This window comes from Sapajus apella, unplaced genomic scaffold, assembly GCF_009761245.1.
Source record: "Sapajus apella isolate SASKATOON/1434 unplaced genomic scaffold, GSC_monkey_1.0 scaffold70, whole genome shotgun sequence".
Classification (NCBI taxonomy): Eukaryota; Metazoa; Chordata; class Mammalia; order Primates; family Cebidae; genus Sapajus; species Sapajus apella.
The window spans coordinates 6,399,635-6,543,813 of NW_022437010.1; the positions used below are offsets into that span (position 1 = coordinate 6,399,635).

The window sequence follows — 144,179 nt, forward strand, 5'->3', positions numbered from 1 at the left end:
CCAGGAGTTTGAGACCAGCCCGGGCAACATGGTGAAACCTCATCTCTACAAAAGATACAAAAATTAACTGGGTATAGTGGCATGTGCCTTAGTCCCATATACTTGAGAGGCTGAGGTGGATCACCTGAGCCTGGGAATCAAGGTTGCAGTGAGCTGTGATCATGTCACTGCATTCCAATCTGGGCAACAGAGTGAGTGAGACCCTGTTTAAAAAAAAAACAAAGAAATACTAATTGGAGGACACAACGGGGACAAAGAACATGATGCACTGAGCCTTAAGTCTCATTCACCTAATATTCATAGGGATGCACTTACTAAACAGTGACGTGTCTTCCAACGATTCCAATAAGTTCCCAAGACTCATCATCCACACCAGGTATTAGACTGAGAAGGTGCCCCTCTACTTGTTACTGGGATTAAAATGGGACTGGTTTGATGAATTCAGGAAGACACAGGCTACAGTATTAGGAAGGAAGCAAAGCTTAACAGACACATTAAATAAAAACAGCTCTAGTGAAAGCAGTGCAATGGCGAAGGTTAGCTGACTCAAGGCCACTTCCTTTTTCTTTTCCAATAAAAAACATTTTCAGGAAGAGACGTCCGGGCTAGATGAAGGATGCTTTGATGGCTGCTGGGGAACATGACGAATTCAAGATGAATAGAGGAGATAAATTCCACATTTTAATTGTAAACAAATGTGTCCCTGGAAAAAACCTCAGATCCAAAAGTCTGCATATATGTTAATCATCATAGTAGTTTGAAATGCAAGAAAATGTTACAATATGTGTCATTTATTATGTATTTCTTTTTCTCAACCCCTCCCGTTTTTCAAACATGTAAAGTATGTAATTATTTTTTATGGAGGGAAAAAGCCCCAAAACAGAATACCTCCTGTTAACATCAATGTGAACATTAATACTGGAAAATTAGATTCTTTTTCATTTTCTATTTTGTCTATATTGTTATCTTTTAAAAAGCCAAAGATGTATAATTTTATATCTGAGCTATCACATTGATTTTTTTTGTTTTTAATTGTGGTAAACTACACATAAAATTTACCATCTTAACAATTTTTTTTAAGACAGGGTCTCAGTGTCACCTAGGCTGGAGTGCACAGACACTATCACAACTCATTTGACTTCCCTCACTTGGGAGGCTGAGGTGGGAGGATCGCTGGAGCCTTGACTTCCCAGCCTCCAGCGATCCTCCCACTTAAGCCTCCCAAGTAGCTGTGATCACAGGTGTGCACCACCACGCCCAGCTAATTTTTGTATTTTTTTGTAGAGACGGGGTTTTGCCATGTTGCCCAGGCTGGTCTTGAACTCCTGAGCTCAAGCAATTTACCACACTCAGCCTTGCAAAGTGCTAGGATTACAGGTGTGAGCCTCCACACCTGGCTTCCATTGTAACCATTTTAAAGTGTACAGTTCTTCAGCGTCAAGGGTATTCACATTGTTGCACAACTTATCTCCAGAGCTTTTTCATCTTGAAAAGCTGAAACTCTCCATCCATTCAGAAACCGCATTTTTGGTTTCAAAAAAAAAACTGAATGTAAAAACCTTCATTTCTTCACTTATTAATCAATAATTGCAATGTTCCCAGTCTCTGCAGAATACACTTCCAGCAACGAGGAATTGTGACGAGATGGAAAAGAGATGACAAATGTGCCTATGAGATGGAAAGTCCCTGGAAGATAGGAATGGGGTGACATTGTATCTCTGGTTCTCCCTCAAGTCACACACCTAGTGCTGTGGATTTCCATGTGCACATCCATGCCCGCTGTGTCCTGACTCCCTGCCTGAGCCTGAGCGGCCCCTAGCCGCATCCCCCACCTGTGGGGGAATCACCAGGACCCTTGGGCTCACAACTCCAGCTGCTGGAGTTTGGGGATTTATGGCCTGATGTTCCTCCCACATTCCCTTCACCCTTCCCCTCAGCGCCTGCACTGGCCAGTACCAGCCTTTCCTTGCCCACAGCTCTGCTCATTCCGCTCCAAGCAGCTCCCCTCCCTCCCTCCTTCCTCCTGCTGTGTCTCTTTCTTTCAATATGTTTCTTTCCTTCCCTCAGTAAAATAACTCTTCTTCCACTCCCTGTCTCATTCATTGGAAACCAAATATCCACCCCATGGCATGACATTCCCAGTTTTGAAAAAGTCACCTGGTTGACAGAGTGAGACTCTGTCTCAAAAAAAAGAAAGAAAAGAAAGAAAAAGGAAAAAAGTCACATTCAGGAACAAAAACCAGTGTCAACCACCCCCAGAGATACTGGAAGTAATTGAAAGTCCTTTAGGATCTCAAAAAACCCTTTCTTTCTAATTTCCTTTTAATTAAACTATTTTCCCTCAAGCACTAGTATTCAAAATAAAAAACTTTTTAAAATTATGATGGTTATAAAAGGAATAACGTACTGACACAATGCTGTAACTTGAATGAACCTTGAAGATATTGTGCTATGTGAAAGAAGCCAGTCACAAAAGTCCACATAGCATATGATTCCTTTTACATGAAATGTCCAGAAAAGACCAGTTTACAGAAAGCAGATTAGTGGTTGCTTAGGATTGGAGGAACAGGAGGTGGCAGCTAAAGCATACCGGTTTCTTTTAGAGTTGATGAAAATGTTCTAGGCCAGGCGTCATGATTCACACCTGTAATCCCAGGACTTTAGGAGGCCGTGGCGGGCAGGTCCCCTGAGCTCAGGAGCTCGATACCAGCGTGGACAATACGGCAAAACCCTATCTCTACAAAAAAAAAAAAAAAAAAAAAAAAATTAGCTGGGCTGAGTAGCGTGCACCTTTAGCTCCAGCTACTCAGGAGGCTGAGGCAGGATTGCTTGAGCCCAGGAGTTCAAGGCTGCAGTGAGCCAAGACTGCGCCACTGCACTGCAGCCTGGGTGACAGAGTCAGACTCTGTCTCAAAAAAAAAAAAAAAAGTTATAAAACTGACTGGTGCTGGTTGCACATATCTGTGAATATATTAAATACCATTTAACTGTACAGTTTAAATAAGCAAAGTATAAGGTCTGTTAACTATATATCTCAAGACAGCTGTTTAAATTTTAATTATGAACTATATCATAAAGACAAAATTGTATATATGTATACATATATGATATAAAGAAAAATAAAATAAATACTCTTGCAACTATCACTTGCCTAATAAATACAATCTCACCACAATCCACAAAGCCTTCTGCATGGCCTTCCCAAACATAACCCTTTGCTTCCCCATCAAGGAAAACCATTCATCTAAAGTTTGAAAAATTATTCCTGACCAGGCTGGGGGTGCACACCTGTAGTCTCAGCTACTAGGGGTGGAGGCACTGAGGTGGGAAGATCGCTTGAGACAGAAGGTGGAGGTTAGAGTGAGCCGAAATTGTGCCACTGCACTCCAGCCTGGGTGACAGAATGAGATACTGTCTCAAAAAAAAAATTATTCCTTTGACTATCATCACAGTTTTACTATAGATGTACGTGTGTCTAAGTAATATAGTTTAACTTTGTAAGTTTTTTAACTTTTCTATAAATGTATCTGCTATACTGGCAAAATGCATTTTTCAGTCAGCACTGCATTTTTAATAGCCAACTGTGTTTTATTCAATTTTGTGTATTGTTTTTGAAAAACAATACTCTAAATTGAAGATACTGAAACCTACCTCACAGAAGATCCATGTGAGATAATGAATAGAACATGCTTATAGCAGTGCCTGATTCATTAGAGGTATTGCATATGCAAAATATTACATAATTGTTAAAATTGCATATATTATAGCAATTGTTCCTTTCTCTGTGAAGGTGTATTAATATTATTTCATCAACCACATTAGCCTTTAACAGTTTTCAAAATGTAGTAAAATCCAAGTTAAACAGGCCTTTGGGAAATGCCTCAATCTAGATACTGAAAGTTTCTGTATAGTTAAGATTTGAGTTTTTCATGTACCAATTCATTTATGTACCAATGTATGTTTTTAAATTTAAACAAACTAAAAGAATGACTTGTAAAAAAAAAAAGTCGGCCATTTCTAAATTCTCTTCCAAATTTGTTTATGAACATGTGTGACAAAGCTTTAATCAGATCACAAACTGTTTTGTGTTCTGCTTTTATTTATTTATTTATTTTTTTAAGACAAGGTCTTATGCAGCCAACCAGGCTGGAGTGCAGTGGCGTGGTCATAGCTGACTGCAGCCTCGAAGTTCCAGGCTCAAGTGATCCTGCCACCTCAGTGCCCTGAGTAGCTGGGAGTACATGCATGCACCATCAGGTCCAGAGAATGTATTTTTATAGAGACAAGGTCCCACCATGTTGCCCAGGCTGGTCTCAAACTCCTGGGCTCAAGCAATCCTCCCATCTCAGCCTCCAAAGTATCAGGATTACAAGCATGAGCCACCGTGCCCAGCCATGTTCTGCTTCTAAAGAATGACTTCATTTGTACACCTCCACATAGTGATATGGCCTATGCAGCTGCCATGATTAATATTTGTGTCCTTCACAGATCTCCACAGCAGTCACAGAGAGAGCAGCCCAGGAGACAAATGAAGCTGTCTGGTTCTTAGGTGGGTCATACATTCTTCTGGGGGGCTATCTTAGTCCATTTGTGCTGCTATGAGATACCATAAACCGGGTAACTTATAAACAACAGACATTCCTTTCTCACAGTTGTGGAGGCTGGGAAGTCCAAGATCAAGGCACTGGCAGATTCGGTGTTTGGGGAGGGGTGGCTTTCTTTCTCATTAGGTGGCATCTTCTCCCTCTGTCCTCATATAGCAGGAGAGGCAAGGAAGCTCTCTGGGACTCCCTTTGTAAGTGCATGAATTCCATTCCTAACCTCCCAAATACCCTACCTCCTAATACCATCACACTGGTGACTGGGTTTCAACACATGAGGTTGGGGGGACACAAACATTCAGACCATAGCAGGGGCCATCATTATTATTACTCCAGGCCAGGCCGGAGTGCAGTTGCGCCATCTTGGCTCACCGCCATCGCCGCCTCCCGGGTTCAAGGGATTATCCCACTTCAGCCTCCTAAGTAGCTGGGATTACAGGTGTGTGCCACCATGCCTGGTTAACTTTTGTATCTTTTGTAGAGACGGGTTTCACCATGTTGGCCAGAATGGTCTCGAACTCCTGCCCTCAAGTGATCCACCTGCCTCAGCTCCCCAAACTGCTGGGATTACAGGTTTGAGCCACCCTGCCCAGCCCATAGGCCATTACTTTTCTCCATTGGAGCTGTTGGCACCAGTTTCCACTCTGCTGTTTGAGGACAGTTTCCATCTGTAAACCAACAGCAACTGATCTGTAGCAGCTGCCTGGAATCCTGTGCGGATAAGAGCTGTGAGGTCAAGTTCGGGTTCAGCAGGAGGGCACCCTGATTTAGCACAGGTGTCTGCAATAGTTAAATTCCCTGCAGTGCTCCTCTTAACTGTGAAGAGATGATGTTAAGTGACTCCAGGGCAGTGCTAGGATCCCAATGAACATAACCCGATCACTACCCGTGTTTCTGAGACAGCTCTCTCCTTTCACCAATACTGTATGTATATGGTTATGGTATATTGACAAGCACATATGTTTATGGGCATGGTCATTGCGTTTTGGATTTGCACCCTAACCCAGGCATTCATTTATTTAATAGTTTAACAATGCCAAAGAGTTGAGCACCTTTATTGCATTATGGTCCAGAAATGGAATGTGTAAAATTTTTGTCCTTTTATATTTACTAAGTCTACATTTTTTTTGTTTTCAGAATATGATTGAAGATATTTCTAACTCTTTGCAAGTCTATTAGCTCAGTTTTTAAAAAATTATGTTACTATTTTGGGTATACATATAGCTCAGTTATGTTTTCAGTTTCATGTGTTTTTTTGTTTTTTTTTTTAACCATTTCTGGCCTTCTCTTCTTACACTTTTCCTTCCATACCCTGTGTTCTAGATTCTATGATCTAATATCTGTTCGCCAGTTAAGACTGCTTTCAGCCCTAGAGACCAGAAAATCTACCAGACAAGAGTATGAACAAGCAAGGGAAGGAGATGAGGCTGAAGAGGCAGGCATGGGCCAGTGTGTAAGCTTTTATTCCACCGCAGCGAGAAGCCAGTGGTAGGGTGTAAACGGGGATGCAGATGTACATCATGTTTTCCATGTTTTTAGAGATCACTCTGGATGCCGAGTGGAGTATGGACTGTGGGAGGGCAAGAGAGGCAGGAGGGAGAAGGCCTGGAGGCAGACTTGGGCAGCAGGCCAGCGAGTGATGAAGGTGACTGAAACTGACTATAGAAATGCAGACAGCAAGAACAGGCTGCAATCAGGGTGCCCACTGCAGGCTGAACCACAGGACTTGCTGTGGGATTGCATGGCGGGTGAGAAGGGAAGAAGAGAGTCAGGGGTGAGTCCTTGTGCTGGAGTCATCTGGGTGCTCCACTCAGGAAAGAAGCTCCACATCTAGGGGTTATCAGCAGGCAGACAGGAGGACTTAGAGCTGAGAGACTCTGTGGGGTCGCTCTGAGAAGAGTGCATCTTGCATCGCTAATACATTTTTCAGCTGATATTTATATAGATAAAATTTATTTTGCATCTTCAAAATATGCAAATTTTAAACTACAACCAGTGCTCGACTTACGACCACGATTGGTTCCGACGGACCCGTCGTAACATGATTTGGTCGTAAGTTGAATAGGCTATATGCACACGGAGATGGTAGTGCTGCCAGAAGCTGGTCCGCACTGTCGTACGCCCAGCTGGGCAACGTTTGCACTGCCAGACACGGAGTAGTCATGGCTAGCGATTGTGGTCGTAAAGTCGAATGGTCGTAAGTTGCATGGGTCGTAAGTCAATCAATACCTGTAAATGGTTTGCTGGAAAAGCTTCATGGTGCTCCCAAATACAAGGCAGACCATCAGGATCATGCCAGTCACTTTGCGGAGTTCTGGAATGTGGACAAAGGAGAGGTACATGTGTGATGTTTCAGTCTTGGGGCACTGCTACCGCACACAAAGCAACTGTCTGGTGACAGCCACATTAAATGTGAGGTGACCAAGAAGCAATGCTTTAAGCCTTTCACATCTTAACATGTTATTCGTAGCTGTTATTCATAAAATATCTAACTGCCATATTGTAATCTTGGAAATTGGTAAGGTGTTTCCGATTAACTTGCCATGCCTTATAATTCTGTTTAAAATAATGGGAAACGGGTTCTTTTTAGGTTTTCTTCTTGGAAAAAAAATGTGACATTTCAGTCATAGATTACTTTTTTGTTTGTTTGTTTGAGACAGAGTCTCACTCTGTCTCCCAGCCTGGAAGTACAGTGGCACATCTCGGCTCACTGCAACCTCTGCCTTCCCGGTTCAAGTGATTCTTCTGCCTCAGCCTCCTGAGTAGCTGAGATTACAGGTGTGCACCAACATGTCTGGCTAATTTTTGTATTTTTAGTGGAGATGGGGTTTCTCCAGGTTGGTCAGGCTGGTCTTGAACTCCTGACCTCAGGTGATCCCCATGCCTTGGCTTCCCAAAGTGCTGAGACTACAGGCATGAGCCATGGGCACTTGGCCAGTGTTTTTTGTTTTTATTTTTTTGTGTTTGAGATGGAGTCTCACTCTTGTTGCCAGGTGGAGTGCAGTGGCGCTATCTTGGCTCACTCCAACCTCCACCTCCTGGGTTCAAGTGATTCTCTGCCTCAGCCTCCTGAGCTGGGACTATAGGCGTACACCACCATGCCCAGCTAATCTTTTTATTTTTAGTAGAGACAGGGTTTCACCATGTTGGCCAGGATGGTCTCAATCTCTTGACTTTGTGATCCGCCTGTCTCAGCCTCCCAAAGTGCTGGGATCACAGACATGATCCACTGCACCTGGCCAGATTACTGATGTTTTTAATGGCAGATGACTTTCCAGCCTTGTCTTAGTTTTTTATTTTTATTTTTATTTTTTGAGATGGGGTTTCATTATATTGCCCAGGCTGGTCTTGAACTCCTGACCTCAAGTGATTCTCCCACTCAGTCTCCCAAAGTTCTGGTATTACAGGCATGAGCCACTGTGACTGGCTTAGTTTTAAATTCTTATTTACCTTGTAAACAACTTAATTCCATTTCTTCCACCTCACACAAAAAAACTGATGCTCCAGGAAGATGTATCACCAATATTCTGCTGTTTTGTATCCTGCCCGTGCAGAAATGGGGCTGTGCCTTCTCTAGTTTGAGAAGCATGTAGTAACATACTTGATTTTGCCTGAGTCAGTAACGTATGGCATACTAGGGGCCGCAGTCTCTTAATGACTCCAAGCCCGTGGCAGTAAAACTAAATGGAAAAATGACTTAGGAGAATTATCGCCATAACCCCCAGAAGCAACACACTATTAAAAGTGGGTCTGAAGGGCTATTAAAAAGGGAAATCAATACTAGTTTCAAAAGAGGCAAAATTGTGCTTCACCTTCCCGTACAAACTTCCTTAATGTTTTGGAAAGGATCAATGCAAACTTTTAGTCCTGCTGGCCTGTGTTAAGGATTGTCAAGAAGTCCCCAATGGGTATCAGGGTCCTGTGAACCAAACAGTGTGAGGTGTCAGAAAAGCAGCGGGGTGTGACCCCCTCAAAGCAGCTTAGGCGGTCACTTAACTGTGCAGCTACATTTCTTGACCATATAATAAAGGAACTGGGCCTTTCCATGTGATGTTTTCCTTTTATAACGGTGGCAGGAAGCGGTCCCTCTGAGGGGCCTGACCGAGGTAAGCGCCAGCGCCAGGCCAGGGTCCCAGGGGCGCTCCAAGGCGGGGCCCATAGAAAGGGTTTAGCAGCTCGGAGGGATGGCGGGAACGGAGGAAAGGTGGCGTTGAAAAGGCAAGAGTCAGGTTCCCAGCGATGGATTTCCACTTGAGGCAGTGAATTTGCAGTTTCAGACATCCACCAGGGAGCCCCTGCGTGGGTTCCTAAGAAGTGTAAGAACTGTTTAGAAATCCGGCACCGACAGCCCCACTCCACGGCCACCAGGGGCGCACAGTAGCAGGTGGGCGGCCCGAGGGAAAGGGCGGGGCTGGACGGGGCGGGGCAGGGGCGGGGCGTGCCCCCACCCGCGGAGGCTGGGAGGACCAGGAACTCGGGAGAGCATGGCCACGCTGCGCCGGCTCCGGGAGGTGCCGCGGCACTTACTGGTTTGCGAGAAATCCAACTTCGGCAACCACAAGTCGCGCCACCGGCATATCATTCAGACGCACTATTATAACTACAGGGTGAGTCCGATTGTCCTCGGCTTTTCGGGCTGTGCTTGGTCCCCGCGTGCGAGAGAGGTTTTGGGAGAGTGTTAGCGCGCGGCGGAGAGTGCGCGGAGGGGGGCGGGACCCCGCCAGGCATGCTGGGAGTTGTAGTTTCTTAACCTCTCCAGGCCCGTGGCTTGAAGGGCTGCAGGACTACAACTCCGAGGATGGGCAGGGCGTGGGGTTGGCACCCAGTCCTAGAGGGAGCTGTTGGCAGGAGTGTCGGGGCCGCTCACTTGTGTCTTCCCTCGAAACGGGGAGTGAGTCCAGGGAGGGATTGGAGGTTCAGGGCCGAGACTAGGTTGTTAGGGCGCTGTGACGACTGCGATGTGCGGCTGCGGGCAGGCACGTGCACCTCGCTTTTTCCCAGTATAAGGGCGGGACTCGCGCCTACTCCCCACCACCGCCTCCCTCCCCGGCTTCAATCCCTCTTCCACCGGTTTACCTGTGGATCTCTCCAGAGCATCCTGCCTAGGCCTGGCCCAGGAAGTGACCTGCTTTTCTAAATTGGTTGCGGAAACTAATTTGATGTCCGAAAAACTTCAAGAAACCAACCTTACAATGGGGGATTAAACCTTTTTTCACTTTAAATTGTTCGGCTTAATAACTCAGACTTGACTGAGCAGTGTCTCAGAGATATTAAGAGATGACCTAATCAGTCAGAACAGGCTGGTGTTTGAGTCTTGGGACAGTGATGACTTTTACAATGTGGCAACATTTGAAGCCTGTCCTGTTTTTAACACCTGTTTTGAATGAAAATCTCATCACAGCTGTCAGGGATGTATACCTTAACTCACCTGTTGCATTTTTCTGTCTCGAGAATGGAAACATACAGGTGCACCATTGCTTGCATATAGACTCTTAATAATTGGATGTTCATAAATTCCTTATCCCCCGACAGATAGTTCCTTTCATTCCAGGGTAGCACCAGGGTAAACAAATCAAGGGATATTTAATTATACTGTATTTCCTTGAAAGTAAAATAGTGCAAAGAACAGGACATAAAATATACAGCATTGCTAATTTGCAAAAGAAAATGCAAGAAAGAGTTTTCCATTAAAAGTTTTCTGTTCAATCCCTTTCTAGTACTGTACGTTTGAATGCAAAAATTAAAAACTTGGGTAGTCAGATTTCTCTTTGCCTGAGATAGATAAGTTAGCGTAAGAGTTTTGTTGCCTGTATTTATATGTTCCAGTGAAACTGGTGGAGAAATAACAACTTTCATGATCTTATTTCATTCCTAAAAACCTGGGTGTTCATCTTCATAGAAGTAAGACCTTGTTTGTATTACACATTCCGATAGGTTTCGTTTCTCATTCCTGAATGTGGGATACTATCGGAAGAACTGAAAAACCTGGTCATGCAAACTGGACCCTATTACTTTGTGAAGAATTTACCTCTTCATGAATTAATTACACACGAATTCATCAGTACCTTTATAAAGAAAGGTAAGAAAAACCTGAAATGTCTGTGAACACAGCAAGATGAGGAAGTACAGGGAGACCGCATCACAATGCTAGGGCTGTTCAAGTTTTGAACAGGGCCTGTGGGAGAGGCTTTGGGGTCAGCTGCACACACGCTCCCCTCCACCATGCTTATCCTGTTCTTTCTTATGCCCTCTTTAGGTGGTGGTTTCTGATTGCAATTGCCCACGAGTGTTGGATGGGAATGTTGTAACACGAGGGTATCCATCCCCTTAGAATGAGGATTAATGGAGAGGAGAGACTTGCAATCTGTGTTTGATGCACTGCTGTTGATGTGGCAGCGAAGACACTATGCTGTCAGCAGTCCCACAGCAGCTGTCTCAGGGGGTGGGTCTCCAGATGCAGCCACAGCTGCTGTTCACAGAGCCAAGTAGTGGTTGGGGTCCAGTGTCTTCTGCATAGATTTTGTAGCCATAATCCCCCTCTGCTCACCCCATTTCTGCCCATAATCTGCTGGGTTGGACTGGTTTGTTTCAGTTGTTTCCTGGGAGCCGTTTGTTTGTAACTACTTTAGAGGATCTTTAGGGATTCCACCCACACTACATAAGGTGACAACCTGTACAGTGGCCACATGCTGACCTTGTGGTGGCCCCCAAGTGTGTTCTCTCCAGGGAAGATATGAAGAAGTCTAGTTACCAGTAGCTCCTCTCATTCTGACATTGCTGGGCTGTTTATGAGCTGCGCATCTTGTCTGGTCTCATCAGCGTTACTCCTTTCATCTATTTTGATACCACTCTGTGAATAACATGGAAACTGGCGGTAGCGGGCACTGTTAAATATCTTACTGAACTTAACCCTTGCAACAACTTTATGCCTATGATCCTCACTTAACAGGTGAGGAAACTGAGTCTTGGAGAGGTTGAGTAGCTTTTGAATCTTCACCTGGAACTCTGCCTCTAACATGTGTATGTTTATCTAGAATTCTACTTTGTACCCCTCACTCCGCATCCCCAAGGGTCACACTCCATTCTGAGTCAATAGTAAACTTACACAAATAGGCCCTTGGTCGGGGAGTGAACTAGCAGGAGCTTTGTCTTCTGTGTGCTTCAGCTTACCTTTAGCAGGTGTTGGGTTTATTGAGTGAGCTGGAGTGGCAGTAGAAACTGATCTTTAATTACCTGGAAGGCTCGTTACTCGTGAAAACAATCCACTAACATCTTGCAGGTGTAATTTCTTCTTTTAAATTTTTGCTCTGGATTTTCTCTTACAGGTTCTTGCTGTGCACTCACATACAATACAAATATTGATGAAGATAATGCTGTTGCCCTGCTACCAAATGGTAACACTTATTTTTTCATCTCTAATTATTAATAAAATGCATACTGTGAAAAAAAAATAGTTGGCCAGTCATGATGGTTCATTCCTGTAATACCTGCAGTTTGGGAGGCCGAGGCAGGCTGATTACCTGAGGTCAGGAGTTTGAGACCAGCCTGGCCAATATGATGAAACCCCATCTCTACTAAAAATACAAAAAGTTAGGTGGGCATGGTAATCCCATAATCCCAGCTACTTGGGAGGCTGAGGCAGGAGAATCACTTGAACCTGGAAAGCAGAGGTTGCAGTGAGCCAAAATTGCGCCATTGCACTCCAGCCTGGGCAAAATTCCATCACACACACACACACACACACACACACACACACAAATAGTCAAATCAGACAGATCTATAGAGAATAAAGCAGAGGTCTGCACTTTTATTTTCTTCCCTCCAAACTCACTCCCCTTCTTAGAATGACCCTTTGTTAACAGTTTGGTGTTTATTCTTCCAGACACTTTATGTGAGTTTATAAACACACATACAAGTTCTTTTTTTTTCCTTTTGAGATGGAGTCTTGCCCTGTCGCCAGGCTGGAGTGCAGTGGTGCGATCTCAGCTCACTGCAGCCTCCACCCCCTGGGTTCAAGCGATTATCCTGCCTCAGCCTCCTGAGTAGCTGGGATCACAGACATGTACCACCATGCCCAGCTAATTTTTAGTATAGAAGGGGGTTCACCATGTCAGCCAGGATGGTCTCGATCTCTTGACCTCGTGATCTACCCACCTTGGCCTCCCAAAGTGCTGAGATTACAGGCGTGAGCCACCGCATCCAGCCAAGGTCTTTTTTTTTTTTTTCTTTTTTTTTAACCTAAATTGTATCATGCTGCATTGTGTCTCAATGTGCTTTTTTCTGTCCCCAAGCTTCATATGATAGACATCATTCCCTATTAGTCCATATAGTTCCAACTTCCTGTTTTTAATGGCTTAAGATATTCAAGCCGGGCACGGTGGCTCACACCTGTAATCCCAGCACTTTGGGAGGCTGAAGTGGGTGGATCATTTGAGGTCAGAAGTTCGAGACCAGCCTGGCCAACATGGTGAAACCCTGCCTCTACTAAAAATACAAAAATTAGCCAGATGTGGTGACAGGTGCCTGTAGTCTCAGCTCCTCAGAGACTTGAATGTGTGTTTATAAAGAACTTGTATGTGTGTTTATAAACTCACATAAAGTGGCAGGAGAAAAGCTTGAACCCGGGAGGTGGAGGTTGCAGTTAGCTGAGATCACGCTACTATACTCCAACTTGGGTGACAGAGTGAGACTCTGTCTAAAAAAAAAAAAAAAAAATTTCAAAGAATGAGTATACCATGACTTGTTTATTTCATCTTAGTAGAAATTCAGATTATTTCTGATTTCACTATTATAAATAATATCCTTGGATATGTGTAAATAATATCTGTTACAAGACATGTATATATATAAACAATATTCTTGTGATATAAATAAGATCCTTGCATGCAGTTTGTTACATTGATATCTAACTGCTCAATTTGCCTTGGTTTCTTTTAGTCAGACAACATAAATCATATCTTTGTTATATCTTATGGGAGTTAATATTTCATTTATAGGGACATTAATTTTGTCATTGGATAAAGACACTTACGAAGAAACTGGACTTCAGGGTCGTCCATCTCAGTTTTCTGGCAGAAAAATTATGAAATTTAGTAAGTATCATGTGTGCTTCATCCGTTTCTAAAAAGTCTGTAATCTTCCTGTGGCAATTTTAATTTAAACGTTTGAATTGCTTCTAATCTCTTTGTCCAGAAAAATGTGACTTTTTAAAAATATCTGTCAAACTTCTGACTTGAGGTTCACACAGGATAGGATGATGATGCTTCTAAGTCCGTTTCTTATCAGCTGTAGACTTGTTTGGTAAAGATTGTAGAGTTGGCTTGGTCAATTAAATAGATATGTTTTGGGTTAAAAATTCAAAGTAGCGAATCCAAGATAGGAATCTACAAGTTCTACAACTTGTTCTTAATAAGGAATGTCCTTTGGTTTCCCCAGGTCTTTATGATTACTAGTAGAAAGTCACCCATGAGTGAAGAGATATTTTACTGCCAGTGTCTTGTCATAAACATCAGTAGTTAAGGCTGCCATATCCATAAGTAGATTAAACTTGACCTCTCAAGGTTCTCTGCCCTTGGTCTTTGACCTAGGAAATATATGAATTTAAAATGTCTGTTTTTATTAGCTCTCAAGGTTAGAAGTGCCCACTAAAGGGATCTTTCTTATTTGGCAAACCAAAGGGAGTACAAGAAACAGAAAATCATTTTTACTATCCATAAAACTTCCCAAGATTCTAATTTTTAAAAATGTACACTTTTTTCATGGTATAAGCTGTATGCATATGAATGAAATATATATTCCTTTTTTCATTTTTCAAGTTGTTTCCATTGATTTGATGGAATTATCTTTAAATTTGGATTCTAAGAAGTATGAAAGAATATCTTGGTCCTTCAAAGAAAAGAAGCCATTGAAATTTGATTTTCTTTTGGCTTGGCATAATACAGGTATGAAAAATAAGTTATGTAATGATACAGTGATTTTGAAATAATTGTTAACTAAAGAGGAGTAATGGAGGGTTGAATGGTGACTCTTATAGTCAAGGAATATTGCATATGTATATATAAAATATTACTAAGGAAACCACTTTAGCCCTTCTGACATCTCTGCAAGCCTTAGTTCAGGATAATCTAGGCATGCAAGCCTTCTGCTTCAGTCTCTTTGAATTATATGCAGATCCAGAGATCTTAAGAGTGGCTTCAGAGCAGCTAAATTTTATGTGTCTTCCCTTTCTTCTCTCCAGCTTACCTCAAACAGCCTTGGCTATATTTTTTTTAAAGTGTCACCAATTATAGTTATATATACAATCTGCTTATTCATTATCACAGGGTACTAACTCAGACCTATCATTAAATGTCAGACTGATTTGTTGTAACTTTTAATTGATTAGGACACTAAATTTAATTCGAAGTTTGCTATTCACCAAGCAGGGTAATCTGCCTAAAATTTGCATGTATGTTGTTCCTTTTAGAAGTATATCTTTGGCCCAGATAATAATGGATCAAGTAATCAGGAATTATGATGGGGTAGTACTCTCTTTTGGAGGATAGGAGGCATAGTGGTTTGTTTTAGAAATAAACCCATCTGTCTGCTCCTTGTGGAAAGTGTCTGGTCACTGGGTGCTCCCAGTTGCTTCCATGAGTCCTCGGTCTGGCCTTTGGTGCCTTCTATATATGGTAGATAGAAAAGAGGGCAGAAAGGCTTATTGAAGTTTTAATGCATGAAGTCTTTTATGTGCATCATCTAGGCATTGGGTTCTGGATAGCTCCCTGTTCCTAAAGCTCCTAACTACTTTAAGGATTTGTCAAAAACTGTAAAAGGTCTGAGATTTCCTCATACTTGCAGGCTAACAAGGTAGCCTGCCACACTCTCAGGGATGCTGGCAGAAGACACACAAGCCCTGGTTTAGAGGCACAGGACTTAATTCCTCAGAGGAATGGCAGTAGCCAGAATATATTAGTCAGGGTTCTCCAGAAAGGACAGGAAGGAAGGGAGAGGGAGAGGGGCAGGGTGACGGGAGGGAGGAGAGGGAGAGGGAGACGGAAGGGAGAGGGAGTTGGTTTATTAGGGGAATTGATCTTGCAATTATGGAGGCTGAGAAGTCTCATGACGGGCTGTCTGCAAGTAGAAATAATGCTTTACCAGCTATCTAGATGATCCTTTGTCCAGTCAGGTTGACACCTAAAATTAACCATCACACCGAATATCACCATTTGTACCAGCTCACCAAGTTCCATTTGCCGTAGAGTGACACCAAGTAATGCTGGCACATGCAGTAGGTTGCATTACAGGAGAGGAACCTGGAGTTCACAGAACTCAAATCCTTATAAGGGGCAGTAAGCCAGCTGATCTCTGCCAGGAGAGAGGGAGACAGTATTTCTGTTACACGGGAAAGTGAGCAAACCTGCCCTTTGCTGTGGAGGGAGTACTATCTGTCTTCCAAGGCCATTGACTACACAACCATCCCTGAAAAGATAGGCTGGATTTTACTGGGTTTTCAAAGTCAGGCTTGAATGAGGTTCCCTCATCATTGAGTTCCTCTTCTTTTCCTTTAATAGAGATTGTGCAGATAGGCTCCTTCTCTCTAGAGTTCACTAATATTCATACATCAGGAATGCTTTTGGTTTTAAGTGTGAAGTTGAAATTTTTTCATTAGCACCAACAGTGAAACTAGTTTGGATTTGATTAGAAACTATTGTGCTTTTCCAGGAAAAGTGTGAAAAAAGATGAACACTTAAAGAACTTGGGCAAAAGGAGCTGAAAGCAGCTTTAAATGATTTTGATTGGAATGCAGCTCCCAACAGCTTCCATCTTACTTCATCTTGCCGCTCTCAAATGGGAATGGGAGGGTTCAGGGAGTCACTAAACTTGCTTATGATATTCAAATGGATTCAAATGGCCTTGTGTGGTGTGTTTTTAAGGGTCAGAAGAGTCAACAATGATGTCATACTTTTCCAAGTACCAAATTCAGGAGCATCAGCCAAAAGTGGCACTGAGCACATTGAGAGATCTCCAGTGCCCAGTGCTGCAGAGCAGCGAGCTCGAGGGAACCCCGGACGTGTCCTGCCGGGCGCTGGAGCTCTTCGACTGGCTCGGTGCCGTCTTCAGTAATGTCGATCTGTGGGTATCTGAACTCCTGGCATCTTCTAGGGCTCTGGCCTGCAGCTTGTTTTTAATAGGAGTTGAATACTTTGGAAGTGATCATGTGATGGATATAAATGTGTTCTCTCTCTCTTTTTTGGTGACAGAAATAATGAGCCTAATAGTTTCATATCAACCTATTGCTGCCCTCAACCAAGCACAGTGGTGGCAAAAGCTTATTTGTGTACAATCACTGGCTTCATACTTCCAGAGAAGATCTGTCTCCTACTGGAACATCTCTGGTGAGAACTCTGCGTTTTATATTGCTCATCAGTGCTCTATAGAACAGTATGTAGAATAGTACTGATTTTTTTCATTTTGGGAAGTAACATACAAATAAAATGTACATTGAAAGGAAACTCAAATCCCCTATTGCAAAGACTGTACATTGAGTATAATCCTATTTAGTAAGCATGTCTCCTCAATCTCCCCTTTTAAAATGCCAGATTTAAGTCTTGAAGGTTTTCCTTTTTAAGCCCAACATCCTTTTCCACATTTATTGGTTTAGTACTTTGATTTTCTGCGATAAGAAGGCTGAATTTTAAATATCTGGTGGATTATCCTGAAATGTTTCCGTTAACTGAGACTCTGAGAACAGTACTCTTAATAGGAGGGAAACTGTCCTTAAACCCTGGTGGGCTTTTTTGTTTTGGGTTCTTTTCGTCTTAAAGACCTCCCAGAATGAGGGTGGGAAAAGCTGAGGTTTGTTTTGGGTGTTCTCTCTCAGTTGATCGTCATGGAATTCACAGTGTGGGATCAGGAATTTATCACACACCTCTTGACATTTATAAGTTAAAGCTGAGATCTAAGCTTTATTAGAATATCTGAAAGACTACTTATCATGAATAAATGTTTTAAAAATGCAGACATTCCTAACTCTTCCTAACAATTACGTTTTTTTCCAGTCACTACTATGATGAACCAAAATTGGCTCCGTGGGTTACATTGTCCGTTCAAGGCTTTGCAGACAGCCCTGTTTCTTGGGGAAAAAACGAACATGGTTTTCGAAAAGGAGGAGAACATTTATACAACTTCGTGATTTTTAATAATCAGGACTATTGGCTTCAGATGGCTGTTGGGGCAAATGATCACTGTCCACCCTAAAAAATACAAAATTAAAAACCATGTGTACTTTTGTTTATGCATGTTTTCAGATTTCTTAGTGGTAAAAGGTCTGTGTGTTCACTCAGGCTTGTGTGATGGTGGCATTTCTCAGGTCAGCATTTGCTAGCAGTCTGCACTGGGCTTGGGACCCATCTGTGATGGCAGCAGGGCCTGCTGTCCAGTGAATAGCTCATAATTGATTTCTCTCTGTCAACATAATCACAGGGTTGTGGGTTACTACTGGTAGACTGGGCCAGGGTGTCCAGGGTCCAGGGGGTATTAGACCATTGGGTGAGATGTATTTTGTTCATTACAACTTTTTCAGATAAGAGAAAGAAATCTCATCCTTACTAGGGCCAATTCCTGCTGTAAGTGCTGTTTATATATTATCACATTAGATTCTTACACCAACGCTTTGAGGAAACTGAGACAGTGTGTAAATATGCTACGGAGGTTACAGTGAGACTTGATCTCAGGCAAGCCTAGTTCCTAAGTGTGTTCTCATTTTAATGCCTCTGGATCAGAGGGATCAATGGATACTGTGAATTGTTACAGAACAGGTTGAAAGAATTTTATTTCCAGCAGTAAGGCTGATAAGGACCAGTTGAAAACAGCTAAAACTTTGGAATACATGTGAAGAACCATTTTTTTAATGTAAAAAATAAGAACTGCAAAATAAGAGTTCTTAAAGGAAAAAAAAAAAATTTTTTTTTTTTTTTTTTTTTTTTTGAGACGGAGTTTCGCTCTTGTTACCTAGGCTGGAGTGCAATGGCATGACCTTGGCTCACCACAACCTCCGCCTCCTGGGTTTGGGCAATTCTCCTGCCTCAGCCTCCTGAGTAGCTGGGATTACAGGCACACGCCACCATGCCCAGCTAATTTTTTGTATTTTTAGTAGAGATGGGGTTTCACCATGTTGACCAGGATGGTCTCAATCTCTTGACCTCGTGATCCACTTAAATGGAAGCAGAGACCCAAAGAAGTAATTGGAGTACTGATGCCACTTTTCACCCTTAGTGCATCTGCCAAATGTCAAACTGAATTTTTCTTCTCATAGCCTGAGGTGGGAAGGGGCAATAGAACAGCACACAAAGCTCAGGGCCTGCCCAAGACAGGAAAACTAAGAAGAGACCTCATAAAGTGAGACCCCAAAAGGATAGATGTAGTGTAAGGGTGAACTAGGAATAAATCCACCTGCTTCACCCATCCCCCCAACTCCTGTGAACAGCAGGGAAGATTTCTGTCTTGGGGGAAAACATCTTACTTGAGAGTCTGTATATAACCGCCGGCAGTTTTTAGGGTGGTTTGTTTGCACAACCTGGGTGGTCTTAAAAAATCTCAAGCTGGAAATTTCAAGTGAAAACAGGATTTTAGTGCCTTACGGGTAATTGGCAGAAGCAAAACAGATTGCCTTTGGAGGAAGTTGGAGAGTTTCAAGGAATATAATAGAAAAAAATTCACAAATGTAAAATAGACAGGAACCAGCAGAAACAAGGGGCAGAAGCAGACCCTGAAGTCATAGAAAGATTTAAGATGTTAAAAGGTAGCAAGCACGTTCATAAAGTATGCGTTATACTTACAGAAATAAGGGGGGTTAAATGGCACGATTATAAAAATGATGAAGCAGATTGTGAAAAGTACCAAACAAAGGTAGGAATGAAAAATATAATTGAAATTGCAAGTTCAACTGGTTGGCTTCACAGCAGACTAGATGCCACTGAAAATCGGATAATAGATATGAAGAAATTAAGATGTTTTCAAATTTGCAAAAGCTGAAAGACTGTCACCCACAGGTCTGCACTGCAAGAAAAGTTAAAGGATGTCCTTTGGGCAGAAGGAAAATGCCTGCCTTCTGAAGGAAATGAAGGGCACTGGAAATAGTAGCAACATGGGTAAATGTGGGATTTATTATTTAAACCTCATTAAAAGACAGTTGTTTAAATAAAAGTAATAGTGTGGGATTTATAATATATGTAAAAGTAAAATGGATGACCACAATAGCTTAAAGACTAGGAGAGGACAGTTGTGCTGTTGTAAAGTTCTTATACACAAAGGGATACGCCACCACTTTAAGATAGACTGGTAAGTTATAGGTGTGTGCTATAAACCCTAAAGCAGCGGCTACAATGACATACCAAAAAATCAGAGCTATTATCAAAAGATAAAATGGAATTATTTTTAAAACTTGATTAATCAAAAAGACAGAAAAAGAGGTAAAAGAGAATGAAGAATAGATAGGATGAATAGAAGACAAACAGCAAGATGAGAGACTCAACCATGTCAGTAATCACATTAAAGGTGAAGTGTAAACACCCCAATTAAAAGGCATAGATTTTCAGACTGGATTGAAAAAATATGACCCAAGTATATTCTGCCTATAAGAAAAGTACTTTAAATAGAAATATACAAATAGTTAAAGGATGGAAAAAAGATAGTGCTAACACTAGTTAAATGAAAATTGGAGTGGCAATATTAATCAAAATAGAGCAAAATATATTTCCCAGCGTATTAGTCCATTCTTACACTACTATAAAGAAATACCTGAGACTGGGTAGCTTATAAAGAAAAGTTTAATTGGCTCACGTTTCTGCAGGTCATGCAGGAAGCATGATACTTGGTGCTTGTAAGATGGCATCTGCTCGGCTTCCGGGGAGGCCTCAGGAAAACTCAATCATGGTGGAAGGTGAAAGAGAAGCATGGCCAGAACAGGGGGAAGGGATAGTCATAACGTCAAATTCTGACAAGTGTGCTGAAAACTTTATCTCCCATGTATTCCTGGTGGTAATATATAATTTCACAGCTATAAAAGGTTTTCCAGTTTACTTATAAAAGTAAACATGAAATCACCATATGATCCAGTAATTTCACTCTTTGGCATTTATCCCAGGGAAATGAATTTGTGTTCACACAAGCACCCATACTCAAATATTCATAGAAGCTTTATTTGTAATGTTCAAAACCCGGGGAAAAAAATATCCTTCAGTGTGTGAATGGTTAAGCAAGTTGTGATCCATGAAATACAGCTTAGCGATAAAAAGGAGCAAGTTATTAACACACCCTGTAAGTTGGAAAGATCTCAAGGGAATTATTTGGAGTGAAAAAAAGCCCAGACCAAAAAGTTGCTATTGTATGATTCCATTTATGTAACATTCTTGAGATGAAAAAGAATTATAGAAATGGAGATCAGATTAATGGTTGCCTGAGATTAGGGATGTTGGGGGTGAGGAGGGGTCGGTGCGGCTCTAACAGAGCAATAAGAAAGATCATCGTGGTGATGGAACTCTTCTATATCTTGACAGTGGTTGTCAGTACATGGACCTACATATGAAATAAAACTGCCCAGAACACCCACCCCTCCACCACCACTACCACCACCACACACACACACACACACACACACACACACACACACACACACACACATACACAGAAGTAAAACTATGGAAATCTGAATCAGGTCTGTGGATTCTACCAAGTCAATTTCCTAGTTTTGACAATGTGCTACAGTTATATGAAATGTTACCAATGGAGTATAAAAATGTTACACGGGATCTTTCTGTGTTATATCCACCACTTTCTCTGAATCTATAATTGTTTCAAAATAAAAATAAAGCAAAAAATTAAAATTTAAAATACGTGCTTTTTAGAAATGCCTGTAGATAAGACAAAACTATGCAAAAAAGAAACAAGGAAAAGGTAAACACAAATTTGGGAAAGAGAAAGGGGATGAGAGGAGTTCTCTATCCCAAACTGTTGTCCTGTCTCAAACTTCCTTGTAGAATGAATGATTCCTAGGGATTTATTACAGTATTCAAATAAATAAGTGGCTATGCACGGGACCAATGATGAAACTGGGTCAAAATCAATGCTTGTGGTTATGCCAACCCTGTGCACTGAGCCTGGAGGAAGTCTACAGGGGGCGGAAGGGAATGGGAGTGGAGTGGATGTCTTCAGTAGAAGGAATTAGTCCTGGATTTCCTGAGGATGAAAAGCAACTGGGAGCACAGCAACAAACAAAACAGAAAGAAGGCAGGCAGCACTCAGAACGTGCCAAAGAGGCCGCCGCATGGACTGCCTTTTGCACCTTGGCTCAGGCTGGTCTCACCCTGAAAAAGACAGGCAGCCAGGGGCTGGCCCAGAGGACAGCGGGGCAGGGTGCAGGGCTGGGCTCTGTGGTGGCCAGCTCTACTGCCCTCCCTCTGCTGGGAAGGAGTTGTGGGCCAGCCCGTGGGAAGGAATGCCTAGACTGGTTGAAGAGGGCTGTGGTGGTGCAGGATGTGGAGGGCACACGTGGTGGGCTTCCAAAAACCTAGGATCGGTCCTCAGGACTCTACCTCTATGTCTCCTTTATGTCCCAACCCCAGCCATTGGCCATCCTCCTGCGCTAGCTGGGGCAACCTCCTTCAGTAATGTTGATGGCAAAATTTTGTATTATATTCTTATTTTTAGCAAAGCTACTTGGTATATGACTTGTTTAGCATCACAATACCTGCCAAATGGGTATCTCCCCTGGGCCAAGGTGCCCTCTTTGCCCATCTGTTATGGACTGAATGTCTCTGTCCCCCGAAAATTCATATGCTGAAGCCCTAATCCCAATTTGAAGGTCTTAGCAGGTGGGGACTTTGGGAGGTGGTTGGGCTTAGATGAGGTCGTGAGGGTGGAGCCCCCACGGTGGGATTAGCATCCTCACAAGAAGAGGATGAGACCACAGCTCTCTTGGGCATGTGAGGATACAGCAAGGACATAGCCACAGAGAAGCCAGGAAGGGGCCCTCACTAGGACCCCAGTCATGCTGGTGCCCAGTTTTAGGGACTTCCCAGCCTCCAGAACTGTGAGAAATCGGTTTCTGTTGTTTAAGCCATGCAGTCTACGTTATTTGGTTGCGGCAGGCTGAGCTAAGCCCCATCTCTAGCAGTCACATTCAGAGGGAACACGATATCCCTCCGGGGTGTCTACAGCCTTCCCCCTCCACTAAGCACTCAGCCACGCCCATTCTTACTGCCAAGAGGTTTTTCCCCCTTTCTTCATTAAGACTTTTTAAGAAGCCAGGCATGGTGGCCCACCCCTGTAATCCTAGCACTTTGGGAGACTGAGGCAGGTGGATTGCTTGAGCTCAGGAGTTCAAGACCAGCCTGGACAAAATGGCAAAACCCTGTTTCTACAAAAAATACACAAATTTAGCTGGATGTGGTGGAGCACGCCTGTAGTTCTGGCTACTTGGGAGGCTGAGGTGGGTGGATTGCCCGAGCCTGGGAGATCGAGGCTGCAGTGAGCTGAGGTCACGCCACTGCACACCAGCCGGGGTGACAGAGCAAGACCCTATCTCAGAAAAAAAAAAAAGACTTTTTTTAAATAACAGCTTTAGATTTATGAGAAAAAAGCAGTACAGAGAGTTCTTATGTACTTCCCCCCAAACACACACACACACACACACACACACACACACACACACACACACACACTTTCTCCTATTAACATCTTACATTAGGATGGTACATTTGTTACAATTAATGAACCAATATTGATACGTTATTACCTAGGGTCCAGACTATATTCAGACACCCTTAGTTTTCCACTGAGTCCTTTTCCTTCGCAGATCCCTCCGGGACCCCACACTCCATTGAGTCCTCATGGCTCATGGCTGTGTCTGTCTCAGGCTCTCCTGGTTTTGGGTGGTCTTGACAGGTCAGGGTGCTACTCAGGGGAATTGTGGAATGCCCCTTTGTTGAAATCTGTCTGATATGGTTTCCTAAGATTAGACTGGAGCTTTGGATTTAGGGGAGGAAGACCACAGAGGTAAAATGCCATTGTCATCACATTATTTCAAGAGCACATAGTCTCAATGTGATTTAGGGCTGTCGATGTTGACCTTGATTAGCTGGCTGAGGTGGTGGTGGTCAGATGTCTCCACTGTGAAGTTACTCTCTTCCAGCCCCCTTTCCATTCTGTCCTCTTTGGAGGGAAGTCACTATGTGCAGCCCACCCTTAAGGAGTAAAGAGTTCTGCTCCCCTCCTTTAGGGTGGAATAGATAAATAATTATTTCAAATTCTGCAGGGGAAATCTCTTTTCCCCCAGTTATTAATGTATTCAATCATTTCTTTATATCAGTGTGGACGCATGGATATTTCTACTTTGTTATAATCCAATTCTAATACTGCTTGCCTTTTCAAACTGTTCCAGCTCTGGCCATTGGGAGCTCTTGCAGCTGGCTCCCATGCCCCTTCAACATTAACCCATCAATGGGGTGTGTGTGGTTTTGCTGTTATGCTGAGCGCTTCCTTACTTCCTGGCACCACAAGATGCTCCAGGCTCATCTCACATTTCCTGCCTCAGTCCTAGAATCAACCATTCCTCTCAGGAAGCTTGGTTCCTTTTTTTGGAGAATGGCATTAGACACCAAGATCTGGGGCTGGGTGTGCTCACTGATCCTGAGGTCAGCCAGGTGTTTCTAATACACTGTTGTCAGGTTATGTTCTGACATACACTCTCAACTCCAAGCAACCTACTCCTGCATTTTGTGATTCTCAACTTGGCATTCCCATATCTATGTCTTCCTCGCCTCCAACCCCAGCCCATCATGTCCCCAGTGGGTTGTTACCTCCTGCAGGTTTCCCCAGCAGAAAGTGCCTTGCTCTTCTCTGGAGCACTCTGCACACTGAGGACAGCCTGCTGGTTTTGTCTTGGAGCTTCTCTGCCCTGTCTTAAGGCTCCTCCTTGGCTCTAAGTATTGAGGACAGGTCAATATCTCTAGCCGTTGACTCTCCTGAAGTTTCTAGCTCAGTGACTCATACATCCAGGGCTGCCTGGACCTTGACAATATATCACCATCCTGAGGAGTCCTATCACAAAGGACTGAGAAAACTTCCATCTGCTCGGTTCTTTCTCCCTCAACATGATGGAACCAGCCCAGCAGGAAGTCAGGAAGGGTATGTTGTTTTAGTGTGTTACTCTTATAATCTGTAAGAATGCAGCTGGGTGTGGTGGCGTGAGCCTATAATCCCAGCACTTTGGGAGGCTGAAGCGGGCGGATCGCCTGAGGTCAGGAGTTCGAGACCAGCCTGGCCAACAATGTGAAACTGAATCTCTATGAAAAATACAAAAATTCACCGGGTGTGGTGGCACACACTTGTAATCCCAGCTACTTGGGAGGCTGAGGCAAGAGAATCGCCTGAACCCCGGAGGTGGAGGTTGCAGCAGTAAGCCCAGATCACGCCATTGCACTCCAGCCTGGGCAACAAGAGCAAGACTCTGTCTGGAAAAAAAAAAAAAAAAAAAAAAGCACACCAATGGAGAGGAAGTGATATAACAAGAAACTTCGGAGGTGTCAGTTGAAGTTGGAAATAAGATTAATTGCTGTTAATTCTCTTTAATAATCCCATGTTGACTCATGTTTTCAAACTATCTATACCTACCAATTAATACCATGTTAGACTATCTTCCATTTTAAAGCAAAGTCGATATAAAAGCGGGGTTTTAAAAGACTGAGTTGAGGAATTTATATAAATAGGAAGAAAAACTTGTAAATCTTCAAGGAAGCCGTGTCAAGAGGCTTCTGTGGGGAAAAAGACTTTACCAGTTTCCAAGGCAGTTCTCTTAGGTTTGGAGCAAGGGAGCAGTAACACAGCAACTGACCAAAAAAGCTACACCAGAAACCCCCCTTCTAAGGAGTTAAGATTGTGCTGAATTCTCAGTGTAACCTGCTGAATCATGGGGAGTGATCCAGCCATGCAAGCATATTCCTCAGAATACAGGTTACGGAAAATAGTTCCTCCTCTGGGGGCAAAGTTATTCAATACTCACTTTCGTGAAAAGGTCAAATTAAACTGGTTAGTTGGCAGCCAGCGAGACCCACCCAATTCTGAGGAAATGACTGGAGGCCAAGAAGGATGCTTTTCATCTCTCATAATTGGAGAAATAATGGTTTCATTTTCCTGTGGTCAACATCGGGGTTGGCCCCAATGGCATGTAGTCCCTAAGCCCAGGTGGCATTTTCATCACAGGGCTCCTTCATGAGTTACTTGGGTCTATTGTAATGTGCACTGAGCAACCGGCTTACACTCCATCCAGTTCCTGTGGGGGCTGTGAGGACAGAGGGAAGGGATAAGCCCACTCCTCCCTTTGAGGAGAAGACTTTTAAGGAGACTACCATCCTTACCTTGACCTCATCAGTGCTTGGCTCAAGCTGATGTGATAGACGATTATCCCCAAGGAGCTGCGTGAACCTGCAGGAAGAGATGGAGCCTTGGATCAGCTGGGACCCTTCCCCCGGGCAGGAAAGCCACCCAGGAACTTCCTGGTTTTGGAGGTTTCCTGCACCACCTTTCTTCCATGCCTGGGCCCCAGTGTAACTGTTTAGTAAGACATTGCTCAACAGCACACTGGCTAGAGCTTCACAAACACCATTTTCCCCCAGTGGCGAATGGAAACTCTTCTCAGAAGAATAATTGGCTTTATAGAAGTAACAGTTTTCTTAGATAAAATCCGTGCCCAGTGATGGATTAGCAGCTTACACATTGTGTCTATGGTGACTTCCCTTGTTTTAGGACAGGGAGAGTCATGGAAAGGTCGCTGGACTTGGCGGTACGGCTCTTTTTTCTTTCTCTTTTAATATCCATGGAAAGGGGTTGGAGGAGGGGCGTCAGGGCAAGCTGGGCGGGAAGGAATTGCAGGAGCCCACCGTAGTCACGTGAGCACCATAGGCAGGGAAAGCTCCATGAGAAAGGTGGGAGTGTCAGGTGGTTGAGGGACTTGAAACCCACGCCATTCCTCGATTAGCATCTGTGAGCTCTGTCCGAGGAGAAAATAGGCACAGGAAAATCATGTGTATGCTTGCAGACTTTGTCTTTCTCAACTAATGAGGTAAGTTGGAGGTCTTTCTTTCATTTAGGAGGTGCTCACATATGGCTCACTGTGCATCTTAGTGCCTCTTGGCTCTTAGGCCACACTCCCTGGAAGTCACCTGGGCAAGAGACCCAGGGAAGATTGGGAGGCATGAGAATCAGGGCGCAGTCTCTTAGGTCTATAAGCAGCCAGATTTTGTCATGTTTCTCTTAGACCTCTAAAAGGCTTCCATCTCTTTGTTTCTGAGGGAAAGTTGTGGTCATATAATGCCTTCTGAACTTCTAAAATGTGTCACTTTTCCTCAACTGGCAAATTTTGCCCCTATTTCATTTTAAAGTTCTCAGAATAAAAGTCTAGCCGGTATATTTGACTCCGTAATAATAGCTGACATTTCTGAGCACTTCCTGTGTGTTCAGGCAGACTGAGCATCTGATAAACCCTCCATCAGGTCATGCCCCCATGGCCCCTTGAGGCAGGTGTTGATCACGCAGGAGAACAGTACCTGCTGTTTCAGAAGGCGAAGGATTGCAGATTGTGCTGAGGGTGATGAAGCAGCTGATGCAGGAGAGCTCCATGCCTGCCCTCTGTCTGCCTGAAGGCAGGAGATAGATTGACAAAGAGAAAAGGTATCCTGCCCCATCCCTGACTCTACCAGGGAGATCAAAGGTTGCCACTGAAGACAGCTGTGGGCCCCAGCAGCCTGGAGATGGAACCATAGGTGTTTATGACAACAAGCTTAACTGATTAACCTGCATCTGCCATGGCTTGCCTTTCCTTGAGTTGCTGCCCATAGAGACCCACAGTTCTGCTTTGTCTTGACGCTTCCCCAAATTGTATCCTTCTTTGTTGAAGATGCTAGATAAACCAGAGCTCTAAGCCCCGGCTCCGAGTGAGCTCTCACCGAGGTTTCTCCTCGTGGTGTGCACTGCATGTGTTCATCAACTGGCTTTTTTTTTTTCTCTTATTAATCTTTTTTTTTCCCCACAGGGTCTGTCCTAACTATGAACTTATGAGAGTTAAGGACAAATTCTATTTCCTCCCTGACACTTACATTTTACAGATACGTTTAGAGAAATTAGGTAATCTTCTCAGTTTACATGGCTAAGTAAGCAGTCAAACCAAAATTTCTAATTAGGTTTGCTTCCGTAGTTGGAATTTTTCTTTTTTCTTTTTCTTTTGAGATAGGATCTCACTCTGTTTCTCAGGCTGGAGTGCAGTGGCACAGTCACAGTTCACTGGAGCCTCAACTTCCCGAGCTCCAGCTCAAGGCTGGAGTGCAATTGTGTGATCATAATTCACTGTAACCTCAAACTCCTGGCCTCATACAAGCCTCCTGCCCCAGCTTTCTGAGAAGCCGGGACTCCAGGCACCCACCACCACGCCCACCTAATTTTTATAGTTATTTTTGTAGTGACGAGGTCTTGCTATGTTGCCCAGGGCAGAATACATGTATTTCTTAACAAAAAAAAAAAAAAAGAAAATTCTGAATTTGCAAAAATCATAATGGAGGAAATTATGACAGTGTAAGATATCAGACCTAACTGACTCCATCTTGCTTCTAACCTCCAAACTGTTCTTGTTCCTTCCATGGCGTAGGCCAAACTGCTTTGGGAAGGAATTTAGTGTGTATATAACAGCCTTTCCCAGAAGGCTAAACTGTTCTTGTAACAGTTTAGGAAAGGCCACTAGCCACCAAGTTTCAAGATGAGAGGGGCTAGAATCCTAAATATTACCAGCCATTATTCCAGAGGTCATAAAATTTGCAACTTCCCCAATTACTCTTGAAGGTAACATCACTATTGTGAACCTAAGATCAGCCTTTTGAGATGTCTTTTCAGATTTTTGCCTTTCTAACAACCAGATGGCCCTACCTGGACCTGCCAGCAAGTTCTGGGGTCCCCACTCAGGAACTGACCCAACAGAAGAGAACAGCTTCAACTCCCTGTGATTTAACCCCTGAGCCAGCCAATCAGCACTCTCAATTCACTGGCCCCCTTACCCACCAAATTATTCTTAAAAACATCCCTGAGATTTTCAAAAGACTGATTTGAGTGATAATAAAACTCTGGTCTTCTGCACAGCCAGCTCTGCATGAATTACTCTTTCTCTACTGCAATTTCCCTGTCTTCATAAATTGTCTCTGTCAAGACAGTGGGCAAGGTGAACCCCTTGGGAAGTTATAATTCTGACATGTTGCAACAGGATGAACCAAAGATATATGCTAAGTGAGGTAAGCCAGTCACGGAAAGAATAGTATTGTATGATTTCACTTATAGAATGAGCAAATTCATAGATACAGAAAGTAGAACAGGCCAGGTGTGGTGGCTCATGCCTGTAATCCCAGCACTTTGGGACACCAAGGGCGGGTGGATTACTTGAGGTCAGGAGTTAGAAACCAGCCTGGCAATGTGGTGAAACCCTGTCTCCACTAAAAATACAAAAATTAACTGGGTGTCATGGCAGGCACCTGTAATCCTAGCTACTCAGGAGGCTGAGGCAGCAGAATCACTTGAACCTGGGAGGCAGAGGTTGCAATGAGCTGAGATCACACCACTGCACTCCGGTCTTGGTGACAGAGCAAGACTCCATCTCAAAAATAATAATGATAATAATAAAAATAAAGCCAGGTGTGGTGGTGTGCTCTAGTAGTCCCAGCTACTTGAAAGGGTGAAGTGGGAGTGTAACCACCAGAGGGGTTATAATATCATGTCATCTACGGAGACAACTTAACTTCTTCCTTTCCAATGTGGATGGCCTTTATTTCTTTTTCTTCACTAACTGCTCTGGCAAGGACTTCCAGTACATGTTGAATAGAAATAGTGAAAATGGGCATTCTTGTCTTGTTCCTGATCTTAGAGGAAAAGCTTTCAACTTTTCCCTGTTGAATATGATGAAATTCCTTTACTGATTAAAAAAAAAAAGTCATTGCCTTTTTGCCCCAAGTCTGGCTCCATTGATAAAATCATAAATTCTGAAGCTGATGTCACTACTATGCTCCCAGGTGTAGGATGCTTGACATTTTATTTAGGAGACAGTTTCATTTGGCCTTATCATATATGGCCTTCATTGTGTTGAGGTAGATTCCTTTTATACCTAATTTGTTAAAAGTTTTTATGATGAAAGGACATTAAACTTTGTCAGATATGTTTTCTGCATATATTGAAATGATCATATGTTTTTTGTCTCTCATTCTGTTAATGTGATATGTCACATTGATTAATTTGCATATGTTGAGCCATCCTTGCATTCCAAGGATAAATCCCCCTTGATCATGATGAATGGTTCTTTTACTGTGCTGTTGAATTCTAGCTGCTACTATTTTTTTAGGTATATAAACTATTAATTAACAGGCAAGGCCTACCTACTTATTTCTCCTTGGACATACCCATGGTATGGCCTTGGTGGCCAGTGGTCTTGGTGTGCTGACCTTGGTCACAAAAGTCCCAGAATTGGTGCAGCCCTTATTGACCCAAATTTTCTTCAGTTTCTCTAGATCTTGTGGTCCAGACCATTGGCCAGGACCTGGCTATATTTTCCATCATCTACATCCTCCTGTCTGTTCAAGAACCATTTGGGATCTTGTAATGGCATGGATTCTGCATAATGGTGATGACATGTTTTACCACATCCTCAGTGAGTTTTCCTGACCCTTTGGTAAGATCAATGTCTGCTTTCCTCAACACCACATGAGCATATCTTCAACCCACATTTTTAATTGTAGTGATGTCAAAGGCTATTTTCTATCACCCACTGAATACTCACAAAATGTGCTGGAACTTCTCCAGGATCACTAGAGACATGGGGGCAGCATGAGCAGCAGTCTGTAGGACCCTGGTGTAAGAGTAGCTTGCTAGTATTTCATTGAGGACTTTTGCAGCTATGTTCATTAGGGATATTGACCTTTATTTTTTTTTTCTTGTAGTGTCCTTGCCTGCTTTGCTATAAGAGTAATGATGGTCTCATAAAACAAAATATTTTATCTTTTTTTCCCCCAAAATTCCTTTACTGATTAAAAAAAAAAAAGTCATTGCCTTTTTGCCCCAAGTCTGGCTCCATTGATAAAATCATAAATTCTGAAGCTGATGTCACTACTACGCTCCCAGGTGTAGGATGTTTGACATTTTAGGAAACAGTTTCATTTCATGATCAAGTGGGATTTATCCTTAGAATATGTTATTACAAATAAGTTATTTTCTATGCAGCATACTCGCTGTCAATCAAAAGACTCAGATGTGATTTCAAAGCTTTGACACTGACCTAGTGGGCTATGGATTTCCGGGAGGGGCTGACACTGGACACTATAGTTTCCTGGGCCTCCCCAGATGTGAGAGACAGAGAGAGAGAAAGAGACCGAGCAATGACTGTCAGCCCTGATTCTAGATGCTGGGTAGCAGCCCCCAGATCCTAAAGGGAGAATCTGCTGACGCCAGAATTCACCTGAGCTGGAGAAGCTTGGCTTTTGGATGTTGTGTGGTCTTCTTGCACTTTTCTTCTTTACACTTGTGTAGATCCACATGTGATCTCTAAGGACTGAATTCCAAGGGATGCCTGCAGTTCAAGGAGATTAAAGTATCCACAGTTTACCATGTGCCAGAGAGCGCTAAGCAACTGTGTGAGTTTCCTCATTTAGTTCTCCCGAGGACCCCATGAGGTAGGGATACCACTGCTCTCTCTTTTTAGCAAGTCTCTGCACTGAGATTCTTTTTAGCTTTCAATTTCCACAACCATAGTTTTAAGTCAAGGCTTCCTCACTGGAATAGAAGGCATAGAAGCGCTTGTGTCCCCTGACTCCCAGACATTGCTCTAAGGAGTCTGGCCCAGCATCTAATGTGTGCTTGGCTGTGCCAAGAGAGAAACCTTTAATTGTGGACATAACAGAGACTGGTCTCTAGCCTGGACACTATGCAGGTGATACTCAAATGACAGAGTAAATAAAGGGGATTCTGGGGATATGTATTCCTGGCAATAAATGACACAGAATGAGTCACAGTAAGAAAACATGACTCCTGCCAGACTGCACAAAGGGTAGAAAGAAGGAAGGAGAAAGACATGTGCTTGATTCTTTCTGAGAATAGGAGCAACACAAAGTTACTCACTTTCACCACTTCTACTCAACATAGTACTGGAAGTCCTACCCAGAGCAATCAGACAAGACAAAGAAATAAAGGTCATCCAAATTGGAAAAGAGGAAGTCAAACTGTCACTGTTCCCTGATGATATGATCATATACCTAGAACACCCTAAAGATTCTTCCAAAAAGCTCCTAGATATGATAAATGAATTCAGTAGAGTTTCAGGATTCAAAATTAATGTACACCAATCAGTAGCTCTGCTATACACCACCAACAACCAAGCTGAGAATCAATCAAGAACTCAATCCTTTTTACAACAGCTGCAAAAAATGAAAATAATAATAATAAAATACCTAGGAAGCTACTTAACCAAGGAGGTGAAAGATCTCTACTAGGAAAACTACAAGGCATTGCTGAAAGAAATCATAGATGACAAAATCAAATGGAAACACATCCCATGCTCATGGATGGGTAAAATCGATACTGTGAACATGACTATCCTGCTCAAAGCAATCTATAGATTCAATTCAATTCCCATCAAAATGTCATCATCATTCTTCACAGAACTAGAAAAAACAATCCTGAAATTCACATGGAACCAAAAAAAGCCCACATAGCCAAAGCAATACTTAGCAAAAAGTAGAAAGCCAGAGGCATCACATTACCTGACTTCAAATTATACTACAAGACTATAGTCACCAAAACATCATGGTACTGGAATAAAAATAAGTATATAGACCAATGGAACAGAATAGAGAACCCAGAAATAAAGCCAAATACTTACAGCCAACTGATCTTTGCCAAAGCATACAAAAACATAAAATGGAGAAAAAATACCCTATTCAATAAATGGTGCTGAGAAAACTGTCAAGCCACATGTAGAAGAATGAGACAGAATTCTCATCCCTCAGCTTATACAAAAATCAACTCAAGATGGATCAAACACTTAAATCTAAGACTTGAAGACAAAAATTCTAGAAGATTACATTGGAAAAACTAGACATTGGCTTAGGCAAAGAATTCATGACTATAAACCCCAAAACAAATGCAATAAAAACAAAAAGAAATAAATGGGACCTAATTAAAAGCCTTCTGCACAGCAAAAGAAATAATCAGCAGAGTAAACAGACAACTCACAGAATGGGGAGAAAATATTCACCAATTATGCATTTGTCAAAGGACTAACATCCAGAAACTATAAGGAACTCAAACAAATCAGCAAAAGAAAAATAAATAATTTCATCAAAAAGTGGGCAGAGGACATGAATAGACAATTCTCAAAAGAAGACATACAAATAGCCAACAGACATATGAAAAAATGCTCAACATCACTGATTATCAGGGAAATACAAATTAAAACGACAATGACATATCACCTTACTGCTGCAAGAATGGCCATAATTTAAAAATTTTTAAAAAAGAGGAGATCCGGCCGGGCGCGGTGGCTCAAGCCTGTAATCCCAGCACTCTGGGAGGCCGAGGCGGGTGGATCACGAGGTCAAGAGATCAAGACCATCCTGGTCAACAAGGTGAAACCCCGTCTCTACTAAAAGTACCAAAAATTAGCTGGGCATGGTGGCGCGTGCCTGTAATCCCAGCTACTCAGGAGGCTGAGGCAGGAGAATTGCCTGAACCCAGGAGGCGGAGGTTGCGGTGAGCCGAGATCGCGCCATTGCACTCCAGCCTGGGTAACAAGAGCGAAACTCCGTCTCAAAAAAAAAAAAAAAAGAGGAGATCCAAGATGGCCATATAGGAACAGCTCTGGAGTGCAGTTCCCAGAGAGAACAACACAGAGGTTGAGTGATCACTGCATTTCCAAAGGAGTTTTTACTGCCCACAGATCAGGAGATTGCCAGGCTGAAAAGTTCTACGAGATTCCAGCATGGCTGTTTCAGCCAGTGCCGTGGGTCTCCGCACAAAAATCCACACATCTGGGTGGCTGTTTCAACTGGCACCTGGAACACCTGGGATACAAAGGTGCCCATTCAGCTAAATAAAAGGGGGCTGAAATAGGGAACCAGGTGATCTGGCTCAGTAGGTCCCACTTTCACAAAGACCAGCAATCTGAAATGCTCTGAATTGAAAGTTTCACAGAAAGCACAGCTGGACCCAGGATGGTCCAGCTCGGTGGGGGAAAGGGCATTAGCCGTTACCGAGGCAGTCCACCACTACCAAGGATGTCCACCATTACCCAGGCAATCTGCCTTTACTGAGGCAGTCTGCCATTACTGAGGCAGACTGCCATTACCGAGGCAGTTCTAACATACCTCTGTAAACAAAACCGCAAGGAAGTTCACACAGCAGCTGGGCAGAGCCCACAGCAGCTCAGCAACGCCTCTGCTGGCAGACTGTGACTAGACTATCTCCTTGCTGGGCAGAGCATCTCTGAAAAAAGGCAGCAGTACATCAGGAACTTATAAATAAAGCCCCACCTTCCCAGGACAGAGCACCTGGGAAAAAAGGCAGTTATGAGTTCTGCTGCAGCAGACTTAAATATACCTGCCCAGCAGCTCTGAATGGAACAATGGAGCTCACCACTCAGCACTTGAGTTCCTATAAGGGACATACTGTTGCCTTAAGCACCTCCCTGACCCCTGTATATCCAAAGAGACACCTCACAAAGGAGAGCTCAGGCTGACATCTGGTGGGTACCCTTCTGGGATGAAGATAACAGAAGAAGAAACTGGCAGCAACTCTTACTGTTCTGCAGCCACTGCAGATGATCCCCAGGCAAGCAGGATCTGGAGTAGACCTTCAGCAGTCCTACAGCAGAGGGGCCTGACTGTTAGAAGGAAAACTAAAAAACAGAAAGAAATAACTTCAACATCAACAAAAAGGACTTCCACTCAGAGACCTCATCCAAAAGTCACCAATGACAAAGACGATAGGAAGATAAATCCACAAAGATGGGAAGAAACCAGCACAAAAAGCATGAAAACACCAAAAACAAGAATGCCTCTCCTCCTCCAAGGGATCACAACTCCTCTCCAGCAAGGAAACAAAGCAGATGGAGAATGAGTCTGATGAACTGACAGAAACAGGCTTCAGAAGGTGGGTCATGACAAACTTTTCTGCACTAAAAGAATATGTTCTAACCCAAAGCAAAGAAACTAAGAACCTTGAAAAAAGGTTAGATGAAATGCTAATGAGAATAAACAGCTTAAGGAAGAAATAAATGATTTGATGGAGCCGAAAAACACAACAGGAGAACTTCATGAAGCATATACAAGTTTCAATAGTTGAATCGACCAAGCAGAAGAAAGGATATCAGAGATTGAAGATCAATTCAATGAAATAATATGAGAAGGTAAGATTAGAGAAAAAAGAGCAAAAAGAAATAAACAAAGCCTCCAAGAAATATGGGATTATGTGAAAAGACCTAATCCACATTTGATAGGTGTACCTGAATGTGACAGAGAGAATGAATCCAAGCTGGAAAATACTCTTCAGGATATTATCCAGGAGAACTTCCCCAACCTAACAAGGTAGGCCACCATTCAAGTCCAGGAAATACAGAGAACACGACAAAGATATTCCTCAAGAAGAGCAACCCCAAGGCACATAAACATCAGATTCACCAGGGCTGAAATGAAGGAAAAAATGCTAAGGGCAGCAAGAGTGAAAGATAGGGTTACCCACAAAGGGAAGCCCATCAGACTCACAGTAGATCTCTCTGCAGAAACCCTACAAGCCAGAAGAGAGTTGGGGCCAATATTCAACATCCTTAAAGGAATGAACGTTCAACCTAGAATTTCATATCCAGCCAAACTAAGCTTCATAAGTGAAGGAGAAATAAAATCCTTTACGAACAAGCAATTGCTCAGAGATTTCATCACCACAAGGCCTGCCTTACAAAAGCTCCTGAAAGAAGCACTAAACATGGAAAGGAACAACCAGTACCAGCCACTCCAAAAACATACCAGATGCTAAAGAGCATCAACACAATGAAGAAACTGCATCAACTAATGGGCAAAACAACCAGCTAGGATCAAAATGGCAGGATCAAATTCACACATAACAATATTAACCTTAAATGTAAATGGGCTAAATGCCCCAATCAAAAGACACAGACTGGCAAATTGGATGAAAAGTCAAAACCCATCAGTGTGCTGTATCCAGGAAACCCATCTCACATGCAAGGACTCACATAAGCTCAAAATGGAGGAAGATTTACCAAGCAAATGGAGAGCAAAAAAAATCAGGAGTTGCAATCCTAGTCTCTGATAAAATAGACTTTAAACCAATAAGATTAAAAGAGACAAAGAAGGGCATTACATAATGATAAAAGAATCAATGCAACAAGAAGAGCTAACTCTCCTAAATATATACGTACCCAATACAGGAGCACCCAGATACATAAAGCAAGTTCTTAATGACCTAGGAGAGACTTAGGCTCCCACAAAATAATAGTGGGAGACTTTAATACTCCACTGTCTATATTAGACAGATCAACAAGACAGAAAATTAACAAGCATATCCAGGACTTGAACTCAGACCCAGACCAAGCAAACCTAATAGACATCTACATAACTCTCCACACCAAATCCACAGAATATACATTCTTCTCAGCACCACATTGCACCTACTCTAAAATCAACTACATAATCAGAAGTAATCACTCCTCAGCAAATGCAAAAGTATGGAAATCATAACAAATAGTCTCAGACCACAGTGCAATCAAATTAGAACTCAGGATGAAGAAACTCACTCAGAACTGCACAACTTCATGGAAACTGAGCAACTGGCTCTTCAATGTTGACTGGATAAACAATGAAATGAAGGCAGAAATAAAGATGTTCTTCAAAACCAATGAAAATGAAGACACAATGTACCAGAATCTCTGGGACACATTTAAAGCAGTGTCTAGAGGGAAATTTATAGCAATAAATGCCAACATGAGAAGTGAGGAAAGATCTAAAATCGGAACCCTATCATCACAATTGAAAGAGCTAGAGAAGCAAGATCAAAAACCTCAAAAGCAGCAGAATACAAGAAATAACTAAGATCAGAGCAGAACTGAAGGAGACAGAGACAAGAAAAACTCTTCAAAAAATCAATAAATCCAGGAGCTGGTTTTTTGAAAAGATCAACAAAATAGGCAGACCACTAGCCAGATTAATAAAAAAGAAAGGAGAGAAGAATCAAATAGATGCAATAAAAAATGATAAAGGGGATATCACCACTGATTCCACAGAAATACAAACTACCATCAGAGATTACTACAAACAACTCTATGCTCATAAACCAGTAAATCTGGAAGAAATGGATAAATTTCTGGATACCTGCACCCTCCCAAGCCTAAACCAGAAAGAAGTTGAAACCCTGAATAGACCAATAACAAGGGCTGAAGCTGAGGCAGCAATTAATAGCCTACCAACCAAATAAAGCCCAGGTCTAGATGGGTTCACAGCCAAATTCTACCAGATGTACAAAGAGAAGCTAGTGCCACTCCTTCTGAAACTATTCCAAACAATACAATAAGACAGAGTCCTTCCCAAATCATTTTATGAGACCAACATCATCCTGATACCAAAACCTGGCAGAGACTCAACAAAAAAAGAAAACTTCAGGCCAATATCAAAGATGAACATAGATGCAAACATCTTCAATAAAATACTGGCAAACCGATTGCAACAGCACATCAAAAAGCTTATCCATCACAATCAAGCAGGCTTCATCCTGAGGATGCAAGGCTGTTCAACATATGCAAGTCTGTAAACGTAATTCACCACATAAACAGAACCAAAGACAAAAACCTCATGATTATCTCAATAGATACATAGAAGACCTTTGACAAAATTCAAAAGCCCTTTATGCTAAAAAACTCTCAATATTAACTAGGTATTGATGGAATGTATCTCAAAATAATAAAAGCTATTTATGACAAACCCACAGCCAATATCATACCAAATGAGCAAAAACTGGAAGCATTCCCTTTGAAATCTGGCACTAGACAAGGATGCCCTCTCTCACCACTCCTATTAAATATAGTATTGGAAGTTCTAGCCAGAGCAATCAGGCAAGAAAAAGAAATAAAGCATATTCAATTAGGAAAGGAGAAAGTCATATTGTCCCTATTTGCAGATGACATGATTGTATATTTAGAAGACCCCATCATCTCAGCCCAAAGTCTCCTTAAACTGATAAGCAACTTCAGCAAAGTCTCAGGATACAAAATCAATGTGCAGAAATCACAAGCATTCCTATATACCAATAACAGACTAAAGAGAATCAAAGCAAGAGCAAACTCACATTCACAATTGCTAAAAGAGAATAAAATACCTAGGAATACAACTAATAAAGGATGTAAAGGACCTCTTCAAGGAGAACTACAAACCACTGCTCAAGGAAATAAGAGAGGACACAAATAGATGGAAAACATTCCATGCATGCTCATGGTTAGGAAGAATCAATATTGTGAAAATGGCCATACTGCCCAAAGTAAGTTATAGATTCAGTGCGATCCCCATCAAGCCACCTGTGACCCTCTTCACAGAACTGGAAAAAACCACCTTAAACTTCATATGGAACCAAAAGAGAGTCTGCATAGCCAAGAGAATTCTAAGCAAAAAGAACAAAGCCAGAAGCATCATGCTACCTGACTTCAAACTATACTACAAGGCTACAGTAATTGAAACAGCATGGTACTGATACCAAAACAGATATATAGACAAATGGAACAGAACAGAGGCCTCGGAGGCAATGCCACACATCTACAACCATCTGATCTTTGACAAACCTGACAAAAACAAGCAATGGGGAAAGGACTCCCTGTTTAATAAATGGTGTTGGGAAAACTGGCTAGCCATGTGCAGAAAACAGAAACTGGACCCCTTCCTGACACCTTACACTAAAATTAACTCCAGATGGATTAAAAACTTAAACATAGACCTAACTCCATAAAAACCCTAGAAGAAAACCTAGGCAAAACCATTCAGGACATAAGCATAGGCAAGGACTTCATGACTGAAACACCAAAAGCACTGGCAATAAAAGCCAAAATAGACAAATGGGATCCAATTAAACTCCAGAGCTTCTGTACAGCAGAAGAAACAATCATTAGAGTGAACTGGCAACCAACAGAATGGGAAAAAATTTTTGCAAGCTACTCATCTGACAAAGGGCTAATATCCAGAATCTACAAAGAACTAAAACAGATTTACAAGAAAAAAACAAACCCATTCAAAAGTGGGCAAAAGACATGAACAGACACTTTCCAAAAGAAGACGTATATGAGGCCAACAAACATATGAAAAAATTCTCATCATCACTGGTCATTAGAGAAATGCAAATCAAAACCATATTGAGATACTATCTCATGCCAGTTAGAATGGTGATCATTAAAAAATCTGGAGACAACAGATGCTGGAAAGGATGTTGAGAAATAGGAACTTTTACACTGTTGGGAGTGTAAATTAGTTCAACCATTGTGGAAGACAGCGTGGCAATTCCTCAAGGACCTAGAAATAGAAATTCCATTTGACCCAGCAATCCTATTACAGTACTAGGAATATATTCAAAGGATTATAAATTGTTCTATTATAAAGATACATGCACACATATGTTTATTGTGGCACTGTTTATTATAGCAAAGACCTGGAACCAACCCAAATGCCCATCCATGATAGACTGGACAAGGAAAATGTGGCACATTTACACCATGGAACACTATTCAGCCATAAAAAATGGTGAGTTTGTGTCCTTTGTAGGGAGATGGATGAATCTGGAAACAATCATTCTCAGCAAAGTGACACGAGAACAGAAAATCAAGCACTGCATGTTCTCACTCATAGGAAAGTGTTGAACAATGAGAACACATGGACACCAGGAGGGGAGCATCACACACTGGGGTCTGTTGAGGGGGACTAGGCAAGGACAGCAAGGTGTAGGGAGGTTGGGGAGGGATAACATGGGGAGGAATGCCAGATATAGGTGACAGGGGGATGGAGGCAGCAAATCACATTGCCATGTATGTACCTATGCAACAATCCTGCATGATCTGCACATGTACCCCAGAATGTAAAGTACAATAAAAAAATAAATAAATTTTTTAAAAAATAGATGTTGGTATGGATGTGGTGAAAAGCGAGCACTTTTACACTGCTGGTGACAAATGTAAACTAGTACAGCCACCATGGAAAACAGTGTGGAGATTCCTTAAAGAAGTAAAAGTAGAACTACCATTCGATCCAGCAATCCCACTCTTGGGTATCTACTCAAAGGAAAAGAAGTAATTATACAAAAGACACTCGCACACTCATGTTTATAGCAGCACAATTCACAACTGCAAAAATACAGAACCAACCTAAATGCCCATCAACCAATGAGTGAATAAAGAAAATGTAGTATATTTACAACATGAAATACTACTCAGCCTTAAAACTAAATGAAATAATGGCTTTTTAGGCAACTCGGATGGAACTGGAGGCTATTATTCTAAGTGAACTAACCATGGAATGGAAAACCAAATTTCTTATGTTCTCACTTATAAGTGGGAGCTAAACTATGTGGACGAAAAGGTGTTAAGAATGATGTAATGGACTCCGGGGGTAGTCCAGTGAGGAAGGGTGGAAGGGGGTGAGGGATGAAAGACTACACTTTGTGTTCAGTGTACACCGCATGAATGATGGGTACACCAAAATCTCAGAAATCACAACTGAAGAACTTATCCATGTAAGCAAAAACCACTGGTTCCCCAAAAATCTATTGAAATAAAAGAAAACTTTTTTTTTTTTTTTTTTTTTTTTTTTAGAAAAAGAAAGGTGTGCGCTGGGAGGAAGGCGCAGGATGAAAGGCATGTGAAGAGGCTGGCAGGCTTGGTGGGGGGATGGGGCCTCCAGCCCCCAACAGGGCAACAGCGGAACCACCTGGATGGGGGTACAGAGAGGAGCTCACAGCTTGTCCTGGACCCCATCCCCAAAGGAAAATGTCCCGCTTGCTCCTTCCAAGATGCAGAGGGGCTTTGTGCACAGGGCTTTGTGGGGCTCTGTGGGATTAAAGGAACCAAGTTAGCTCCTCCCTGGACATGTTGTCATAACTGCTACTGTATGCCTGGTGTCAGCTGTCACCAGCCAGGATAGAGGCCCATGCCCCAGGTCAGGTCCCAAACAAGTTTGTGGAGAAAGGAATTTCACATTTCTTTAGACTCTCAGTCTCTTCCTCCCTCCCTCCCTCTCTCTCTCTCTCTCTCTCTCTCTCTTACGTAAAGGGAAGAAGGGAGGCCCTTTGAAATATCTAGAAATATCTGAGCTAAATGTATGGGCAAAGATTCCTTTCACAAAATGCTATTTTTCAAAAGGAAGCAGGGTGTCTATTTTCACCAAATGGATATTTCACAGCACTTTGGGATGTTCATAAACACTTTCATTTAGCCTAGGAAGCTGAAAAAGAGACAAAACTGAATGAATATGCCTTGCTTATGCTTCCCTGAAAGATGGCAGACAGCAAGTTGCTGCTTGGCATAAACCCAAGACCTGTGTGATTAAATGATATATAACCATGGGGAGCCAGCAGGCACATGAATTGGTTTTCTAACACGCGCACTTTCGGCCAAGAGGGTTAGCTGAGGTGCCTGCTCCCTCCCTGGAGCCAGACCAGCAGCCTCAGGGCTTTCAAATACAGCCACTGTCTGCCCCAGGCATATTCAAGATGGGAGGGGCGGGTGGGGGGGGGGAATGCACATTTAAAGGAGTCCAAATCTTATGTAAAAACAAGTCCACAGGTCCAGCTGGAATGGTCCTTCCAAAGAGGGAAAACATCAATTTAAATATTTGATTTGTATCCAAATCCATTCCATCAAAGACCTGGCACCCAGAACAGTCTGCCGACCCATCTGAGAAAGAACACAGACATTTCTGGTGTGCCTGAAAAGTAGCCTCAGCTCCCCAGGCCACGGGAGCCAAGAGCCAGAACTGGCTCTGAGTTTGGGGCATCAGATTTCCCAGTCCCAGGATAACACACAGGCAAGTCCAGCTGAAACTGAAGCTGCTCAACCCCTGCTTTATGCTGGCTTTGGGGCTTGAGCTTCCTCAGTCACAGCCAAACAGGGCCTGAGGCTAGGAGCTGGTGTGCTGGGAGCTGAGCTGGTGTGCTGGGAGCTGGGTTGGTGGGCTGGGAGCTGGGGTCTCCGGGAGAGCTGTGTCCAGCCCCTTGGTTCCAGCTTCCTGGTGCTTTCTGCCTCTCTCTCTGGATTCTTCGGTAGCAGATTTTCAAGCGCTCCAGCCAAAACCCAAGACAGCTGCTGAATAATCCGCTGCAGTCTGCAAAGCCATTCCATTTTGCAACTGCTGTTTTCATTCAGAATTTTCTGGAATTCCAATCTTCCCCTCACCCCCACCCTCCATGGTAGGTTGTTTTTTTCTTTACCATCTTCACACTTGCAAAGCACTTGGCCTCTGAGGCGAGGACAAGGGAAGAACTCGGATCTGCCTCCCTACTTTGGAAGGACACCCAAGACACAAAGGGACCGAAGGGAGGGCAAGACAGAGCGTCCCAGTTGCTTTTGGGAAAAGGCCAGGCCATAGACATGAGCGAGCAGGGAGAACCCCAAATCACAGCCCTGCCCGACACTCGGCTGTCCACCTCAAAAGCAAGATGCCAGTCATGAAAAAGCAGAGCATGAGAAAAAGTCAAGTAAGCATACAAACAAATCTCCCTCCCTACCATCCCCGGTGCACAGTGGGTGCCCAATAAATGTCAGATCAATCGAATTGTTTGTTTGTTGACAAGATCACTTCACTGAGAACACCAACTTCTTAATGCTCTTTTCATCCATTGGAAAGGCCAAGTTACTTGTACTTCATGGACTGTTCTGAGCAACTCTTCTGACCCTTTTTAAAACAACTTTGCTGATCAAGACCATTAGGGATATTTTGTCTCAACTATTCAAAAAGGAATGTCCAGGGGGAACACTAGCTTTATAGAAATCTTTCTTTAAAACAATTTATTCCTGGGCATGGTGGCTCATGCCTGTAATCCCAACCCTTTGGGAGGCTGAGGCGGGCAGATCACAAGGTCAAGAGATCGAGACCATCCTAGCCAACATGGTGAAACCCCGTCTCTACTAAAAATACAAAAATTAGCTGGGCGTGGTGTTGCGCACCTGTAGTCCCAGCTACTCCGGAGGCTGAGGCAGGAGAATTGCTTGAGCCCAGGAGGTGGAAATTGCAGTGAGCCGAGATCGTGCCACTGCACTCCAGCCTGGCACCTGGTGACGGAGCGAGACTGTCTCAAAAAATAAATAAATAAATAAATAAGAACAATTTATTTACCTACTTTTTTTTACTTTTAGACACAGAGTCTTGCTCTGTCGCCCATGCTAGAATGCAGTGGTGTGATCTTGGCTCACTGCAACCTCCACCTCCTGGGTTCAAGCGATTCTCCTTGTCTTAGCCTCCTGAGTAGCTGGGATTACAAGTGCCTGCCACCATGCCCAGCTAATTTTTTTTTTTTTTTGTATTTTTAGTAGAGATGGGGTTTCACCATGTTGGCGAGACTGGTCTTGAACTCCTGACCTCGTTCGTGATCCACCTGCCTTAGCCTCCCAAAGTGCTGGGATTACAGGCATGAGCCACTATGCCTGGCCCACAAAGAATTGCTTTTATTTTTTAAATTTAGAAAGTATCTTTTGCCTAAGGAGAGAATTATCAACTGAATCCACAGATTTGACATTTCTGTTCTGTGAAGCCACAGTGACACAACCTCTGGTATTCCAGGGCGACCAGTTCTTTCCTTGGTCACCATTCCTGAGGAAGTGAGAGCCAGGATGCATCAGGGTTTGACAGTCTCTGGGCGGGCTCCATGCTCTCCAGGCGATTTAACTCAGTGTGCTTGATGTGGGCCAACCTGGACCCCCAGAAACAGCATGCTCGGCCAGTGACTCTATGACGCTACCTTTCATCCCTCCCCTTCCTCAGTCCATGCTGCCCTCAGCCTATGCCCTTCTCAAGTCCCTCCTGAGCCTGGAGACTCCTTCTCCATCCAGCTCCTGCCCACACTCGGCCCTGGGCTGTCCCATGTCCCCTGACTCCCTCCAGGCCTGCAGCCAGCTCCTTTTCTCTCCCAATGACACATTGAGCACATCAGTGACTTCCCAATGCCAAGTCCAGCAGGCCTGTTATGGGCTGACTTGTGTACCCCCAAAACTCATTGTTGAAGCCCTAACCTCTAGCCCTCAGAATGTGACTGCATTTGGAGACAGGCTCTGGGTAGTGGCGATCAAGTTAGGGTGAGGCCCTCAGGGTGGCCCCTAATCTAGTAGAATTGGTGTCCTCATCAGAAGAGGAAATTTGGGCACGGACAACACACAGAGCAAGGAGTCACTGTGTAGGAACACGGCAGGAAGGCGGCCACCTGTGAGCCAACAGAGAGGCATCGGGGGAAGCAGCGCTGCCCACGCTTTCACCTTGCACTCCTGTAACCGGGTTTTTTCAGTGCCGGTGAGGCACAGCTCCTGTGGGACCTTGGTCTTCAACCTCTTAAAGAATAAGTGGCGGGGTCACCGTAGGTACACCGTATGCTAGTAAAAGTAAATATTGGACCTAAGAAGTTTTGCAGAAAGGTGATTTTATTTAGGTAGAAAAAAGAGAAGGAAAGGAGAAGAAGAGAAAGCCTTCCACGAAGAGTGTGGAAGGGGATTCCAGAGGGGAGATGTGGCCAGATGTGTGGACACGAACTTTTATCCTGGGAGGAACCCCCACCTTCTCCAAGACCCTGAGCCAATGAAAGGAGTTCCTTAGAACTTGCTGGAGTGATTGACCTTTAGTTTCTTCCTGCGCCCTCGAAATTCAAACATAAACCGTTGAATCTCCCGGATGGAGAGAGATGGGAGGGGGGCATGGCGCTGGGAAATTCTTGCCCTTAAAACCATGCCCCTTCATGGACCCGGAAAGGGAACACAGTCCCTCATTCCCCGCCTCCAGAACTGTGAGAGAGGAAGTGTCTGTTGTTGAAGCCTCTGGTCTGTGATACTTTGTGATGGCAGCACACAAGCAAACCAGCACCAGGCTCCTTGTGGTCCCTGTCCTCCCCTCTCCCTCTGCTTGCCCCCTGGGTGCTGGCGCTCTGAGGCAGCCCTCCTCGCTGTGCCTGGCATTCCTCTGTCACTATCCTGGCATCACTTACCCTCCCCGAGCCTCAGCTGGGTGTGCTAACCGCTTGCCAGACATTTGCTTAAGACTCCCCCCACAAACACCTCTAAGTCGGCCAGGTCAAAATAGGACGTGTGGCCCTCTTCTGCCACACCCAGTTTCTTCTTGTTTCCAGTGGCATCATTACCTTTCTGCAAACTGTGAACCCAGATGAAATCCCTGACTTCTCTTCCCTTCAACCCCGACCAATCAAACACTAAGTCCTGATGATTTTACTTCAAAGGCATTTAAGAAAATCCCTTCAGTGATTCTCTGTCACAGGATGAGATTCTAGCTCATCAATCTGGTATACAAGGCCTGCCTCCAGCTCCCCGCCACTCCGTGCCCCACACCCCAGCTCCTGGAGGGCTACGCTGTCTCACAGCTCTGGGACATTCTTGGATTGTGCCTGCCCTGCAACACATTCTACCTTTTTTGTTTTTTTTTTTTTTTTGCCATATTCTCTCTCAAACTATTCATCCTCTAAGACCTAGCTTGGGCATCACCTCCTTCAAGAAGGCACCCTTGAATTCCCAGGCTGGGCTGAGTGCCCCTTGTTGATGCTTCCAACATATCTTGGGTGCCCTCCTCATCATCATCACCAGGCTCTTGCCATCATCATTACAGTCATGTAGCAAAATCATGTACTGAGCAATGGTTGTGTTGGACACATGTATAATCTCACTTTACTTTTACAACAACCCTGTGGAGGAGGTACCCTCTTATCCTCAGTTCACAGATGAGGAGACTGAGGCACAGAGAGATTAAGCCACTTGTCCACGGTCATAGTCTGTTATAGCATTACTCATAGCCTTTGTATCATAACCTCATCTTCTAATCTCCTCCTCCTTTGTATAGCCTGCTGCGGTCTGAATGTCTGTGGTCCCCCCAAAACTCGTGTGTTGAAAACTAATCATCACTGTGATAGTATTAGGAGGTTGGGCCTTTGAGAGGTCGTTAGGTCATGAGGGTGGAGCTCTCATGAATGGGATTAGTGCCCTTATAAAAGAGGCTCCAGGGAGCTCCTTTGCCCCTTCACCACCGTGAGGACACAGTGTGAAGGCGCCATCTATGAAAGAGAAAATGGGCCCTCACCAGACACCACATCCACCAGCACCTTGATCTTGCACTTTCGGCCACCAGAGCTGTGAAGAACACATTTCTGTTGTTGATAAGCCACTCGATTTATGGTATTCTGTTACAACAACCCAAAAAGACTAGGACACTGTCCTTGAGAGCAGGAGCCACATCTAATTTATTTTTGGATCCCCAAGGCTCTGCATAAGTAACATGATAAGGAGCTGCTGCCATGAAGAACTGAACAAAATAGAATGGAACCTCTCACCAGGCCACACGGTCTGCCAAAGGCAAGACACAGCTTCCCGGCTTCAGCTCCTGCCCTATGCCCAGGACTGGTCTTAGGTAAGAGTAGGTCCACGTGGAATCAGTTCTGTAAGAAAGGAACCTGCTTACACGTGAAAAACATCTTTCCTATTTGCTCTACCAACCTGCACATCTCTTTAAGGGAAAGAATACCCTCATTCCATAAGCCAAAGTAAAGATTCAAAAGAAAATACGGCTGGTCCCCACCTTTCCCCGCTTGGCATTTTGCAGTTTTATCCATTGGCCAATTTGTTGGTTTGAAGACTTACCCTTCCCTTTACCAATCAGTTCCAGAATCAGTAGTGCTCATTCTGTTATCATCACAAAGAATGCATGCATTGTTGAGATGTACATGTCATTATTACATGGAAATCGGTCTGCTGAGAGCTCTCCTGCTTTTGATTATTTTATATGGGGCAAAAAGAGCAAGTGAGGATGACAATGAGAAGAGGTTATTGTTTTTGTTTTTTTCTTGAGATGGAGTTTCACTCTGTCACCCAGGTTGGAGTGCAGTGGCACCATCTCAGCTTACTGTAACCTCTACTTCCCAGGTTCAAGTGATCCCCCTGCCTTAGCCTCCCAAGTAGCTGGGATTACAAGTGTTCTCCACCACACCTGGCTAATTTTTGTATTTTTAGTAGAGACAGGATTTTGCCATGATGGCCAGGCTGGTCTCAATCTCCTGACCTCAAGTGTTCCACCAGCCTTAGCCTCATATAGTGCTGGGATTACAGACAGGAACCACCAAGCCCAACCAGGAGAGTTTGTTTTAAATACAATATAATGCTTCAGGCAGGGTGTAGTGTCTCATGCCTGTAATCCCAGCACTTTGGGAGGTTAAAGCGGGTAAATCATTTGAATTCAGAAGTTTGAGACCAGCCTAGGCAACACGGTGAAACTCCATCTCTATAAACATTGCAAAAATTAGCCAGGCATGGTGGTGCACACCTGTAGTCCCAGCTAGTCAGGAGGCTGAGGCACAAGAATCACTTGAACTTGGGTGGCAGAGGTTGCAGTGAGCCGAGACTGCATCACTGCACCGTAGCCTGAGCAACAGACAGAGACCCTGCCAATCGATCAATCAATCAATCAATCAATCTTTAATCAGTAGGAGCTTAAGGCCAAGCGGGATGGTTTGAGTCTGTAATCCCAGTCCTTTGGAGGCCGAGGTGGGCAGATCACGAGGTCAGGAGATCGAGACCATCCTGGCGAACATGGTGAAATCCCGTCTCTACTAAAAGCACAAAAATTAACTGGGTGTGGTGGCTTGTGCCTATAATCCCAGCTACTCAGGAGGCTGAGGCATGAGAATCGCTTGAACCAAGGAGGCAGAGGCTGCAGTGCGCCAAGATCACTCTGCCGCACTCCAGCCTGGCAACAGAGCAAAACTCCACCTCAAAAAATAAACGTTAAAAACATTTTTTGAAGCGTAATATATATACAGAAAAGCTACTGATTCTGAGTACAGCTTGATGAATTGTTACAAAGTAGACACACCTGGGACACCAGACGCAAATCAAGAAAGAGAACATTACCAGAGCCTCCCTCCCCACAAGCACCACTCCCCGAAGCACTGAGCAGCTTACTGACTCTTAACGCCATGGTTAGTGTGGCTGCTTTTTAACCTCATCTAAGGTAATCATGCAGTATGAACTCCTCTGTATCTGACTTCTTTTGTTCAGCATGTTGATGAGATTCATCTGCTTGGTTTAGCAGCTGCTAAACCACTTTCATCACTATGAGAATTCATTTATAAGTATATTAAAATATATTTAGCCATTCTCCTGGGTTTTTTTTTCTTTTAATTAACTTATTATTGTGATTTTTTTTAGAGACAGGGGCTTGCACTGTCACCCAGGCTGGAGTGCAGTGGAGAATCACAATTCACGGCAGCCCAACTCCTGAACTTGAGTGATTCTCTTCCCTCAGCTTTCCAAGTAGCTGGGACCACAGGTGTGCACCACCATGCCCAGCTAATTTTTCATTTTTTTTGTAGAGATGGGGTCTTACTATGTTTCCCAGGCTGGTCTTGAACTTCTGGGCTCAAATGATTGGCCTCCCAAAGTGCTGGGATAGCAGGCATGAGCCACAGCTCCCAGCCAGCCATTCTCCTGTTGATGGACATTTACGCATCACTGGTGAACATGTGTTTACATTTCTTCTGGGTCTATGCCTAGATTTCTGGGCAATGTTAATATGCTAGTGTTAGCAGATACTGCCAAAGAGTTTTCCCAAGTGGTGCTATTATACATTCTCACCAGCAGTGTAGGAGCATTTCAGTTACCTCATGATTCTCCCAGCACTTGGTATTAACAGTCCTTATAGTTTTAGCCATTCTGGTAGGTGAGTACTGTTTTCTCACTGTGGTTTTAATTTGCCTTATGCCTTATGAGGTTGAGCATTTTAAATTTTCTTCTTAGCCAATTGCATCATCTTTTTCTTTCTTCCTTCCCTTCCCTTTCCTTCATTTTTTTTTTTTCCTTTGGGAGGGAGTCTTACTCTGTCACCCAGGCTGGAGGGCAGTGGTGCAATCTCCGCTCACTCCAACCTCCACCTCCCAGGTTCAAGCGATTCTCCTGCCTCAGCCTCCAGAGTAGCTGGGACTACAGACATGCACCACCATGTTTGGCTATTTTTTGTATTTTTAGTAGAGACGGGGTTTCACCATGTTGGCCAGGCTGGTCTTGAACTCCTGACCTCGTGATTCACCTGCCTTGGCCTCCGAAATTGCTGGGATTACAGGCGTGAGCCACTGCTCCTGACCCCTTCCTTCTTTTATTTTTTCTTTTGTGAAGCAGCTGTTAATTTCTTTTTAAAATTAATTATTTTATTATTTTTAACTCTGGTTTTATATACATACATACATAAAACTTACCATTTTTACTTTTTTTTGAGGTGGGGGTCTCGCTATGCTGCCCAGGCTGTCCTTGAACTCCTGGGCTCAAGTGACCCTCCTGCCTCAGCCAACCAAGTAGCTTTGATTACAGGCATGAGCCACTGTGCCCAGCTCCTATTTTTACTATTTTTGTGTGTGCAGTTTGGTGGCATTGGGTACATTCATGTTGATGTGCCACCATTACTGCCATCCATTTCTAGCTGTTTGTCTATTTTTTTTCCTATTGAATCATCAAACTTTTCTTACTAGTTTGTAGGAATTCTTCATATATTCCGGATATGGGTCTTTTGCCTACTGTATACTCCTTTTAACTCTCTTACTGATGAAAAGAAATTTTTAATTTTACTATCGTCTAATGTACCAATCTTTTTCTTTTGGGTTAGCAATTTTTGTGTCCTGTTGAAGAAATATTTTCGTGCTTCTTACAAAGCTTTTAAAATCTACATTTACCTACTAAGCTCCACTCTTCTGATTTTTGTTTTTTTGATAACCTCAATAAATTTCTTGTATAAGCCCTTCACTGTTCTGATGCCTACTTTGTGCTAGGATATGGACCAGGCACCATCACAGACGTTCTCTCCTATTTTGTGGGAAAATTATCTTCATCATGATTTGTCCAAGCCAGAACACCATATATACATTGGACAATTTCCATGGCTCCCCAGCATCTGGAACCCTTCCTGCATTGGAGGGGGATCAGACTGATGCTGGAGTGGGATCAGGGGCGTGCCCATTCCCAGCCCCAGCTGCCTCCCACAGGTGCGGGGCTGGGAGAATGGAGAAGGTATGATGTCCTTGGGCAGAGCCAGGCCAGAGCTGTGGTTCTGCAAACAGACTGTTAAATATAGTGAGTTCCAAGTTTCTCTTCAAAGAATCAGTCTTTGTTCTGCATTTTAAATTTTAACTTCCTCGTTCTCTTCATCTCATTGCTCCTGGTTTCAGTAAACAACCTTCCTGCCAGCTCTGTCAGTAGTTCACATCTGTTCCCCTGGTTACCTGCACCTATTCCTCTCACAAAACCACAGTCCCTCTTGCACATCCCCTCTTAACCCACATATTTAGAGTCCCGACTCATCCTAATCACCTGCTCTGTTCTGAGTCACCCCTGGTCACCTGCTCTGACCTGAGTCACCTTTAGTCACCTGTTCCATAACTGTCTTTCCTGCTGAAACTGTTCACCCTGCCAATCTGGCTCATACCCTTGCTCTCTTTAAAATAGCCAATTGGAAGTAGCTTACACCGTGCAGTCCAACCCTAGCCAATAAGGGAAGCACACAGCAATAGGAGCTACCTGCGTCAGAGATAAGACCCCCTCACCCTCCCTTGTTCAGGTGTGCTCTCACCATTGGTCCATCTGTGAGACACACCCTTCTATAGAAGTGAATTGCCTTGCTGAGAAAATTTATGTTCAAGTGCTATTTCTTTCGTGGCACCGAAAATTTATTTCTGACAAGACTGAGGAATAGATGAGTCTGTTTGCATTGCCATGGGCTGCAGGGGTGGCAGAAGGTGGGAGAGAAGCAAGTAAAGGAGAGATCCAGGATGAAAAGGAGTACAGCACCAGGAGCAAAACCTTAGGAAAGGAGAGGGAAGTGCCTGGTTTAGCAGCTCAGTACTGCAGGGATGAGAGGGAGGTTGCAGGGATTGGCTCCAATGCCTCATCTCTGGTATTTGTTCTTTTGGTGTCAGGACTGGCTGAGAGTCCCAGATTGTATAGAGCCTGCCCAGGAAATGTAATGAGGGCCCTGCAAAGCTTGGAGAGGGGAAGTCAGGGCTGTCCTTTAGTCAGAGGCTCCAGGGCACATGGGCCAAGCTGGGGTTGTGGTTAGTGCCAGGCCTCCTAGAAGGGGCCCAGACCAGCATTTGCTCTCCTCCTCTCTCCCTGTCTCTCTCTGAATTGAGAATTTTAAAGAATCAATGAAAGGCCCACCCTCCAAAAAGAAAGTAGTTGCCTGCTGGGCTCAGAAATGGTATTATAAGCAGTTTGCAAATCTTTGTATATAGCAGAGAGCAGACCAGCAGTTGCCTGGGGTGGGGCAGAGTGGGAGGGGCAGGTGGAAGATATCAATCACAAGGAAGCATAGGAAAATCTTTGGGGGATGGACGTGTTCACTGTACGATGATGGTTTCATGGATGTATATGTAGGTCAAAACTTGTCAGATTCTACACATTGAGCATGCACAATGTTCTCGTATGTCAATTACCCCTCATTGAAGCTGTTAACATCCCCTGCACACATGCATGTGCTCACACACATATGCTCTGGGCACACACACCCACTCATGTGAGGTCTGACACAGTCTGCAGGGCAGTGGGTCAGGTCACACTTTAATCGCGAAGGGCCTACCTCTCTCTCCACAAACCTCCTCGCTCGCAGGAGTCATGGATCTGTTGTGTCCTTGTCACAAGACAAACCAACAAGACAAACCAACACTCAGACAGCCTGACTCGGTGGCTACACTGTGACTGTGATAACGCTTAAGGTTCAGTGTTCCAAGATCTGGGAAGGCCCGAGCTGCCAGGTGCACAGAGCAGGGCAGGCTCTTGAATCTGCATCTATCTCATTTCTACGACCCTTACAACCCTGACAATCACTGATCTTGTAGCTTGAACTTCACAATCTGCGGGGCTCACTCCAGGAGCCCGGTCCTCACAGACAATGGGAATGTCTTCTTTCCTTCTTCAGGGGAAAATTTTAAATGGAGAATGAGGGGCTAGGGAGTTAACACACCAAGGGAATTAACCGCATCTGGGGCCCTCTGGACAGAGCTGAGGACTGTGGTTCTAATGATCACCACACACCTCTAGAGAACAAGAATCATAGGGAATTTTTCCTCTCCAAACAATGTGTTTCTGTAATAGTTTCTCACTGCAGGAAGTTTTAAAGCTCCAGAGAATATCTCTAGTAATACAGAAAAATAAATAACAGTGGTGACTGTCACACTAACAGATTGCTACCAGCAAAAATTTACAGCAAGCATAAAAATCTACAGATTAAAGAAATTTACAGATTACCTTTTCTTTCACCAAAATGATGGGAGCCCACTGTTGACCTGCGCAGCTTTTCCAGGAGGCTCACTGGTCCTGGTCCATTTAATCTGCTTCTTATGGTCTCTGCTGATTGACTGCTGTTACTGGTAGCCAGCCAGGGTCTTTCGTGGGAATCGGGGCTGTGGGGGTGCAATGGGTCCCCACACTGGGACCACACCTCATCAGCACAGGGCTCTCATCACCTCTGAGCACCAGCTCCAGAGGGAAAGGAGAGAAGAACAGTAAAGCTGCGTCCCAAAGCAAAACGCTGGAAAGGCTCCTGCTCCCCACTCTCAGAAACAGCCAGCAATAGACCCTGAGTGATGAGGGCCTGGAGGAGAAATTGTTTGCTTCATAGTAAAATCTAAAAAGCAATCTTGGGACACATGAGTAGACACCTCTAAAAGAGAGAATGCCCAGCCAACAAGCCTGAGGCCTCCCTCAGGTGAACTCCGATCTTTTTTTTTTTTTTTGGGACATGGTCTCGCTCTGTCTCCCAGCTGAAGTGCAATGGTGTGATCACAGCTCACTGTAGCCTTGACTTCCCAGACTCAAGCAATCTTCCCACCTTAGTCTCCTGAGTAGCTGGAACTATAGACATGTGCCACCATATCTGGCTTTTTTTTTTTTTTTTTGGTAGAGATGTAGGGGTAGGGAGCTTACTATGTTGCTCCAGAGCAGTCTTGAACTCTTGGCCTCAAGCGATTCTCCTGCCTTGGCTTCCAAAAGTGCTGGGATTACAGGCGTGAGTGAATCACCATGACCGGCCCAGATCTTTAACTAGGAAGAAGAGAAACAGAGCTGATGTTCATATCTCTGAGGGCATCAGTTTCCAAATATTCAGGCAAGGCCCCCTTGGGGAAGCTTGAGACAGGGACAAGAAGCATCTAGCTACAGGTGTATTTTGTAAGAATTAGTCATGTAAATATGCTTGTAACAATTAAAACATTCCCCCCAATTTATTTGGAAAGTAAAAGTTTCTCATAATCACACCCACTAGAGGTAGTTAGTGATGATCAAACAAAAAGTTGGGTGTCTTTTCTGTGCTATAAAACAGTCCCTTACCATGGAAATCACTAAGAAGTTCCTACTGGGGATAAATAGCATCAGGCATGAGGCTTCAATCAGGAGTGATGGCACATATTCCAAATGAATTGCATTCCTGAGTTTAAGACAGTGAGTAGCAAACGTTTGTATACCAAAGCTTTGTCTGAACACTCACTATTTTATTTCACCTAGGAGCTTGACAGTGACAGCTTGGCTAGGAAGAATACCTATAATAACATACATATAAAAAGTCTACAAATTGCTTCTAAAATTCAAGGAGCAAGAAATGTCACATTTACTTTTTGTCATAGAAAGAGAAAGCCCAAGAGCTCATGACACACCATTACCCTGGGGTCTATAGTGCCCAAAGGATGAAAAAGGAGAGAATGCTGTTCTGGGGTATGGTTTGGTTGCTATGAAATTTCTGTTCCAGCTCTTACTAGGGGTGACCTGAGGAAAATTACATAACCTCTTTTGGTCTGAGTTCTCATCTGAAAAATAGAGCTGATTGTACTTCTCATCTAAGACAGTAATAAATATTCATCATCATGATTGCTACATGTTCTTTTACAGAGCTGCACAGTATGGGCATAAGATTATTTGTACATCCAATCCCACATAAAGGGGTATTTAAATGCAGAGAAGAGACTATTTTAGCAAGCTGTTACAGAATGTTAAGATGAAAATTTTGGGCCAGGCTCAGTGGCTCACGCCTGTAATCCCAGCACTTTGGGAGGCTGAGGCAGGTGGATCATGAGGTCAGGAGACGGAGACCATCCTGGCCAACATGGTGACACCCCGCCTCTACTAAAAATACAAAAAATTAGCCAGGCATGGTGACAGGTGCCTGTAATCCCAGCTACTCAGGAGGCTGAAGCAGGAGAATCGCTTGAACCTAAGAGGTGGAGGTTGCTGTGAGCCGAGATCATGTCACTGCACTCCAACCTGGGCAACAGAGCGAGAATCTGTCTCAAAACAAAACAAAAACATGAAAATTTTGTCTGAGACCCCATCTATATTAATATCTATTTTGTATTTATATCTCTATCTATTTCTCTCTGTCTATATATCTATCTGTGTATTTATCAAAAGTGAGCTGTGAGAATGACCACCCTGGGTGTATTAGTTGTCTACTGTTGAATAGCAAATTACCCCCAAACTCACACTTTCTGGAACAAAAATCCAGATGTAGCTTAGCTGGATCCTCTATCTGGAGGTCTCTCCAGGGCTGCAGTTCAAGGGGGAACCAGGCTGGACTGAGAAAGGATTCTCTCCCAAGCCCGCTCCTGTAGGCACTGGCAGGACTGAGAGCCTTGTGGGTTTTTATGCCGAGGGCCTCAGCTCCTCACTGGATGTTAGTGGGGGGTTGCCTTCGGTCCCTTTGTTCGTGGACCTCTCCTTGGGGCACCTCCCAGCATGGCAGCTGGCCTCCCTCATCATAAGCAAGCCAGAGGAGGCAGAAAGAGAACCTTTGTGCATCAGCCAGAAGTCACAGTCTTTCACAGCCAGATTTCAGAAGTGACATCTCACTGCTTTTGCCACATTGTTTGTTAGAAGCAAGACACCAGGTTTAGCCCCACATCGTACAAGAATGTGAAGAGCAGGAGGTGGGGATCACTGGAAGCCAGTTTAGAAGCTGTTGACCACACTCTTTCTTCTTCTCCCTCTCCCTCCCTTTCCCTTCCTCCTCCTCCTCCTCCTTCTTCTTTTCCCCTTCCTCCTTCTTCTTTCCTCCTCCTCCTCTTTTTTCCTCCTCCTCCTCCTTCTTCTCCTCCTCCTCCTCCTTCTCCTCCTCCTCCTCCTTCTCCTTCTCCTCCTCCTCCTCCTTCTCCTCCTCCTTCTTCTTCTCCTCCTTTCTCCTCCTCCTCCTTCTCTTCCTCCTTCTCCTCCTCCTCCTTCTTTTCCTCCTCCTCCTTCTTCTTCTGTCTTCTTTTCTTCTTCTCTCTTCTTCTTTCTTCCTTCCCTCTTTCTTCTCTTCCTCCTCCTTCTTCTTTCCTCATCTCCTCCTCCTCCTCCTCCTTCTTCCTCTTCTTTTCTTCTTCTTTCTTCCTTTCCTCTTCTTTCTTCTCTTCCTCCTCCTTCTTTTTTGATGAGGTGCACACAAATTTGGAACTATATATCTTTCAAGAGAACTTAGTCTGCTGTCATTATGCAATAACTTTTTCCTACCATGGTTTTTGCTTTAATAGATATTTCAATATTTGCATAGCTACACCGTTTTTATTTGGTTATTGTTTGCAGAATATACATTTTCTACCTTTTTACTTTCAACTTTTCAGTTTCCAGTGTGTTTTCTTTTTCTGGTCAATAGCATATATGTATATTTAGGTCAATATATTTTGAATATAGCCTGAAAATATTTGGCTTTCACACAAGAATTTAGTCTGTTTTTAATGTATTTGTTAATATTTTGAATACAGTATGCCATACTTGCTATGTGTTATTATTTGTCCTGCCAGCCTATGTTCCTTTTTCACAGCTTTCTTGCATACTTTGGATCAGTTAAGTATTTTCTCATAGTCTCCTTATGTTAGTTTAGAGGATTATATATATAATATGCACACACACATTTTCAAAAAAAATTGAGATAAAATTGAAATGACATAAAATTAAACATTTGAAAGCATACAATTCAATTTTAAAGGCTATTTACAAGGTTGTGTGAACATTACCATTATTTAATTCCAGAACATTTTCATACCCTCCCCCCAAATAAAAACCTGTACCTGTCACTCCCCACTCCAATTGCTCCATGTCACCACTAGACCCTGGCAACCACAAATCTATTTTCTGTTTCTATGGATTTTCCAATCCTTGGCACTTTATATAAATGGAATCATACAACATGTGGCCTTTTGGGTCTGGCTTCTTTCACTCAGCGTCATATTTTCATGGTTGAATCACACTGTCGCATGTATCAGTATTTCATTCATTAACCTTTATTGCCAAATAACATTCCATTGGATATACCAATTCATTGTTTATCTTTTCTCCAGTTGGTGAATATTTGGTGGCTATAATAAATCTTTTCATGTGGTTATTGGCCATTTATATATCTTTGGAGAAATGTTTATTCAGATCCTTTGCCCATTAAAAAAATTGGGTTGTCTTTTTATGACCAAGCATGCTTTTTGCTTTAATAGATATTTCGATATTAGTATAGCTACACCAGTATTTGTTTGGTTATCATTTGAATAGTATATATTTTCTACCTTTTTTCTTTCAACTTTTCAGTTTCAGATGTGTGGTTTTTTTATTTGCTAACAGCATATATGCATATCTAGGTCAATATATTTGGAGTACAGCCTGAAAATATTTGTCTTTCACACAAGAATTTAGTCCATTTTTATTGAATGTACCTATTAATATTTTGAGCTAAAATATACCATATCTAATAAATTGTTGCCTACTCCAAGATCATAAAGATGTACACCTATGTTTTCTTCTAAGAATTTTATGTTTACATTTAGGTTTTTGATCCACTTTATTTTTGCATACAGTATGAAATAAGTATCTAACTTCACTCTTTTGCATGTGGACATCCAGTTGTTCCAGCATCATTTGTGGAAAAGACTATTTTGGGTTTATTTCTGGACTCTCAATTCTGTTTCATTGATTTGAATATTCTCTTATTTCCTTAGTCTAACTAGAATGTCAATTTTGTTCATCTTTTCAAAGAAATGACTTTAGATTTCATAGTTTTTTCTACTGTTTTTCTATACTTCATTTCACTTATTTCTGCTCTAATCTTCATTTCTTTCCTTCTACTTGCTATAGGTTTAGTTAGCTGTTCTTTATTTCTAGTTCGTTTTTTTTTTTTTTGGGATGGAGTCTCCCTATATCAGCAGGCTGGAGTGCGCTGGTGTGATCTTTGCTCACTGCAATCTCTGCTTCCTGGGTTCAAGTGATTCCCCTGCCTCAGCATCCTGAGTTGCTGAGACTTCAGACAGCCACCACCATGCCCAGTTAATTTTTTGTATTATAGTAGAGACAGGGTTTCACCATTTTGGCCAGGATAGTCTTGAGCTCCTGACCTCGTGATCTGCCTGCCTTGGGTTCCCAAAGTGTTGGGAAAATGGGCATGAGCCACTGCACCCAGCCCTCTAGTTTCTTAAGGTAGAAGATTAGGTTATTGAATTGGCATCTTTCTGCTTTTTAACATAGATGTTTTATTATATAATTCATTACGTAAATTTTGTTATGTCTTCATCTTCACTCATCTCAAAGTATTTTCTAGTCTCTCTTGTGGTTTCTTCTTCAACCCATTTGTTATTTAGAAATGTTGTTTAATTCCCATCTATCTTTGAATTCTCCACGTTATTGATATCTCACTGCATTCCATTATGGTTGGAGGACATACTTTGTATGATTTTAATCATTTTAAATTTATAAGACTTGTTTTATTGCCTAACATATGATCTATCCTGGAGTATGTCCCATGTGCACTTGAGAAGAATATGTATTCTGTTGTTGTTGGATGAAGGTTGTATAGGTGTGTTAGGTCTAGATGGTTTAAAATGTTGTTCAAGTCTTCTGTTTCCTTGTTGATCCTGTCTAGTTGTCCTATGCAGCGTGTTTCATATAGGTGATATACATACGTATGTATATAATTTGCCCAGTTTAAGCATATAAAATTTAAGAAAATAAAAATTAATGTTAAACACATTAGATCTTAGCTTTTATTCCAATGCCTGTAATTAAACTATTAGTCATTTAGGTGCTTATGGCTCTTAAGATCATAAAACAGATTTTAAATTTTGAAATGCTAGTACTTTATCCTGCTAAAAAAAAAGTAAGCTTTAAACCAGTGTTGAAATCATTCAGTGTCATTTTCACCAAAGCAGACATTCATTTCCTTCTTCAGAGATGCTGTCAGAATGGTCCCTAGGGAAGAGGGAGAGGTTTCCTGTGATATAGTCAGCCTTTCCCCTGTTGCCAAATAGTGAAGATATTTGTTTTTGAATGCTAGTTAGTATTGAGAGCTTGGTGAGCTGGCCCAGTTCTTCCAGATGCAGAAAGCTTGGAGACCATCAGAATTCCCCGGTAAGATTAGCCTTGACCCTAAATAAGTTATCTCAAAAAACTGAATGAGCAGATGGACATCAAGTGTTTTGACGTGAGCCTGGTCTACACTGCAGTACAAGTGCCATCGTCACTGTTGCCCTCATGGTAGAGGAAGCAAGGCCACCTGAGTGTTGTGCCTGTCTCTGGCTCTCTAATTTGGCGTTGAGGGGCTGTGCAGTCTTAAGCAGTCTTCCCAGCAACTGGGAAGCTCTAGGGAGAGAACTTGATACATACGATGTTTTTCACGCACATCCCTTAAAACTTTTTGAAGCATACAGTTTTTTAAACCTAAGATTTCATCAACATTCTTTTTCAAAGATGTGCACTGTGATGGTGTTGCCTAATTATTTAACCAAAACCCTACCGATGAACCTGAACGCAATTTCCAACGTTTCACTACCAGGAACAATCCTGAGATGAACTTAATTGCATACGTATCTTTGCTGGCATATTTCCTATAACCACTCGGTCCTCAAGATGAATCCTTATAGATGCAGTTGCTGGGTCCAGGATTTTCATATTTGACAGGTTTTTAAATATTTTTTAAAATTTAAAATATTTTATATTTTTTAAACTCTCCTCTAAAGTTGGACCGAGACTTTCACCAATCTGAGCAGTCACGTTTCTTTTCCTGCTCACCCACACCAGGCACAAGAATTTCGCCAGTTGTCACCAGTGCTACTTCTAGTTGGGCTCAGTTCTTGTGCAAGAAGCTGAAAAGTGGAAGGTTTGCTTCAGAAAAATGGGAGGTGGCTCACAAGATCCAGAGGATGCAAAGTCTCGGATGATGGAAACACACAACTTCGGGAGATTTTACTGAGTTAGTTCTCTATTTGTAAATTCTACAACACTGGCATCCTGGTGTCGTTGCCAGAATATGTACTTTGCCGCATCAACCTCGGATAAAAGCTTGGTGCTGCTCCTGACCAAATTACTTACGTGACCTTGGGCAAATGCTTACTTCTTCAGGTTCCTTGTCTGTACAACAGGAGTGAAAACAGCCACATTACAGGTTTGGGTAGAGGAGGGGTAAGTTACAACTCTACGTAAGAGAAAACATAACACTGACTGAAGTCAGTCAGTCACAGAAGCTTATTGTGATATGATATAAAGGTTAAAAACATGTAGAACTAAAAGTAATTTGTTTTAGGAATAAGTTCTTTGAAGAAGTAAATGACTGACGCAAATTCAGGAAATGGTCACTTAGGTGAAGGTGACCAGGGAGGATACTTGTCATATTCTAGGTCCTACCTAGGTCATAGTCACGGAGGTGTTCATTCCATCAAACTGTACAGGTGCTTTACACACATATATTTCACAGAAAGAAAAAAGAGAGAAAACGCCCCCATGAGAAAAGAAACCTCACAAGTGAAGAATCAGAGAAACACTTCAACTGTGTTAAGAAATATTAGTTTTATTTAACCAGTTTTCACAGCTGAATATTTATTCTATAAAAACTTTACAGATTGTACAGTTTATATATAGTTCAAACTACTGAACGAAAAGGTAGGTCCCACAGATGCAAAAATACTGTACCAATCAATCCAAGATAAAGGCAGATTTACACACTGTACAGCTCTCCACGTGGCTGGGGAGGTGGTCAGTTCTAAGTATAAACTTCAAAACTGTACAAAAATAAGGATTTGATTTTATTTCGCTCTTCATACATTCAATATGATTGCAAGCTCAGAAGCCTAATAATAGGCATCTGTAGTCTGGAATCAGTACCCACTCCTGAAGGAATGCACCTGTCTATCCACACAGGGCACTCTTGGACACCATACTGAACTCAGTATATTGTATAGACATCAAAGCAGAGACCAAGAACATTAAATGTTGAATATAAGGTAGTTCTTTTTTGTTTTGAAAGGAGTTTTTGCATTTAATAGTGTGCCAAAATAATTTTAACTTATTAAATATATTCTAAGTGAATCTAAAAATTACACTTTATAAACATAAAAATACTTTATTTTGGTGTAATACATCAATCATATCTGCGAATAGAAAACCAGAACTGTCTATAAAGTAGTATTTCTCACCCAGCAACAAGAAGCACTTATGTAGTTATTTTTCAAAAGGGTCAGAAAAACTATTTAAAACCCACTAAAGACTAACTTATAACTTAGATAGTCGTACTTAAGCTATTCAGTGATTCACTAATACTGCAAAACAAGCTTTCTTCTAGAGACAGTGGTTTCTTCATGTTAACTGGGTAAGAACTGGATGTATTTAAAGAAGATGGGGAAACCAACTGGTATCTCAGCATGAATCCTAAGCATATGTCTGGTTTGGGGGTATGCTCCTCGGTGGATTTTTCATCAGAATTATTTATCCTAGAAGCTACGTCTTTTGATTTAGAGTTTCCCAAATCTGAGGTATCTGTACCTTCTTGGAAAAAAAGCCAGTGCCTCAGATCACTCTGTCTCTCTATGTGGGGCAGGGGAGGCGAGGCTGGCTAATAACCTGTTTAGATTTTGTGTTCCAGAAGGAAGAAATGAGGAAAACCAACATCATTCCAGACTTTTCTGTCATCCCAAACCAATGAAACACAATTCTGCTTTTTATACAGTACTAGCCAAAGAAAACACAAATGAGAGCTTCTAAGAGCAGTCTAGTGCTCACCTTTATACTTTTACACTTGCGTGTATATAAGTATAAAATAATCACGTTTGGATAAAGAAGCTTTGTAGTTATTTATTTTAAAGTTACAGTACTTTTAAAACTCCCCGATAATAAATAGCGTGGATGTTCCCAGTCCTGCTTCCAAGCGTGAGCTACGAGTGAGCTTGTTTCCGGCTGTGAGAATGGATCAGGGCAACTGGAGCCAGTGGTGTTTTTCTGCTCAGCCGAATCCTGGTGTCGCTGGTGGGCAACCCGACACTCAGAACTCATCAATCTTCCTCTGCAAGTACTTTAACATGGAGTCCATCCCTTGCGCCGAACCCCAGATTTTCTTCAGCACCTCACACTCCCTCTCGTTGGCCTGCTCCAGCTCCAGCCTCATGTTGCAGCGCACAAGGGCTTTGGACTCCTCCAGCACCTGCACCGGAAAACAAGCAGCTAGTGAGCAGGGTGCATGCTGGCAGACACGGGCCCCTCGTGCCTCCACAGGTGGAGGCAATCATCCAATTCCAGCAGTCACCTGTTGAAAAGGTTACCAGATATTCTCTCACAATATGTGTCGGGCCTAATACAGGTATAAAGCACACTCCCCACTAGACAGACACTGGGTACATTCTTAACTTCAAAACGGCTGTTAAGCTATTTCAAAGGAGAGTTGGGCTGTTGGCACCTGGGCCTGACCCAGCCTCGGCCTCATGCCACTGCCGCATGCTGGCGTGGACCCCTGAACTGGACATCTGCTCTGCTGATGCCCAGTGAAAGCTCTGAGGGTGCCTGCTGAGGGGATTTTCGAAACAAAATGTAATTTTCATAATGAGGGTTGCTTGTCTGCCTAAGACAGTTCAGATGAGAGTTGTGTCAGTTAATGTTAAACATTTCACATCCTGTAATTTGCCAAATGAAATTTTGTTGGAAGACTATTATTCAGCATTTAAAAAAAATTTATTTGTATGATTTTTTTTTTTTTTTTGAGAGGGTCTTACTCTGTTGCACAGGCTGGAGAACGGTGGTGCGATCTTGGCTTATTGCAACCTCCACCTCCTGGGTTCACGTGATTCTCCTCTTGAGTAGCTGGGATTACAAGTGTGCGCCACCAAGCCCAGCTAATTTTTGTATTTTTAGTAGACACGGGGTCTCATCATATTGGTCAGGCTGGTCTCAAACTCCTGAGGTAAAGTGATCCGCCTGCCTTGGCCTCCCAAAGTGCTGGGATTATAGGCATGAGCCACCATGCCTGGCCTATTCAGCATATTTACTCAACAAAAACTTAGGAGGTCAAACACAGAGGCTCACACCTATAATCCCAGCACTTCAGGAGGCCAAGTCAGGTAGATCAACTTGAGGTTAGGAGTTCAAGACCAGCCTGGCCAACATGGTAAGGCTCTGTCTCTACTAAAAACACAAAAATAGCCCAGGCGTGGTGGCACGTGTCTGTAGTCCCAGCTACTTGGGAGACTGAAGCACAGGCATCACTTGAACCCAGGAAGCTGAAGCTACAGTGAGCCGAGATCACCCCCCACTGCGCTCAAACCTGGGCGACAGAGTGAGACTCTGTCTTACAAACCACCACCGCCGCCACCACCACCTTAGGCCCACTGAGGAGAAAGTGGGGAGAGGCTAATAATGTGACTTGAGAGGTTTTGGAAACAGTAAAGAATTGTATCCATGTTGGTTGTTGTTGACTTTCACAGGACATTTGCTAACTTGCTAACTTTTCAGACTGAAGTCCATTTCTGTTGTTCTTGAGTATTTGCAAAGGGAAGGCAAGGCGAGCATAGGGGCAGTAGTGGCAGGAGTAGCTTCTGGTGGGACTTCAAGGGAAGGTGCTCTGCTGAGAACAAACGTGAAGGACTTAGGAATAATGGCAAATTTGTGGGTTCTCTGGGGGAAAAGGTTCTATTTTTTAAAAAGTAACGTGTAACAGAAACAATTAGACGTACAACTGGGTTGCACGAGGCAAGCTCCTTAATGCGAACCATCACTTCCTGAGTGAACGTCCCGGGCCAAAACACCTGGGAGACCAGGCCCTTGCCACACGCCTCCTGCGCCGTCAGCTTCCGCCCGCTCAGCAGCATCTCATTTGCCTGCAAAGAAGAAGAGTGGATGTAATATGAAATGGGGCAGGGGGCCAGTGGGGAAGACCCATCCCTTAAAATCCACACTAAAGAGAGACATTTGCAAACAACAGCCCCACGGGGAAAATGCGGCACATGGAACAGACCCTGTGCAAAGTGGAGTCAGCTGGGCAGTGGGAAAGTGATACATCGGGCTGACTTTTTTCTTAAAAAGGAATGAAAAAAGGCGTATCTTACAATCTATTATAGAATCACAGGGACTCAATAAAGAAATCTAAGAGAGAAAAGGTCTTTTTGCCATTCGTTTAAAAAGTTACCGGTACAACTTCCTCTCCTCCACCTGCCCTCCTCCCCCTAATGCCAGCCCTTCCCAAGCATGAGCTCTTTTAACACACAATGCAATCCAGGAAAATCAGCATATGCAAAGTTAGGCAATTTATAATTTTAAGGATTTGAGCCAGGCATAGAACTCCTACCAAACATTTTCTTTATCTGGGAAGCCAATGGTGACTTGTTTTTAATATACAGAGAAAATATTCTGATGGCAGTGACTGTTTCTGCCAGAGTGTACCTTAGAGGCTGCACTGTATTGCTTGGATATGAAAAGACAGAACTATCCAGGGCTTGAATGTGTCCAAGATTACCATGTGAGGTAACTGAGAGAGGCTGGCGATAGTTACCTCACACGGCTCAATGGAGAAAGCTAACGTTAGTTATTCTTTAAAAAAAAAAAATGTGTAGATATGAAATTAATTTTAACCTTGTCCTGGATTCTAGATCACTTTTTATTTTTTAATACATGAGACTTAACTAGATCACCTTTAAGGTCTCATCACAACATGTATGGATTTTACATCATCCAAACGATAGGCTCGCAGATGCCGAGATAAGGCAGGGAGAGGTGCATGCATGTTTGATGAAGAAACTCCACACTGGCCTGATGGGACAATGTCCGGTCTGTCATTTATCTTGTCTGGTTAACCTTCCTAACAACTCTGACGGTCACAAAGCCTTGACCATGAGCTCCTGCGGCTCTGGTAAAACACAATTTTGGTAGGTGGCTTCCATTTCCCAAAGAGGCAATATCACGGAAGAGAAAAGGCTCTGATGTCACTAAGACACTGTAAGACGCCCATACGCTTCTTGCCAATGTCTTGATGCCATTTACTGTATGTGAAACACATGGCTTGGAGTGCATACAGGCAGAACCAGCAAAACAAACACGTGGCTGTCTCACCGCCCCTCCCACAAAGGCAGAGGCTGGAAAACAAGACCAGGGACAGGCTTCTCACAAGGGTTTGCAAGGTTCTTAATGATCTCCCAAATTGGAGTCTGCCATTGGAGCTACAACTTGGACCCAATCACGAGTGTTTGAAGAGTCTGGAGAAGCTCTATGAAATCCCTGAACGGAATAGCTTCTTCTCAGTGAAAAGATGGTCCATAAACAAAGAAGAAACGTGACCTGACTGTTGGCAGTTGCAATGGCTCTTCTAACAGCAGACCCAAATGCAGCAGGAAGGGGAGCGGGGCTCCAGGTGTGCTGCCGCCGCCGCAGGAGGTGCTCCGTGCTGTGGGGTTTTCCTTTCCTAGACCATGTTTCTTTCATTCTCAGCATAGAGTGAGGACACTAGAGCCAAATCCCTGAAGTTAAGCATGAAGTATGTTCTCAGGACCAGCTTAGCAGAGCCTTAGCTCAGGCAGCAGAGGCAAGTGACCCCACCAAGCCTGACGCTTGGCTGAATCACAAAGTGGAGGGGTCCTCAGTTTACTCTCCAGCCCCTGCTGCAGGGCCCTGGCTGTCTGCACCAGTCAATTCTTCCAACTTTATTTTCTGCCACGTGGAGGTCAATTTACAGCCCCACCACTGTTCTCTCCTGTCTCTCTCTTTCATCCCCCCTTCTTGACTCTCTTGGTCCTGATGCCAGCCAAGAACGACCCTTCTCTCTGCTCAGCACTCACTCGCGGTCAGTCTTTCTCCCTATCCCTGCTGGCTCCACGCCTGCTCATCCCTGGAGATCCTTTCCCTACCTTTGGTGTTCTTCATTCCAGGTGGCTGAAAGTACAGGACAACCAAGGGCATTTCCCAATTTACTCAAGAGCAAAAATGACAGGGCTGACTCTAGGTTGTTAATGCTTGCTTACTTAAACACGGCCAGTGAGCTGGTCTGAACAATAGTCACCCAAAAAAACTAAAAAAAAAAAAAAAAAATCCTCCCTTATAGGATTAAATATACTCAGTTTATGTGAGCACATTCTTATATACACTATTTTCAGTAGTTTTAAAATGAGAGGTGTCAGACTTCTACCCAAATAAGATTCACACAGATGCGGTCAGTGGGAACCTGACCAACCAACACGTTCTGAGATGGCCGAGTGCACAGGGACTCCCTGTAGACAACCTACATCACCCCATGGTGGGGTCAAAGTTGTCCAACTATTAAAAAAGGTTATCACGTAACCATCCAGAGAAATGAGAAATGCCGGAGGAAAGTGAAACAGAGACATCTTTGCAGGCATCTGTCTGGTCAGAGTACAGCAGGAGGGGCGGTGAGGAAACGGGTCCAGTATGAGCAGAGTGGATCCGGGGGTCTCCAGCCTTATGGGGACAGCTGTGGCACAGGGTACCACCTACTTCCTCAGGCCAGTCTCTGAAGTCCCCAAGAGGCGGCTCTCAAGGGTGAGCTTGGGGTGAGGCCCTGAGGCACCTGCAGGGCATTCTCCAGCTTTACACCCCAGCAGGCCCTCTCCTGACAGCTCTAAGACTTCCACGTGGGAGCCTGTGGGTGTCAGATGGCACCATCCTCTGCGCACTCCATGAAAGTCTATTGGGCACTAGGAGGGCTAAAGTGGAAGAGACTCCTCGGCTGATTTTTACGTAGCCCGCATTGAAGGAAACGAGAGGCCACACGGCCGGTGTCATTTGCATGTTCTTTTTATCCTGATGACGTGATCCCTTTAGCTTATCCTCCTGGCAGAGCTCTGCATATGCAAAGTGGGGGAAAACCACACTTGTCCCAGTCTTGCCTCAGGCTGCTGAAAGCTCAAATACACCAAAGGCTCATGAAAGGATCGACATCATTTACATCATTTGCATAGTTACTTTCAACCAGAGTTGTCATAACACAAGTCACCTGAACAGCATTTATTCACTTTCTGTAGAGAGGCTTCATCAAATACTCTGCTCAGAAAGTGTAGAATTCACACTGAGTGAAATGCGGGCTCTTTGCTCTTGGGTCAAAGCAGCGTTTCTCCCCCAGGGCACTAGGGACATTCTGGGCTGGACTGCTCTTTGGCGTGGGGGCTGTTCCGTGTGCTACAGAGGGTGCTGAGCAGGGCTGTCCTGTGTGCTATGCAGAGTGCTGAGCAGCACCCTGGCCTCTGCTAATGGCCATCTCCTCATATGTGACATCCAACTGTCTCCAGACATTGCCCCTCTGATGTGTCCCCCAGGGGGGATGTGGGGATGGGTGGAAATTGCCCCAGCTGAAAACAGCAGCTCAAGAGGCACCAGTACATTTGCAGGGGAAGCAAAAAGTAAAGATCTGTCAAGACTTGTAGAGTGGGAGAAACGCCACTGGCCGGAGAGCTGGAATTCGTTATGAAATGATGACTTCAAGCCCCATGGACCTTTCTGGGCATGGTGAACTCTGAGACCTCTACTCCCCTCCCCAGCAGCATTCAGCCCCAGAGCTCCACTTCTAAAATGCCTTTGGCCAAAATGTGCCTGAACATCAAGTTGGTTGAATATTTGCCCCACATCTGCACCGACACCACGCATCGACACAGATCATACGGTGGGAGAGGTCAGAACCCCAGATCTCAATCTCCTCTAGAAAAGTAACTCAAAATGAGCTTCACAAGATGTCCTGGAGAATGAGGATTCTTTCCTGCCAGGACAGGGTAAGTGGCAGGACACAGTCTAGCTTACAGTAATTGCCACGATGAACTTATTTCACTAACAATCACTTTTTACCATGGGAGTCCATCCGGTGGTGTCGGGAATGTGCAGCCTGGTGTAAAGGACAAAGCAAACAACGTGGATAAACCACCCGCGTTCCCAGCCCAGCGAGCTGCCTGCTGTGGGAAATGCTGCCAGCAGGCAATGGGAAGCCCCTCAGTTCCTCCCCATGGACCGCTCTTCCCAGGGCCGCCTGCCCCACGGTCAGCTGCATGGGGGTACCTGCAACCGCTGCGAGGCCACGTGGTTCCAGAGCTCCCTGCCAGTTAGCTCTGCCCAGTCCTGCTCCCTCTCTGCCCTTCCATGGATGTTGGCACCTAATCTACCAAACCCTGCTTCCCAAATCCACCTCAGCTTCCAGAGAAACTACCTTGTGATGGGGGAAGTGGACATGAGGGTGAGGAGAAGGATTTTGAAACTGCATGGCTCTCCAGCTGGCAACGAGGATGCCCCCACCAATAGGTCAGGTGGAAAAGCCGCAGCACCTGGCACAGGGGGCCAGCCACGTGCTAACGCTCTTGCAGGTGAGGGTGAAAGCAGAGGGGCAGCTGGTAGCAAGCAGCAGAGAGGGTTGAGACTCAGCCTTGGCCCCTGGACTTGTCAGCAAGCGTGGTCCAGCTCCACCCGTAAATCAGCCACCAGAGGAAGGTCAGCTTGTGAGGGGTGGGGAGGCACCCTATAACTTGGTATGGGTGCTTCTGGGTAAATGCCCCTAACTCCAGCTTCCTCTGACCCCCTGAACCTAGAGACATGGTCCACCCATCCCTATTAGATCCCCCTTGCTAGAAGATAAGGCAAATACCTCTCAGCAAGTCAACACTGCCCCCCAAAACCTGCCCTAACCCTTTTCCTGGCATCAGGCCTGTAACTTGCCTCTTCCCTGAAAGGGGTTTCAAGACCTAGCCAGGGGTGCAGGTGGGAGCTGTGAGAAGATACGAGGGCCTGGATTCTCAGGGTGCCTACCCCGGGGCCCGACCACAAGTTGGATAGGAGGGTTCACTGACTTGGGAGCTCTCCTGGGATAATGATTTACCTACCCCTGGAAGGTTCCCAGGAAAGGTGTGACCTGGCTGCTGGGTTGGCTCCTGGAAGCCTGAGGGAGGTGGGGGCCCTGCTGAGTGAGGTTGAAAGGCCAGGGCTGGCTAGGGAGGGGTGGGACAATATGCATATGGGGCCTGTGGTCAGTGCCAGAGGGAGGAGGGCAGCGCAGCCTGCGGGACCATCCACAGCAGGGAAGCATAGGCCTGGAATGCTGACTGGGCCTGGGAGAGGCAGAGCGCCTGACCGCGGGACCCCACGTGACCACATGTGGGAAGTGACCACCACGAGCTGAGTTCCATCAGCCCCATAGGCGCAAGGTCAGGCAGGGACCGTGGTGGACACGCAGCTGGGCCTGGCAAGCCCCAGAGGGCACAGGCAGGCAGCCTACACCCCTGCGTCACCACCAGACCTCTGCATTGACGGCTCTGCTGTACCCGTGCCTGCCTCAGCTCACACCTACAGCTATGGGGGGGGGGCTCCCCATGACTGAGTGTGGCCTGTGTGGGGGTCGGCTCACTGGGTAGGTGGGCAATCCAAAAAGGGGACAGCAAGTTCACCAGAGCCTCATCCAGCAGGGCTGGGAAGAGAACATGGTGAGGAAAATGCCCCCAATGGCAGACACACACGGTCACCCCCTGGTGTAGGAGGAAAAGTGGATCAAGGTTAGACTAACACTAGCCCCCTAGAGTCCTGTGGCTGAGTCACATACAGCATCTGCAGCAGCTGCCAGCCTGCTCAGGCATTGGCACGGCCTGAGAGGTACCAGTTTGGAGGTGGCTCCATGATGGTGGGCAGCATCTTCTGATTTGTAGCATATACAGTACAAAGACCTTTATATGGAAGGACACGTGGCCTGGGAAACGGGGTGGAGGCAAGTCCTGCTTGGTCCTCCCCGATCAACTAGAGCAGTTAAGTGGACAAGTGCAGCGACTCTGAGCTGGGCACAGCGAGCAGGCCAAAGAGCTCTCGGGGGTGAGTATCAGTATGAGGGCGGCCACTGAACAGAGGTGGGAACCATGGGTGAGGGGATCTAGCCTGAGGAGTGAGACGGTGAGGAGCAGGGCCACTCAGAGACCAGTGCGGCACTGGGGGCTGCAGTCTGGCCTATCCACCTTCCTGCTCCTCTCTTGCGTTCCTTTATTTTAAATGTTCTGGTTTTCGAATACATTTAGATGCACAGAACAACGACTAAAGTAGTACAGCGTTCTCATATACCTTCACACAACTCTCCCTAGGTTAAATGTCACATAACATCTTAGGATGACTGAAGCCGCTGACAATGTGCTATTCAGTCAGCAACAAACACAGTATGAATTTCACCAGCTTTCCCACTCTTGTCCTTTCTTTGGTCCAGGAGCCCACCCAGGGTCCCTGATGTTCTGAGCTGTCATATCCCCTTGGCCTCCTCCAGTCTGAGACGGTTCCTCAGTCTTCCCACGTCTTCTCCGACCTCGGCGCTCGGGAGGAGTGCTGTGCGTGTCTGCAGACTGCCCTCCAGTCTGGGCCTGACGTTCCTCCTGATGAGCCTGAGCTGCTGCACTTCGGCAGGAATCCCACACAGTGATGAAGGCTGCGTTCCCCTCAGTGTCTCCTGTTGGCTTCTGTCTTATTTCTGTGAACTCTGATCACTCAGCAAGGTGGTACCTGCCAGGTTTCTCCACTGTAAAGTTACTGTCTTTCCCACTACAGATAATGAGAGGATGCAAACATCCTTTTTCTCACCACGCTTTCACCCACTGATGATAACATTTCAGGTTCTGGCCTGCAAATTATTGCTGCCTAACCCTCTTCCTCAAAGTTTCTCCCAGAAAGAAAGTGCCCTGGAACCTGAAGGAGCTGACCCCCAAAATGTGCATGAAGGGGTGGATCTGAATGGCACTGGGGTGAACTGTGGTGGACATGGAACTGGGCTGCCATGATCCCTCCTGGGGAGGCCTGGCTGCCTGGCTGCAGGTGCTGCTGTTAGCGGACAGCCATAGGGTGCCTTCAGGGATGCCCTCGGCTGCAGGGAGCCACCTCGTTCGGGGCACAACGCTTCCCGTGCATCCCATGTCCAAGGACAATGGACACAGTATCACTCTGATCCATTCCTCTGTCCAGTCCTGCTTCCTCCCCCATCCCTTCTATAGGTAGTGACTACTTGCTAATTCTCCATGTGCCAAACTCATCTCAGTGGCAGCTTCTGGAGAACCTGACCTGTGACATCACCTCCTGCCCTATATCAAGGACTAGGGAATGAGATGTGAATAACTGCTTGATAAATCACAAGCTACAATACAGACACAAACTATTATAATGAACGGGAAATAAAAGCACACAATTATATGGAAAACAACCCTCTAATCCTATGTAACTTTGCTCCCTCTTAAAATTGCCTTCTCTTAAAAGTGCAGCTTTTAAGTTATTTGGTGAAGAATTAATTTCGATTGCAAATTGTTGGTTGGGTTACAGACTGGATATTGACTAACAGTAGATATCAGTGAGAATTATGCAAAGTGGTAGGCTCCTCAGTGAATGAAGACTTTCTCTAGGGAATGATGCAAAGGCAGTGTCAACAACGTCTATGACCCCACATCTGAATGACAAGATGCAAAGTCCCCACAGAATGACACACTGTACAGCTTTAGAAAAACAATAACCAAAGTAGATTTCTTCAGGAAGCTTTCTAGAATGATTTTTTTTTTAAAGGTACTCACAGATGCTCCTCCCATTATCTTGGGAAACATAACGGTAGAACAGCCATCTGGACTCTGTCCGAAGGTAGTATAGGGTGTTTGAAACCAAGCCTTTTCGTTAGCCCAAACCACATCACAAAGAGGCAATATAGACGCTCCTAGCCCAATGGCCGGGCCATTGACTGCTACAATAATGGGCTTCTTAAATTGAATGAAAGTATTCACGAAGTTTCTAAAATGAAAAATAAATGGGGAATTACTCAAAACATTGCATATCTGAGCAAAGGAAAAGTCTATTATGGAATTCAATTTACCAAGATGTAAACGCTGCGGAAATCATAAAGACTTGAGATTTGTTTAAGGCCTTCCCCAGCAGTTGTGGACCCTAAACTTATTTACTATGTGTCGTAAAGGTTTGGTGACAGCCTGAAGTCCACGCGTGTGGTAGCTGTCGCTACGGGACCTACGTGAAGGCCATGGGCAATATGCAGCCATGAGCCATGCTGGCATTTGCAGGTAGCTCTCGGGCTATATGAATAACATATCTGGTTCCCCAACCTGTCTTCCCTCAAAGACACAGGAGCCCAATATATATTCTGGACTTCATAAGACCAATCAAGAAGCTGTCGCGGAGGAAATCTGGCCCAGGGCATACTATGACTGCCTGGTGTTAAGTGGACAGTGGTGGATGAGGGGTCACAAAAACTCTGGGATCTGGGTCTGGCCTTGGCTCACAGTTTCAGACAGCTCGCTGATTATTTGGCAATAATTGCTATTTCCTGAGCTTACGTGAAGTGGACTGAAGAGGACTACGGAGACAAGTCTCACAGGCTGGCTCAAGACATGAGACCCGCAAGCAAGAAGAGCAAACAGCACAGGGCCCAGGCCTGTACCCACATCCTGCTCCACCGTGGGCTGGAGGATGCGGCTGCAGCAGGGGTTTGGAGGGACGGTGGGGTCAGGAGTGGGGCAGCCTTTGCCCCAGATGGAGGTTTCATAAATCAAGCAAATGCTATTCTGGGATTTGCTTTAGATCAGGCTGGAAAAGTAGGCTGCTTTTCAATTTAGGGTAGGTTGGTGCCACACCACTTTGGGAATGTGCATTTTCTTCTCAATACTAGAAGCTGATTTTAGGCTCAGAGGTTGTTTCTTGTTATGATTTCACACAGTAGAGAAAAGGATAAACACAAGATAGTCCCTCTAGTGCAGGCTGAGTTCTAGATCAGAACTGCAGAGTAAGTACAGCTTTTGATTTGCTGGATTCTAAATCTGACCCCCATCTTTAATACTGAAAATAGCAACCTAGATGCTCTCTACAATTCAGCAATCTAAAACCACAGCAATCTGTTCAGATCTTCTCTGAAAATCATGACTCAGCATCACCCGCTCAACTCCCCGAGATACTGATGGATGACACCTATTTTTGGTGGGGGCAGGTTGGGGAGGTGAAGAGGGGTGTATGTGAACAGGAGAGTGAGGAATTGGGTAGTTTAGCTGCTGAACCTCAGTTCTAGCCCCAAGATTTGTGGGATCTTTGCACCAATCAAGAATTAACTCAAATGAATGAGTTACACTAAGTCTCTCTAAATGAGAGAGCCTGAAGCATTGTTAGAAAGATCACACCAGGGTTTAATGATACAGAGTGTCAGATAACCTTTTAAGCAGCTCTTGAAATAGCCTAGAAGAACTACATGAAGCTATTTCAGTTGTGTCATCTTTTGAGGAGTTGGGGTCGATGACACAAGATGGAAATACATTTCCTAGGCCCAGTAACTGATGACTCGTGAAAAGGTAAAACTGCTGAACTGTCTCCATGATAAGGAGCAGCTGTTTCCAAAATCTGAGTAGCTCTACTTTCATCTACCGCATGGAACAGAAGGCAAAATGTTATAGCAGTTGCCCAAGCTGACATCTGGAAACCACGAATGGGGCGATAAATTAACATAAAAGAAATGTTCAAAATCAAGGCAATAAAAAGATAATTCCATAAAGAAACAGTAAAAGGAATTATTTCATATATCCTTGCCCCCCCCACCCATATATTGTATTAAAAACCCTGCTTCTAAAATATTAATAGATACTGAGAAGTCAAAACTTAGATTTTGAATAGGCGGAAGGCTTTTTTTGGAACTGAAATTTTATTTTTTGTTTTGCCTGGAATGGTGACTTCACCTAACGCTGGTGGTTCTCTCTGGGTGGGGTATGAATGAGCCAGCATGCTCTGGAGCAAAGAGCACTTTCCCTTTTCAGGGAATGGGAACTGGGCATTCCGAATAGTGAGCCCTGAGATACCAGAAATGAACATGGTCCACACAGAGACTCACTTTGTTTTAAAAAGGAACACCTTTACAGAAATGCTTTTTTTGCCTAGTGGAAACTTCCCAGGACCATGAAGGCTTAACCAAAGAAGCTGCAAATCAAGGCTCAAGGCACCAGAGGAGAGGCAGGAGCTGCCTTCAAGCCTGGGACAGTCCTCTCCCAATCAGCCCCCGCTTCTGTGGGCTTCAACCAAGTGTGTTTTATACTTAAAATCAAAACATATGAACACTCAAATGTGTGCCATGCCACGTACTGAATTTAAATTCATTTCTTTGGAATTATGAACTTAATTCAAGGCTGTTGTTGGGTATGGCAGGGAAGGAGGCTGGTATTTGCCACAAAATTAGTCTAAAAAGACTTTATAATTGAGCCAGGTGTGGTGGCTCACGCCTTTAATCCCAGCACTTTGGGAGACTGAGGCAAGCGGATCACAAGGTTAGGAGTTCGAGACCAGCCTGACCAACACGGAGAAACTCTGTCTCTACTAAAAATACAAAAAATTAGCCGGGCGTGGTGGTGTTGCCTGTAATGCCCGCTATTCGGGAGGCTGAGGCAGGAAAATCACTTGAACCCAGGAGGCGGAGGTTGCGGTGAGCCGAGATTGCGCCATTGCACTCCAGCCTGGGAAACAAGAGCGAAATTCCATCTTAAAAAACAAACAAACAAACAAAAAAACTTTATAATTAAACAAAACTCTTCCTTTAAAGTGCATTTACAGTTTGGAGACATCAAACAGTTGGAAAATCACTAAGATTTCGGGACTGTCCATGGACTGTTTGGGGAGAAGGAGGCAGCGGGGACCTGTAGCGTGTGCTGCCTTTCCAAGGCTGAGGTCTTCTCTCATTTCAGGGAAGGTCTTCCTTCATTTGAAGGACTGAGTGGGGTAAAGGTCAGGGTGTTGGGGTATGTTTACTGGCTCACTTTGTTCTCTCCTAAATCCTCTTGCCTCTGGGGCACTGCTTGGGCAGGGCCCACCCGACTCCCTCTGTGGGAGGAAGAAGACGCCTCGCTTCTGGGGGTTGACACCCAGTGGCAGTTATTAGTTCCTGCAGACTTCAGAAGCCTAATGTTGTCAATGGACTTGAAATAATTTTGTTTTGATCACTAATGTGCTGAATACTTTTGTTACAATTACTCTGCAAACTGGAAACCACCCATCCTTGTAACAAAGTTAGCTGCTCTAGATGCCTGGCCGTCTAATATGAATCCTCATCTTCCTGTTTCCCGCTTTTCCTTTGGAAACTTGCTATAAATGAAGTGCTTTGCCTCCAAGTTTTAAGGAACTTGAGACAAGACACCAGAGAAATGAAAGATATACACAGGAAGAGCTTTTATCCATATAAAAATTAATTTAAATGCAAATAAGAAGAAGAAAGGTTAAGTGAATCTGGTGTAACTATTTTTCTGATCTTGACAGAGTATATTAAGGAAAATTCACATTGACAAAAATATAGTCACATAAAGAAACAAGTGGGTTTTCCTGGAACAGGACTTGACTCTTCACAAGACTATCAATCCAGCTTTTCGTGGGGAGTAGGGAGAGTGGAGTGAGCAGGGAGCTGATGAAAATGAATTTTTAAAGTTACATAAAGTTCAACAAAGGAGATCCCCACTTAAACCTAACTTGATCTAGCTTTCCTCTACTTTTACTAATCCCAACACCACAAGCCCACAGTCCCTGTCCAAGGGAATTCAACGCTGAAGAGAGGAGTGAACGGCACTTGGCGAGGCACCGGCAGGGCTCACGAGTGGAGCCAGGGAGAAGTCTACACGGGACAACGGAGTCAGGACCCAGAAGGCACTGGCTGACACATCTAATTTTCTTATTACCACAGAGCTACCAAAAAGCATAACATTACGTGTACATCCAGAGTGATATCATGGAGAATATACACTGTGACCATATGAGGCATGGTGGTTTGTATTTTAAAAATAAAAGTTAAGTTCATGGAATTCATCCTGAATGGATAATAATGAAAATGTCTTAGAGGGGCTGAGAGTCAGACAAGGAATTATGACATACATCAAGTGGTTTAATCTTAAACTAAAGAACAACATGGTCCCACCTAGTGTACCACAGGGATGAAATCCTCTAGATCAGAAACAATACTTAATAAGATTAGATTATAAAATTTCAAACTGCTTCTGTAAAAAAACCACACATCATATGACAGCCTGTAAAAGGTACCATTCAAGGATTAAGGAATAGATAACCTCCTAAACACATGTGTACACGGTATGAGAAAATATAAAAATCCTGAAAATAATTAAATATGTTAGGAAAGGCAAAGGCAATACCCTGCAACCCTGAGGTGTAGGTTCCAGGCTCCTGCCATGAGGCTGCTTGGGCAGTGCCCATCAGAGCCATCTTGGTGTCAGCCAAGGAAAGACGTCCCTGCCCATCCCAGACTCACCAAAACAGAACAAAGAGCTCCCCACCAATCCTGCTATGCAAGCTCTAGAAGGGTTTAGGCGCTAGAAAGCTCAGTGTCCCAAGGAAAGTGCTCAGTTAGAGCCCAGTAACTATCCAAAGTAGTTCAACTTCAGCCCTCCAGAAATCTGGGATTTTGGAAAAGATCCAACTTACTTTGTTGCCAGTTTGCAAGTCTACATTTCTTTCATTTTTCATCCTTTGTAAGTTGAAAAAGGCAAGCACAAAGGATTTTGGGGGTCTACCTGGGGATATGTCATTTTAGGGAGGAGGGTAGAGAAGCACAGCCAACTTTCTGGTTGGAGACTAGGTTTCATCCACTTCAAATAAAATCCATCTCCAAAAAATCAGACACTTCTAATTATACATAGAGTGATTAGCATGACAAATGAGGGGATATGCTATCAGCAGAATTACGTAGTTTTAGGGAAAGTTTTTCTTACTCTTATCATATAGCAGAGGAAAATCCAACAATCAAGGAAATAGAAATATCTCAAAGTCATATTGTCACATGTAATAACAGAACTAAATTTATATTATTTGTGTGTATATATGAAAGAAATATTCAAAAATGCTTATATCAAGACATCTATTGTACATCATGGTGACCACGGTTAATGTAACTTATACTTGAAAATTGCTGAGATTTTAAGTGTTCTCACCACACACACAAAATGCATGTTGATTAGCTTGATTTAACCATTCCACACTGTATCTGTGTTTCAACACATCATGTTGTACACTAAAAGTATATACAATTTTTATTTGTGAATCTAAAATCTAAAAAATTAAACTGAAAACAACAACAACAAAATATTTAGAACAAGGTTGGGGAAGACATATAACAAATGAACGCTGGATACTGTGAGGGGTGTGGGGGAGAAGGAGGACTTGTACTTTTTGTTCCCTACTGTCTAGTTCTCTGTGCAATTGGAACTTAGGACGCACCTGACAAGAATGGGCACTGCTTGTGCTAAAAGGAAAATAAAAGAAAAAAAAAAAAGAAAAAAACCTTTCCATGTGATGTTATGGAGCTAGCTTGTCATATAAAGGCTAGACAATTTACTTCTCACAGTCAAGCAAACTGGAAGCGATCTTTATTTAACGGCTGAGGATAGAACATACTCATGGCACAAATAATAGGAACTGCAGCTATACATTATCATGTGTTCTAACCATCAGAACACTCCCTGAATACTTTCTGGGTTTAAACCAACCTTGAAATCAGCTATTTGCCCAAGGCAAGTAGTAATTTATGCCAGGCCCATAGACAAGACAGAAAAGAGACGACTTAATTAACTTTGCTGCTCGTGTCTCTCCATGTATGTGAAGATTTTATTTTCGAGGCTTGGTCAGGCCCATTCTATCAGGATAGGTACACCAAAAACAAAACACCCAACCGACGTTTAAAAAACATCATTTTTACATACCTGATAGCTTCTGCCATTTTAGTGCTTTCTCTTTTCCTGTCATCTGTCAAACGTCGTATAAAATAAATAAAGTCAAGTCCACAACAGAAGACGCTGCCAACGGCGCTGAGCAGTACAAGCTTGCTGTCATCGGCAGCGGCCGTGCTCAGAGCACTCTGGACTTCTCTCATTACCTGAAAGTCACCAGAAGTTAAAGTGGCAAAGAATATTTTGGGTTGGTGCGTAGTGGTTTAATCAAGGCTCACTGCACTCTGGAATTCCTGGGCTCAAACAATCCTCCCGCCTCAGCCTCCCGAGTAGCTGGGACTACAGGCTTGTGCCATCATGCCTGGCTAATTTTTCAACTTTTTTTGTAGAGACAAGAGTTTGGCTATGTTGTCCAGGCTGATCTTCAACTCTTGGGCTCAAGTGATCCTCCTGCCTCGACCTCCCAAAGTGCTGGGATTACCTGCATCAGCCACCGCACTTGGCCTAAAAGCACTTTATTATTGAATAATCTGCATCTATGAAAAATGCATCATAGCCGGATAGTTACTGATATCTACCATGATTTTAATTAATTTGCACAGGTCTCATTTTCTGTAACTAGAGATTGAGATGCCGGGGATGGAGTAAAATATAACCACATAACTAGCGTATAATTAAAAAGACATGGGAATCTACATTATCTTAGTATTTCTGTAGTCATTGTGGCTCTTAGATAAGGCAAGTTACTTATTACATCACTGGGCATTTCTCCAGTTTGGACAGCAGGTGGCACATTCAAACCAGTTGAAAGAAACTTGTTCAGTTCTACCGTTTTTTGTTTTGTTTTAAAAATCACCCTATTACACTTGGGACAGAAACTCAATAGCTTGGTGTGTAAGTGTGTTAAGTCCAAGCACATGAGCATGGACAGGTAATTTTAGGGCATAAAATCATTTTAAATGATCTCTATGATGCATTTAAAAATAACCAATAAAGGGACTCTGCAGTCTAAAAATGTACCAAGGACCAGCTTTGACCTGCTTTGTTATGTGACCCTGGACAAATGCACACACTTTCTGTAGTTGGGTTTTCTTGTCTGGAAAAAAAAAAACTCAACCTAGCTACTCACAAGTGGAAAACAAACTACTAGGCTTTAAAATTTTGGTAAGGTATAGGTTAGGTTCAAATACCCCCAACTCCACAAACTTCAGAACATTCATGTTCTAATCTTTCCAACAACCAGTTCTGGAAAGCTGACTTACTAGGCACTATCAGCAATAAGCATGTGTGGAAATCCCTGTAGCTGTGTGATCTGCTAGAACCTCTGATGATATCTGGGGACTGGCCAGATGATACATATTCTGATGGGACTGAGATCCCCAGGGCATTTAAATTCCTTCTGCACAAAGAACCCTTTAAGAATCTGATGAAAGCTAAAGCAAAGCGCGTGCACACACATTTTCCATGTGCCTTCATGGAGGCCCCGTGTCCGCCAGATGAAGAGCTTCCAGGCAGGAGGTGAACCACAGAGGCACAGAGCCCTGGGTGCCATCACAGCCCACACCCAGGAGAATGGGGATGGATACTCAGCACACGCCAAGCATCCTGACTTCATGGCTGTCGGAGGTGTGACAAGGAGCAAAGCCCGAAACTTCCCCTCTGTTCCCTCCCGTCCAGTGGGCATTGGAAGATGGCCCAAAAGGAAAAGAAAGAGCACAGGAAGAGCCAATGCTGCCAAGCAGGCCCGGAAATCAGGCAGGGAGAAGCGTGAAGCCCACGCCAGCCCAAGAGCGCCTCTCACCTCTGGATTTAGTGAGTTATTCTCTGAGGACTTTGTGGATAACAAGATGTGGGTGAAGCCATCCTGCTTCCTGACCACAATATCTCTGTATCTGTAGGCACTTTCTGTTTGCCTCACGCTGAAACGCAATCGCTTGTCAAAAGGCTGGTCTCTTCTGTCGTCAATAAATTTCCTTTTGCTGGTGGTCACTCCTGTAACAGATGTCTGTATGTTGGTTGTCCCATTGGCTGTTAATGCATCCATGAACGGCGATGTACCTGCCGAGAGTTTGAAATCACAGTGGTCTGTGACGTCCCACCACCACTTCACTCCCTAGTGCCATCTTTGAATGGGATAAAAATGTTCATTATACACTTAGGATGTAATGTATCAATATAAGAGCATTAAAACTTAGAACCTTTATGAAATCAAAGTCTGCTTTTAAAGCCACTTGTTCTCTTTCAGTGTCTGACAAGAAAATCACATTTTTGTTTATCTTGCCTAAAAAATAAAGATGGAGATGTACTTATTGAAAGGAAGCTATACAGTTAGAGATTTTTTTTAAAGGACAGAATCAAGACAGAATGGGTTTCATGGAGAGTATCTATTCCAGGTTTGAGAAGCTGAAAGAAAGAAAGGAAAACGATTCAAGAAAATATGTTATTCTCAGAGTCAAGGCCATCTAGTTGAAACTTCTTTTTCTGAAGGCAAGATAAACTGGGTAGACGCAGGGATGCAGCCAGCCATCTCTGCAGGTCATGAGCTGTGTGGCAGCCACCACTTCAGACCACTGCCCCTGTGGGACACCTGAGTTCTTTCTTAACAGCCCTGGAAGGGGACTATCAGGAGGTCCAACTACTTGTCCCAGTCCCACTACTTTTTCAAACAGCCCTGCTAAGCAGCTCAGATAGCTCTCCTCTCTCTCACCACATGCAGCATCCTGTCAACGTTCCCTCCTATGTCACAGCTCAACAGCAGCAACTGTGTTTTGCTGGGGTCTTGAGATGGGGTCTTGCTATGCTGCACAGGCTGGTCTCAAACTCCTGGCCTCAAGTGATCCTCCCACCTTGGCCTCTTGAGCAGCTGAGACGTACAGGCATGAACCATTGCGCCCGGTTAAGAACGCATATAATTACCCTCCTCTCCATATGAATTGTCCAAATATGATCTAATGTGGTGATGGACGTACAGAGTGGATGGGGAGAAAAGGAAGGAAGGGTAAGAAAACAAGATCAGGCTTCACTAGTAACATTAGCAATGGCTGAAGTTCTCTGAGGGTGGAGCATGAAGAATTATGAATCAGAAATATTCTCTTCTGAATCAGAAGAGAATAAACCAAAGCCGCCAGAAAACTCTGAATGGACAGTCAGAGGAGCCAAATAACCTCCCTGGCAAAACAACTTGACTTTCATTCAACTGGTGGAAATAATACTTTAACTGCCAGAGGTTTTTTTTTTGTTTTTTTTTTTTAAATCAAATTTTTTGAAAAATTTAAAGAGGTTATAATACATACATATGGTTCTAAGGTTCTAAAAACATAAAAGATATAAAAGTGAAAGCCCCTCACAACCTGATCCTATTTGCACAGGACCCCCCTTGCCCTCTTAACCACTGGGGCTGGCTTCTCAGGGGCCCTTCCAGAGTATCTCCATGGACATACAAGAAAATACCAATACAGACTTCTCCATTACTACCACCCCCCTTTTAAAAACACAGACGGCAGTACACTAGACACAGTGTTTTGCTATATCTTACACGTTGTTGCCTTGCTTGTACATATACATGAGATATACATTGTTATATCTCATGGTTATTCCTTTGACAATATCTTAGAACAGCTCCTCTATCAGAACACAGCTTCCTGTTCTTTCCCAAGGATGCATGGCAGCCAAGGGCTATGGGAGGATTGCACTGTAATTCATTTTCCAGTCCACACCGGAATACACACTACTATTCAGTGACTCATCAATATGACCAACAATGTAGTGACACATAATCCTGACTTCTGTTACCCCACTGCTGTCAAATCTCTGTAAGTTTCCAAAGGACTTATAGCCTGGAATAGTTCTAACTGAAGACCACTGGATTGGATGTTACCAGTCAGCCAGGGTGTTGCTGAGTTCCTCTGAGGAACTCAGGAAAGACTTTCTCTTTCTTTTAACCACCACCCTACCAGATCCTTCTCCCATCTTTGTTTAAAAACATTTGCATCTTGTCTCCCCTCAGAAACCCTCTCTAATCTGTCCCTCCCCTCAGCTGTGTCCTGCAGTCTCACTCCCATCACAGCCTAACCTGCCTGCACCTGCTGTCTCCACCTCTCTCTCTGTACATCATTCTTCAACCCATTCAACTGGGACCCAGAGTCAACATGGCCAGAAACCTTCTGAGTCTAGAGAAATAGATGTTGGATGATTCTGAACCTACGAACCCGGGGGAGCAGGAGAGGGGCTTCCACAGGGCGGCCTGGAGTAGCTGAAGGAGGAGGTGAGGGAGAGACACCCGGTCTCCTCCAGGGTGAGCCTCCCAGTGGAGATGTGCACAGCCCAAAGCGCACATCTAGATCAGGGGAGGGAAGATAGGGTTGGAGAGAGGTACTTGGGGTTGGCGCCAGAAGTGGTTGAACTGACGGTATGAGCTCCCAAGGGAAGACTGAGACAGAGAGTGAGCCTGCTGAAGCCAACTGGGAAGTGCTGGGGAGAGCCACAGGCAGAGCCAGGAGGCAGCAGAGAAGCAGAAAGGCAATCAAAACTGGCTTCCTCAAAGGAAGGAGAGCAGGCCACAGCAGTGACGATGTGTCTGCAGGGGCATGTGCTGCAGAGGTGGAGGAGAATGTAGAAGAGGTAACGTGGGGGGACATGAGAGGCCATTCGTAAATGTGGGCAATGCTTCACTACGGCGTCAAGAGCGGAAGCCAGACCATAGGTGAAAGACAGCTAAAAACCAATCAATAAAAAACACACATGTGCAGGTCCCAAGATGTTAAAAGTGCAGGTGAGGAGACACTGCCACTTAGGTGAGGGCCGATAGCAATGATTTCTCTGCCTAAAAAGAGATCACACCAGGAACAATGTTGTGCAGAGGCAGGCAGAGGCCACGTGACACGGTGGTGGCATGTTGGGAAAGGAGACAGTTGTGGAGACTCTGGGCCTTCTCAGAAGAAGGGGGTTCCTTCAGACTACACATGCCAGCAGCTAGTAATGCCAAGCGAGAGCTCCTCAACCTGAGCGGGATTTTTAATCACTGCTGTATCAAAGCACAAAAAGAAGCATCCTGGCAACACAGGGAAGGGCTGGTGCCATGGCCCAAATGCTGTGTCTCACCCAAATTCCTGTGGTGAAATCCTCACCGAAAAGGTGATGTTCTCAGGAGGTGGGGCCTTTGGGGGTGATTAGGTCATGGTGGTGGAGCCCTCATGAATGGGATTAGTGCCCTTCTAAATGAGGGCTGAGACCCCTGGGCCTTCTGCCATGTGAGGATGCAGCAAAAAGTTGCTATTTGTGAACCAGGAAGTGAGCCCGCAGCAGACCCTGAACCTGCTGGCACCCTAATCTTAGGGTTCTCTCCAGAACTATGAGAATAATTAACATAATAATTCTGTTGTATATTTACGAGCCACCCAGTTTATGCTGTTTTGTTATGGCAGCCCCAATGGCTACGACACCTGCCTCCCACCAGGATAAAGCTGACTGGCTTCAGGTCTGCTCTCCCCATCTCTGACTGCTCTTGCTTTCAGTGTCTTTCCTTTCTCTATGTAAAAGGCACACATTCCTTAAACTCTCCAATATAAAGTCCATGTAGCCTTTATATCTAAGCCTTAGGAAAAGCTCAGCATTTTCTTTGAGGCAACAGTGCCTACGGAACTATCTGTGGTTCTGCAAATTTAAAAATGGATTCATTTTGGCTCATGCTGACCAAGACCACTGAACTTGGCCTTCTGCCTCCTGTGTTAAAACTGTGTTGGCTCCTAGTGCCAGTGAGGTACCTGCTCCTTCAGACTCACCACACCCCATGCCCAATGTAATTCCTGGCACTCCGTTACTCATCTGTGCAAGCATGTGACACTGAACTCTGTACTACTTAGGTAGAGAAGTCTTCACAGCAGGATCAAATCCTGCAGTCACAGATTACCAGCACTGAGCAAGATTTACCCTGATCATCACATATGCCCACCACTCAAGACAATCGAGCCACAGTGTTCTCACACCATCCAGGGTTGTGCCCAAATCAGGACCTTTGCACGTGCTCTTCCATCTGCCTAGAACACCTATGACCTGGAATTCAAATGGCCAGTGTCTTCTGCTCATCTGGACGGCAGCTAAAATTTCAGCACCTCAGACAAGCCTTCTTGGACCTCACATCTTAAGGCTGGTCCCTCCCAACAGCACTTCATATCACCCTGGTTTGTTTTCTTCAAAGCACCTCTGAAAGTTATTTCTTTCTCATTCTATTTTTATTTATATTGTATCATCTATGTACTCCACTAAGCTGTGTAAGGGCAGGGTCCTCGCCTGTCTTATCCACTCATGTATCCCTGGTGCACACAACACTCAGTACATATTTACTCAGTACACTCATGGAAGGGACCTTCATGTCCCTTTAGTCCAGATCCCTCAGTTTAGAGACGAATAGCTAAGTGACTGGCCAAGGGTCACACAGCTCATTAACTCAAGCCAAGCCAGGGATGGTAAGCTCTAAAATTCAGAGCAGAATTAGCTGCTAATGAATAAACAAAAGGTAAATACTGAGATTCAGAAAAAAAATCCCCCCCCCCTCCAATAAACTGTGGAAATTAGTGCGACTCCCCTGGAATACCAACTCTCATGCAAACACAGGGGTACAAGTTGCCTCTCTGAACTCAGAGCTCCTTACAGATTTGGGTTCAGAGACTATCAAGGCTTTCCTAGGATTTATTAACATAAAATCTGACTGGGAAAGAAACCTATTTTGGTATCTCTTCCAATAATTCATTTTATTTTAATATGTTGAAGAGCAAAAAGGATACCCTCAAATACATATGGTGAATCTGTTAAATATCACTGCTTCAAAAAGTGCAAGTCTCTAACAATGACTTGTGAAACTCACTAGCCATCTTAAGAAAGCAATGTCTCTGCTTCTTCACCTGCCACTGAAAACTAGGAAACTAAATAAAATACACAAAACAACTGTGTGCAGGCACAGGACCACAGGCTGCGCGGGGCAGTGTTCCCAGAGTGAAAAGAGACAGATATGGTAAGCCTAACAGTCCATCCGCCTTTCCGCCGAGAACAGCTGCCACACTGCAGGTGCAGCAAGGGGAAACCCAGACATAGCTGGCAAAAATGCTGTCTTAGCACAGATGAGTTGGAGGAGGCCCAGGAGGCAGTAATTTGTGAGGCATGATAAAGAAAAGGAGGGAACTACACAGACAAAAGTTCCAGAAGAGGCTAGGGATCCCCTTGAGTCTTAGCTGAACCAATCTCATCATGCACAGGGAAAAACTCTACAAGGCTGGGCAGCAAACAACTTTTGAGAAAAGAACAATTACCAGAGACCTATAAACTGAAAAATCTCAAGTTTGCCTAGGGCTGGAAGTCCTCATCAGCCAGAGCAGAGACTTCAACAAATACATGAGGCATTCAGTAGAGAGACCCCAGGATCAGGCACATATCAGCAGTGGAACTAATCTAGCTCTATAATAAAGAGTACTCAAAATTTCACTAACAAAGCTTCAAAATGAGATGTGAAAGGATCAAAGTGATATGCAACTAACAATTTCCTGCCCAAACAAATCTATTACTTTAAAAAAGCATACAACAAAATCCAGCACCCCAAAATGTAAATCACAATGTTCAGCAACCAACCAAAAATTACTAGACAAGCAAAGAAGCAGGAAAATAGAACCAGTGACTAACATTAAATCAGTTAATTAAAAAAGACTAAAAATGAGAGATGATAGTATTAACAGAAAAGAACACCTTCAAAACTGTTATAAATAATCTCAATGTGCTCAAGGATTTAAAGGAAAACATGAACATAATGCAGAAATGAAAGATTATAAATAAAAATTTCATTGGATATGTTTAACAGATTAGACAATAAAAGATCAGCAATAGGCTCTGTCCAAAATGCAGTATGACAGGAGAAGAAACAGAAGAAACAATGAACCTGATTGCCCTGTGGTACAATATTAAGCGGTCTAGCATATATGTAATTTGAGTCTCAGAGAAAGGGTAGGGGTATGGGTGTGGGTGTGTGCATGCATTCAAATAAAATATTTGCAGAAATAGTAGTGGAAAATTTCCCAATGTCTGATAAAAATCAGAAGCTGACAGATCCAAGCAGCTTAAAAAATACCAATTATGATAAATACAACACACACAAACCCCAAACCAAGGCCTATTATAATCTGCTGATAACTTGAGAACAAAAAGATTGCAGAGAGAATTACAGAACAACTCAATAATTACATTCAGAAAGTATACAAGACAGAAGAAAATGGAATGGCACCTTTCAAGTATATAAAGTAAAAAAAAAAAAGCCAACCCATATACACAGCACATATGCAGCATAAATGTCATTCAAAAACAGAGGAGAAACAAACACACATTTGTAGATAAAAGCTGAGAGAATTTGTTACTAGCAGATCTGTACTGTAAGGAATGTTAAATGTTCTTTAGGCAGAAGGAAAACAACACCCGATAGAAGCCTGAATATATACAAAGGAATGAAGAGTATCAGACCAGTAAATATACGGGTAAAAAGGAACCTGCACAGACTGCATATTAAGTGTAATTAACTAAATGTAGACAGTAGTAACTCCTTGGCTTCATCAAAGAAACAATATCTCCCCTGCTTTCATACCAACCTAACAAAAATGAATAAAAACCACTTTGTACATACTATACAAATATATTAAAATCTTCAAGCAAATGACTATTCTCTGGAAAAATATAAATTCTCAAGATTGATCTTTGATGTAGCAGAAAGAAAAAGAAAAAAAAAAAACAAGGAAAGAGAAAAAAGAAAATCATTAAAGAATTACTTCTTAAAACAGTTTCTCAGGCTATGTGGGTTAAGGAATAGCTGTGGAGTAACAATAGTCGCAGAACACAGAGAAAAGGAAGAAAATTCATCCAATCAATTTTGCAAAGATAACTTAACTCTGACTACACACAAATGCCACAGAGTAAAACCACGTACCAATTTTACCCATTACTCATGGAAGCACAATCTTACTTTGCTAATACTTGATGGTTTATGCCAAAAGCGCATTTTAAGATGTTGTGAGATAACTTAGTTCAAGGGCAAGAATAGCAAAAATACACTAAACAATAGTATTTCTAGATTCTGGAAACTATTTAGAAAATAAACACACATTAAAAATACACACACACATAATCCCTAACTAAAATTATGAATAAACAACTTAAAAAAAATTAGAATAAACAAGCAGAAAACATCAAGTTGTACTAAGAAATACAGAAAGACCAAAAAAAGAAAAAGAAAAAAAAAAAGGTTGGCGGGGGAATGTCATGATTTTGGAGAACATCAAACACTTTAAAGTTAATTTGAACTATAGTAGACTTCCAATCAAAGGCTCAGTGGTTAAGATTTAGCAGGAAGACGAGCCAAATTTTTTTGGAAAGAATAATGAGTAAAATATACCTAACTATTTGTACATTATAAATCTACATGAAGAGCACAGCTCTAGCACAGGGGAAAATGACGAGCTAGAGTTAGTCTAAGAATAGCTTCTATGATGAGGATATATGTACCAAAAACCAATAAGCTGATATAAACCATTTAATGAACAGCAAAAGTCTTATTTAATAAAAAGCATAAAAACATGTAAAGTTTCTAGATGAAGAACTTAAACATAAAAAGGACAGAAAAAAGGTTAAAAATTTTGAGTACATGAAAGTTGAAAGTTGAACAGATGAAAGGCTAGTATTTTTTTTTTTTTATCATTAAAGCACTAATAACTGCAAAGCATAAACAGACCAAAACATAGGTCTGTTTTTACGCCCACACACAAGGTTGGGTGCAGTGGCTCATGCCTGTAATCCTACACTTTGGGAGGCCAAGGCAGGTGGAACACTTGAGGTCAAGAAGTTCGAGACTAGCCTGGTCAACATGGTGAAACTCTGTCTCTGCTAACAATGCAAAAATTAGCTGGGTGTGGTGGCACATGCCTGTAAGCCCAGCTACTCTAAGGGTTGAGCAGGGGAATCACTTGAACCTGGAAGATGGAGGTAGCAGTGAGCCGAGATCACACCACTGGACTCCAGCTTGGGGGACAGAGTGAGACTCCATCTCAAAAGACAGACCACACCCACACCCACACCCACACCCACACACACACACACACACACACACACACACACCACGTGTACAGCAAATTTGAATGATGGAATGAAAACGCTAAAACAAGAAATTGATCTGAGTAAAAAAAGAAAGACACATTATTTTTACTTTCAGAATATAAAACTTTTAAATATGACAACTTAAGGCTAGCAAAGGGCACATATACATAAATTGGTACATTCCTAGAAAGCCATTTTGTAAGATATGGAGATCAACCCCTGCCCTTGTAATTCTACCTTTATAATTTTACTCCTAAAATAGAAAGTATATGAGGATATGTTTTTGCACACAAAAGGTATTCAGCTTTACTTTTAAAATTGTCACAAGCCCTAAACTTAGTGCCTAGTGGTAAGGAAATAGTAAAACTAATTATGGCACACATGTACCTGACATAATATTATATAGCTATTGTGATTGTCAAGATTTTAAAGAATACAGGTCAATAAGTGCATCACAGCAGCAGCTACCATTTACATCACCCCTTACACATGCTGAGCTCCTAAGCATAAAATCTGATTTAAATCCCTGCAGCACACCTGAAAGGTGTGTGGTACCTGAGATCTGATTCCCAAGCTTGTGTCCTTTCATGGCCCATCCCCAAAGTCATACATAAAAAATATAAAAATGAAAGATAACAAAAGAGGTATGTGGACAGATAGATATCAATGTTTCCATGTGAGTTTTCTAGGAATGTAAATTATAGAAACGTTAATAATGGCTCTTTCTTGTTGAGAGAGACATGGAATAATTCTTCTTGCTATTTTGTAAATTCCTACATTACTGACATAATCAAGAAAGCACCGGAAATCATACTATAGCATCTAAAATCCATATAAAAGTGTCTCAGAAATTATTCTTCATTAGGTAAAGATTAACTGGTGTTTCTCCAATTATATTTTAGTTTAAATTGTCTAATCAAAAGTTAACAAGTTTTACTATGTTTTCAAGGCAGAAGGGACTCAGCTGCAAAAAGAGTTCAAAAACTGTTTTTAACTATCTTGGATATTCATGACCACTGTTGTCTTTGGTTTAAAGAGCAAGGACTACAGCATCTACAGAATTAATAGCTCTCTCTTAATATTTCAAAATATTGCTATGTACATATATTGAACATAATCCTAATTAACTATACAAAACCTTACAATTTTATTCAGATTATGTAATCTGAAAATATTCTTTAAGTACAACTTTTCATATGAACATGGAAGTAAAAGTAGGCTTTAAACATCAACACCTCTTTTCTTCATAATGTGTTAAATAAATTCTTGACAAACAATTGTAAAAGGGTCTTTGTTCCAGCTCCTTCAATTCCAGTTCCCTATCCATAGGGGTCTCCAAGTTAAAGGCTAATCTGATTTTAGAAGACTTCCAGTCAAATGCTCAGTGGTTGGGATTTAGCAGGGAGACAGGCTCAGAAATTTTTGAAAAGAGTAATGAGTGAAATATACCTAACTAGTTGTATGTTATAAATCTACATGAAGAGCACAGTTCTAGTACAGGGGAAAACGACGAGCTAGAGTTAGTCTAAGAGTAGCTCCTGTGATGAGGATACATCCATCACAAATCTATATAAGCTGGTATAAGCCATTCAATAGATAGTTCCCCATATGTGCTCATTCTTGCCATCTCTAAGAAAGACACTGATATACCATTAGGACTGCAATCATGTTTTGCTGTAACACAATTGACTCATTAGGAACAATCTGAGTATACTGCGAATTTCACGTTTATGCACAATTGTCTGGAGAAAGTCAGTGAACATACAACTGCACCCAGCTGAAAATGGCTGGGCAGGAATACACAAAACACACACAAATCACACTCAAACAGCTGCCCGCCCACATCAGGTCTTACAACTTTCTGTATGATTTCAGACTGCAGTCCTTCTATTGCTTCACAGTAACCACAAGCTGCAACCCTCCCAGTGCCCACTTCCACAGGCAAATTTCTGCTGTCCTTTTCAAGATAAAGTACCATATTTACTGTAGTACTTGATTTTCTTAACTATTTGATACTGGAAATTGTGCTACTGTTTCTATTAGGGTCCTTTCTTGTTTTTTAATGTGCCCATGACAAAGTTTGTGAGGGCTGTGCCTCTAATCTCATTTCCCCACAAGCCCTGTAGTTTTTATTGCATGATTTTGCAGTGTGTGGCGATTTTTAGGAACACATATATCACATTATAGCAGAACTCACTGTAAGTTTTCCTTTCCACTGCTCAGTATCAAAGTCATTCATTTTTTGGTTGACTCAAGAAAAAATTTATTCACAGCCATGTTTTAGACCTGGCCCTAAAAATAAAACTATCTAGCTAATGATATGCTTCAAGATGCCATACAAACCAACCAGCAAGAGCTCAATAAGGAGTGAGGATGGAAATGCTTACTACCAAATACCACATTCAGAGAATGCTTTAAACTCACTTTCAAAGCAAAAGAAATCCTGAGAACAGAGGAGGCATAAGTCATTTTAGTCCATGAAACATACAAATAATTCCTTGAAACTGCTAAATAACTTGAGAAAGCTAAAATATAAAGAAGGCAGGTGAACAGCAAACCACAGAATGAGAACATTAAATACCGGAGACCCACAGGCTTAGGGAGCATTCTGAAAATCATCAGAGAGAAGAATATAAGCTATGGTTTCTGCAATTAAGATGCTTCTCTTTCATAGCTAACTTTTCAGAGAGAATCAACCCCAAAATATTAAGTGCCAAAAGCAATGAGGAGACTTAAAAAAAAAAACAAAAACTATTTTGAGACAAAATTACCAATTAATGAGATGATGTATCTTTAAATAAACTCTAGATAATTAATTATAATTTCCTAAAACTAAGTAAGACTAGCTTGATTAAACCACAGAACTGTGAACCTAGAGACATACAATAATGTTGTAGTAGATGTGGCAAGTGCAGTGTGCTGCCTGACAGCAGGGCTTCTCACCCTGACCCAGCAATGGGATTGCTAGGGGACTTTTAACAGCTCCTTGGAGAAAAGGGGACTCTTTCTTATCCACTGTTGGTAGGAATATAAATTAGGACAGCCGTTATGGAAAACACTATGCAGGTTTCTTCAAAAATAAATCTACCATATGATCCAGCAATCCTTTGACTAAGATATTTATCCAAAGCAAATGAAATCAGCATGTCAAAGAGGAATCTGCGCTCCCATGTTTACTGCAGCAGTATTCACAATAGCAAAGATATGGAACCAATCTAAGTGCCCACCAACAAATGAATGGATAAAGAAAATGTCGGTACATACTCACAATGGAGTCTCATTCAGCATCAAAGAAAGAGTGAAATCCTGTCATTTGGGGCAACATGGGTGAGCCTGGAGGACATTATGCTAAGTGAAATAAGCCAGGCACAGCAAGACAAATACTGCATGATCTCACTCATATGTGGAAGCTAAAAAGTTGACCTCATAAGGAGTAAAACAGTGGTTACTAGAGGCTGGGAAGTAGGGGGCGGAGGAAGGAGAAGAGCCAGAGGTCAGTTAGCAGAAACAAAATTAAAGCTAGACAGGAGGAGTAAGTTCTGAGTGTTCTGTGGCACAGCAGCATGACTATAATTAGCAACAATTTATTGTTTATTTTCAGATAGGCAGAAGAGCAGATTTAAAATGTTCCCAAAATAAATGATAAATGTCTTAAGTGATGGATTTGCTAATTACCCGGATTTGATCATTACATATTATACATATGCATCAAAATACTACACTGTACATAATTGTAATATGTACATACATCTTGAGTTAAAAAAAAACAAAAAACAAAAAAAACAACAAATGCTCCTGGGCCATACTTGCAGGCACCTGAGAACTGAGAACTCTGGGCAGAGCTCAGGCCCTGTGGTGTGTGATCAGACTCACCCCGAGGCTGAGGACCCACTCCAGAATCTATGTGTTTGGTGTCCATTGCTGATGTTGCGTATTTGAGGCCCAAAACAGTATATTCAGGGTAACCCAGGGGAAATGGTTCAGGTCAGAAGACTGAGATTACACCAGCAGTAACAATTCCCATAAATCAGAGGAAGGATTGTTCAAGTTCAGGTAATTAACACAGATAAGTAACAATGATAAAGAAGGTGCCTTGTGCTTAAAACATACCCATCTCTGTCCTATTTAATCTATTCACCCACCTACCCTGAAGCTGAAACTGACCTTCCCTCCTGGTGAAGGCTACAGCTGGGTTGAAGGCCACTATTTTTCCAGTGGAATGGCTCAGGGATGTATCCTGTTGGTGCAGTTACTAAGAAACCACACACACACACACACACACACACACACACACGAGGTCAGGAGTTTGAGACCAGCCTGGCCAACACACACACACACACACACACACACACGAGGTCAGGAGTTTGAGACCAGCCTGGCCAACATGGTGAAACTTTGTCTCTGCTAAAAACACGAAAATTAGCTGGGTGCGGTGGCGCGTGCCTGTAATCCCAGCTGTTCCAGAGGCTGAGGCAGGAGAATCGCTTGAACCTGGGAGGTGGAGGTTGCAGTGAGCAGAGATCACGCCACTGCACTCCGGTCTGGACGACAGAGTAAGACTCCATCTCAAGTAAATAAATAAACAAACAAATCAATCTGAACAAATCTGATTAATACATGAGCTCTGCCATTTCATTTTAACCACTCCTACTTTTATCGCTCCTACTGCTGAGAGCTTCTGGGGCATCGGTGTTCCAGGAAAGGTACCCTCTACTGTTTGCATGACACACCCTAGGCTTGGCAGCAGAGCCCTGTCTCATTGGGGACCCCTATGGACTGTGTCTTTAAATAATGACAGTGATGCCATACGTATATTTTTCAAAAGTCCTACTTACAGAATCTAGAGGATTTTGTATAGTGATACAGTGCACAGAGCATACGACTGACCATTTTAAAGTGTTCAGTTTGATGGCATTAAGCACACTGACACTACTGTGCAACCATCACTACCATCCATTTCCAGAACTTTCCATCTCCCCAGGCTCCAATTAAATACCAACTTCCCAGTCCCGCCACGCAAGCCCTGGCAAACCACCACTCTAGTTTACTGTAGGAACCTCTTGTAAGTGGAATTGTTTGGTTATTTATCTTTCTTAGACTGGCTTATGTCACTGTGCACCATGTCCTCAAGGTGCATCCATGTTGCAGCATGCGTGAGAATCTCCCTCCTTTTTAGAGCCAAATCATATTCCATGGTGGACAGGCCATATTTTCTTTATCTGTTCAGCTGATGACAGACATGTGGGTTGCTTCCACCTTTTAGCTATTAATGATCTTAACATAGGGATACAAAGGTATCTTCGGCACCCTGCTTCCAATTCTTGGGGTATGTACCTAGAAACAGAACTGCTGGATCATGTGGTAATTTTAATATTTTGAAGTTATATTATATTTCCCTAAATTATCTAGAATGTGTTTAATTAGTAATTATAATAAAACTCTCAGAAAAGATTAAAATCATAGATTGTGATTACTTCCATTCCTTGCTAAATGTCTTCACGGTAGTTCTCCTGGGATGGAGAAGCAGGGATACCAGGATGTAAAATCCTTTACATGTTGAGAGAGGTTACTATCTGTAACCCGAAAACCCCAAATTCAAAATGCTCCAAAAGCTGAAACTTTTCACCAACATAACACTCAATGGAAATGCTCATTGTGGATTTCTGATTTGAGATGCTCAACTGGTAAGTATAATGCAAATATTACAAAATCTGAAAAATGTGAAATCTGGAACACTTCTGGCTCCAAGCATTTCAGGCAGGGGTTAGTTTAACTTGTATTATCAATGATAAACTGTGCAAGAATCTCTAGCCAATTTTCAGGCTATCTTAGCTTAGAGACAACACCTTCATAATAAACTGTTACTTCTTTTTTTACGGCCTGGAACTGCTGTATGCCAGCCAGCCTGTGTTAATCTACACACATAGGCCACACATGTACCGAAGGGTAGGATCCAGGCCTCATCAAACTTGTGCCTCTGGTTCTGTGCAGGAGCCTCACTCTTAAAGATACTCACTTTGCTGAATGACTTTCTGACAGTAGGATAAGGAAAACAACTTGAACTTGTTTTGTTCTTGTCTTCCAGAACAAAACACTCTAATTAGCAATATCACCACAAACTATGCAAAGCTGTACAGTGAGTGCAGGGTTCAACTACCATCAAGTGTCCTTGCCCACATCTGAAGGTTCTGTGGTATAAAGGCCCACACTTATAGATTTCTATGTGTAGAAGAATCCTGTGTCAATTTTAATCTTCATTTCGAGTTGTGCTGAGCTCCTTCTGAAAGCATTAATCCCTAAGGGGATTTGGACTCCTAAATCAGAAAAGCAGTAAAGTCTTTAGTAACCCAAAGGAAATCTAAGTGCTCATCCTTACTCAGTTCTTCAAAACATACATGGAGATAAAGCAGTTTCAAAACGATCGCTACAATCAACATTTTAGAATCAAAGTTAAAAACACTGAGGAAACTGAAATTCTTAAAAGTGAACTACATTATTTGAAGTAGTTAATGGAAAATTTTATTCAAGCGTGGTCGACCTTTAATTACGGATGCAAATTCAAGCTATTAATTTTAGTTTTACTTTTGACAAACTGAAACTAAAAAAATCAGAAATTACTAAGCAATATTAATCCTATCATTCTAACTAAGCATATTGGGATAAATTCCTGAAGTAAATTAAACAAGACAGGTGGTACTTTAAATTTAGTTATTTCCTTATTAATAGCTTTGAAAAGAAATCAAATGTTGGAGAGAAAAAGGCAACAATCTGCATGTTACAATCTCACCTTAACGTACCAAAAAAAAGGAACAGAACATCACTCAACCTTTCTTTTTAGTGCAGAGAGTAACGAAGAATTAATGAACTACAACAACCAAGAAAAGGCAAATGAAAATATAAGAATAACAATAGCTAACTACATGGTATAAGTCTCCAGCAGTGGGATCTTATTATTGATCACATCTTCAAAAATTATATTTCCTGCAGAAATGACTCTACTCTATTTGACACGGGATTGAATCATGAATACTTTTCTTCATATTTATCTTGACTCTTAGAACCAACTGGCTTTTGCAACTATTGTTTTCATAAGATAACTGATCAATTACAATCTAATTTCTCTATTTCATTAACAGTGTGTGGCCATTAGTTTCAAAACCTAGATATTAAAGGAAGATACTATCTTGGTTAGATATACGAAGAGTGCTACAAGCAAACTTCTACTCCAAAGAAAATTAACTCAACCTAGTTATTGCATCTAATGTATTCTAAGCTAAAATGTTCAAGTGCTGATTTTCCACCCCTAGTTCACCTGAGAGGGTAAAACTTCAAACACCTGATTTGCAAGTATATCTATATAATCGCCCAGAGTAAGGCGCGGTTAAAAGTGTTTGCTAATATTCATAGTAATGTCTACTTCAGCCTTCTATCTGCAATGCCAACAGCAATAGCCTGAACGAAAATTTGCCATCTATACTTTTAATCCTTCTTCAGTGCTGCCATTTCTATCCATTTCTTAATATTCAAACAGCAGAGTACACCACAGGACAATTAACTTCTGCCTTCTGCCCCCATTAAACTAGAGTAACATCTACATTAATTTTAACTGCGTCTCATCTGCTACCATGCCTGTCAATACTTAGTTACAATGTATTAGTATATGTTATAGATTCCCCCTCCTTAAAACTACAAAGGCAAAGGCAAAGCCTACTGAAAGTGTAACAATTAAACCCTAACAAGAAGCTAGCAGTGGAACCACCACACACAAAGAGTCAGTCTTGTGGTTAGCTCCTGAAAGCACGCCACATACTTAGTTCTGGTGTTTCTAAAGGTCAGAGCAAGGATGGAAACCCCATTAACATGAATTTCCTGAAACAAAACCAAACCTATGACTTAAGAAGACAACCTGGTACTTCTAAGATCTAAGATAAACTTCTCCATGAGGTTCTTCAAAGGAAACAATCCGGCTGGGCACAGTGGCTCATGCCTGTAATTCCAAAACTTTGGGAGGCCAAGGCGGGTGGATAATGAGGTCAGGAGTTTGAGACCAGCCTGGCAAACATAGTGAACCTAATCTCTACTAAAAATACAAAAAAAAAAAAAAAAAAAAATTAGCAGGGCATGGTGGTAGGTACTTATAATCCTGGCTAGTCAGGAGGCTGAGGCAGAATCACTTGAAGCTGGGAGGTGGAGGTTGCAGTGAGCCAAGATCACACCACTGCACTCCAGTGTAGGCGACAGACAGAGCAAGATTTTGACTCAAAAAAAGAAAGAAAAAGAAACAAGCCAATACACACACAGACACTCGACCACCCCAAAATCAGAAGGAAGGAGTAATAACCATGAAAGCAAAACGACTCTATAAGATAGAGCAGGTTACAAACTCAGTAGAAGACCTGAAGTACAGAAAAGCAACTGTTTTCTTAGTATTGCCCCTGTACACAGAGCTATTTTTTCCTCCCTAAAGAATAATCTTACTTGGAACCTCAAAAACAAAACAGATCAAAGCTGAGGGTCTCCGGTGGGCAGGGTGCCCTGGACTCTCCATCAGCCTCAGGGCCCACCTGTCAGAGGTGGAGGTGTGGCAGTGGGCCACACACGTAGCCAGGCCTCCATTCAGAGGGCTTGACCAGTGAGTGCCGGGCAAGGGGGTGGGGACGTCACCACAACTACATGGATTTGGGAAGCATCATAAGAAAATTGAAATATGTGATTTTATTTGAGAAAGAAACAGGCTGTTGAGAGAATGGAGAGATGCCTCTGTCCTGACAGGCTCAGGTGCTTGCCTGAAATGAACCACTCAGATAAAGGTGAATGGTCAGCGTCACTGAAAGCGGAGAGGCAGGCCTGGTGGACAGAAACTGTCTCCCCCCCCCCATATGGTCACCCTTCCAGGCGTCATTCTGTTGGCCTTTCAATTAATTTTCAGACCACTGAACAGGGTCTTCATTTACCCCACAGTGACCTTTTCAAAACCTGTTCTCAGTGTTTGTGACATTCACTCGGTCTTTATTTTTAGTTCCCTTCAGTCAAGAATTTCTTCTGAGTTCTTTGAGGAAATTTATCCACAAGAACACAGATTTTATATAAAGAATGTCCTTGAAATTAAAAAAATTTGGCATGTAGTGTCATCTTCTAAGAGAAGGCTAGAGGCATGCAGTTTGTAACCAAAAGATGGCCACTCCAAACCTGAAGGTTTAAAGCAATCAAGTTAATCATTCTGTAAATGAAAAAGTATCTGAGACAAGTCTCAATCACTTTAGAGGTGTATTTTGCCAAGGTAAAGGATCATGGCCCATGACATAGCCTCAGGAAATCCTGAAACATGTGCTAAGGTGGCTGGGTTACGGCTTGGCTTTATACATTTTAGGAAAACAGAAGTTATAGGCAAAGACATAAACCAATACATGTAAGGTATACATAGGTTCGGCCTAGGAAAGCAGGATGGGGTGGGGGTAGGGGGGGCTTCCAGGTCACAGGTCGATTCAGAGATGTTCTAACTGGCAGCTGGCTGCAAGACTAAGCCCTATCTGAAGAGTTGAATCTAGCATCAAGAAATGCTTGAGTTTAGATATGGAGGTGTGCAAGTTCTTGTCATATAGATGAAGTCTCCAGGTAGCACGCTTCATAGAGAAGATCTGCTGACTGTCTCTTAACAGACCTGAAAAGGTGTCAGACTATCTGGAGAAGACCTAGTAAGGGATGGAGATTCTCTACAGAATGAAAATTTCCCCCACAAGAGAGCTTTACAGGGCCATTTCAGAATATGCTAAGTTGTATTTCGGGATAAAATACTGTGGCTTCCTTCAGGGCCTATTATCCTATTAAAATCAAAATGGCACTCTTCTCCCAAGGGTAGAAACTTGGGGTTGCCAGAAGGTCTTTGTGTTTGTGATTTGCCATCAGCTTCTAGCTGTCTCTGTATGCCTGAGTCACAGAGGACTGGCTGCTCCCGCTACGCCCTTCTCCTCTCCCAGGAGTAGACTGTTGTTGATTTTTACTTGGTTCTTGCTAGGCTGGGATAGTGGGTGCAGTGGAGGGTGGGAACAGGGTGATCTTTTGTTGTTCTGGCCTTAGGCCCTGTGTGTCTCAGCTGTGGGGGTGAAGTATTTTGTGATTTTTTCTTCTGCCCAAGGAGTGAGGTTCCCACCCCCCACTCTCCTTCCTTTAGTACTAATAGATCAACAGGGTTTGCTGCCCTTCCCCGAGAGGCCAGAGGTAGGGCAGGGCAGGAGAGTAGGGCTCTGTGGTTTTCTCATGGGGGTGGCAGGTCATGTGATGCTCTACCTGAGTCAGGTTGGAATGTGGTATCTGGTTGCTACAGAGTCTGTTCTGTCAGTATTAGGATCTCCATTTTAATGTTAATGCTAGTCAGTTGTGGCTAAACTCCAAAGGGATAAGGATATAAAGCGGTGTGTCTGCCCCTATCACCCGCACTGCAGCCTGAACTAGTTTTTCTTAGGTTTCTTTGGGGTCCCCTTAGCCAAGAGGCAGTAACATTCTAAGTTGGGGGGCTTAGAATGCTATTTTATTTACAGTCCTAACATCAAAACATGTAAGTTTATCAAACATCCAAAACAACCCTAAATCAGGGCCATGCAAAATGTGTTCATTGGCTAGAGAGCAGAGTGGTAAAATGTGTTTTGGAAGATGGTTTGATAACTTGTATCAAAAATATTAAACAAAACAACAAACTTTTGAGAAATCCAAATCTAGGAATTTATTCATCATCATGGATTTCCACTGGGATGCGATCGAAAGGATGCTCTTTGCAAACGTTTGTGTGACTAAACAGTGGGGCGTTTGCTGTAATTACAGTAGACTGTAGCTATGCCTAATGACAAGAGCTAAACCTGAACCATGAGGTTGGGCCAACCCCGGTACACAGGACAGAGATGTGTGTTCTCACATGCAAACCACAGGCAGGGCACAGTGAATAAAGGTAAGGATATGTGCCTGACCTCCTAGGCTGAGAAGCCAGCTCTGTCTTAGACTTGCCCACTCTCACCTACTCATCCACGCCTACTCTCCCAGCTGGAGAACAGTCTACTCTTCGCCCTCTTCCCACACTGTGAGCACTGTGGTACAGTGCCAGGCTGTTACTGCTGTGCCGAAACACTTCTATGCTTGGGCCTATGTCACAGGAGTGCTGCAGGCCATACGGCTGGGGCTGTAAAGGCCAATCCCCAGCAGCTCTGGCTCATCATGGATGATGCCACGTGTAGATCCCGTTCTAAGAAACCATGTCAGAACCTGCCCCAGTCACAAACCCAATCTGCAAACCCTGTGTTCTATGCAAACAAAAGTTAAATGAAAACTAGATTAATAGCTCAGAATGAAGAACAGACTTGTGCACAGCTAAAATGTTTAAAGAGCTGGATAAACTATCAATTATAACTTTTCTTGAACTTGTAGGAGGGCTGAGGTTCCGAGGCAACCTTGCAGCCTGAAGAAAGACGAGCCCCTCTACGGAAAGTGGGGACATGCAGACTGTCTCAACTGTGGCAGGACACAAGAGACAGACAATAGTAAGAAGCATTCAGCTGAGATTGTAAAGGTTGCAAGAGGCTGAGTGTGGACTGGCATGACAGGGCAGCAGTTCACTAATGAGGAAGTCTGGAGGCGAGGCAGATCAGAGACAATCTCCCTTAGTGATGCTGGCGCAGAGGAGGGAACCTGCCAACCCCATGAAAAAACCAGAGTCCTACTCTCCTGCCCTGCCCTCCCTCTGGCCTCTGGGGTAAGGGCAGCAAACCCTGTTGATCTATTAGTGCCAAAGGAAGGAGAGTGTAGAAAAAAAAAAAAAAAAAACTCTTTCACTCCTTGGGCAGAAGAAAAAAATCACAAAATACTTCACCCCTACAGCTGAGACACACAGGGCCTAAGACCAGAACAACAAAAGATCACCCTGTTCCCACCCTCCACTGCACCCCCTATCCCAGCCTAGCAAGAACCAAGTAAAAATCAACAACAGTCTACTCCTGGGAGAGGAGAAGGGCGTAGCGGGAGCAGTCAGTTCTCTATGACTCAGGCGAACAGAGACAGCTAGAAGCTGATGGCAAAGCACAAACACAAAGACCTTCTGGCAACCCCAAGTTTCTACCTTTGGGGAAAGAGTGCCATTTGATTTTAATATCATAAAATGTTTTTTTTTTTTTTTTTTTTTTTTTGAGGTGAGAGTTTTTTTTTTTTTTTTTTTTGCATGTTAGGTTTTGGGGTACATGTGAAGAACATGCAAGATTGTTGCATAGGTACACACATGGCAGTGTGATTTGCTGCCTTCCTCCCCTTCACCTATATCTGGCATTTCTCCCCATGCTATCTCTCCCCACTCCCCCGTCCCTCCCACATTTCCCCCCAACAGACCCCAGTGTGTAGTGCTCCCCTCCCTGTGTCCATGTGTTCTCATTGTTCAACGCCCACAAAAACCCACAACATATCCCATTCATACAGATGAAACACTGCAGTGAAAATACAGAAGAGGGATTTGGGCTATCTTCAGGATGGTAAGAGGTGAGGGCTCTGGTTTTTGATAATAAACTATGTTTCCAAAGGTAAGATGGTTAGGAAGAGACCGGTTAGGAAGAACTTGGGTGGCCAACAGGCTAGGCCCGGGCTCAGCCAACAAGGGCTCCTGGCCCAATCTGGGCTGTGTCCTGTTTTTGTGAATCAAGTTTTGTAAGCCATGCTCATTTGTTTACCTGTTGTCTTTGGCTGCTTTCAGGCTACAATAGTGGAATGAGTAGTAGCAGAGATTGTCTGGCCTCAAAGTCTAAAATATTTACTAACTGGCTCTTTACAGAGAAAGTGTGCTGACCCCTGGACTAGACGGTCCTCTTATGTCCAGTATAACCCTTCTAATAAGGAAGTGTAAAGAGTTCCCTGGAGGCTGGAAGAAGATAACTGTTCAGTGATTGGAAATATTTTAAAGCCAAGGGCTGTTTTTAAATCTAAAATTGTTTGCCAGTCATGCAACCAGGCTTTGTGTTCTCTGCTGAAAGACGAAGTATCGACTTTTCCCCAGTCCCATAATCACTTTTTGAACAGTTTTACAACACTACAAGTCACCATTCTCTAAGCTTTTAGCTTTGGTGATTCTACTGCCACCTGTCACAGTTTTTGCTTTTAACAGAGGCCCTAAATGTATCAGGGCCTCATGCTGTGGAGAGGGGAAAAGCTCAGATTAGCAAATTACCGATGTAATGCTTTAAAAGACGGCACTTAAAAACACCTCTGAAATAAAAAAAATTAATTAAATAACAAGGAAGAGTGTTAATGAAATTACCCTCATTCAAGAGATTTTCATTCCTTTGCTGAAATTTTAAACACTGGGAAGGAAATTCTAAAGACACAATAAGGTCTCTGCCAAGTTAGCTTTGAACCCAGGAAAACAAACTTCTAAGAGTTTAGTAATGCTGGTTTATATCTGCAAGCCACTGTCATCAACAGCCTGGCCAGGACCCAGAGAAAGGCTCTGATGCCTTCTGCTAGTCCACCTCACCTGCAAGTCAGTCTCCTCAGAGCAGTCAGCAGCTGCTATGGCTTGAACATTTATCCCTTCCAAAACTCATTTTGAAGTGTAATCCCAGTGTGGCAGTATCGAGAGAGGGGCCTTTAAGAGGTGACTGGGTCATGAGGGCTCTGCCCTCATGTTATCATGGAGTGGGACTGGTGGCCTTGTAAGAAGAGGGTGAGAGCGAGCTGAGCCGGCATGTGAGCACGCTCTGCCCCCTCGCTATGGGGTGCTTGGGAACTCGGCAGGGCCCTCACCAGCAAAGAGACTCCACCAGAGGCAGCCCCTTGATCATGGACCCCTCGGCATCTATAACCATAAAATTCCTTTTCTTTATAAATTGTGTAGTTTCAGATATTCTCTCATAAATATCTGAAAATGGACTGAAAATCAAATGTCAAATGTCAATCAGCACACATCATGTTTCCACTTCAATCCCTTCACCATCGGAAAAAACCCAACCTTCTTTCCCCGGCCACAAAGCCCTATGGCGTTCCACCCCTGTGGATCAGCAATTGTAGCTGCACCTTGGTGCCTGCCTTTGATGAACAGGGGGCCACTCCTCTCCCAAGGAGCCACTGCAGGGAAGAATGACCCTCCAGGCCATGTGCAGATGGCAATGAGCTGGGGTTGCCCACACGAATGAGAAGCAGCCATGTTATCCAATTACTCCAAGGAAGAATGGGTCAGATCAAAGTCATCAAAGTCAAAGTCAACACCTTTTCTAATGTAGTCAGGAAAAAAACATTACCAACTTGGAAACAGGTGAAAGGATGACCATGTATCATTTAAGCATCATGCTGGAGCCACAGCCACCAAGGATCATCTGGTTCTTTATGGCTATGAGCCTTCACTTGACTGTTCAGCACTGGTTAGAGTATTTTATAGCACCATATGGATGTGGTTTTTACAAAACTGACCATGATATAAATGAATGGCATTGGTTAGAAACTTAAATGACACCTGTTCAGGAGAAAAGACAACAGCAAAGGTTAGTATGACTGCCCTGTAGGCCACTAACCGGTTTTGTCTCTGTCTCTGCGACTGTTCCAGCACCGTTTCAGTGCCCACACATGGTCTCCTACATTTTCTTTGACTCAACTTTACTATCTTTTTGATTCCATCACTGAGTTAACTGAATACTTGACATGAATGTATTCTGTATTTGTAAGTCATGTTTTTACTTACTGGAGGTTGAAATTTGAAAGTAGATGTCCCATAACCCCTACAGGTTTAAAACTAACAACCTTATACAGCAAGTCAACTAGGAAGTAATTATAGATTCTTTTCTAATACCTTATTGAAAGCTAAGGGTGGGGTTTAGAAACACCACACTCTATGACATCAACTGAGGCTTTTAGCTATCCCTAGAACCAATACCCAAATTGGTTTGTGCCTCCAGCCATAAACCAAGGACCCCTCCTTTAGGAAACAGTACCATGAATACCATATCAACTGTGAGGAAAGTGGTGTGAACACATTTTGTTCACTAAACCAGACAAAACTTTACTAATGAGCCAGGGCAAAATTTTCTTTCAAGTCTCATTAGCTTGCACAGATACACTTTTACTGAGCCACTACTGGGTGAGTATATATGTGTGAGGACTGTGTATCTGACTCATCAGTGCACTCTTAGCACATGCCCCAGACAGCTTAAAGCCAAATTCGTGGCCCACTTGCAATCACCAATGCCATGGCATGCATCCCCTGGACTGGATTAACCATATCCTTGACTTTAATATGTTTCAATTTGTCTTGGGGTCTTCATTGGATAAAAAAACAAAACACTGTATCCCTGTATTTCCAAACTGCAATCTGTCTTAAATCCTTTTTCAGGTAAGGTCTAGAGGTGTATAAATCATCAGAAATGCTCCACTACTCACTTCATGCCTTCTATCCAAACCATCTCTTCCAATATTGCTGCTTTATAAAAACCCAACGAATCCTTCCAGACCCACAGAGATACCTTTCCCTCTTCATAAATTTCTGCAGACCTCAACGAGACATGCTCGCTCCTTGAACCTTCAAACACATTCTCTTAAGTTGCTCAGCTGAGAGCACTTACCCGCTGCCTTATATTACAGCCTCTTGAGTAACTGGCTTCTCCACACCCAGGAAGCCCTGGCTCTCAGAGGATATATCAGTCACATGGTCCCATGTGTGTCACCTGGTGGACCTCATGACATGGCCTATAGTATGCAGTGTGCTTAATAAACTGGACAGAAGGATAAGAGCAGAATGTATAAAGGGAGTTGGTCATTAAAGGCAGAGCACTCATTCGTTAATGTGTGCCTCTTCTGGCCAGGAACAGGCGGCTCTTCTGGTCATAAAACCAACCATTAAGAGGAACTTAATCTGGCAACAAGACAAAGATACAAAAATCAGAATCACCATTTAACAAACCTGAGCAGGTGAGTGCTGCCTGGTGTTGTTCAAGGTGCTAACGCTATAAGACTGGGTAAATAAATATATGTGCTGCCTACCTTCCTGTAGCTTGGCTTAGGTAAAGAAACCAACACATTATCCAGCAACTAGAACTGTGGGTGAGTGCTGTGTTTTAGATAGAGGGGGAAGATCGGGCAGGCTTCTCCCAGGAAGTGCTATCCGTGCTGAGGCCAGAAGGATAAGGAGTTAACCAGACCAAAAAAAAAAAAGAGTGTGTGTATGAATATATATATGAATACATGTGCAAAAGCAGGAGGAAAGAAGTTGGCCAGTTCCAGAAAGTGAAAGGAGCCTAGTGGATTGGAAGCAGAGTAAGCAATGAAGGGTCAGCCCTGAAGGGCCCTGAAGGCCACAGCAAGCAGCATGAATTTTATCTCAAGTACACCAGAAAGTGAAGCAGGGCCGTAATATATACTGACATCTATAAAAGATCCTTCTGGTGGGTAAGGGAGAACTGGATTGGAAAAAGGCAATAAAGAGAGATGTCAATTGCTTGGACAAGGTGGTGGCAATGGTGAGAGGCATAGCGGATGGCAAGGATGCGGGAGAGGGGAGGGCATGGCTTTTGGCTTGAGCTACTGAATAGCTGGAGGTAGCATTTACTGAGACAGGAAAGCTTAGACACAGCAGCCCCTCCCTGATTCCTCATAGGGAGAGAGTCAGTAATTACCCTGGCGTTTACAGTAAGTTTAATACAGGGCTTAGTAATGACACGATAAATGTATCTTCTCTCTAATATACGTACTTCTCCTTTCTTTCTGGATGAGTTCCTTTAAAAGATTTCTCTCATTCTCAAAGAGCAACAAAACCAAAGGTGTCAGATGAAATGCAGAGAACACCGTCTTACGACCTGGGGTGACCACTTGCTCATGCATACTTTGTACACTTCTGTATACGAGCATGGAAACTTTTAAATCCCATGTCTAGTCTCAGCACAGAACCCTTTGTGGCTTAACCAGGTAAGCAGAACCCAGCAAAGAATGAAGCTTCTCAACAGACAGGCAGAATGTGACCCTATGCAGGAGAGGTGACCTCCAGTTAGTAAGCACCACGGTGTTGATTAAGGGGCACAGCATTTCCACCTGTGGACGTCAGAAGCTGCAGGGTGGAGGATGCACAGTGGGTCAGGACGTCAAAGGGCTGCTTGTGGGCTACTGGTCACCCTGGATCAGTATTGAAAGTTCCATTTCTGCAGGATGGAGGGGAGAACATGGGGAAAGAGAGAGGTAAGCTCAGAGGTCAGGCAGTATCTTTTAAGTAGTATTTAAAGTAGAAGCACTTATGCTTAAGAAAACAGTCCCTGGAAGCTTAGAGAGCCAAGGATATAGGCTGCCTCAGGGGGGTTCTGAGGAGGTATTCTCACTAAGTGGCTAGCTTAATCTGCAAAGCTAAATGCTACACAAACTACTGTGAAATCAAATACTTCCTTCAGCAAATTTCTAAAACAAACATTTAGCTTCAGGCCAGATCAGTGTTTCTCAAACTAGGGTCCAAGGACATACCACCTATCCATCTATGAAACACCACTGCCTAAATCCTGTGCTCACACCCTCTGACCATCTACAAGGCCTGAATGGCCTGCCTGGCTCTGGACCCTTTCCCACCAGGTTAACCAGGTGCTGCCAAGGATCACTTATAGCTATGGTTCTGAATGGCTCCAAGGACAATCACTGAGGGACCATGTCCATCTTTGCATAGGAACGCCTGGGTACTTACAAAGCAGCCAGGGCCGAGAAACAAGGACTTGTAATGCAGTGTTTCTCTAACGAGGGTGCTAGCATTTTTCATGTGTTTGGCATTTCAGGGGTCCACACTAAGTACATTGAGAAGTGGCAGCCCATGAGCCCCCTGACAATAGTAGGGAGAGGCTTTTATGTATCTCTTTCCTCATGGGGACCAAGTAGGGTGTTAGAGAACACGGAGTTCAAGGGGGGCCAAACTGTGGAACTGATGACTCCTCCTAACGCAGATGTTTCAGACATGCTGAAGAGCAAAGGATCAAGGGAGAAATCTAACTGAATACATCATGTTACAGATGAGGGCAAAGGCTACTCAAAATCCAAGACAGGAAGCTGACCTCACCATCACAGAAACCTAAAAGCAACAATGTGCTAAGTTTTATAAATACAATAAGAAAATATACTAATTTTAAAATCCAGGTTTGAGATCAGTTTTGAGTATTCAAGAGTACTTAAAAACCGTATTAGAGGCCGGACGTGGTGACTCACACCTGTTACAGGCACTTTGGGAGGCTGATGCTAAAGGATCGCTTGAGTTCAGGAGTTCGAGACTAGCCTGGGGAACATGATGAAACTGCATCTCCACAAAAATTCAAAAATCATTTGCGCATGGTGGCACACGCCCGTAGTCCTGGCTACTTGGGAAGCTGAGGTGGATCATCTGAGTCTCGGAGGGGGGAGACTGCAGTGAGCTGAGATGGTATCAGCCACTGCACTCCAGCCTGGGTGAGACAGAGCCAGACCCTGTCTCAGAAAAAAAGAAACCCCCGCCCCCCCAAAAAAACTGTACTAGAGCAAAACTCGACAGTCAGCTTTTCTTCCAATCCTTCTATAAATCATGGAAATGCATGCTAAAACTGCAGTGGTGTGGTCTGTGTTTTCCACCCATCTCCCCTTTCTGAAGGAGCACAACTTGGTAACTCACAGTGATCCAGCACTTGGGGTGCACTCCTGACTCGAGCTTGGAGTAGCAGCAGTTTCTAATGTCAAACAGTAACGTGCAGCTCTGAAGACTGTGCTGAAGTGCTAGCCAGGCTGTCACAGCATTACACAGACTATATGATCAAGAAAGCCCAGTGTGTAACTGCTTATTACACGGATATGACAAAATCTCTTGTGAAAACTGGGAAACGCACAGAATAGACCGCACATTATACATTCCTAAATGGTAAACTTCTGTAAATAGGATTAATATAACACAATAAATTAGTTTAGGCCACTTATTGAGAACATATTACCAGAAAATGGCATGTGGAAGACTTTGCAAGTAGAAATTTTACTAGGGCAACCTCCTTCTCCCCAAATAAAACTAAACCAAACCAAAACTCAGACGGAGACTATTTTTATACCACTACCCCTCTTGGTTTGTTGTTATAACAATTTTTATAGCTGCCATAGTTTTAGAACTTTTGTCTCCTTAGGTAAGGTTTATGGGAAAAACCAAAGCACGGAGTCAAACTTAGGTTCACCTTCCCTTTGAAGTCCATAATAAAATAGTGGTTTAAATCATGGAAATCAGAAGAAGCAATCATCCAATACACTCTGTACACAATGTCATGCCTTCCAAGGCTGGTCTGAGCTGTGTGGTCCTGTCCTTTTTCTCCTGTGGCCTTCAAACCTGTACTGCCACGAGGCAGACACAAAGAGGCAGTCGCACTCACAGAGAACAGTCAGAAGCTGGCAATACAGCAATTAAACAGTGTGGTTTTCTGCACTCACCATGTTGATAACGTTCAAGTTATGCTTTCATGCTATTCCTACCCAATTCTTATGTTACCTTTAGAGGTAATGCCAAGTATGGGAAACAGCTATCAAACTTTGCTGAAAGTGTCATGCAAAGAAGGAAATGCTACAATTACAATGTGAATATGGAATACATAATTTAAAACTACATTAGCAAGGTGAAAAATAATCTGTCCTATTTTACATTGAATAAAAGTCATATCACCTGATCATAGGAGAGGCAGAGTTTCTCTTAAAAATGTACAACCCTCTTGCCATTACCAATATAATAACTGGGCTGAGAGGGGGTTATTTTAAAGTATATTTGAGAACCTAGTATATTCCCATTAAAAAAAAGTTCCCATTAAAGACGTAGACACTCCTCCTTAGAGACCACATCATCTTCCCATTTGATTTTGCAGTTTTACTAGGACTAAGATACTTCTTTCAAGGCTTAAATCCCTGTAGCAACAATTCCCACAATGATTACCATTGACAGTAGAAAGATCTAATGATAGGAAATTATTTAGTTGGTGAAAATGTATGTTTATGTGGGTGAGGGATACCCTAAAAGCCCTGACTTGATCACCATGCAATCTATGCATGTTACAAATGTGCAATTGTACCCCACACATTTATGTACATAAAAAATACATAAAAAGAGGGATAAATAAAATTAAAAAATGAAAAAGAAGAGGTCCCATGAAAATGGAGGCAAAAGACCTGCAGAAAGCCGCGGGGGCGGGGGGGGAGGGGGAGGCAAGTGGCTCCCAGCCACAAAACGTGAAAATGTGGCCCTTCAGCTCTAACCTAGGTGGGGTCAATGGCTTCACTGGCATAATTCTCAAACACAAGTTTTATGACTGACTTTCCCTTTCATTACTTCAAACTTAGCAGTCCATCCTCTCCCACTGCCTGTAAATATCTCCCCACTGCCCCCGTGGAATTAAGCATGGTACTTCATAAAAGGTGCTGAAATGTGGCCTTCCTTGGTCACAGAATACATTTCTTGCAATCATCTGAGCAGCTGAAAAGACAGTTCAGGTCTGTCTCATGGGAGAAGTGGCAGGCACCCACAGGCACATCATGTCTGAAGACTCAGGTCACCCCGGGTAGATTGGTTGATGGAGCGTCAAAGGCCAATGAACACAGTCCTTTAGACCAACAAGAACTCCTGAGTGGGTTTAACATTCCCATTCAGTCTGGAGAGGGTTGAAGAAAACAGCAAGCCAAGCACAAACTCACTTGAGTCAGCAACCTAGTCAAGTAAACCCAGGTTCAATAAGACAGACACATGGTCACTGTGACGCTATGCTACTACGGGGCTGGCTTTGTTTATTCAGCGTGGACTTCTCTGACTTCAGTAGCTCAGATCACGCTGGGGGTGGAGCACTGAGCCATCTGGGACAGTGGTCACTATCCTAATGCTGTCGCTGGGATCAGCAGCTCACACAGAGACAGCTGATCACACAGGCACCGTGGAGGTCTGCTAGTGATTAGACGTCTCCATTTCAGTGCATGGACTTTGTGACAATTATTTCTCAGCTGGGGGCAGGAATGAGGGGGACACACTGCACAGCTCTAGTCTAAGTGGCTAATGTGGTCCTAAGTACAACCTGTAGCTGTACGACGAGGCCCAAAGCCACTTACAGCCTTTCTCCTGGGAACACACTCCCTCTTCTTGCTGCACAGACATAAATAAGAACTTAAACTGCTGACAGAAAGTAGAGATGACTATGACTGAGGTAAATGGCTTGAGAGGGGGTTATTTTAAAGTATATTTGAGAACCTAGTATGTTCCCGTTTAAAAAAAGTTCTTTTTAAGCACAAATAAGTCTTAAATAACAAAGTAAGGAGGACAGACCAGATGTTATCATAAATAAACCTGATTGTAAAACGTTATCTTCCCAAAAGCAAGGCAGGGAAGGGCGCGGTGAATGGAAGAACTGAGTATCAAACCCACTTGCTCGGAAGAGCAAACACATCGTACGGAAAATAACCTGGAGTAACAGATACTTTGGAAGTAAGATTTAAAATGTTTTCTTAATATTTCCTACTAAGAACCCCTTGGCAGATGCCATTTATGGTCTCAGACTGAGAGCCAATTACATCAGGACCGTATCATGGGAGGAGATGAGTATTCACTATATCGGGGTAATTACTTTTTAAACAGAGACAGTTTATCTCATTCAGTGTCTCACCACTCCACCCGGAGCAGGGCTGTACAATGATCAGTTTATTATAATCTCCTTAACAATAGTCTGACATCTGCTCTTGCCTTAGGGAATGCTGCCCACAACCGCAGGGCTGAACTTTCAACACTGCAGGGGCCCGGCCTCGGGTCTGCAGACAGCGTGGCACGGCTCTGTCAACCACAACGCTTTTCAAACGAACTCTGTCATCAGAAACGAGGGCTCTTTCTTGAACATCCATTCTGCCAGGCTCTGAGCTCCTGGAAGTCAGGGGTTCTGTGTTGCCAAGCTCCAGTCCCACAGCCTGCCATGTGGTACATGTTTAACATGCATCTGATGAGGAGGCATGGAGCTTCCAGAAACTCTCCCAGACAGAGGGCTGATGTGTGTATGGCATGGGACATAGAATGAATCCGAAACTAAAAGCAAGGTTTAAAAAGATGCCTCAAAACCTGAGGAAAATCTGTTTCAGGAACTCAGAAGCCATGGAAGATAGTTACTCAGGAGCCAGCAACAGTGTGGATGCCAAGTAACATGAATCAAGTACAGCAGACTCCAGCTGCAGGGGCCAAGACACCCAAAGTGGGAGAGAGGAGTGAGCCCAGGGCTCCACTAGGACCAGAGAGTGCTGGTGAGAAAGGACACAGACACCATCTCCTCCCTGTAGCACCCAGGCCCTGGCAAGCTGCCGGGCACATCATGTGGTTAGACAGCAGGTTCTTGAATCATTTCACTTGTTGTTGAGGTGGAATGAACCCTTTAGGCAGAGTTTGCTCGGATAAAACAATATGATTTTCAATAAAACGCTAATTATCAAAAGACATTTAAGATGAACCAAAAACGAAGAAAATGCTTTCATCCACTCCACAGTTTAGTGGCCACCTACCATGTGGCAGGTAGTAGAAAAACTAGGATGAAATGTCTTGGTTCTTACTCTCAAAAAGTTCCCTTGAGCACTGGGCTGCAGCTGTGAAGAGGAATATATTAACTTCACTTAAAAGGACATGTGCACATACAGCAGGGAACAGAGCAGGAGCACAGGCCTGCTGACTCGTCTGATTTGGAGGAAGTCCCCTAAGTGCTTAGGGCAGCAGGAGTGCAGGGGCGCCTCTCGGTACCTTGGTAATTTGTCCCAGCTTCCCTGACAAATCATTTTTTTTTTACTCTTCTTTTTAAAAGACAAACACTAATAATGGAAGCAGAAGTGATAAAAATTCCTCCAGCAACTCACTCATGCACACACAAATGTTCATTAAGCCCCTAATGTGTGTAAACAATTGGACTAGGCAATGTAGGAGATTCCTAAGACCATTAAAATATCTGCACAGCACGTTTCCATTCTACCATTTAAAGGTTAAATGAATTTGTCCATCTACTCTGGATCTTTCTCTGGATATTTTAAAAACATCAGATGTTCTTTTTTCAGACTCTTCTAGGGAACTGGCTCCCATCCATCCAATCTAAGTACTCACGCCACTTTAAAGCATTTTCCACCCAAGGCAACAGAGCCTTGGAGAATCGGACTCCCTGGCACCTTCCTTCAAGGGCATCCTCATAAACAGTCCGTCTGTGTAATTAATGTGACTGACATGTAAAAGGTGACATATCAAATACGAAAGGGGATAAATGCAGTGCCTAGCCCCCAAAGATAGGTCTATAAAAGGAGGAAGAGCACCTATTCAAAACGACAAAGTGCAGAGCTAGGCACAGCTCAATCTCCTGATGAGCAGCATCCTGGGCACAGCTGAATTGGGAGGAGGACTGTACTGTTTGAGAGGATCACCCAAACGCCAGAACATGACATTAATTCAAAGTATGACTGTTCAGGCCTGCTCACTACCTACTGCCGTTTCTATTGTCACTAGCCCTGGCTTTCCCTTGGGGTATCCCCTCACCCCCTTCCTTCTAGGTTACAGAGTTTAGATGAAGTTGACCTCACCCCTTGAAACTTAAGAGGAAAAGAAGCCCCTTTTCTGTCTGGTCAGCTTGGAGGTCAGGGCGGCAGACCAGAGCTGCTGGGGCACCTTGCTTCCATGTGGGAAGGACAGGCCTGATTGAAGCAAGTGGAGGCTGGGCGAGGGGAGGGGAGAGGGGAATGGTGGTAACTTCAGGCCACAGATCCAGCTGCGTGTGGATTTCAATTCCATGAGCCAACAGATGCCATTTCATTTGGTTGTATGCTTAAGCCACGGTGGGTTCAGTTTCACTCACTTGAGACAGAAGCAAAAGTCTTGACTAACACAGTACTTAATAATATCAATTATAAAAAAATCACTTGTCATCAGTGTGACACAATACAAAGAACTAAATGGAAGTCAGGAGTAGGTTCTAATGTGGAGTCTACTTTCCCGCCAATTCTGCTAGTGATTTTGATCAAATCAATCCCTTTCACAAGCAGCCTCTTCTGTAAAACAAGGATTCTCTGAAAGAGGAAGATGAATGTCGGAGGAACTAAACACAGAACAAAGGCACCAGAATAGCATGCTCGGAAGAGGCTCGAGAGCCTATATCCTGTGTATATATAGCTGCTCTCAAGCTTAAGGTGCGGAATGCCATTGGAGGAATGTTCCAGAAGGCCAGTTCCCGGCTGCAGCAAAAGCAATGCAAACAGGAATACAGGAGACAAGAGAGATTTGTGACAGGGCTCAATTCCCAGTAGCACATGCAGCAACAAGAGCAAATACTAAATAAAAAAAGAAATTTAATTTGAAAATGTGATTTTTTTCCCCTTTTGTCCTTGAATCAGTTGAAGTTCAAAAGGAGCAAGAACTATAGTTAGAAATATTCCTTTTGTGTCATCTGACCTAAGAAATCTAAATTTCTTTTAAATTATACTTTATAGAAGTCCAACATAATGAAATACACTTAGGTACATTCAAAACTGAGCAGGAACCATAAAATTAATGCAAATTAATTAGAGGTTTTCTAGTTCCTTATGGCAGGACCTGGGTGGTCCTATATTCTCACTCCTGCCATGAAAGGACCAGTAGATGAGTGAGTGGGGAGGACCTTGAATCATGGACCCCTTTTTAGGCACTCCTTTTAGAAGCATGCATGCCACAGCTCACATATGCAGAGAAGATCAGTGTGGTCCCTGTGGAAGGACATGCTAATTCACAAAATTTTCACATTTTGGAAGCTAAACCACCCATAAGAAAAACAGGCAAAAAAAGAAAAAAGTACACACACACACACACACACACACACACACAGAGAGAGAGAAAATTAACAGAAGAATGAATGCAAACAGTCGATGAACCTGCAAAAACAGTTTTCCTGTTTGAAAATTAAAACAAGGAGATAGCATTTTCTCATCTGCCAGACACTGAAAAATAGATTAAAATGTTGGTTAAGAAGAGGTAAATGCATACTTACAATCTTTACGGCATTTTTAGAAAGCAATTTGGCAACATCTATTAAAATCTTAAATCAATTACAGCCCTTGTGTTTTGCTATCATTTACAATAGAAGTTGGCAACTAATTCTCAAATAGTATAAAATATATCCTCAAATAGGAAAAAAAAAGTATACGCATATGTGTATGTGTATATAACTATATACATATATGGGGGGGAAAGAGAGGAGAGGGAAAGTAAATGAGGCAAAATGTAAAGAATTGGTGAATTTGGGTAAGGGATACTTTATGGGTATTTCTTGTACTGGTCTTGTAACTTCTAAGTTTGAAATCATATTTATAAAAAGTTTAAAACATAAAAAGATAGAATTTGAGTCTTAAAATAGGAAGTTCTCCAAGACATGATGTTAAATAAAAAGCGGAAATGTTAAGAACAAATTATGTAGTATGATCTCATATAAAAAGAGTATAAATTCATAGAAAAAGACAGAAATGATACACATCAAACTACTGATGTTCCCTCTGGGGAATTTGGTATTCAGGGAGGGGAGGTAATAGTGAACTCTTATATTTGGCTCAAAGTACTTCTCAATTACTTGTTCAAAAATGTATGAAATTTATATATTTTGTGGACATTTCTGCAGCTGTGACATCAATAAAACTTCATGTGAAGGGAAAAAACCCTCAAAGTCTTCAGCAGGGATTCTTAGAGTAGGAAGGGAAACACTCCATGAGAAGCCCTGGTTCCACATCCAGAGAGAAGTAGTCACTGGAGTTGACACAGCCCACACTTGACTCCTCCCCTTGGAATATGGCTGCTTAAGAGCTGGCAGGGTTCATTCCCTAAACTTCTGACAGGAATCAGAATATGCAATTCCAAAAGAAAACACTTTTGAATAAGGATTATTTTGGGCTAAAGGCAACTGAGAAGCAACAGTTGCAGGAAGAACTCTCTGTCTGCTCCATTTCTGCCTAAAAAGGGCTTAAATTCCTATCTGTAAAGGTATTCCCACTTTTCTGTAGCAGGAAAAGGAAAATGACTAATCCTCAGAGAGAAGAAACTGAGACGAGAGTGCCTCAACAGATGTTACTAAAACATAAAACAGCCTTTCTCTTCCATTAGTTTCCAGTATATCTATCTCCCCACATTTTACCACCCCCAAGAAGCCTAGAAACTGCGGTAGGAATTTCTCCATGATTTATCATCCTTTGTTAAAATGGTATATAAGCTCTCAAGCCTAACCACTTCTTTGGGGTTTCCTCTTTTGTGTGGAGATCCCTTGGGCTCATAAAACTTAAAACACCAATTAAATGTGTATGTCATTTTCTCCTGTTAACATGTCTTTTGTCACTGTAATTCACAGGCCCCAGCCAAAAACCTAAAAGGATAGAGGGAACACTCTCCTTCCTCTTACACTTTTTTGGCTAGCTGAACTTGTTATATTTAATTTATTTTTACATAAAACAGGAGATGATTACAAAAGGAGAGCTGATGCCTCAAGGAAAACTACATTGAAGGATCTGGAAAGGATCTAGACTAAAAACTATTGTCAAGCCAGGTGTGAGAAAATGAGAAAAATCAAAAAGGCTAGGGCTGTACTCAGATTTGTAAGTACACCTAAGGTTTGCTCTGCTTTGAAGAAATCAGAACTGGTAATAGCAAGTGATACATTATGAACATGCTTTACACAAGAGAGGACTCCAAGCAATGAATCCATACTCAAAGGGCCTTGGCTCTTCCAGCAAGTGGCAAATGCAAGCACTCCCTTGTAAAGGGCCTTGGCTCTTTGATTGAAAAATAATGCACATTTGTTAAGTTTTAAAATAAAATGATTATGGTGTGCATGTTTTTAAAGATTCCTGGGAGTAAACAGACTGGCTCTGGCTGGACAAGAGCATTTTCTCTACGGGCTCTGTGCCTGAAACTCTGCACTAGACTTCTTAAGCACGTGGAGGTTTGAAGATCACTGTGCTCACTTGGAGGAACACAGGAACCCACCTGTTGCTGGCAGTCACATCATTCTGCCTGAGGATACCTATTAAACGCTTAGAAAGTGGGGAGGTTGTACATCTGCTTGTCTCAAAGGACTACTCCCCTCTCGTTTGATTTTTAGCTTCTGGACCCTTTCCTTGTGTAAGTGGGTTTGCTCTTGAAAGGAATAAGCAAGAAAACACATGTGGAAGCCTCTAGCACGGACCTATTATATAAGACATGTCAATCATTTGTGGGGTTTCAAACTGAAATCTTTCTTGATCAAATCTTCAAACACACTTCTTCTTTTTTTTTCCCCCCAAGAAGGAATCTTGCTCTGTCACTCAGGCTGCAGTGCAATGGCATGATCTTGGCCCACTGCAACCTCTGCCTCCCAGATTCAAGTGATTCTTCTACCTTGGCCTACCGAGTAGCTGGGACTACAGGCGTGTGCCACCATGTATGGCTAATTTTTGTATTCAAACACACTTCTAATTGCCTGTTTGCTGTAACTTGACTTCAAATGTCTCTTCAAGTGGAGGTTTCCTGCTGTGGTCTCAGTGAACAGCTGCTACCTCTAGGGACTGGTCTGCTGCCTTTCTTTTTTTTTCTTTTTTTTTTTTTTTTGACAGGGTCTTGCTCTGTGGACCAGGCTGGAGTACAGTGGTGCAATCATAGCTCACTGTAGCCTTGACCTCCTGGGCTCAAGCAATCCTCCCACCTCAGCCTCTTGAGTAGCTGGGACTACAGGTATGTAGTCGCCATGCCTGGATTTTTTTTTTTTTTAAACACACCTTCAAAACTTAGGAAAATATTTTTTATTTTTATAAAGATAAGTCTTACTATGTTACCTAGGCTGGTCTTGAACTCCTGGCCTCAATCTATCCTGCTTCAGCTTCCCAAAGAGTGCAATTACAGATGTGGGCAACCACACCTGGCCTGGCCTTCTGACTTCATAACTTTCCCTGGGGTTTAAGTTCTAATTTCAGAGACTAAATCATAAAGGGCCTTGAAAGCCCTGGGGCCTCTTTCTAGAGGGCAGCTGTTGAGTTGCCTCTTAGGCTTTCCTGATAAGCACAGTGAAAAGGGAAAGGGATCATCTATTCATATTCTTACTGAGAGGAAATCACACTCTAGTTCCTCAGAAGCAGCCAGGTTTTCCTGAACACTTTCTCCTGGGAGCTTCCTTTGGTTGAAATGTTCATGAAATGTAACGCATGCTAAGGTATTAATATTTCCTCAGTAATTGTCTACTAGGTGCTGTTGGCTTCCATTTGAAATCCAAAAGCCAACCCTATGTCACAACACTGATGAAGTTTACACCTATTTAAGTGTGCTAATAGCATTTTCTGAAATTTCATACTTATGGAATGATGATGAATTATATATTTAAATTCATGAAAGAGCAAAGTCATGATAATCCAGTTTTTAAAAGCAATGACTTCTTTTATAGGATTAATTCACTGGGCAATTAAAATAGCAAGAAATCATCATTAACACTGATAAAGAGGAGAGAGAAGGCAGCTGCATCACCTAAATTTTAGATTTTCTCATTATCTTTTTTTCTTTTTTTTTTTTTGAGATGGAGTCTCACTCTGTTGCCCAGGTTGGAGTGCAGTGGCGCAACCTGGGCTCACTGCAACGTCCACCTTCTGGGTTCAAGCGATTCTCCTGCCTCAGCATACTGAGTAGCTGGGATTACAGGCATGCGCCACCATACCTGGCTAATTTTTGTGTTTTTAGTTCAGACAGGGTTTCACCATGTTGGTCAAGCTGCTCTTGGACTCCTGACCTCGTGATCCACCCACCATGACCTCCCAAAGTGTTGGGATTACAGGCATGACCCACCACGCCTGGCCAAATTTCTCATATTTCTGAGTGAAATAATATATTCATCATTTAAACTTTTGTGTCATACTTAAAATAATTAAAATGCAAACACACATATGGTTATTCTATAAAAGTAAATGGGTATGTGTGAAAACACTCCAGAAACACTCATTCTTTGGGTTAACAGATATTCAAATATTTGTTGCTTTTGGTGGCAAAAATATCCCTTCAGTACACATGATTAATGTTTTGAATAGGAGATGGTTCATTTTCCAATGATTCCACCAGTATCTAGTTCAATTAGTTTTAGAAAAACAAATCAGTTTTCTTACGTACCTTTAAAATTAATCTGGAAAGTAAAAACAACTGCTTAAAAAGTGTCAGTGAACCAACAGCCTACCAGAGCTTCAGCGTGGCTTCTTCTCATTCATGAAGGATGTGCCCAGAGGGCAAAAGAGGGCTTTCTGGAATGTCTGTGTTTCTGGCCATATACGTTATTTCAATAGAATTTCTCCCTTCCTGCTTTCCTTCCCCTCTCTCTGAGCCAGAGACCTGGGCCACAAATGACTCCTTACAACCCTTGTCTTCACTGTGCATCCATTCTACTGGAATCATTCCTTCCTCCTTCCCTGTACACTCATTCTCCTGGAATCATTCCTTCCTCATTCCATGAGCACCTGTTCTACTGGAATAATTCCATGCTCATTCCACAAACACCCATTCTACTGGAATCATTCCTTCCTCGTTCCATGAGCACCCATTCTATTAGAATCATTCCATCCTTCTTCCCTGCCCACCCATTCTACTGGAATCATTCCTTCCTCTTTCCCTGGGTACCCATTCTACCGGAATCATTCCTTCCTCCTTTCCTGAGCACCCATTCTGCTGGAATCATTCCTTCCTCAAGTACTTGCAGAGCACTGACTACATGGCAGGTGCCATTCTGGGCACAATTCGACTTAGTCTGGAAAAGCAACCTGCTTTCTTGGAGCTTACATTCTAGCAAAGAGTGTAACAAAGCTCTTCTCTGCACAGGGACTCAGGCAGCCACAGCACTGAACCTCCCGAATCTGCAGGAGGCCTGCTGTCAGGGGCTCCACCAGCTTTGCAGTTGCTTTTCTTCCAGAAAGGCTCCGCCTCGTTAATCTACAAGCCTGATTTAGATCAAGGCCATAGGGGATGTCATTCACCACTGTCCTAAAAATGTTCCCTAAAGGGTTCTATTTTCCTCTAACAAGAGATTATAGTCTCAGCAGCATATAGGGCTCAGGGCTGATCTGACCAGCGCCCAGGCAGAAGTGACAGAAGGATAGAGAGATCATAGCTTTGGAGAAAAATGACGGCGAGAGCCTTGAAACAATAGTCATTCCCACCCCAATCTCCCAACTCCACAGAACAAGGTAACATAATTTAAGACTCTATGCTTATACTTGTCCCTTTTGGTTTAACCAATGCTACCATGTGGATGTTTTTTAAAGAGGAAGTCACTAAATCCTCATTTAAATAGAAGCCATTACTTTCCTTATATAAGAAATGTAAAGGAATGAAGGTTTTTGCTGCAAATTGTTTCACATGTGGGGAAAGAGGAATGTGGAGCCGGCGAGGGCTGCATTTCATTTTGAAAGAACTAACACATGAGAGGGAATCAGAGCAAGACTGCACTGGAGGCGGGGACCAACCAAAACTGGACGTGCAGGTTAAGGACTAGGGCTCTTAATCTTGTTGGCACAAAGTTCTGAAAATCAAGGGTTCCTTCAACAAAAAATGCACACATATATATACAACTTTTGTGGACAAAAAAGGGAGCCTACAGATCTATAGCCTTCTAAGAGCAGAGATCAGGTGTCCTCTCTTTAAAGAGCCAGGCAGGCCAGGCATGGTGGCTCATGCCCATAATCTAGCACTTTGGGAAGCTGAGGCGGGCGGATCACTTGAGGCCAGGAGTTCAAGACCAGCCTGGCCAACATGGTGAAATCCCATCTCTACCAAAAATACAAAAATTAGCTGGGTGGTGGTAGAAGTTAATGAATGGATAGCTCCATTCATTCATAGTAATGGATAGGTGGCTGTGTTCCAATAAAACTTTATGTATGAACACAGAAATCTTGATTTCTTATATTTTCACGTTAGTAAATAATTCTCTTGATTTTCTTTCCCCCAAACATTAGGAAATGTAAAATCCATTCTGAGCTTGCAGGCCATACAAAACCAGGAGCAGGGCAGGGTCAAGCCCACAGGCCATAGATCGTCAGTCCTTCTTGGTAGTACCAGAGTCCAGCACCGTGCCTGGCCCCCAAATCATCGATGAAGATGGAGGTGCTTATCTGTCCAGGAGGCAAGACGCAATGCTGGGAAGAACGCCAGAGGGGCACTGAGGCATGTGCTCTGGTTCCCCTTTGGCTCCAGTTCTCTCCATGAACATCATCTTCTCTTTGGACTTGACTTCCCTAACTGCAAAACAGAGCGTGCATTAAGTGAGTCCCTTCTACCTCTGAACTTCTCGGACCCCTCACATGCAACTACGTAAGAGAAAACTGTATCCACGAGGTCAACAACACAGGAAGCCAAACCTGCAAACAAGTTCACAAGCTCCAGAAGAAGGCAAAACCGAAGCCGGGAAAAGGCAGCATTTGGGTCAAACGTGCATCTGAGAAACACTGGCAAGATGGCAATTTCCTGTCAAAAGGAAACCCCAGATTTCAGTTCATATTCCACTTCTTTGCTACACAAGGGCCTGGGCCAAGGTGAAAACCTGTTGAATGCATCACAGCAGGATGGTGAGGATGTCTTAGTGAACAACTTCTCCTTAGAGGAAAATGGCTCCCCCAACAAACCAACACCATAGTATTTTGTTTGCTATTATTCTACTGAGCTCGGGTTGGGGAGATATACACAGGCAAAGAGACAATTTTTTTTTTGAGACAGAGTTTCATTCTGTCACCCTGGCTGGAGTGCAATGGCACCATCTCGGCTCACTGCAACCTCTGCTTCCTGAGTTCAAGCGTTTCTCATGCCTCACCCTCCTGAGTAGCTAGCATTACAGGCATGTGCCACCACGCCCAGCTAATTTTTGTATTTTTAGGAGAGATGGGGTTTCACCATGTTGGCCAGGCTGGTCTCAAACTCCTGACTTCATGTGTTCCACCCACCTCAGCCTTCCAAAGTGTTGAGATTATAGGGGTGAGCCACTGCACCAGTTAAAGAGACAATTTTAAGGCTTTAATGCAGAAGGAAGAGACAGGAGAGGGCCAGGAGGTGGGGGGCCCCTGAGCACCTGGAGACAAGGGGAGTGTGCAGCCCTGGTGCTGACAGAAAGAGGGAGCCAGAGGGCTGGGGAGGGCCGGGTTGCAGACATGCAGGGCACAACTGCTACTGAAGGCCAACTGGGGGTGGGGGCGCCAGTGGGCACCACCCTTCCTTGTCTGAAAATGACTGAAAATGGATGGGAGCTGTAAGAAGGCAGGAAGCAGGAAGACCTATTAGAAAGCTCCAGCAGGTGAGAAGTCATGAGGACTTCAAGTGAGGCAGGGCCAGGGCCTGGCTGGGAGAAATCTGTGTAAGAGAATTAACAACTGTGGCTGGCGCAGCATGGCAAGTGCAAAGGAGCCACCTGTGTGAACTCCCAGTTGTGCTGTCCTGGGAGACGGACAGGTCATAGCACATCCAAGGCAGCTACAGAACCCAGGAGCAGGGCTGGTGTGAGAGCAAAACCGAGGATACCACCTGTTCCAGGCAGACTTGGCTCTGACGGGAGGAGCAAAGGCACCCACACTGCCAATCATCCTAGAAACGAGCCCAGCTCCTAAAGGCCCCACTGGCTTAGCAATGCCCTCGCTGAAAGGCATTCCTGCTTATTCAAATGGGTGAGCAAAATAAGAACCATCACTTCTAAATCAATGCGGGCCACACTTAGAAGAAAACGCTGAACAGGAGAAGAGACGAGACGAGACTCAGCACCTAAGAGGTGAAGAAAGGCAGACAGCTCCAGAAACCTGCTGTAAAAAGTCACCCACCTAACCTAGTTAGAGGGAGATATGTTTAAAGCAAGTCAGTGTGGTAGCAGTCTGTGGATGGCGCAATAGAACGAAACAACTAGTGCTGATTTAAGAGAAATGCCAAAGGCTTCAAGCGAAGAAAGGAGAAGCTGGCAAAATCTCTGCAAGGCTCCAGCAGACATCGTGGGAATCCCCGGACTCTCCATAGCTCAGGGCCTGATCTCTAGAGAAGGGCCCATGCCCTCTGGGATCACCGCGGAGCTCCAGGCAGCTCCCCAGACACTCACCTTTCCCATTAACGGCTAAGCCTGTGGCCATGGCTGCAGTCACCGGGCCGGGCACCTGAGGCACTAGCGGGTGTATCCGGGGCCTGCTCCCCATCCTGGCCCGTTCAGCACCAGGGCCCAATAAAGCTCCGACCGGCTTTTCCGCTGCCACTTCAGGTGCCACTGTGTCCTCCTGACCCTGCTCGACGGGGTCCAGTTTCTCGGGGCTCTCGCTCTGAAAGCCGTCCACTGCGGTCCTGCTCTTAATGGGGCTCTTAGGCACGAGGATCTTGATACCCGACTTTGCTAGGTCCATGTTCTTCCGGCTGGAGAGAGATGGAGCTGTGTTCTTCCTGAACTTCTGGCTGGCAGCAAACAGCTGGCTGTTTTTGGATTCATGGTCTTTCCCAATCACGAGTGCCTTAGAAGAGGTCTTAGAAAAGTTGCTGTTGGTGGATCTGGAGATTTGTTTCCTAGCATTGTTGGGAGAGGTCCTGTTTGTTCTGGTCAATGTGCTCTCTTTCTGCTTCTCCGTGTGGCGTCTGTTGAAATCGTGGATGTATTCCTCACAGTTGACGAGGTGCTGCTCCGGCTCCCAAGTGTCATCTTCGCTGTCATAGCCTTTCCATCGAACCAAATACTCTGTCTTCCCTTTTTTATTTTTCCTTTTGTCAACAATCCTTTCAACCTGTTTATAAAAGGAAAAAAATAGTTTTAAAAAAATCAAAAATTTTTTGGAAAAGTACAAGTATAATTAAGAACATCAAAAATAGCACAAACGACAATATACTATAAAAATGATCTCTTCTCCAACCCCAATAAAACAGTAACCGGCCATTTGGGGTGTGAGCAATTTCCCTGAAAGTAAGTCAAACAAGATGCTAAAATGTTATGCTGAGACATGTGGCTAGGCATTAGGTGACTTATGTTTTAGTGACTGAAAGGGGCTCTCTGTTATGTCTGTGTTGAAGCCTGACCACTGAGTTGGTTTCCATACTCATGGCTGGAGCAGTCTGAGGCATCTGCAGCTGTGCCTGGTCATCCCAGGGTAACAGCATCAGAGACCCAAGCAAGGCCTGGAGTGGTGACGGCAACGAGCTACAAGGGTCTGAGAACCTTCTGTGGGTGAAACTGCCATCAAAGAAACATATGATCTGTATCACAGCATCATTCAGAAGCACTCAATTAAAACTAAAAAGGTCAACAGAGAACATCATACTTGACTGTAATAAAACAGTCTACAGCAATCAGGTTATTTTCAAATCTGAGTTTTAATTAATTTTACACTAACAACTTTCAATGGAGATGCTGTCAATCATTGAAATGGATGAACAATACATTCTGGATCAAAGTTATCAATTCACACCACCCTGCCTTGTAACCATGTTTTATCACTGTGACAAATTCTTCTACCTTAACATCCTAAGTGTAAATGGAAAAGAGATCTTCCACAACTCACATGAACAAGAATTATCTGACACGGTGTCTCCACATGTTATTGGAGAAATACCTAGAATCTGTTGTTACATCAGAAGTTAATACAAAAGCATCAGCTCGCTTTCCGGCGGCAGCATGTGGCTCTGTATCTTGTGGGCAGAGGCCTACAGCCAAATAGCAGCTCTTTAATTAAGAACGTAAAGGTCTGAGCCCATCAATTATTAAGAACATCGGTACATTGATGTTAGAGGCAGAGGTAGGTCAGACACACAATGGCATGCCTGGTTCTCTAACATCCCCCAGTACTGGAGCCTAATGAGTAGAAGTGCTGGCAATTGTGGGGAACAGGAGAATGCCCCATCCCCATCCTTTACTCTCAAAGATAACAAAAAACTCTCCAGTGTATCTACTTGAGATACAGAGAATAGAAGCCCTTAACTACTGAACAGCCTAAAATCAAATATATATTATTGCTTCTGAGCAAAAAAGGATTAGGAACAGCAAGACCTTAGCTCATCATAGGGCCAATTTCATGTCTGACAGATCTCACAGAGTCAGTAATTAATGGCAGGTCAGCAAGTGCGAGTCCACACAGTCCATATCATAGCAGGGAAAGCTTTTGAAAGTGATTTTTCCCCTGCTCCTTCAGTTGTGGATAGTTGTGTATAAGGGTGTATTTCAATTTACAAGATATATTTCTGGAAAAGTCCATGTAAATGATGTTTTTGCAGAAACAGTTTAAGAGTTTTCAATGAAAAAGGGAAAAGAGATTATGTCTTACAGGAAAGCTATGTTTCATGCTCCCCCCTCCCCTGCCCAACCCACCTTAAATCAATTTCCACTCCAGAAGCGGGCAGTATACTAGAGTATACTCCTGTTTGCTTTCCTCCGTTTCCTTAGAGCTGAGGCAGGAGCCTGGTAGAACACAGTTCATTTCTTTCCATTCCCTTCTTAACCATGTCCCACTGGATTCCCCAGGGCCAGTATCCCCTGGGGAATCTGCAGCTGCCACGCCCCCAGGAGATCCTGTCCCTAGGAAACTGAGCAAAGAGGAAGAGCAACAGTAGCCTCCACAGGTATGGGTAGGTGTGTGCTCCATTTTTAGGTATACTCAGTGGCCAGACTGAGTATACGTAAGGAAGTCACAGGGGACACATTAGACCAGGAGTTGGCAAACTTTACATAAAGTGCCAAACAGTAAACCTTTTAGGCTTATGAGTCATCTCATCTTCCAACCACTCAACCCTGCTCCTGTAGCAAGGGAGTAGCCAGATACAATATATAATAAATGAAATGGCATTAAACAAAGACAAAAACGCTATCTATGGACACCAAAATTTGAATTTTGTAATTGTCACACATCATAAAATATTATTACTCTTTTGCTTTTTTTCAGCTATTAAGAAAATGTGAAAACATTCTTTGAGTTAACCGGCAGGCAGCCATAGCTTGCGATCTCAGCATCAGACTGCGAAGGAGCAGTAAGACATCCAGGGGCAGGCAAACTGTTCCATTAATTCCCGTGATGGAAACGTTATGCAAGTCTGACAAGGAGACAACTCTCTACCCAACAACAGCAGAATATACATTCTTCTCAAGCACACACAGGACACTCGCCAGCACAGACCATATGCTAAGTCTTAAGATAAGCTCAGTACATCTAAAAGGATTGCAATCATGCAAAGTTCTATCTCCAAATGGGGATGATACTGAAAATAACAAAGAAGTTGGGAAAATTCATAAATATGCAGAAATTAAACAACCCACGCTAAATAATCAATGGGCCAGCTCCCCCCAAAATATCTCATGAAAAGCTGGAAACCTTGAGATAACAAAAACAATACAACATACTAAAACTTGTGGAATTCAGCAAAAGCAGTAATGGGAGGGGAATTTTAGTGTTAAACACCTACACTAAAAAGAAGACCTCAAATCAATAACCTAACCCTTTACCTTCAGACACTGGCAAAAAAGCAAACTAAACCCAAGGCAAGCAGAAGAAAAGAAACATAATTTAGAACTTAATAAACAGAAGAGTAATATTTAAATAGCAACAAAACCAAAAGTTTCTTTTAAAAAAATTAATAAAACTGACAAACTTTCAGTTATTCTGATTAAGAAAAACAGAACACTCACATTTCTAACGCCAGGAATTAAAGAGGGAACTTTACTAAAACCATATGGAAATGAAAATAATTATAATACTAAGAATAACTCTATGCCAATAAATTTTAACAACTCAGATGAAATAAACACATTCTTAGAAAGATACAAACTAGTCAACTGAGTCAAGAAAATCTAAATAGATCTATAACAAATAAAAAGACTGATCATCAAAACCTCCCTTAAAGAAAAGCACATAGGATTAGGTATCTTCACTGATAAATTCTGCAAAATTTTAAATAATTAATACCAGTTCTTCATAACTCTAATAATTAGAAAACAGTTTACCACACTCTATGAGGCCACTATTTACCCAATACCAAAACAAAAGGCATCACAAGAAAGCTATAGACCTTTATCTCTTTTGTGAATACAGACACAAAAATCCTCAACAAAACATTCGCAAATTGAATTCCTGCTAGATATAAAAATGACCATAACCAAAGAGGATTTATTCCAAAAACTCAAGGCTGATTTAATAAAAAACTCAATTAATGTTCACATGCCACATTAATAAAGGGGAAAAATCACATCACGTTTCAATAGATGCAGAAAAAACACGAGAAAAGTCAACATCTCTTCATGATTAAAAAACACAAAGAAGTCAATAAACTAGGAATAGAGGAAACTTCCTCAACCAAATAAATGGAATTTATGAAAAACACGCAAATAACATCACACTCAATATAGAAAGACCAAACGCTTCCCCCTAAGATCAAAAATACAACACAAGGATGTTTGTCCTTGCCACTTCTACGCAACATTGTACGGAGTTCTAGCTGGTTCTGGTTGAGTGTTATAAATACAAAGACACCTGAATTGGAAAGGAAGAAGTACAATTATTGCTATTTGCATATGACATGCTCTTCTATATAGAAAAGCTTAAAGAGTCCATTAAAAACTATTAGAACAAAGAAGTTCAGCAAGATTGCAGGATACAAATCAACATACAAAAATAAATTTTTAAAACAGAACTGCATTGTTTTTCTATACAGTATCAATGATCAAACCAAATATAAAATTAAGAAAAGTCTCAAAATATCATCAGAAAAAAAAGGAATAAATTTAACAAAAGAGTGTAAGGCTTATAAACTAGAAACTACAAAACATTATTGAAATAAATATCGAATTAAATGGAAAGCCATTCCATGTTCATGGATCAGGGGACTGAATACTGTTAATACCATAAAACTCTCCAAATTGATCTTTAGATTCAATGTAACTCTTTCTAACATTAAAGCTGTTTTCTTTGTAGAAACGGGCATCCTAATCCCAAAATTCACATGGAACAGCCCAAAAAGTTTCAAAAAGAAGAAAAAATTGACAAACTGATTTCAACTTAATACAAAGCTACAGTAATTAACAACCATGAAACCAGCAGTGTAGAACTACAGACATATAGCCTAAAGGAACAGAGGGCCCGGAAAGAAACTCCCCTATATATGGTCAAATGATTTTGGACAACAGTGCCAAGGCCATTCCACGGGGAAAAGAATAATCTTTTCAACAAACAACGCTGGGACAACTGGATATCCAAATGCCAGAGTGGCAAATTGGACCTTTAGACCTCATACCATGCATTACGTTGATCAAAGATCTACCAGAAAGAGTTAAAATTATAAAATTCTTAACAGAACACAGAGTTGTAATTTGTTGTGACTTTAAATTAGGCAATGATTTCTTGCATATGACACGAGAAGCAATGGCAACAAAAGAAAAAAAGTGGATTAAACTAGACATCAAAATTAAAAACTTTTGTGCTTCAAAGGATGCCACACCAAAAAAGTGAGAGAACAACCTACAGAACGGGAGGAAAAATTTTTTTTATAAGGAACTTATATCAAATGTATAAAGTCTTACAGTTCAACAATAAAAACACAACCCAATTTAACAATGGCAAAGGATCTGAATACATATTTCTCTGAAGAAGATATGGAAATGACCAGTAAAGCATACGAAAAGATGCTCAACATCATTAGCCCTCAGGGCAACGCATATCACAACCACAATGAGAGTGCACTTCACAGCCGGGAGGATGGCTGTAATGAAAAGGGTAAGTACTGGTGAGAGTAGAAAGGAACCGGAACTGTCATAAACTGCTTGTGGTGATGTAAAATGGTGCAGCCACATTGGAAAACAGTCTGGTCGTTCCTCCAATAATTAAGAGTTACCATATGACACAGCAACTCCACTCCTAAGGTATCTACCCAAGAGAAAGAGAACTTGTCCCCACCAAAACTTACACAAGAATGTTCATAGGAGCACTACTAATAATAGTCAAAAAGTAGAAACAATCCAAATGTCTATTAATTGATGACTAAATAACAAAATGTGGCATATCCATATTACAGATATTGAGTCACAAAAAGGAATGAAGTACTGATACATGCTACAACATGGATGGACTTTAAAAGCATTATGCTATGTAAAAAAAAAAAAAAAAAACCAGTGACATATATGATGCCATTTATAAAAAATGACCAGAATAGGTTTTATAGTGACAGAAAATAGATTAGTGGCTGCCATGGGCTAGGGGGAAGGCAATAGGACTGAACAGAAGATGATAGCTAATGGATACTACATTTCTTTTTGAGGTGATGAAAATGTTCTAAACCTGACTGTGGTGATGGATACAAAACTGTATATGTTAACAGCCACTGAATTCTATAATTTAAATGGATAAACTGATACGTGAGTTAATCTCAAAAAAGCAGTTTAAAGAAAAAGGGAGGTGAAATAAAGACACTTTTAGATGAACAAGAGCTAAAAGAACTTTTTGTGAGAGACTATGTCAGGAACCTTGAAGGATCTGAGATTTTACCTGTTTGGAAACTACCAAGCTATATCTTGTTTTTGACATTTTCATGGATGCTGGTAGCAGACAAGAGTCTTCATCAGAGAAAATGAATAACAGTGTCCCCTTATCAGTGGGGGATATGCTCCAAGACCCCCAGCCAATGCCTGAAACCTCGGATAGAACTCAGCCCTATATGCACTCTGATCCATCTGAAAACTGAACCAGCTACTAAGTAACTAATGGGGTGGTAGCATCTATGGCATAAAGACACAGAACAAAGGGACGATTCATGTCCTGGGCAAGACACATCAGAACATAAAATTTCATCACCCTACTCAGAATGGTATACAAGTTAAAATAATGCATTGGCTGGGTGCAGTGGCTCACGTCTGTAATCCCAGCACTTTGGGAGGCTGAGGCGGCAGGATTGCTAGAACCCAGGAGTTTGAGGCCAGCATGGGCAACATAGCAAGACCCTGTCTCTACAAAATATAAAAAAAATTAGCGGCCGGGCGCGGTGGCTCAAGCCTGTAATCCCAGCACTTTGGGAGGCCGAGGCGGGTGGATCACGAGGTCAAGAGATCAAGACCATCCTGGTCAACATGGTGAAACCCCGTCTCTACTAAAAATACAAAACATTAGCTGGGCATGGTGGCGCGTGCCTGTAATCCCAGCTACTCAGGAGGCTGAGGCAGGAGAATTGCCTGAACCCAGGAGGCGGAGGTTGCGGTGAGCCGAGATCGCGCCATTGCACTCCAGCCTGGGTAACATGAGTGAAACTCCGCCTCAAAAAAAAAAAAAAAAAAAAAATTAGCTGTGGTGGCGTATACCTGTAGTCCCAGTTACTTGGGAGGCTGAGGTAGAAGGATTGCTTGAGCCAAGGAGGTCTAGGCTACAGTGAGCTGTGATCACACCACTGCACTCCAGCCTGGGTGACAGAGTGGGATCCTGTCTCAATGAAAAAAAAAAAATTATAATAGTTTCTAAAATTTTCCATTTAGTATTTTCAGACCATGGGTAACTGAAACTGTGGAAAGTGAAAGCTTACAGGGTAAACAGGGACTGCTGCTCTTCCTACCCACAGCAGTAGCAGCTGTCAGCCTATTAGCATTGCTTGTACCACTTACCTGGGCCCGCAATTCCTTCAGGGCAATACAAAGACAGTGAGGTAACAATTGCTGAAACAGTAGGTTACATTACAGGAGAGGATCCCTGAGCTTGAGGATCCCAAATTTTTTAAATGGGCATGCCTGCCCACCCCCATCTTTATCCTACAAAGCGGTAAACAAACTTAACCTAGGATCTGAAGGGAGACACTACCTTGTCTCCAAGGCTAACTGCTTACACCAACACTATTGAAAAGACAGTCCACAACAAATGTACTCTCTCTCTCTTTTCCAGAGACATACAGAAATGCAAGAGATCCCTGGAGAACTCTCTCCCAACAAGACCCCTCCTTATATTTATACTGTCTTGGCTTCTAGCAAATTTCCCTCTGAGTATCCACTCTATCGGCCACTCTGTTCAATCTAACACAGGGTGGAACTAAATCTACTCGATTTGTCTCACATATTTAATAAAAGGTACTATCACTAGGACTCCAAGCATCATGATAAGCCAAACTAAAATCCTGACCTTAACCATGCTTCCCAGTGTCCTGGACTCAGCCAATACCTGAGGACTCAACCTGATGTTTTATGGACTCAGCAATACCATAAAACATCAGGGTCCACCTCAGCAAGCCGTGGGGCCTTCTACTGAAGCTTCCAAATGGACATTTCCTTTTGGTTGGGGCCACTGACATGGATCACACAGGATGCGTCAGCAAATTGCATGAACTCTGTCTTGGCCCAAAGGAGGAAATCTACAGCAATCCTATCATCCATTAATGAATGCTTCCAGAGCCAAGATGCTTTTATTGATCACTTCAGAGAAAGGGACAAATTTCGTACCACTGTGTCTATGGCTCTCACTGTGGGGTAAGCTACCTGTAGGATGCACACACATGGTGAGTCAACGATCCCTCTGGGGCTGCCCCAGATACTCAAGGGTAGCTTTATTTTGGAGCGTTCGCCACTGTTCTATGAGGACTATGGGATCTAATGGAGTTTTCTTCTTTACGTATTCAAAGTTCTCTGATGTTCACTGCTAAGGTGCAAGTCACCATGCTTCTAGGAGGAAGACAAGGAAGATAATACCTGCCTTTCCACAGGGAGAATATAGTCTCAGTGCTGCACTGGTCCTGGGAAGTGCTGCTTACAATTGCCAGCAAGCTCTGCATCACAGGGGCACAGGCTGACAGTGCCTTCGACATAGCTTTCTAGCTAGGTATAGCTCTTAAAGGTCTACGGTTTAGTCCAATCACTGAGTCTTGCCCTTGTGTTTGGAGGAACTGCCCGATAGCAAGTCAGTCCAACCTATCCTGTTTGCCTGTTCCACCACTCAGGTGGCACTCATCTGTGCCATGGCTATGAGTATGGGTGGGCAGCCAGCCAGAGGTGTTAGCAGGTGTTCCGTGTGGCAGGTGCAGGCGCTGGCACCAAACTCTGCTGCTTCTGATAGAATTCTCAATATGGGTCAAAAGAATGCAATAAATCATCATCAGAGTGGTCTGGCTAGGAAGAATGCCAGATCCAAAAGCTTTACTCTGATCCTTTGCAAAAATCTGGGAGAACCACACCAGGGCTTTTTCATCCCTGAGGAAGGCTCTAGGGATGGTTCTGAATGACAAGGATCATTAATGTTCCCTGTCCCAGGACCTCCCAAAGTGGCACTCCCCACGTCCCTAGGTACTAGCCCTGCTACTCTCCTTCCACCAGGATAAAACTGGTATTTCCTATTTCAGGAGCTATTTCCGTGTTTGCCAGTGATACCCTACTCATACCCAGCCCTTCTGTAAGCAAGGGCCAGATGCAAGAGGAACAAGGGCAGTTTTAGGTTGCTTATACAGATTGATTATGTCCTCCGTGTTGGACAATGTGGGCCCCACCGTCATGACATCTCATGAGTTATCACGTAGCTTTAATGGAAGGGCCAGGGGAGAATTTCCCAGAGCAGTGGAGTGGACGGCAAGAACTTAGGTCAACTTGTTTGGGTTAAATTTCTCATTCTCCAGTGGGTCATGAGCAGCAGCACTGGAAATCTCATCTGGGGCAGTAAGATCCAGAATACTAGTTAATATCCTATTAGACATTAACATTTTCCCAGAGTGTGTTTGTCTATGTCAGGGTAATCTCCTTGAGAGGGTGACACATCCCTAGAGCAGCCAGGATCCACTGTAAAAACCATTGAGCCTTTTACTGTCATCTCCCAGTGTATCTGAGGTTGGCAGGACCAGTGCTGGAAGAGTCAGCCATGGGGGAACCTAGCTGTTAGACTTCCGCCTTAACTAGTCCCACCCCTCCTTCTCCCAAAAGAACCAGCCAACATTCAGTTCAAACAATTTGCCTGCTTTCCACCCCTGGTGGTTATCAATTTCTCTCCTTTAACTGTTTGAAAAGGGTCAGAACCATGTGCTCACCCAAGGGTGAAGATGTTCTCCCAACCAAAGAAGAGTTAGTAATAACCAGGGCATTGTTTGGGCAGCTGTGTTTAAAAACATCTCCCCAATTTCTCCTCATCAGCAGGCAGCAAAGTAGAGGACCACTTATCATTAGGATGACAATTTGGTCAACATGTCAGCTACAAATCCTATGGATTTTCCTAAAGTCTCATCAATTGACCCATGAGACTCCCAACCCTCCTCTTTGAGAAAAACCACAAGGAGGACACAAGCTAACATGTGAGCTTGCCACAGTCTCAAGAACGCTGGCAGATGGTAAGAGACTCTTGAGCCATGGATCAAAGTGAACCGGGAGCAAGCGCAGTAGCCAGAGTACCAGCATGTTCCTGCTCCGGTGTGCTGTGCCTCAGTTTCCAGAGCAGAACACCTCTGTGTAAAATGTGTGACGTTACAGGAGAGAAACCCTGAGCTTAAACAGGCAAACTTTTACGATGGATAAAGAACATGCCTGCTCCAGCCTCTGGCAGGAGAAACGATTTCTGTCTTCTCTATGAATGTCCTTGAAAAGGTAGTCTAGAAGAAATGCAGCCAGGGCACTGCTAGCAAAAGGTGCAGAAATACAGGCGGTCTATGGAGAATTGTCTCCCAACAATCTCTATCACGTGAAAATTATTTGGACTGAAGCAAAATGGTACCAGATGGAACCTCAGATATATAGGAAGAATGAGAGCCAGAAATTGTGAATAAATGTAAAAACTCATTTTTTTGTTTTTCTCAATTTTGTAAGACAGTGTAATGTTTAATGCAAAATCCCTATCACACTATTGTGAGGTTTATCATATGTAGAAAGAAAATATACAACAATAGCACAAACAAGAAAACTCAATTGAATTGCACTGTTACAAGATTCGTGTGTTTTGAATGTTCACTGCAGCACAGTTTACAATAGCAAAGACCTGGAACCAACCTAAATGCCCATTGATGATAGACTGGACAGAGAAAATGTGGCACATATACACCATGGAATATTATGCAGCCATCAAAAACAATGAGCTCGTGTCCTTTGTAGGAACATGGATGAATCTGGAAACCATCATTCTCAGCAAACTGACACAAGAGCAGAAAATCAAACACCGCATGTTCTCACTCATAGGTGGGTGTTGAACAATGAGAACACATGGACACAGGGAGGGGAGCACTACACACTGGGGTCAGTTGGGGGGAAATAGGAGAGGGACAGGAGAGGGTGGGAAGTTGGGGAAAGATAGCATGGGGAGAAATGCCAGATATAGGTGAAGGGGAGGAAGGCAGCAAATCACACTGCCATGTGTGTACCTATGCAACAATTTTGCATGTTCTTCACATGTACCCCAAAACCTAAAATGCAATTAAAAAAAAGAGTAAAGAAACTCTAAAAAAGAAAAAAAAGATTCGTGTGTTTTACAGAAGGTGGTACAACAGATTTTTATCATGTACTTCAGAAGCATCTGATATCTTTAAGCCATGAAATGCCAGGTCTCTCTCACAGAATTTCTGAGGCCTGGGATGCAGCCTGGTAATTCACATTTCAAACAAGTTCCCATTCAATGCTGAGGCTAAGTAATTACTCAGAATCACTACTCTACAACAATCACTCAAAAAAGGCAAAAACAGAAACCATAATAATATAAACAAATATAACTAAAAGCCACTAGAGAATTATAATGAAATGTCAAATTTCAATAATGTTATTACTCAAAGAAAACAGAAAGAAGGAACAGAGGAACAAAAACCAAAAACGAGAACTAGAAAAAAACAAAACAAAACACTAGACCTAAATCAAACCCTATCAACAATTATACTAAATGTAAGTGAACTCAGTGTTCTACTTAAAAGGCAGAAATCATCAAAATGGATTAAGGAAAAAACAGAACCCAAGTACCTGCTATCTACAAATGATGCCACATAAATATAAAGACGTAGATAAATCAGAAATAAAAGAACAATAAAAGAAAAAGCTATGTAAATAATAATTTAAAAGATGCTGTTTCAAGAGAGTAAGAAGACAAATCACAAACTGGGAGAAAATATTCGCAAAGGACTTATCTGACAAATGGCTATTATCTAAAACACAAAGATCTCTTGAAACTCAACAATAAGTGAAACTGATTTCAAAATGGGCAATAACATCTCACCAAAGATGATATACAGATGACAAACAAACATATGAAAAGATGCACCACAGAATACATCATTAGGGAAATGTAAATTAAAACAACACGGACAAACCACTACACATCTATTAGAATGGTCAAAATCCAGAACACGACAACAGCAAATGCTGACGAGGCCATGGAGCAATAGAAACACTTGCTCCCTGTTAGATGGAAGGCAAAATGGCACAGCCACTTTGGACAACAGTTTGGCAGTTTCTTACAAAATGAAACATACGTTCTGCTGAGATGACCGAATAGGAACAGCTCCAGAGTGCAGTTCCCAGTGAGAGTGAGGCAGAAAGAGAGTGATCTTCACATTTCCAACCAAGGTACCAGGTTCATCACAATGGGACTTGTTGGACAGTGGGTGTAGTCCAAGGAGGGCAAACCGAGGCAAGGTGGGGTGCTGCCTCACCCAGGAAGTGCAATGGGCTGGAGGACTCTCCTTCCTACCCAACAAAATCCATCAGGGACTTTTCCAGCCATTCTGGCACTCTGGTTCAGATACTGCATTTCTCCCATGGTCTTTACAGCCCACAGACCAGGAGATTTCTGCTGGGCCAACAAGTGCCACAGATTTCCAGCACAAATCTGGGTGGCCATTTTAACTAGCACCTGGAATGCCTGCAAGACAGAGCCAACCATTCCCCTGAAAAAAAGGGGGCTAAACGCAGGGAGCCAAGTGATCTGGCTCAGCAGGTCCCACCCCAACAAAGACCAGCAAACTGAAACCCACTGGCTTGAGTGTTTCACAACCAGCACAGCAGTTTGAGCTTGACCCGGGACGGTAGAGCTCAGTCGTGGGAAGGATGTCCGCCATTACTGAGGCAGTCTGCCATTACTGAGGCAGTTCTAACCTTATCTGCATAAACAAAATCGCAAGGAAGTTATACAGCAGCTGTGCAGACTCCATGGCAGCTCAGCAATGCCTCTACAGGCAGACTGACTAGACTTCCTCCTTACTGGGCAGGGCATCTCTGAAAAAAGGCAGCAGCACGTCAGGGACTTACAAATAAAGCCCCATCTTCCCAGGAAGAGCACCTGGGAAAAGGGACAGTTATGAGTCCTGCTGCAGCAGACTTAAACATCCCTCTCTAGCAGCTCTGAAGGGAGCAACGGAGCTCTCAGAACAGCACTTCAGCTCTGATAAGAGACAGACTGCCTCCTCAAGTGGTTCCCTGACCCCCATATATCCAAAGAGACATTTCATACAGGAGAGCTCTGGTTAACATCTGGCAGGTACCCTTCTGGGATGAAGCTACCAGAGGAAGACACAGACAGCAACCCTTGCTGTTCTGCAGCCCCCACAGATGATTCCCAGGTAAGACGGCTCTGGAGTGGAACTCCAGCAGTCCTGCAGCAGAGGGGCTGGTTAGAAGGAAAACCAGAAACAGAAAGAAATAACTTCAACATCAACAGAAAGGACATCCACTCAGAGACCCCATACGAAAGTCACCAACTTCAAAGGCCAAAGGTAGATAAATCCACAAAGATGGGAAGAAACCAGCATAAAAAGCATGAAATCACCAAAAACCAGAATGCCTCTTCTCCTCCAAGGGATCAGAACTCCTCACCAGCAAGGGAACAAAACTGGATGGAGAATGTCAATTGATGAATTGACAGAAGCACGCTTCAGAAAGTGGGTAATAACAAACTTCTCGGAGCCAAAGGAACATGTTCTAATGAAATACAAAGAAACTAAGAACCTGAAAAAAGGTTAGAGGAAATGCTAACAAGAATAACCAGTATAGAAAAGAACATAAATGGCATGATGGAGCTGAAAAACACAGCATGAGAACTTCGTGAAGCATATACAAGTTTCAATAGCTGATTCAATCAAGTGGAAGAAAGGATATCAGAGACTGAAGATCAGCTCAATGAAATAAAGCAAGAAGGCAAGATTAGGGAAAAAAGAGTGAAACGAAATGAGCAAAGCTTCCAAGAAATATGGGATTATGTGAAAAGACTAAATCTACGTTTGATTGGTGTACCTCAAAGTTACAGGGACAGTGAAACCAAGTTGGAAAACACTCTTCAGGCTATTATCCAGAACTTCCCCAACCTAGCAAGGCAGGCCAACATTCAAATACAGGAAATACAGAGAACACCACAAAAGTAATCCTTGAGAAGAGCAACCCCAAGGCACATAATCATCAGATTCACCAGGGTTGAAATGAAGGAGAAAATGCTAAGGGCAGCCCAGAGGGAAAGGTTGGGTTACCCACAAAGGGAAACCAATCAGACTCACAGCAGATCTCCTGACAGAAACCCTACAAGCCAGAAGAGTGTGGGGGCCAATATTCAACATCCTAAAAGAAAAGAATTTTCAACCTAGAATTTCATATCCAGCCAAAGTAAGCTTCATAAGTGAAGAAGAAATAAAATCCTTACAAGCAACTGCTGAGAGATTTCACCACCAGGCCTGCCCTGTAAGACCTCCTGAAGGAAGTGCTAAACATGGAAAGGAACAACGAGTATCAGTCACTCCAAAAACATACCAAATGGTAAAGACCAATGACACAATGAAGAATCTGTGTCAATTAACGGGGAAAACAACCAGCTAATATCAAAATGGCAGGATCCAATTCACCCATAACAGTATTAACCTTAAATATAAATGGGCTAAATGCCCCAATCAAAAGACACAGACTGGCATATTGAATAAAAAGACCCGTTGGTATGCTGTATTCAGGAGACCCATCTCATGTGCAAAGACACACACAGGCTCAAAGTAAAGTGATGGATGAAGATTTACCAAGCAAATGGAGAGAGAGAGAAAAAAAAAAAAAAAAAAAGCAGAGGTTGCAATCCTAGTCTCTGATAAAATGAACTTTAAACCAATAAAGATCAAAACAGACAAAGAAGGGCATTACATAATGGTAAAAGGATCAATGCAACAAGAAGAGCTAACTATCCTAAATATATATGTTCCCAATACAGGAGCACACAAATGCATACATAAAGCAAGTTCTTAATGAACTAAAAAGAGACTTAGACTCCCACACAGTAATAGTGGGAGGCTTTAACATTCCACTGTCAATATTAGACATATCAACAAGACAGAAAATTAACAAGGATTTCCAGGACTTGAACTCAGATCTGGACCAAGCAGACCTCATAAACATCTACGGAACTCTCCACCCCAAATCCACGGAATATACATTCTTCTCAGCACCACATCACGCTTACTCTAAAATTGACCACAAAATTGGAAGTAAATCACTCCTCAGCAAATGCAAAAGAAAAAAATTGTAACAACCAGTCTCTCAGATCACAGTGCAATCCAATTAGAACTCAGGATTAAGAAACTTACTCAAAACAGCACAACTACATGGAAACTGAACAACCTGCTCCTGAATGACTACTGAATAAATAATGAAATGAAGGCAGAAATAAAGATGTTCTTCAAAACCAGTGAGAACAAAGACATAACGTACCATAATCTCTGGGACACATTTAAAGCAATGTCTAGAGGGAAATTTATAGCACTAAATGCCCACATGAGAAGCAAGGAAAGATTTAAAATCAACACCCTATCATCCCATTAAAAGAGCCACAGAAGCAAGATCAAACAAATTCAAAAGCTAGCAGAAGATAAGAAATTACTAAGATCAGAGTAGAACTGAAGGAGATAGACACAGAAAAAAACTCTTCAAAAAAAAAAAAAATCAGCAAATCCAGAAGCTGGTTTTTTGAAAAGATCAACAAAATAGACTGCTAGCCAGACTAATAAGAGAGAAAAGGGACAAGAATTGAATAGATGCAATAATAAATGATAAAGGGGATATCACCGATTCCACAGAAATACAAACTACCATCAGAGGTTACTGCAAACAACACTATGCACACAAACCAGTAAATCTAGAAGAAATGTATAAATTCCTAGACACTTACACCCTCCCAAGACTAAACCAGCAAAAAGTTGAAACCCTGAATAGACCAATAACAAGGGTTGAAGTTGAGGCAGCAATTAATAGCCTACCAACCAAAAAAAAAAGTCCAGGCCTAGATGGGTTCACAGCCGAATTCTACCAGACGTGCAAAGAGGAGCTGGTACCATTCTTTCTGAAACTATTCCAAAACAATACAAAAAGAGGGAATCTTCCCTAACTCATTTTATGAGACCAATATCATCCTGATACCAAAACCTGGCAAAGACATGCCTAAAAAAGAAAATTTCAGGACTATATCCATGATGAACATGGATGCAAAAATCTTCAATAAAATACTGGCAAACTGAATGCAACAGCACATCAAAAAGCTTATCCATCACGATCGAGTAGGCTTTATCCCGGGAATGCAAGACTGGTTCAACACATGCAAACTCAAATGTAATCCATCACATAAACAGAACCAAAGACAAAAACCTCATGATTATCTCAATAGATGCAGAGAAGGATTGACAAAATTCCACGGCGCTTTATGCTAAAAACTCTCAATAAACTAGGTATCCATGGAACATAATCTCAAAATAATAAAAGCTATTGATGACAAACTCACAGCCAATATCATATTGAATGGGCAAAAACTGGAAGCATTCCCTTTGAAAACTGGCACTACACAATGGTGCCCTTTTTCTCACCATTCCTATTCAACATAGCATTGGAAGTTCTAGCCAGAGCAATCAGGCAAGAAAAAGAAATAAAGGGTATTCAATTAGGAAAGGAGGAAGCCAAACTGTCTCTATTTACAGATGACATAACTTAGAAGACCCCATTATCCCAGCCCAAAATCTCCTTAAGATGATAAGCAACGTGAGCAAAGTCTCAGGATACAAAATCAGTGTGCAGAAATCACAAGCATTCCTATACACCAATAATAGACAGAGGGCCAAATCATGAGGAAACTCCCATTCACAACTGCTATGAAGAGAATAAAATAAAATACCTAGGAATACAACTAACAAAGCACATGAAGGACCTCTTCAAGGAGAACTACAAATCACTGCTCAAGGAAATAAGATAACACAAAAATATGGAAAAACATTCCATGCTCATGGTTAGGAAAAATCAATATTGTGAAAATGGCCATAATGCCCAAAGTAATTTATAGATTCAATGCTATCCCCATCAAGTTACCATTGACCTTCTTCACAGAACTGGAAATAACCACCTTAAACCTCATATGGAACCAAAACAGAGCCCAAATAGCCAAGACAATCCTAAGCAAAAAGAATAAAGCTGAAGGCATCACACTAACTGACTTCAAACTATACTAGAAGGCTACAGTAATCAAAACAGCATGGTACTGGTACCAAAACAGAGATACGGACCAATGGAACAAAACAGAGACCTCCGAATTAACACCACACACCTACAACTATCTGATCTTCGACAAACTTGACAAAAACAAGCAATGGGGAAAGGATTCCCTGTTTAATAAATGGTATTGGGAAAATGGGGTAGCCATATGCAGAAAGCTGAAACTGGACCCCTTCCTCACACCTTATACAAAAATTAACTCCAGATGGATTAAAGATTTAAACGTAAGCCCTAACACCATAAAAACCCTAGAAGAAAACCTAGGCAATACCATTCAGGACATAGGCATAGGCAAGAACTTTGACTAAAACACCAAAAGCAATGGCAAAAAAGCCAAAATAAACAAATGGGATCTAATTAAAGTTAAGAGCTTCTGCACGTCGAAAGAAACAACCAACAGAAAGGGAAAAAAATTTTGCAAAAAAAAACAACCCCATCAAAAAGTGGGCAAAGGATATGAACAGACACTTTACAAAAGAAGATATTTATGCGGCGAACAAACATGAAAGAATGCTCATCATGATTGGTGATTAAAGAAATGCAAATCAAAACCACATTGAGATATCATCTCAAGTCAGAATGGCGATCATTAAAAAATCTGGAGACAACAGATGCTGGAGAGGATGTGGAGAAATAGGAACACTTTTACACTGTTGGTGGGAGTGTAAATTGGTTCAACCATTGTTGAAGATAGTGTGGCGATTCCTCGTGGATCTAGAAATAGAAATACCAGTTGACCCAGCAATCCCACTACTGGGCATATACCCAAAGGATTATAAATCGTTCTATTATAAAGGCACATGCACATGTGTGTTCAATGTGGCACTGTTTACAATAGCAAAGACTTGGAACCAACCCAAATGTCCATCAACAATAGATGGATAAAGAAAATGTGGCACATATACACCATGGAGGGATGAGTTCACGTCCTTTGCAGGGACATGGATGAATCTGGAAACCATCATTGACACAAGAACAGAAAACCAAACACTACATGTTCTCACACATAAGTGGGTGATGAACGTGAAGAACACATGGACACAGGGAGGGGAACATCACACACTGGGGTCTGTTGTGGGGTGCAGGGTTAGGAGAGGGATAGCAGGGGGTGGAGAAATTGGGGAGGGATAACATTGGGAGAAATACCTAATGTAGGTGATGGGGGGATGGATGCAGCAAACCACCATGGCATCTGTATACCTATGTAACAATCCTGCAAGATCTGCACGTGTACCCCATAACTTAAAGTGAAATAAAATTTAAAAAATGAAACATACTCTTACCATATGTTTCAGCAATGCTGCTCCCTAGTATTTACCCGAGAGACAAAAACTTATAAAAACTTTCCACACAAATATTTATATTACAGCTGTATTCATAATAGCCCAAACCTGTGAAGCCACCAAAATGTCATTCAGTAGGTAAATGGATAAGTAAATTGTGGTACATCCAGGCAATAAAATACTATTCTGCACCGAAAAGAAATGAGCTAACCAGCCACAAAAGGACACAGAGGAAACTTAAATATATTACTGCTAGATAAAAGATGTCCATCTGAAAAGCCTACATACTATATGATTTAAACTATATAACTATGAAGACAGTACAAAGATCAGTGGTTGCTAAGAGAGGGTAGGAGGAAACACAAAGGCAGAGCACAGGGGATTTTTAGAGCAGTGCGACTACTCTGTATGATATCACAATGGTAGACCCACCTTGTTTCACATTTGACTAACCCATAGAAATCATAACACAAAGTTTGAACCCTGATGTAAACTAAGGACTTGGGGTGATGATGTGTCAATGTAGATGCATCAAATGTAACAATTGTATCACGTTGGTAGAGAATACTGGTAATGAGGGAGGCTGTGTGTGTGTGTAGGGGCACCGGAGGCAGTATAGAGAAATCTCCATTTTTTAGCCCAATTTTGCTGAGAATTTGAAACTACTCTTAAAAAAAAAAAAAAAAAGTCTATTAAAACCAAAAGGTCAGGCACATTGGCTCACGTCTGTAATGTCAGCACTTTGGGAGGCTGAGGCAGGCAGATCACCTGAGGTCAGGAGTTCAAGACCAGCCTGTCCAACATGGTGAAACCCCGTTGCTACTAAAAATACAAAAATTTAGCTGGGTGTGGTGGTGGGTGCCTGAATCCCTCATACTCGAGAGGCTGAGGCAGGGGAATCACTTGAGCCCAAGAGGCAGAGGTTGCAGTCAGCCGAGATTGTGCCATTGCACTCCAGCCTGGGCAACAAGAGCGAAATTCTGTCTAAAAAAAGAAAACATACACACACATGCATATACACACGAAATGGAAATATTATAACTACTCTTAAATATCAGGAGACTCCTATGATGAAACTAAATTTATTTTTTCTTAATGCTGGTGTTTACCGAAGTAAACTTCAAGAAAGCATTATGAGACATAAAGAGGGACATTTCTTTATTATAAAGTAGATTCATTAAGATGTTGTAACAACCCTAAATCTGTATTCACTTAATACAACAACTTCAAAATATTCTAAAGAAATTTTCAATTTTCTTCAGAATATCCAAAATATTCTAAAGGAAACTGGCAGAAAGTAATCTACAAACACAGCTGAAAATTTTAACACTCCTCTTTTGGTAACTGATATATAAATCACTAAAGACTTCATCAGCACTCTTTATCACATTAAACTAAGTGATATTTACAAAATGTTACATCCAACTGCTGAATATATATTCTTTAAATCTCTTGAAATGTTCACAATGATAGGCCACTTGGTAAGCCATAAAATAAATCTCAATAAAAATTAAAAAGATTGAATGAATATCTTACAGTTTATTTTCTCTGACTGCAGGGGAGTCAGACACCAATAACAGTATCATATCTAGAAATAATCCAGCTATTAGTAAATTTTTCCAAATAAGCCATGAGTCAAAGAAGAAATCACCCAAAAAATATTAGAAAATATTGTGGGATCCAGCTAAGGCAATGTTTATAGGGAAATGGGTGTTTTTAAATGTTTACCTTAGAAAAAAGTAATTATCTAAGTTTCTACTTTAAAAACTGAAAAAAAAAAAAAAAAAAAAAAAAAAAAAAAGGCACACATTACCAATATCAAAATATAAGGGAATAACACTACAGATCCTACAGATGTTAAAATAACAAAATATTATTAAATTACACCAATAAATCCATCATCTTAAAGTGGACATGTTCCTTGATAAATACAACTTACCAAAACCGACACCAAGATGAAAAAAAAGTATGAATATATACATACAAAGGTATTTCACACATATAAAAATTGTATGTAACATTTAAACATATTAATTTATAATATATTAAAATGGTATGTGTGTGCGCGCGCGCACACACGCACACACACACTCTCTCTCTCTCTCTCTCTCTCTCTCTCCCCCAAACTTCTACACATACACACACCAAACCCTGCATGGCTTCACTGGTGAATTCTATCAAACATTTGAAGGAAATACCAATTTTATCAAAATCACTTCAGAAAATGATGGACTATTTCCTACTTTGCTTTATGAGGCCAACATAATCTTTAAAAAGAGGTGGATAAAAACAGTAAATTACGGACCAATATCCCTCAAGAATATAGATGTAAAAATCCAGATTAAAATATTAACAATCTGACGTCAAAGATATAAAAAATTAAAATGTCATGATTAAATGTGGTTTATCCCAAAAATGCAAGGTTTATAAAAATCAATATAATCTACCACACCATGAGAATAAAAGGGAAAAGCTTTATTTCAATATATGCAATAAAACACTGCTGAGAAATTAAAAACCTAAATGAATGTAAAGATATTCTATGTTTACAAATTAAAAGAGCAAATATTAATATAAAATTTCCCCAAATGTATCTATAGATACAGCACATTCTCAAAAATAATCCCAGCCAGCTTTTATTTAGAAACCAACAAGATAATTTTAACATTTACAAGGAAAGGCAACAAACTTGAAAGGCAATCTAAAGCAATCTTGAAGAAGAAGTACTAATTAGGGCTCATACAACCTACTTTAAGATATCATAAAGCAACAGATTTCAAAGAAAAATAGTACCTGTGTTAAGCATCTACAAAGACATCAATGAAACAAGAGAGAGCACCAGAAATAGATTTTCATTTATGATTCCAAATTATACAACTGATTTTTGATTATGAAGATCCCCAAGCAATCTATTTGGTCAAGTCTTTTTGAAAAATGTAGCTGGGATACTAGAGATCCATATGTTACAAACTGAACCACAAACCACAACATACACAGAAGTTCATTCAAGATGTATTACAGGCCTAAGAATAAAAGCTAAAGCAATGACGTTTTTAGAGCAAACCAACATCATCTTTGTGACTTTGGGGAAGGCAAAAGTTCCTTAGGTCACAAAACAGCAATAACCACGAAAGAAAGAAAATTGAGACTTCATTAAAAAAAAAATTTAAGCTTCTCATCAAAAACAATGTTGATGGGAACAGACTGTAAGGACAGAACAAATAAGAAAAAAATGTTGAAAAATGTACAAACAAATCATAGATGGGGAGATAATATCTATGAAACACCTACTCAGTACCAACTTCTGTCTTGGTCTGTTTGGGCCACTGTAACAAAATGCCTTAGTCTGGGTATCTCATAAACAACAGAAATTTACTGCTTACAGTTCTGGAGGCTGGAAAGTCCAAGACCAGGATTCCAGCAGATTCAGTGTCTGGTGAGGGCCCATTCCTCATGGATGGCACCTTTTATGTGTCCTCACATAAGGGAAGGGACAAAAAAGCTCTCGTGGGCCTCTTTATTAAGGGCACATATCCCATGGCAGTGCTCTCATGGCCTAATCTCCTCCCAGTACCATGACGGCAATGGGTTAATCCCCAAGCGTCAAGATACGAATTTTGGCAGGACACAAACATTCAGACCACAGCATTCCACCTCTGGTCCCACAAAATTCATGTCACTCCCCCATTCAAAATATATTCATTTTATCCCAAGAGCCTTTAGTCTCTAATACTTATAAAAGTTTCTAAAATAATGAAAAGACTAAGTATAATTAAAACGTGGGCAAAAGATTCGAACATATACTTCCTAAGTATATGAATGTGTAGTGAACACATTAAAAAGTGATTAATTTTTACTTGTCAATTAGAAAAATGTTTTGAAATGATGAATATCACACTGTTCATGAGGGAAATGCAAATTAGAAGCACAATAAGTTATAACGTCATGCCCATTAGAATGGCCAAAATGGGGAAGGAAAAAAAAAAAAAAAAAAAAAAAAAAAAGCACCAAAGCTAAGCAATAGGACAGTCATACATTGTTGGTAGGATTAAAAAGTGGGACAGCCACTTTTGCAAAAGGTCTGACAGCATTTTATAAAACTAAATACATACCTACCCTATGACCCAGCAATCCCCAACCTAATTACTCCAAAGGAATGAAAACACATGTCAGCAAAAAGACTTGTGCAAAAATATTTATAGGAGCTCTGTTCATAATGGCTCCAAAGTAGAAACAGCCTACGTTTTCAACAACAGGTGACTAACCAAACTGTGGTATACATTCTCAAAAAATACTTTGTAATATATTTCCATTTAAAAAAAAATTCTAGAAAAACTACTGTATAAACAACAACAATAAGAAGAGTGAGAGGGAAACTGGTAAGAAACAGGAATGAACTTTCTAGGGTGACTGACAGCTTTCCAGCTTGGTAAGCTTTTGGGTGACCCAGGTATATGCATTTGTTTAGCTCATTAACTGGGTACAGTATTTAATATCAGCACATTGCATTGTTAGGAAATTTTACATCAAAAGAAAAAACTATGAAACAAATTGAAATTCCAGGTAATGAAATGCTTGCTGAATAAGGTATTTTTAGGGGTATGTCTCCATTTACTTTAAAATGTTTCAAAAAATAAGATGGACTGATGGATGGATAAACAGTAAAATGACGTTCTTTGTAGTAAGTTATGAACATTCGCAACTTAGTTGTTCGTTTAAAATTTTTCATAATTAAAAAATGTAAGGGAAGAAGAAAAAAATCCATTTTTATTCCCAATTTAAAAATTTTCAGGAAATAAAGAAATATACAACCAAACAACTGTAAAAAGTGAATTCAGTAAAGTCACAGATATGATGTTAAATTGTTTTAAATCAAATGAATGTTTAAATAGTCGTAAACTGAAAGTGAGATTCAAATATTTTCATTTACAATATAATAAAAAGCCAAAATATTAGAAATAAATTTAACAAAAAAATGACAAAACATGGCTGAGGCAAATTAAAGAGTACCTATAAACTGGGAGACATGCCATATTTGTAAGTTGACAGATAAAATATTATTTGTCAATTTTTCCCAAATTGATACCCAGATCCAGTACAATCCTAATCACAGGTCCCCAAAGGCTTTTTCATGGCTATTGACAAATTAACGCTAAAATTTATACAGCAAAGCACCAAACCTAGAACAGCCAAAACAATCTCATGAGAGAAGAGCAAAGTTCTTCAGGTCTCACCATACCTAAATTCAAGACTTACTACAATGGCTAACAAGATTTAGAAAACACTGCTGCTTGGATGCAGGACAACAGGGGCTCTCCTGCGATGCCTGTCAGAGTCAAAAGTAGCCCAACTCCCTTGAAAAACCATGTGGAGTTTCTTCAACACATACTTCCCTTGGCAATTCCACTCCCAGGTATTTTACCCAAGAGAAATAAGACTGTGTGTCCATGCAAGAATGTTCACAGCCACTTTAGACATAAGAGCCAGAAACAGATTCAGCCCAGGCACCCACTCGGAGCAAAGCGGATAAACACGCTGGGTATGCTCACACAACAGAATGCTGCCCGCCA

The 144,179-nt window shown here is 42.7% G+C and overlaps 2 protein-coding genes across 5 annotated transcripts; one reads left to right on the top strand and one right to left on the bottom strand.

The window, feature by feature from the left end:
- The first annotated feature begins 9,024 nt into the window (after window positions 1-9,024).
- RPP40 (ribonuclease P/MRP subunit p40) lies at window positions 9,025-17,870 on the top strand. Of its 3 annotated transcripts, none has more exons than XM_032250044.1 (8): window positions 9,026-9,208; window positions 10,536-10,680; window positions 11,927-11,995; window positions 13,598-13,693; window positions 14,417-14,542; window positions 16,517-16,715; window positions 16,844-16,978; window positions 17,642-17,870. In XM_032250044.1, the coding sequence occupies exons 1-8, from the start codon at window positions 9,086-9,088 to the stop codon at window positions 17,838-17,840; spliced, it is 1,092 nt and encodes a 363-aa protein (XP_032105935.1). In that variant the 5' UTR covers window positions 9,026-9,085; the 3' UTR covers window positions 17,841-17,870. The 3 variants fall into 3 exon arrangements, with proteins under 3 accessions (XP_032105938.1, XP_032105935.1, XP_032105936.1); XM_032250045.1 differs by lacking the exon at window positions 9,026-9,208 and adding an exon at window positions 9,366-9,577; XM_032250047.1 differs by lacking the exon at window positions 14,417-14,542 and having other exon boundaries at window positions 9,025-9,208.
- A 41,823-nt stretch (window positions 17,871-59,693) lies between these two features.
- Window positions 59,694-120,674, bottom strand: CDYL (chromodomain Y like). Of its 2 annotated transcripts, XM_032250049.1 has the most exons (7): window positions 94,794-94,797; window positions 93,769-93,772; window positions 78,622-78,878; window positions 76,854-77,026; window positions 70,695-70,905; window positions 62,865-63,008; window positions 59,694-61,342 (listed from the first exon to the last, which is right to left on the bottom strand). In XM_032250049.1, exons 3-7 carry the CDS (start codon window positions 78,862-78,864, stop codon window positions 61,184-61,186), a joined length of 930 nt encoding a protein of 309 aa, XP_032105940.1. In that variant the 5' UTR covers window positions 78,865-78,878; window positions 93,769-93,772; window positions 94,794-94,797; the 3' UTR covers window positions 59,694-61,183. The 2 variants fall into 2 exon arrangements, with proteins under 2 accessions (XP_032105940.1, XP_032105939.1); XM_032250048.1 differs by lacking the exons at window positions 59,694-61,342; window positions 62,865-63,008; window positions 93,769-93,772; window positions 94,794-94,797 and adding an exon at window positions 119,993-120,674 and having other exon boundaries at window positions 63,015-70,905.
- Between the last annotated feature and the right edge of the window lie 23,505 nt (window positions 120,675-144,179).

Coding starts and splice junctions, on each gene's coding strand:
- RPP40 (XM_032250044.1), top strand. CDS start 9,086: ATGGCCACGCTGCGCCGGCTCCGGGAGGTGCCGCGGCACTTACTGGTT. Junction 10,681..11,926: donor CAGTACCTTTATAAAGAAAG/GTAAGAAAAACC, acceptor TTTCTCTTACAG/GTTCTTGCTGTGCACTCACA. Junction 11,996..13,597: donor TGTTGCCCTGCTACCAAATG/GTAACACTTATT, acceptor TTTCATTTATAG/GGACATTAATTTTGTCATTG.
- CDYL (XM_032250048.1), bottom strand. CDS start 120,287: ATGGACCTAGCAAAGTCGGGTATCAAGATCCTCGTGCCTAAGAGCCCC. Junction 77,027..78,621: donor ATAACTCACTAAATCCAGAG/GTGAGAGGCGCT, acceptor GGTGACTTTCAG/GTAATGAGAGAAGTCCAGAG. Junction 70,906..76,853: donor AAAATGGCAGAAGCTATCAG/GTATGTAAAAAT, acceptor TTTTCATTTTAG/AAACTTCGTGAATACTTTCA.